The sequence below is a fragment of the Saccostrea cucullata genome, unplaced genomic scaffold, assembly GCF_032062105.1.
Source record: "Saccostrea cucullata isolate Sc308-1 unplaced genomic scaffold, CSIRO_AGI_Scuc_v1 ctg907, whole genome shotgun sequence".
In the NCBI taxonomy this organism is placed as follows: Eukaryota; Metazoa; Mollusca; class Bivalvia; order Ostreida; family Ostreidae; genus Saccostrea; species Saccostrea cuccullata.
This window is the reverse complement of record NW_026935419.1, coordinates 317,045-433,020: the sequence shown is the minus strand read 5'-3', so window position 1 is coordinate 433,020 and position 115,976 is coordinate 317,045. Positions and strand designations below refer to the sequence as shown.

Here is a 115,976-nt window from a genome sequence, read left to right as displayed (position 1 = left end):
CATTCCCAACTCAAATGGCTTGCGGATTTCCAATTTCCTACAAAATTAACAAAAAAGTTAAATGTTTTCAAAATACTAGGCATCTATAAGTTTAATTTTTCAAATAGATGTTTCGTTTTTTAAGTGCGTGAGCACATACTGGAAATTTTTGCCCTCTCTTATTTCTCTTCTTTAAAAAGCTAATGCAATATTTCATACACTACAATACAAAAATACCCTCAAATATATTTTTTTCCCCAACTGGCATAACATACATATGATCTTAAGCAGATTAAATGAAGCACATACCACAGATCTCTGTGCTATGAATCCTACTCACTATACTTGCCAGACAATTGCATTCACTATGTGGCCTCTACAATGCCCCGAAAAGATTTTCTAATATGTGAGAAATACCACACCTCCGACAGACAAACTCTCTCAATCACACAGAATGGGATGCCTCACCGTGTGATGTCAGACAGATATAATTTTCTGACAGGTTCGCACATTTTTTGTAAATTTTATTTTTTGCTAAATCTTTCAGTGATAAACCTATACCCCTCCCTAACAGTGTGGCATCTCTTTGTGAAATTTCTGATTGGATTTGATGTAACCTATTGGATTGTTACTACAAGATAATAATGTTACGTTTATCAATAGCAGGAAGTATCAAGCATATAGTAGCCTGATTGAAATTATTATTATACATGAACAGGACAACTTAAAATCCTCTTGTATAAAAATGCAGGTGCATTTGGCATTTCACAAGAGGGTTTTGCAAACAATCACAATTTTTACTCTGTAGCACCTACTGTGTACAATAAAATTCAGCTGTTTATATCAATATAAGCATAGCACAACTAAGCTCAAATATACAAATGAAAGATCAAGACAACCCAGGAACTCTTCATCAGAAGTAACAACTGGTCAAGGTTGGGCCAATACTTAATCTAAAACCTAATCACTCACTTAATGAAGTGAAATTAAGCCAATTCAGAACCCATATAGCAAGTCTAACTATGCCAGATAGGGTTCTATTTTTATAAAAGTATTAGGCCTAATATTCTTTAAAAAATGAACCAGTGATTTAATTAGACAGATAATGTTTAATAGGAAATATGAAAAGCTCCAACTTTGTCATGAAGTTTTCTAGGGACCTTATGCAAATGTTGGGGAGCTAGTATTTAGCATATTCAAGACAACTGGGTGTAAAAATTTCAGGATTCTAGAGAATAGAGATACTAAAAACAAAAATATTTTTCATTATTCCAATTCATATCTACCAGGTACCAGACCAATACAGAAAGAATTGTAGTTCAATATGTGATGAGCATGCACAGCAGTCTGGAGATTCTAAATAATTTTGAAATGTGAATGGTCTTTTATCTAGGAACTATTATTTTAGCCTTTGCAGGAATTTAGAGATATGATACTTGTATTTCTCTTACCCTTTGAATAACTTAATTATTATTGGAAAAATTCACATGATCCAAAGAACTCTAGTTTACCAAAACTTACATATCTGAGGAAAATGGATGTATATAATGTTTGATCATAAGAGCTAGAACTTTATACTTTGCACAGTTTTTTAAGTGTTAAAATATCTAATCTTCAAGTATCAATTTTGATAGTGGATAATATACCTCCTTTAATTGTTGACTCAAGAATAATGTTGTGAAAGGTTATTTGGATACTGGAGATTTATGGACAGTGAGTGTCCACTGAAAAGAGCTGCCTCAAAAGTTTCTAAATATTGGTTTACAAAAATCTTTAAAGTGAATTACAAGAGATAACAATATTGATATTTGAGAAGGGTGGATTTAGCCCAAGATTTTTCCCCCCCATAATGCACTGCACATCTTTATACTGTAAATCACGTTTTATACGCGAGAACTTAATTTTCGCGTAATTACGCGAGACAAAGTGATCGCGAAAATTTCATTCCCGCATTTAAAAGTATTCCTTATATAGAGGAAAAACAACAAATCGTGAAAATTATGTCTCGCTAATAAAGAGTCAAACTATCTTAAACAATGGATCTGAATTACTCAGATGTATGCTTATAAAAGAATTACAGGAATCTTGTTCTATGTGTATTTTACCATGTTTCATGATCAACAAACACTTATACAATGGATCTGAAAGCAATTAAGTTTAATTAGTCCTAAATTTATATATTTTTTAAATTGTTAACTTTTCATTAGACATTGAAACCTTTCATTTCACTTTCTGTAAATGTGATATGTACAAGGATGTTATTCAAATGGATGAATTTCAAGTTCTCACTAGAAACCACAATAAATGTCTCAAGTTGCTATACTTCTTGTATAACCAACAGATTTATTTCCTGATCATCTGCCCATACAGTAACTATATCATTATATAACATAGATAACCACACACTTGAGTTAAGTCAGGGTTTAAGCAATATGTCTATTCATGTACATTATATACATGACTTTTCTTACCCGGTACTACATGTACCAGTTAATGCAAGCTTTTCCTTATCTAAGTTGATAATGCATCTTTAGATATTCCCTACTCAACAAGTAAAATATGATACAAGATTCTTTTATCAACAATAATAAACAATCCTAGCTTTAACTGCAACTTTAGAAAGTTGGATATTTAAATATATAGGGACCACATATATTTTTAAAAAATCCTCATTGAAAGCACATTGTCCGAATTTTGCAAATGGAAATGGGAAATTAATATATATGATTTTTGATCCCAAAAGAATTCATTTGACCTCACCTTTACCTTGAGCAAATAGTTTAATATAAATTAATAAGTTTTTTATTAGTGAAAGTTAACCATCATTACAGTTGTGGGAGAGTGAAAACACAGGGTTGTTACAATATTTTGCTAAAAATATATTGCTAAAACTGTATTATACTTGAGATCAAATTCCAGACACTCTTTTGTCAAATACTTGTGAACAATCCTAGCATCACTTCTAAATATTTGTGAGATTTTTTGGAAAAACAAGATGAGTGAAAAGGGAAATTTGTCATTTCCTTTGTAATGAAGTACTAACCTGAACAAACCTTTACAGTCCAGCAACAGGAAGTTTAAAGAAGGAAGTCAAGACTCTCACCCAAATAAACTTTATATAAAAGCATCAATTAATTTATATTATAAAACATGCAAATTCAAGACTTGCTTCAATGTTGATTGTATTAAAAAACATTTAATAATTTAACAAATTCAAAATTAGAGGTGTTAGGTATTGAAGGTATGGCACATCTGGATACTTAGCAAACACAACAAACAGGCTAATTTAGAGAATCTGTGTCACTTGTTTAAGGTGATTTTATGAATTTAAAACCTTGACTGTGACCTTTTGACATCAAAATCAATAGAGGTCTTCCTTAGGCCAAAGTGAGTTGTATAAATTTCACTGTAGAGGCTCAAAAGCTTTTAAAGATATTGCACAGAAATGAAAGTGTTAAAACATAATTTATTACCTTGAACTTTGACCTTTTGACCTAAAAATCAAATAAGGGTCTTTTTTTTTTAGCCATAGGGTGTTACATAAAATTTCTTTGCAAATGGTCGAAGGCTTCTCAAGATATCTTGTTGAAACAATTGTGTCAAAGGCTTCTCAAGATATCTTGAGGAAACGTGTTACAGACAGACAGAAAGACAGACAGATGGACAGAAAGTGGGGAACAACAGACTCAAAGAATTGTGGCCCTTCCTTTTTGTCTTTTAGTGGTTGGGATTCATTTATCTATGGCATATTGTAACTATCTGTTGTGTGTCCTTCAAACTTCTAGGTCCAGGTTATGAAGTCAAAAATGATAAACTTTTCTGAAAGATGTTGTCTTAAGTAATGTACCTGAAAAATATGAAATCCCTATTTTTTCAAAAGGTATTGACAATGTAAAAAAAATGAACAAGACTAACTACTAAGTTATCTTTAACGTAAGGGTCATGAAGTCACAAACCAGAGTATGTTCAGAGAGGTCTTTAAACAGGTAAAGCCCATGTCAAATATGATATGCCATGTCTTCTTTTATTCAAAAGCTATCAGCAATGTTAAAAATAAAAAAAAAATACATAAAACTTCAAGGTCAAGAAAATAGGATTTAAAAATTACAGTACTTTTGGAAATGTCTTGTCCTGTAAAATATGAATGACATGCCCTCCCTTCTCTCTTTCAAAAGTTGGCAGCAATGATTTTTTTTAAAAATTGGGTCAAACTTGAAGGTCAAGGTCACAGGTCAAATATCTCATAAACTTTGGAAACTTCCTGTCACAGAAAATACACTTGTCATATATAAATGCCCAAACCCATCTTCTCTCCTTTAAAAATCACATGTATTCCCACTACAAATAACCTATTAAATTAAATCAAACTTCAATGTAAAGATTAAGGGTAAAAATCAAAGCATACTCAAAGATTTCTTGTAACAGGTAATTATTTATCTTATCTCATTCAAAAGTTATAACCAGTGTTAATTATACCCCCCCGCTTGAAAAGTGGGAGGGTATATAGTAATCGGTATTTCCATCCCTCTGTCCGTCTGTTACGCTTTGGGGTACCCTCTCTTATCCGCAACTCCTCTCATACCACTGAAGGAAATTTAATGAAACTTTCACAGATTCTTCATTACATATTGCCATTGTGCACCTCCTATTTTACTTTTTGATCTGACATATATTTTGGATTTTCCAGAGCAAAACATGGATACTGCCATTATATTCATATGGGAGGCGGGGGATATCATTTAGTGAGCTCATTGCTCACAGAACCTCTAGTTTTTTTTTAAATTAGATAAACTTCAATATCACGGGGTTTAGGCACAGTAAATTATAAAAAATCTTGTCACAGGTAACATACATGTAAAATATGAAAGCCTCATCTTTTCTCATTCAAAAGTTATGACTATTTAGTAGACATTTTGTGACAGATGGACAAATGAATTGATATTTAATGTCCCCTATCTTTACCAAATGGAGAAAAAAATAATTGAAATAGGGACAAGGCATGACTTGCTATTAAGGGCCCTCAGAGGTAATGCAGGACTAGAATATTATTTTTAAAAAATAACAAAAAACAGTCCAATAAAACTTATAAAACTCACATTTTCTACCTTACAAAATATCCTTTCCAGTAATGTTACAAAATACAAATGAAAAAAAAATTGGAGCAGGATTTGTATTAAGCTGACAAAATAGCAGAACATGTGAATTGATGCATTTTAGGTAAAAGTGTCTATCAATATAACATCTCCTATCTCTTCATACATCAGGACATAAAATGAATATTACAAACACTTGGGTAATGCTAATAGAGTTATTGCCCTTGACACAATGATTGAAGATTCAAAATAAAAAGACATGTATTAGGTGTTAAATATTACATATTTCATTTGTATATAAAATATTTATTTTCAATTTTAAAATTTAACATTAAGTAAAACCAAAGAAAAAATAAGTTTGAAAAAATAAATCTGAAATTTTTGTTTTTTTCATTTACTGGTAGATATTTCTACACATGTATTGATACATGTATCATCTTCACATGAAATAGATTTTAACAAATTTCCAAGTAAGTGATGTTTGTATAGGGAAAAAATAAAGAAGGAGGGCAACATATGTTTGTAAACATTTAAATTATTTAAAAAATAATTTTATAAATGCAGACTTGATCATTTCTTCCTCGATCTTGTCGAAAATTCTTCACTCAAGTTCTGTATTTGAGCATAATTTATTTTTTTTAAATCCCTGAAGCTACATATATATCATGCCAATCACATGCCAGATAAAAAATTTAAAGAGCAGAAAAGTATAGAAAATGCTATACATGTATTACATTGAAATCCTTGAGATATGCAGCAATAACGGTAGCTGCAAAACTGTACATTTAGCTTGCTGATATAAATAAAATTGGGATGGATGACCAGAAAGCTACATAAATCGAGGAGCACTGCATTTTTTTGTGCACAATAAAATTTTTTTTTTATTGGGTGACACTACTACTCTCATTTCATCCATCCAAATTCTTTTTTTTCAGACTAGCCAGCTTCGGATCTGCAGCTACAAGAACAGTAGAACAGTGACTGAAATTAGGAAGATCCCCCTGACTGGTTCACTACCTGAAGTTCTCGTTTCCTTCTATTCTCTAGCTTCTTCTCCTCTCTCCATTTCTGGTACTCTTCCTTTTGCTGAGCTCTCATACCTTTTCTACCTGTTGTAATTTTCTCTAATCTGCCAATCACTGTATTCATGTGCTGCAAAATAAAATTTAAAAAAGAAAATAAATAAGCATTATAATACTCAATCATAATAAAAAGAACACTGAGAAAAATTATTAAGCTTAGCTAGAGTCATCTTGACTGAATTAATTATAAGCTATATACATACATACACATGTAAACTTACTAGTGGCGGAGGTAAAAAAAAAAAAGTAATATTGTGTTACAAACCTATTAAGTTTATGCCTTGTATTCTACATACTATATAAAGTTAATGAATTATAAACACATAAGCACAAGCTACTTATTTTTCAATGTTTAATACTGTTATGTGTTATAGGCATACATTACAAAAGGAAGATTGAATTGGTATTGTTGGATATTCGCACAAGTTTGTATTTCAAAATACACAAGCTGATTATAAGCTTGAAAGAGCTCTTCACATTGAATCTAAAAGTGCAAATTGCACATTTTTTGCATTACCGGATCTGTGGCTGCAGCATTATGTCAGACAGGTGTGTTTGTTGGTGATCATATTTTTGTCATGTCAGCTGAGCTGAGCCGGTGTCTAGAGTAGTGGTGGTAGTGGTTGTAAGGGGGGTGGGGGGGGGGGGCTTCGAATCCTGACCTCATAGGATAGCCAAATTTTCCCTTTGGGTTATACTGTAGATAAATGCTGGTTATAAATAAAATTTACTTGACTTGATCAGCTGTTGAGGAAATTCGGATTCAAATACAATTTCAAAGAAGAGTGAGATATGTTTTCATTTCTATCAAAATATATTAAATTTGATTTAATTTTCCCACTTATATACTTCTATAAGGACCCTTCAGTCGTATTTTCCTTCGAAGACAGACGAATAATAAACTGATGCGAGGAAATTCGAGATAAAATGTCATCTTTCCTTAAAAACACAGACAGCACTTCTGTAGTCGCATGTCAAATTTTTACCTTCTTTCCCGTTCCAATGTCATACAAAAAAGCACCAGCAATTGGGATTGATATGACTAAAATCCCACCAACAACGATTTTGTGTTCAATTCTCATGATCGGGAACTAGAGAGATCGAACTTTAACTAATTCGATCTAAAACTTCGTTAAAGAAATAATTATTTCTGTATTCTCCCGAAAACCGGAGATTCCTGTAAATCCTAGGGGTAAGGGCCAACTTTTTTTCAATGCCAATTTCTTTCATTAACATTTTTTTTTTACATACAGTACTAAATCTCGTTCCTGTACTAAAAAGTGGGTGGTGGGGGGGGGGGGGGGAGCAACCAGCCTTTCATTGAACATTTCCAGTAGTAAAAGTAATGTTGGGGAAAAAAAGGAGCCCCCCTGGCCCCCGCCCCCCCCTGTTGCTACGTGCCTGTGGATGAAAATTGGATGGCAAATTTTCATTTGTCTCCGTTAGATTCACTGTAGATATACGACATCGTATTTTGAGGTTGCGCCGCATGGTCATTCCATTGGGATTTGCTTACGAAAACATTGACTATTAATTCAAAGTGTAAAAACTCTTTGCTGTATACTTTATACTTTTGATTTATGACGCTAGTCCACGAACTTTTCAATAAACCCTCGGATATATAAATATTGGAGAAATATTAGGACACGTAGACCCTCCTCCTCGATAATTTTTTACAATATCCAGTTATATTTATTATTTGAAAGGCATCATCTGGCACGTTAAGCTCATAAAATCATACATTATTCACCCACTTTTAATCTTTGTTTTTACAGGGTATAATTTTTAGTCCAAAATGATGGATTGCTTAATTCACTAGTGATACAGTTGAAGCGAATGTTCTATACTGCTAATAAAAAAAAAAAAAAAAAAAAAAACAGCTTGAGAAGAAAAGTGTCAAGTGGAGATTTAATTTCCTTAAATAAAATAATCAGTCTAAAGAATTTCTTGAATTTAACAACTGAAAATCATTTACAAGAAAGTAAAATTCATATTGTTAATTAGTAGGGTTTTGAAATTAAAAAAAATCTGATGACTAATCTATACTATTCTCGCATCATTTCTCCAGTACATCTTCTGAGGATATGATATGTATTTCATAAATAAATTCATGAAAGTTCCCCGTCAGCAATCACGTTTTTATCTAGCTGTCAGTGAAGATCAAGGTTCCTGAATAACATTAGTATATGCATATAATAACGCGAAATTTTTTTTCTACCTACGAAAATGAGCCCAATGGGCTTTCGTAAAAATGGACCCTTATTTAATGTAAAAAAAAATCTGTCGCAATTAATATGAACTTGAAAAAAGCAATACCTTTTTTTCGACAAAGTAAGGGGTCATTTATTTATTTCATTCATTTGTTCGTTTGTCCATCAGACAGTCTGTCTGCTTTAAAATATTAACACTGGAAATATTTTTAAAGAGAAAAAATAGGGCTTTCAATTTTCACGAGTACATTTTCTGCGAAATATATGGGGATAATGAACAGTATTCTTGAAAACTTTCGAGTTTATGAGTGACAAAGACCTTTCCAAATATGCTACAACTTTTTACCATGTGACCTTGAAGTTTGACCTGCTTTTACAAAAATTATTCTTACGTTGGTCTGAATGAAAAGAGATAGGATTTTTAGTTTTTCAACATGTCAGGCCGGTACATGTCAGGATGTTATACTGTATAAATAATTTTTATTACCCGCATAGACATCGGAAAAGGTAGGCCCCACTTTTTTCTTTGGCAAAGATAGACGTTCTGAAAGATGAAATTTAGAAGTCTGAAGTAAATTTTAAATAATTAAAAGACGAAAAATGTTACTGAACTTCCTGGAAAAAAAAAAACCCCGGTAGATTGAAAACTCAAAAGTTTAAAATGCAGAGATCGTTTTTGGAAATTTGAATTTTGAATATTTAAGGTAAAAATTGTAAACCTGTTTGGAAATTTGATAATTTACATTTTTGAACTAAAATATTAAATTTCAATATACCAAATCAGTTCGAGTTTTTGAAATTTAGAAATTTGAACTATTATATTAACATTCTAAAACTCAAAATCCATTTAGAAATTTGAATTGTAAGCTTTTAAGTGTTGCACCAGTGTTTACACGGACGGAATGTTATTCCATGAGCAAATTATTTCTCTTTATTTTACACTCTAATAAAATGCGATGATTGTCGATTAACGACGGTATTTGATTCGAAGCAAGGGCTGGTAGAGCGAAAACGCTGATTGAATATTTTGCCGACTGAAATTTGTGTTGATCTCAACTTACCTTGACTATTCAATGTTCACCATTAGTTTGCAACATTTTATCCACCCAAATTTGGACTTTTTTGTGCATTGTTTAGCAAATATTCGAAGTAAACAAGCAAATTCAAGGAATTGTGGATCATGTCATTTATTTAGAAATCATCACTGAACTCCAATGTCAAGGTCAAAGGGTTAAATTTCTTGGTATAAAATTAAGTCTTCTCATAAGGATTACATATGTGAAGTATGAATGCCCTTGCCCTTACCATTCAAAAGTTATGGTCAAGGTTAAAGTTTTTTCATAAGTGCAAGAAATCTCCAAGATCAAGGTCAAAAGGTCAAGGTTTTTGATATCAAATGAAAGGTATTGCCACAAAGAATGCATATGTGAAATATGAAAGTCCTAGTATCTTCTGTTCAAAAACTGTGGTCAAGGTCAAAGTTTTTGAAAAGTAGGTCAAATTCCAAGTTCAAGGTCAAAGGTCTTAGTATCCAATGCTCACAAGAATTAAATAAATGAAGTTTGAAAGCCCTAGCCCTTACCGTTCAAAAGTTATGGTCAAGGTTAAAGTTTTTTTTATAAGTACGAAAATCTCCAAGGTCAAGGTCAAAAGGTCAAAGTTATTGGTATCCAATAAAAGGTCTTGTCACAAAAAATATATATGTGAAATATGAAAGTCATATTGTCTACCATTCAGAAGTTATGGCCAAAGAAAAAGTTTGGAATTTTTTAGTTAAAAAAAGTTGAAACTCCAAGGTAAAGGTCAAAAGGTCAAATTTGGTGGTACCCAAAGAAAGGTCTTATCACAAGGAATACACATGTGAAATATGAAAGTCATAGCTCCACTAAATCAAAAGGTATGGGCAAGGTTAAAGTTTTTGTGACGGACTGACAGACTGACAGACGAATGAGATTTAATGTCCCCTCGCTTTCGCGAAAGCGGGGGACAAAAAGGTTGCCTACGTATGAAGGATGTGTATGTAATAAGTCAGATCTGAAAGAGATTTCGAGTTATCCATGAGACAAAGGATAAAAAGTTTCGAAAGTTTTATACGAGCTCCATAATTCACTTTTTATGCCCCCGTAAACAAAGTTTCGGGGGTATATAGTTTTTGTCATGTTCGTCCATCTGTCTGTCTATCTCTCTGTCTGTCTGTCTCTCTATTTGTCCTCAAAAACTTTAACCTTGCCCATAACTTTTGATTTAGTGGAGCTATGACATTCATATTTCTCATGTGTATTTCTTGTGACAAGACCTTTCTTTGGGTACCACCAAAGTTGACCCTTTGACCTTGACCTTGGAGTTTGAGCCACTTTTACACAAAAATTTTTAACTTTTACTTTGGCTATATCTTTTAAACATTAAATACCAGGACATTTATACATAACATATATATTCTTTGTAGAAAGACCTTTCATTGGATAATAACAACTTTGACCTTTTGACCTTGACCTTGGACATTTCTGTACTTATGAAAAAACTTTAACCTTGGCTATAACTTTTCAACGGTAAGAGCTAGAGCCTTAATACGTCACACATGTAATCCTTGTGAAAAGTCACTTTATTGGATACCAAAGAACCTTGACCCTTTGACCTTGACCTTGGAGTTTGACTTACTTTAAAATACAACATTGAACATAATTTTTGAAGGGTTAGAACTAGGGCTTTCATACTTCATATATTTAATCCCTGTTACAAGGCCTTTCATTTGATATCAAGAACCTTGACCCTTTGACCTTGACCTTTAGGTTTGACCAACTTTTACAAAAAAAATTCCAAACTTTTACTTTGGCCCTAATTATTAAATGGTAGATACTAGGAATTTCTTATTTCAAATATCACTTTTTGTGGCAAGACCTTTCATTTGAAACCACCAATTTTGACTTTTTGACCTTGACCTTAGAGATTTCCGTACTTACGAAAAAACTTTAACCTTTGCCATAACATTTGACCGGTAAGGGCTAAGGCTTTCATACTTCAAATATGTAATTCTTGTGAGAAGACCTTTCATTAGATATCAACAACTTTGACCCTTTGACATTGACCTTGGAGATCCATCTTCTTTTACAAACTTTAACCTTGGCCATAACTTTTGAACAGTAGGGGCTAGAGCTTTCAAGTTTTTACATATGTAATCCTAGTGACAAGACCTTTCATTGGATATTAAGAACCTTGACTCTTTGACATTGGAGTTTGACCTACTTTTTACAAACTTTAACCTTGGCCATAATTTTTGAACAGTAAGGGCCAGCGCTTTCATACTTCCCACATGTAATCTTCGAGAAAAGGCCTTTCTTTAGAAACCAACAACCTTGACCCTTTGACCTTGATTAATATTTAACAAAACTGCCACTTTTCTTAAGTATTAAGAATAAAATCATAATTTGTGAAAGTGCAAGGGACTTGTCAATCAAACCCCACTAGAAATTCCAAGTTTCAATAAATTGGAAATGAAATAAGATTTTTATCATATTTTCCTGTGAAATGCTACTACAGAAATGAAATAAGATTTTTATTATATTTTCCTGTGAAATGCTATTACAATATATAGGTCGTAATATCATAGAGAAAATTTGAGAAAATATTAATTTCAAATCTGTGTCTATGCATCTTTAAAGGGACATGGACAAGGTTTCAGATTTTGAAAATCCAATTTTGTTCTGTTTGTAAATTCTTAGCTAAGATATTTTTAATTGAATTTAAGTTGTCGAGATACAACACAGATTTAGAGCTCCAAACCTGTCATGAAAACAAGGCCTGTGCCATGTTTTTGTTTACATCGGCTCAATATTAATATATGAGACACTGTTTTGGTATTTACTGGTAAAAAGTGATACCACCTATTCGAAGAGGTTATATCACTCATTCACCTTGAAACTGATTGAAATCATTTTCATTGGCCCATATTTATACAGTAATTCATCATTACAAGGTTCTTGAGGGTTCATGTGAAATATACCAGTGGTACATTTTTGGGGTAGGGGCTCCTTCAACATGCATTTGACACTTCTTTGCAGTACTCTGGACCCCATTTCTTTAAACTGTAGATTCCCAAATAATATGCAAGGAATTAATATTGCCTTATTTCATGAGAAGCACAACTCACAAAATTAATTTACTACCGTTTTGATTTTTTTTTTGCGCTAAAATTTAAATCTTTTGATCAGCAATCCACTAACATTTCCTGTTCTTTCGATTTGATGTCAATCGAATTAAAAATATAGCTGCAGCATATACTCCGTAAAAAACTAGCATAACATACTGAATCTTTATTATGCACCCGGATTGGTAGATCAAGGGCGTATATTGTTTTTGTCCTGTCTGTCTGTCTGACTGTTCTGTTTGTTTGTTTGTTTCTCTCGAACTTTAACCTTCATCATAACTTTTGAACCATGAAAGATATAGACTTCATATTTGGTATGCATACTTCACTAATTAAGCTCTTTCAAATGACACCAAGGTCAATGACCTTGTGTCCTTAACTGTGGCCTATATGCTAAAAATAGCTTTTTTCTGCAAACTTTAACCTTCACCATAACTTTTGAACCATGAAAAATAGAGACATCATATTTGGTATGCATACTCCACTATTCAGGTTCTTTCAAATGACACCAAGGTCAATGACCTTGTGACCTTGACTGTGACCTTAATGCTAAAAATAGCTTTTTCCAAACTTTGTTGCCATCGGGTGCATAGTGTTTCATAAACACATCTTGTTTTTGTTTTTATTATCATCCAATGAACTCATTGTAAAAAAAAATGTGAGAAAAACATTTACAATAAATAAATAGGAAAAACACCAACTAAACAAATATAAACAATTAGTTTAATAAGCACTCATTAAATAAAACCCGTTAAACAAAAGACAGTTAAAGTCATGGTCAGATTTCATGTAACCTCAATCAATTACAATGTTCTTAGAAAGCTGTCTCTTCCATCACAACTCTTCTTCTATTATGTAGTGGTCTTAGAGGCAGGTTTTATACATTTCCTTGAAAATTATGGTTTCAGTCTCATTTTTCTTCAACATGAAGTTCTCTATTGTTCAGGTCATTCAGATTACCAGGATACCTGTTTATGCTCTGTTTTGTGAGTTTCCTTTATGACTGTTTCTTCTCCCCAATTTGTGTTAGTTTTCTTTTGGTTGATCTTCAGATTTCTGTTTCCTTTGTTGCATTTTTTCTATATCTCTGAGTACCCCGTCTCTCATTCGCTGAAAAAAGTAGGAAAAATTATTGATGCTTCTTCAATATAAATGAGTGAAAGTAATTCAAGACACATTGTGAATCAACTTGTAGATTTTGCCCTCCTTGGCTGCTGAAACCCTTACAGTTGTCTAGTGCCAATATACTCTCTTGATTTGAATGTTGTGTCTGATAGCAGAACATTCAAAACAAGCAAGTTTTATGGCCTGTATAGACAACTATAAAGGGTCTGGATGTTGATACAATACACAGGTTGCTTACATAAATAATGTTTCTAGAATTAGGGAGTAAAAGGTACTTGATTGACCAATTCTGGAAAGTGAAAAAATTCTCCCCATCAGTGCACAGAAAATTGAGCCATATATAGCACCTTATTCGCATTAAGGGATCTGTAGCATTATATTTATTTCATTTATTCACCAATCAAGGGCAGCCCTCAGGGGGTATATGCAATTAAAAACAAACAATATAATCATGATTATAACAACATTAACAGGTAATGTTTGCATCAGGTGCAAAATTTACTTGATCCTCGCTTGTAAAAGTTCTCAGATTAGGAATACTGCATGGTATAGTTCACAATGGAATATAAGCATCACATATAATGTAATAATAATACAATATCAGGGAAAAGAAAAGAAAAAAACCAAGCTACTTTATACTGCAATGATCAGACGAATAATAGCAAACAAGTACATGTAATCATATTATAATAATAAACAGTCTGCAGATATAGGAGTAGTAACATTTTGAAAGTATTTCATAGAAATTTCAATTTTCAGTAACCATGACAACACCCTTCATGGAAATCAAGTTGATACACAGAATTATGTAGCTTAGTGTATTTGTGTGCCAACTTGAAGTTACTTTGAAAGCAGACTGAGGCTAAAACTGTCAGAGGATTAATGTTTTATAAAATTGTTTACAGACGGACAGACAAACAGACAGACGCCTTACTATCACATTAACTCTTTTGGGTCTCTGACCAGTGACCAGCTGAGGCCTGTTCAACAGGGCGAGTGCTCGTGAACTTTTCTATTGGAGGTATAAGGAATTTTAGCGAACGCTCGCGAACGTTTGCTCTGTTGAACAGGCCTCAGTAGACTAGAGTATAGATGATGTGTTGCTTATATTTTGCGAGGAAATTCGAGCCGTCCACAACTGGAACAGTGTTCACTTGAAATTAAAAGACACATGGGTTTATTCAAGTATTTTTGCTCGACAAGAACACATTTTAAACTCAAATGATCAAGCCATTCAAGGCTCATTTACGTGTAAATGCTCTATACAGAGAGAGGTCATATTAGTTTGCAAGAGGAAATTCGGAATAAAGTTAAAATTTTCATCGGGACATTTATTACAAAAATTACAAATTATAGGAATTATCGAAAATATATTTTTCTTTACCCTCTTTTCCGTTACGGCGTCCCACAACACGAAACCACCAGCTGCAGCTAAAAATACAAAAGACACACGAAGAACAAGTTGCGATTGCGACACCGGCATAATCCAAGACAGTCGTACATAAAATGTCTCGTGTACTATGTCTTGCAATGAGGGAAACGAATCCAACACTTGGCTAGCGAAGATGATTCTAGACTGAAGCATAATTATTGAATTGCAATATATACAGAGGGCAAAAAACACGGACCCCCGGAAATTCCAGAGGTGGGATTAGGTATCGAGGAGGAGAAAACATCCCCTGTTGAGCGGCCACACATCCCATGATCCCCATGTATTGATCAGGTAGATTGATTGATTGTATGTTGTTTAACGTCTCTCTCGAGATTTTTTTTACTCATTTGGAGACGCCACCACTTGCCGGTGGAGAGCTACAAATTTTGTCCTAGCAGCGAGGGATCTTTTTCGAGCCAGCACCTACTGCGACACGGGACCTCGGTTTATACATAGGCGCTTGGTTTCAGGATGGTGTATTTTGTGTATTATTATGTGTTTTTCTAGGTGTGTCTGAATACCCTTATCAAAATAAAAATAAAAATTCGCTGAAATTAGCACGTTTTAAAAATGTGATATTTACTGTATATAAAAAAAGTAAATATCACATTTTTTAAAACGTACGTGCTAATTTCAGCGAATTTTTATTTTAATTTTGATGAGGGTATTCAGACACACCTAGATAAACACATAATACACAAAATACACCATCCTGAAACCAAGCGCCTATGGGTTTATACGGTCTCACCCAAAGGACCGATCTCCATGTCCCAAATTGGGATTCGAACACGCGACTTTAAGGATCAACTTACATCGCGACTGTAGAGCTCTGACCACTGCACCACGCGGGCGACTGATCAGGTAGAATGAAATTCCCGAAGTTAATCCATGCAGTATAAGATACAAAGGCCTAACAACTGGTATGATACAAATACGACCCATAGGCGTCGGAAGCAAATTAGAATATTTATTCAACCAATTTGGGCCCACAGTGGAGCATACAGAACAGTGTCCAAAATCATCACAGTTATACATATACAAAACAGAACAAAACAAACATTGTATAATGAACAGAGAGTTAGTTATCTTCTTTTAGGATGTATAGAATGTACATTATAAGTGGCCTATGTATAATATCTGCAATATGCCTATATTGAACTATGTTGTTTTCTCTTATTAAAATTTGCATTTAAAAGTTGGCATAATAAAACAACAAACTCAGAATCTTCATTTGACATAATCCATGTAAACAGGTCAACATTGTTAAGCAGTATCAAATAATAGGAAAGGTTTTAAAGATTTTATCTAAAAACTCTCTTCTTGAGTCATTATAAAGTGAACATTCTAGCAAAAAATGCAATTCATCCTCAGTTGGACTTGAGGTGCAGTAACGACAGATTCTCTCACACCTGGGAAGAATTTCATTTTTACCACATTTATTAATTTTCCTTTCATACCTACCCGTTTCCACCCTTAAACAATGATTACTAATTCTGAATTTTGTGAGAATTACCCGATTGTCTCGGTTTTTCATATTCAAGTATTTTTCAAAATAAAAAGACCTTTTATACTTAAAATATGTATTTAATTTACCAAAGCCTTCCAAATAATTGGTACGAATATCGTTCCAAATGTTTAAAAAACTGTTACTGAGTTGTCTTTTCATGTACAATTTAAATTTGTTTTCACTTAGTTTTTTACAAAGGGACAAATTAATATTAAGTTTTTCACTGTAGAATAATATACTGGAGTACCAATCACTGTTGATGATGTTTGATTTGCACTCATTGAGAGCTGCTTTCAGTAGGTTAGATGATGTATGTTCTAGTCTATACCAGTACATGAATATTTGCTTTAACATGTCTATATATTAGCTGCAGCTAAAAATACAAAAGACACACGAAGAACAAGTTGCGATTGCGACACCGGCATAATCCAAGACAGTCGTACATAAAATGTCTCGTGTACTATGTCTTGCAATGAGGGAAACGAATCCAACACTTGGCTAGCGAAGATGACTCTAGACCGAAGCATAATTATTGAATTGCAATATATACAGAGGGCAAAAAACACGGACCCCCGGAAATTCCAGAGGTGGGATTAGGTACACTGTATCGAGGAGGAGAAAACACCCCCTGTTGACCTGGCCACACATCCCATGATCCCCATGTATTGATCAGGTAGATTGATTGATTGTATGTTGTTTAACGTCTCTCTCGAGATTTTTTTTACTCATTTGGAGACGCCACCACTTGCCGGTGGAGAGCTACAAATTTTGTCCTAGCAGCGAGGGATCTTTTTCGAGCCAGCACCTACTGCGACACGGGACCTCGGTTTATACATAGGCGCTTGGTTTCAGGATGGTGTATTTTGTGTATTATTATGTGTTTTTCTAGGTGTGTCTGAATACCCTTATCAAAATAAAAATAAAAATTCGCTGAAATTAGCACGTTTTAAAAATGTGATATTTACTGTATATAAAAAAAGTAAATATCACATTTTTAAAACGTGCTAATTTCAGCGAATTTTTATTTTAATTTTGATGAGGGTATTCAGACACACCTAGATAAACACATAATACACAAAATACACCATCCTGAAACCAAGCGCCTATGGGTTTATACGGTCTCACCCAAAGGACCGGTCTCCATGTTCCAAATTGGGATTCGAACACGCGACTTAAGGATCAACTTACATCGCGACTGTAGAGCTCTGACCACTGCACTGATCAGGTAGACTGAAATTACCGAAGTCAATCCAGTATATATCTAAGATACAAAGGCCTAACAACTGGTATGATACAAATACGACCCATAGGCGTCGGAAGCAAATTAGAATATTTATTCAACCAATTTGGGCCCACAGTGGAGCATACAGAACAGTGTCCAAAATCATCACAGTTATACATATACAAAACAGAACAAAACAAACATTGTATAATGAACAGAGAGTTAGTTATCTTCTTTTAGGATGTATAGAATGTACATTATAAGTGGCCTATGTATAATATCTGCAATATGCCTATATTGAACTATGTTGTTTTCTCTTATTAAAATTTGCATTTAAAAGTTGGCATAATAAAACAACAAACTCAGAATCTTCATTTGACATAATCCATGTAAACAGGTCAACATTGTTAAGCAGTATCAAATAATAGGAAAGGTTTTAAAGATTTTATCTAAAAACTCTCTTCTTGAGTCATTATAAAGTGAACATTCTAGCAAAAAATGCAATTCATCCTCAGTTGGACTTGAGGTGCAGTAACGACAGATTCTCTCACACCTGGGAAGAATTTCATTTTTACCACATTTATTAATTTTCCTTTCATACCTACCCGTTTCCACCCTTAAACAATGATTACTAATTCTGAATTTTGTGAGAATTACCCGATTGTCTCGGTTTTTCATATTCAAGTATTTTTCAAAATAAAAAGACCTTTTATACTTAAAATATGTATTTAATTTACCAAAGCCTTCCAAATAATTGGTACGAATATCGTTCCAAATGTTTAAAAAACTGTTACTGAGTTGTCTTTTCATGTACAATTTAAATTTGTTTTCACTTAGTTTTTTACAAAGGGACAAATTAATATTAAGTTTTTCACTGTAGAATAATATACTGGAGTACCAATCACTGTTGATGATGTTTGATTTGCACTCATTGAGAGCTGCTTTCAGTAGGTTAGATGATGTATGTTCTAGTCTATACCAGTACATGAATATTTGCTTTAACATGTCTATATATTAGCTGCAGCTAAAAATACAAAAGACACACGAAGAACAAGTTGCGATTGCGACACCGGCATAATCCAAGACAGTCGTACATAAAATGTCTCGTGTACTATGTCTTGCAATGAGGGAAACGAATCCAACACTTGGCTAGCGAAGATGACTCTAGACCGAAGCATAATTATTGAATTGCAATATATACAGAGGGCAAAAAACACGGACCCCCGGAAATTCCAGAGGTGGGATTAGGTACACTGTATCGAGGAGGAGAAAACACCCCCTGTTGACCTGGCCACACATCCCATGATCCCCATGTATTGATCAGGTAGATTGATTGATTGTATGTTGTTTAACGTCTCTCTCGAGATTTTTTTTACTCATTTGGAGACGCCACCACTTGCCGGTGGAGAGCTACAAATTTTGTCCTAGCAGCGAGGGATCTTTTTCGAGCCAGCACCTACTGCGACACGGGACCTCGGTTTATACATAGGCGCTTGGTTTCAGGATGGTGTATTTTGTGTATTATTATGTGTTTTTCTAGGTGTGTCTGAATACCCTTATCAAAATAAAAATAAAAATTCGCTGAAATTAGCACGTTTTAAAAATGTGATATTTACTGTATATAAAAAAAGTAAATATCACATTTTTAAAACGTGCTAATTTCAGCGAATTTTTATTTTAATTTTGATGAGGGTATTCAGACACACCTAGATAAACACATAATACACAAAATACACCATCCTGAAACCAAGCGCCTATGGGTTTATACGGTCTCACCCAAAGGACCGGTCTCCATGTTCCAAATTGGGATTCGAACACGCGACTTAAGGATCAACTTACATCGCGACTGTAGAGCTCTGACCACTGCACTGATCAGGTAGACTGAAATTACCGAAGTCAATCCAGTATATATCTAAGATACAAAGGCCTAACAACTGGTATGATACAAATACGACCCATAGGCGTCGGAAGCAAATTAGAATATTTATTCAACCAATTTGGGCCCACAGTGGAGCATACAGAACAGTGTCCAAAATCATCACAGTTATACATATACAAAACAGAACAAAACAAACATTGTATAATGAACAGAGAGTTAGTTATCTTCTTTTAGGATGTATAGAATGTACATTATAAGTGGCCTATGTATAATATCTGCAATATGCCTATATTGAACTATGTTGTTTTCTCTTATTAAAATTTGCATTTAAAAGTTGGCATAATAAAACAACAAACTCAGAATCTTCATTTGACATAATCCATGTAAACAGGTCAACATTGTTAAGCAGTATCAAATAATAGGAAAGGTTTTAAAGATTTTATCTAAAAACTCTCTTCTTGAGTCATTATAAAGTGAACATTCTAGCAAAAAATGCAATTCATCCTCAGTTGGACTTGAGGTGCAGTAACGACAGATTCTCTCACACCTGGGAAGAATTTCATTTTTACCACATTTATTAATTTTCCTTTCATACCTACCCGTTTCCACCCTTAAACAATGATTACTAATTCTGAATTTTGTGAGAATTACCCGATTGTCTCGGTTTTTCATATTCAAGTATTTTTCAAAATAAAAAGACCTTTTATACTTAAAATATGTATTTAATTTACCAAAGCCTTCCAAATAATTGGTACGAATATCGTTCCAAATGTTTAAAAAACTGTTACTGAGTTGTCTTTTCATGTACAATTTAAATTTGTTTTCACTTAGTTTTTTACAAAGGGACAAATTAATATTAAGTTTTTCACTGTAGAATAATATACTGGAGTACCAATCACTGTTGATGATGTTTGATTTGCACTCATTGAGAGCTGCTTTCAGTAGGTTAGATGATGTATGTTCTAGTCTATACCAGTACATGAATATTTGCTTTAACATGTCTATATATAATGGGTACCTCCCTAGTTCAGAATAGATTCCTACATTTGTACAAGATTTAGATACACCCATAATGTATTTACAGAATTTCATATTGAGTTTTTCAACTTCCCAATCTTTAAATATATCAAAAAGAGGGATATTTTTCCTTTTTGGAGTAACATTAATAATGCTCCAGTTCTCACAGCCATATAAAGCTATAGGTTTAATACAGTGATCAAATATATGTAAAAATGTTTTTAAGGAGGGGTTAGCATTTTTCACATCCCTATAGAATTTAAAGCATGCCTTTAAACTTTTCTGATACAGTTGTTTTTTGGCTTCAGTAAACTTTCCATTGTTTTCAAGAGTTATCCCTAAATATTTATATTGTTTTACACATTCTATAATGTCATTACCAAGTTGGAATGCTTCCTTCAGTAATTTACCAGAGTTATTAAAAATTATTACCTTTGTTTTTTTTATGTTTACTTCTAGACACCACTCACTACAGTAATCATGGAGAAGATTGAGTTTACATTGAAGATCTGATTTTGAATTGGACAATAAAACAAGGTCATCTGCATACAGGAGACATGAAATCATTTCTTTATCTAGAGTAACAGAAACAGAATTATGATCCAAAATACTTGGGAGGTCATTTATAAAGAGTTTAAACAAATTTGGACTAAGGACATCCCCTTGTCTGACCCCAACCCCAGATGTGAAAAAATCTGTCATTTTATCATTTACTTTCACACATAATCTATCATTCTTATACATAGATTTTAAAATTCTGTAAAAATATCCATTTATATCCTTTGATTGCAGTTTATACATATTACATAATGCCAACATGAATAACTTTATCAAAAGCCTTTCGAAAATCAACAAAACAAGCATATAATTTCTTATCACCAGTCTTGAGATATTTGTTGAGTAAACATTTTAACACAAATATATGATCTGAAGTGCGAGATTTCTTGGAGAACCCTATCTGTGATTTATGAATAGTATCATTTTCCAGCAAAAAATTGTCAAGTCTATTATTCAATATTAAGTTAAATAATTTTCCAATACTATTGTTAATAGCTATGCCTCTGAAATTTTCTGGCTTATTTGGATCATCAGATTTGAATAGAGGACAAATAAAACTTTCTGACCATTTTGAAGGATACTCTCCAGATGTAAATACAGCATTAAACAGTTTTAACAAGCAAGGATTGATGAAATGTTGTGATGCTTTAAGCATTTCATTTGAGATATTGTCTAATCCAGGTGTTTTTTTCATCTTAAGCTTAGAAAATGCTTCTTGTAATTCTGTGTTTGTAATTTTTTTGTCATAGAGAAACTGTAATTATTATGTTCCATTACTTTTAACTTTTCTTCTAAAACATCTAGTTTTTTTTTCATTTTGTCTGAAACAGAAGTAAGATCTGAAAAATATTGGAACCAAGTATCACCCTCGATGCAGTTTTCATCATCTCTTTTTTCGTTCCGCAACTGGTTCACTAAGGACCAGTATTCCTTAGGATTATTAGACTCTAAATCATCAAGCTGGTTTAAAATGTTTTGTTTAAATTCTCTTCTCTTTTTTTTCCTTAGTTTTGAATATTGTTTGTTTAATTTAAAAAAGGAACCTCGCACTTTTGGATCTTTAGGGAAGCGAGACAGTGTTAATGCTTTATTTTGAACAAGTTTTTTCATTTTCAATAAGTCTTGATCAAACCATTTCTTGTTTTGCGTTTTCATTTTAAATTTCTTCTTTTTCTGTAATGAAGCTATACAAACTTTATCATAAATCATATGTATTTTGTTAGTGGCATTATTTATTCCAAAATTCTCTAGAGGGATTTCTTCATCTAAGAACTGTCTCATTTCCTTTTGTATTACAGGATAAGCAAAAGTCTCTTGAAAATTTAGTGCATTGTTTGCATTCCATACATAACGCAAAGGAAAATCATGTAATAGAGACTCATTATTCATATAATCATTATCAAAGGATGCTAAAATCTTAAAAGAAAGTTTACAGTGGCAATCAGAAAAATTTGCTTTAAAATCTGATACACCCATATAAAGAATATCATGAAATAGACTTTGTGAAACAAGCACATAATCAACTACACTACATCCATAAGACTTTAGACAGGTAAAATTGCCTGAACTATCACCAAAGCATCTTCCATTCAAAATACGTATTTGGTTACTTATGCAAAATTCTAATAAATCTTTGCCTCTAACATCAACAACATTATCTTGGCTAACTCTCTGTTCAATTGCAACATCAATATTATAGTTATTGTTGTTAATTGGAATGTGAAGGGTACTGTCATCTATTATATAGTCTGCATCTGATCCCGTTCTGGCATTAAAATCACCAGTTAGAATGATATCTCCTGCTTATATTTCTCAATAATGCTATTTTCAAGTAATTCTAATAAATCAATATTACTTTTTGGTGCATAATAAACAATTCATAGATATATATCCCTCTTAAAATTAAAGAAATCTCTACACAGTTTTATCCACTGATATTCTGAAGTGCCATCATTAAGGATCTTAATTCCCTTTTTAATGCTTTTACGGACCAAAATGCCAAGACCTCGAAAGTATCGATTGTTTCTGGATTTTTGACGACAAAAAGGATAGTAATTAAATTCTTCAAATTTGATGTTATGTTCATATCCCACATGCGTTTCTGTTAAAAGAACTAAGTCGAAGTTATTGAATTCTGCTAAAAACTCTTTATCTAGGGTCTTGTCATAATGTTCAGATAAGAGACCCCCAACATTCCAACTACAAATATTTAAACTGCTTCTCATGTGAATTGTATATAACAAATTGTGGGAACAGTAATGGTAATAATGAGGCTGTAAATAGGTATATACTAATTCTAAAAGAATAATTGACAGAAGTATTATACAATAAAATAATGTACAGCCGATGGAATATAATAATAGTAACTATAGATAAAAACTTGCAACCGGTTGGTTGATATTTTGTTTTATAAATGATTTTGTACAATGACAACAATGTTATATAATGGTGTTAATAAAAAGTGTAAACAGGGTATCACTATTGACTATAATTGGTTGGACAAATATTCAGTTTGTTGTACAAACTATTACAACTAAATGGTAAACTATGAAACTAAAATAGGCGTCGGAAGCAAATTGAAAGTGTGGGGGGGGGGGGGGGGCTAATGGAAAGTGGGGGCTAAACCATTTAAAAAAAGATAAACCTATTTTTAATTCCTATATTATGTGTATCTTTGCAAAAAAAAAAAAAAAGTGGCGGGGGGGGGGGGGGCGCCCCGGGTTCCGACGCCTATGCGACCAAATGATCGTAGGTAGTATCTACTAGCAAGATAATTTTTAATATTACGAAATGCTGACTTGAAAAGAGACTTTTGATATCCCTGTAACATCAACCCACTGAAAAGTGGGTAGCATGACTCGTTTTAAAATTCGACCAAGCTTTCGAGAGGTAAATAAGCTCCTAGTATTATAGAGACATAATACTAGAATCAGGTGATAGTGGAAGATTACTACATGTACATAGAGAATAATACATACCCTTTTCCACATCACATCCTGTATCAGCCCTCGACCAATATCAGCCAGAGGGCCATGGAAAAGGGTATGTTTTATTATATTTATTACATTCTTAGTAATTAAATACAGAACACATTAAGTTGAGAAGAAAATAAATAAATTAATAATGAAGGGACTTCTTAAAATGTACACAGTCTATTTATGTAACCCCCAAAATATGTACGTATGATCACAAGTACTGTTATTTTGAGGTTTAATTTACTAGGAGTGGATATAGGGCTGATAACCTATATCAGCCCCGCAAATCCATATCAGCCCTGCAGGGATGATACGGCCATTGTGACGTCAGCCATATCGCATAATTATGCAAAAGTCCTGTATTTATTACTAAGTATGTAATAAAAATAAATAAAATTAGCGATGGAAATGCTCAAGTCTTCTCGTGCTGATGTACATGTACTTGTTAATCAGTTGGCTTTTGACAGATGTGACAGGCTCTGTGGTGTCTTTTATTTCAGGTTCACTAGGAAATATCGAGTGGACATACGAATGAAAATAACTATTCTTATTAGTACCCTTTCACTTCATTGATTTTTGACGGAATTATGGCATTTTCAATTTCTAACCAGATTACACTTGCCGGTAGGGGACTAGTATTGCTAATGCAAGACTCTCAGAATGATTTGTTACATCGCACTTGAAAAATTACGCACTTTGAAAAAAAATTTCAAAGTGCGTTAAATTTGGGACCAGGTGAACGCAGTTTGAAAAAATTAAATTTCTTTTCAAAGTGCGTTAATATCTACGAAAGCCCAATGAGCTCATTTTCGTAGGTAAAAAAAAATAAATTCTTCGCGTTATAACGCGAAACTTTCGCGAATTAACGCGTAACTTTCGCGAATAAACGCGTAACTTTCGCATTATAACGCGAAACTTTTGCTGTTTAACAAGACATTTGCTTTAGTCTCAACTTTCTTTTGATTTTGTCATCAAGTTTATTCATTACTATGATAACCAAAAGGCTATTTTGATCTTGGACTATCACAAGATAAATTTTAAGCTTTCTTGCTATTGAATCCATCTTTACCGTCACAATTCGTCTTTCTCAATGCTGTTCAAACAATTTAAAGTTTATGCAAGTTTTCCAAAAGTTAAACTTCAAGATTATTTATTTTGGGGAAAATCACCCCTTTCCGGCGTCTTTTTTTATGCATTCTCTAGAAAATTTGAAATAATTTTATTTTATAGAGATTAAGATCAAGATCTCAAAATGAGGTAGATTTGTCAATTGTGTCCCACCGCATTTGTGAAAACTGGATAGCAGATTTTCATTTGTCTCCGTTGGATTCACTGTGGAAATATGATATCCTATTTTGAGGTTGCACCACGTTATCATTCCATTGCTTATGAAAACATTGACATTTAAAAATGTACAAACTCTGCTGTAAATACCTTCATAGTTTTTATTTATGGCTAGTCCACGAACTTCTCTATAACCTAATATATAAATATTAGAGAAAATTTAGAGACCCCTCCTCCTCCTCAATAAATTTGTAATTAAAAATATCCAATTATAATTGTTATTTAAACAGCATCATATGACCCGTTAAGCTCATGAAATTATACATTTTTCATCACTTTCACGTTATGTTTCTACAGTGTATAATTTTTTGTCCAAAATGATTGATTGCTTAATTTACTAGTGGTGCAGTTGTAGTAAATGTTACCGATTAAAAAAGCTTGAAAAAAGTGTCAAGTGGAGATTTTCCTTAAAAGATAATCAGTCTAAAGAATTGAATTAAATTCTAACAATTGGAAAACATGTACAAGAAAGTAAAACTTATTTTATTAATTCAATGGTAAGGTTTAAAAAAAATATTCTGATGACTAATCTATCCTATTCTCGCATCATTTCTCCAGTACATCTTCTGAGGAAATGATATTTTATAAATAAGTTCCTGAGAGTCCCCGTCTGTGTTCATGTTCTAATCTGTCAGTCAAGATCAATGTTCCTGAGAAAATATTACTATATGCATATTATTTCGCGTTATAACGAGAAAGTTACGCGTTATAACGCGAATGTTTCGCGTTTATTCGCGAAAGGTTCGCGTTATAACGCGAAAAATTTATTTTTTTTACCTACGAAAATGAGCTCATTGGGCTTTCGTAAATATCGACTATATTAACGCACTTTGAAAAAAATGTAATGCTTGATCAATATTCTTACAAATAATCGATATGATAAATAATTGACTCTGGCTGGATATTTTTTTTTATGATAAGGTCACTTCAGGACCTGATCAGATATAAACGTTTTAAATATATAGGTTTTGATAAATATTGTAAAAGGGAAATGGGTCTTTTAGGAGAAAAAATTAGATGATTGTTTAATATCATTATTTCGTTTCTTTTTAAATTCAGTCTGTATTAAGGAATTATGGATGTTTCGGGACCTGACAACACGTTTCGGGAAATGTTGGGGTGAAGTGGATCATTCATTTAAAATGCATGAAATATTTAAAATCATTAACGTGCAGCAAACAATATTCATGCAATATGATAATGAAATATCTCTAAAGTGTCATTCAAGTGCCTTTTTAGCTCACCTGAGTTGAAAGCTCAAGTGAGCTGCTTTTTGTCTCCCGCTTTCGCTAAAGCGAGGGGACATTAAATCTCATTCGTCTGTCCGTCAGTTTGTCAGTCTGTCCATCACAAAAACTTTAACCTTGCCCATAACTTTTGATTTATTGGTGTTATGACTTTCGTATTTCACATGTGTATTTCTTTTGACAAGACCTTTCTCTGGGTACCACCAAATTTGACTTTTTAACCTTGACCTTGGAGTTTGACCCACTTTTACACAAAAATTCTGAGCTTTTACTTTGGCCATAACTTTTGAATGGTAAGTACTAGGACTTTCATATTTCATATATCTATTCTTTGTAGCAACACTTTTTATTGAATACCTATAACCTTGACCTTAGAGATTTCCGTACTTATGAAAAAACCTTAATCTTGACCATAACTTTTGAGTGGTAAGGGATAAGGCTTTCATACTTCAAATATGTAATCCTTGTGAAAAGACCTTTCATTGGATACCACAAACTTTGACCTTTTGACCTTGACCTTGGAGTTTTAACTTCTTTTTAAAAATTTTAACCTTGGTCACAACTTTTGAACGGTAGATACTAGGACTTTCATATTTCACATATGTATTTTTGTAGCAAGATTTTTCATTGGATATTAACAACTTTGATCTTTGACCTTGACTTTTGAATGGTAAGGGATAAGGCTTTCATACATCACGTATATAATCCTTGTGAAAAGACCTTTCATTAGATACAAAAATCTTTGACCCTTTGACCTTGACCTTGGAGTTTGACCTACTTTTCAAAAACTTTGGCCTTGGCCACAACTTTTGAACAATAGATACTAGGACTTTCATATTTCACATATGTATTCTTCTTGGCAAGACCTTACATTGGATACCAATAACTTTGACCTTGGAGATTTCCGTACATATGACAAAAACTTTAACCTTGACCATAACCTTTGAATGGTAAGGGCTAGGGCTTTTGTACTTCACATATGTAATCCTTGTGAGAAGACCTTTTATTAAATACAAAGAACTTTTACCCTTTGACCTTGACCTTTGACCTTCTTTTAAAAAAACTTTGACCTTGGCCACAACTTTTTAATGATAGATACTAGAACTTTCATATTTCACATGCATTCTTTGTAGCAAGACCTTTTATTGGATACCAACAACTTTGACCTTTTGACCTTGGAGATTTACATACTTATGAAAAAACTTTACCTTTACCATAACTTTTGAATGGTAAGGGCTAGGGCTTTAATACTTCACATATGAAATTCTTGTGGGAAGACCTTTATTGAATACCAAGAACTTTAACCCTTTGACCTTGAGTTTGGAGTTGACCTACTTTTAAAAAACTTTAACTTTGGCCATAACTTTTGAACGGTTAGGGTTAGGGTTTTCATCCTTCACATATGTACTACTTGTGACAAGACCTTTCTTAAGAAACAATAACTCAGACACTTTCACCTTGGAGTTTGACCTACTTTTCAAAAATTTATCCTCAACTATAACTTTTGAACAGATGGTGCTAGGGATTTTGTATTTCACAATCATATTTCTTGTGAGAAATCAGAGATTACAGAGCTCACCTCAATGAATGTTGTCTTTAAATAATGCAAAGTCACACAATTACCCAACAAAAAGTGTAACATCCAAAAATGCAAAACGTATGCAATTTTGATCTGATACTTTGGAATAGACCTATATTTAAAAGCTAGTTTTTCATCACAAAAATGTGATTAAAGTCCAGCATCTGAAAAAAGTTTGAGAGTTTTCATCCCTTGATGCATCATTTGGGCATGTTTGGTTTATATAAGCCTTATAGTTTCTTGGTAATAGATCTGCACCGATAACTTTTATCTGGTCCATTATCTGGAAAATGTATGTCGAATTCAGCTTTCGGAGCATCCTCATATGTATCATCCATGCGAGTTTGCACAACATAGGGCTAATATTTACTTAGAAATGAAAGCTGCATTAAAATTTAACCTCTTCACTCATCCAGATAAAAATGTAGGTCAGGTTCAGCATCCGAAGCATGAAACCTGCAACAAAAACATTAACCTGTTCACTCATGTGGAAAATGTAGGTCAGATTCAGCATCCGAAGCAAGCCTGGTAGTGTGCATCCTTAGATGTATCATCCATGCAAGTTTGGTCAACATACGGCTTATAGTTCCTTGGAAATGAGACCTACACCAAAAACTACACCAAAAATGTTAACCTGCTCCAAAAACATTAACCTGGTCATTCCTTTGCTAAAATTACAGCATCTGAAACTTTGACTGGTACAATGAAACACATTAGAAGCATCTTCCATGCATGTCTAATCAATATAGGACATAGAAGTACTTAAAAAGAAAACTGCTCCAAAAAACTTAACCTGGGACGCTGACATCGAGGGTATTACATAAGCTCCCCCAACTTCGTTGAGGTGAGCTAAAAACCCTACTTTGGGTAATAATATATTTAATTTGCGTTTAAGAAAAGTTTAATCTTCGTTATGTTGCCATACGGGGTCATCAGTGTTTAACAAACACATCTTGTTCCTAATATATTGAGAAGAGATACATGTAGGTCTTTCATACTTGACATGTGCATTACCTGTGACATAGTCACAAGATACTGTAAACCAACTTTTATTCGCGTGCGAGAAATTTTCGCGAAGTTCGCGAGAGTCTAGTCATCGCGAATATTTCTCGCCGCAAACTGGTTCTTGGAGTCTATGCGTCTATAAAAAAGAAACCTAAGTAGGCTTTATCACGAAAATTAATCGTCGCGAACTGGTTTACCCCTGGCAAATCGCGAAATAAAGTCCTCGCGAATAAAAGTTGGTTTACAGTAATTCCGAGCATGCTACGATTTCTTACCCCTTGACCTTGACCTTCACGGTTGACCTTATTTGACCTTATTTTAAAAAAAAATCAACTTCAGTGATAATTCCTAAATAAATGACATGTGATAGGGTGTTCATATTAGACACAATATGTCATAAAAAATAACATCTCTCCCACAAAGACACCAAAAGCGGGGGACCACAATTCTTTGAATTTGCTTGATCACCAATCTATTAACCAGTGTTTTCCCTTTATTTTAAAGTAAAGGGTTAGAGATCAGTTGTAACAGGTTAGGGGCTGAGGTTTATGAACAAATTCTCTGTGGAACTAACAACAAATTTTTATTTCATAGTGGCATTTTTGTCAATTGAAGCAGTCAATGTGGCTGGTAGCCGGTTCTTAGGGAAAACACTGATTCACATCTTCCAACTTTTTTTCAAGAACCACTGGGCCAATGTTAACCAAACTTAGCTTAAAGAATATACTCGTTTCCTTCGTCCAACCCTAAATAATATTTTTCCGTTTTTCGTTTTTGTGGGCTATTTTCCCAAAATAGTAAAGTCAACCAACAATATCAAAAATTTTTCGCAGATGAGTCTCGGAAGTAGTATTTGAATACAAAGCTTGGGCAGACCTGTCAAACAAGAGGCCCATGGACCACATCACTGCATGACCTAAGCACTATGGCTAGGAAAAAAGCAAAAATCAATCCAGTTTTGAAAAGCTGAAATGCATGTGGTCCCAACCTACCCCTAAAAGGTATAAGGGGGGATGATTTGAATTAACTTGAATCTATAAAAAGAAAGTTTACATATTTCTTTGACTTACTGTGGCTTTTTTCCCTATATGTTTGAACTTTCATTTTTGCTCCAAGATATCCCCCTGTGGTCATGATTTGAACAAACTTGAATAAACACTACCTGAGGACACTTCCCTGTATAAAAATGACCAATCATGGCCTTGTTGTCCCTGAGAAGAAGATTTTTAAAGATTTTTTCAATGTAAAACTTTGGTTGTCCATTGCGGCCCCACCCAACCCTGGGGGTTATGATATGAACTTGAATTTACGCTACCTGCAGATGCCTCCATATAAATATGACCAATCATGGCTTTGTTATTCTTGAGAAGATTTTTCCTATGTATTCCTATGTAAAACTTTGGTCGTCCATTATGGCCTCACCCAACCCCGGGGTCATGATTTGAACAAACTTGAATCTACACTATTTGTGGATGCTTCCACATTAGTTTCATCTTTCCCTACCCAGTGGTTCTTAAGAAGAAGATTTTTAAAACATGTCACCAAATTTTCACTATTTCTTAATTATCTCCCCTTGAATAAGGGTGTGGCCCTTTATTTGAACAAACTTAAATCCCCTTCACCCAAGGATATTTTGTGGCAAGTTTGGTTAAAATTTGGCCCAGCGGTTCTGGGGGAGAAGTTGAAAAATGTGAAAAGTTTAAAGATGGACAGACAGTTAGACAGACGGACTACAAATTGTGATCAGAATAGCTCACTTGAGCTAAATATCTTCTAAAGAACCACTAGTCCAGGAAAGCTAAAAACATGCATGTTTTTTTTTTCATTTTATAATAATTATAATAAATGAAGAAATAAATTTAATATTTCCCTAGTCTACTGATCAAACAATCACCTGTCAAGTGGTTAAGTAAGCAGACATTATATAATGAAAACCCAATTATGGCGAATCCACTCAGCGCGAACAAGGAATCGTTAGAACTGGGGCTTTCCTATTTCGCAGGTGTATTCCTTGTGACAAGACCTTTCTTTGGGTACCAACAATTTTGACCTTGTCCTTTGGAGTTTGACTTGCATCAGAGAAAATTCAACCCTCACCAGAAGCTGCCATATGGGGGCATCAGTGTTTTACAAACACATTTCGTTTTTCGTAGTTAAAAAATGTCCTTTTGACCCCCAGAGTTTTATGCAATAACCAAATCATCTTCAGGAAGATGAATGGTGTTGTACTTTGATCATTTGATTATACAATGATAAAAAGTCAATTTCTTGCAAGTTTAATACATGTATATATTTAAAAGCATTTAGAAATACACTAATCATAAATGACAATTTTGAACTTATCTTCTTAGGTAGTGAGCTTAAATAAATTATTTACAAAAGATAATATTAAGTATTTTATACAGTACTAGTATATATATTAAGTATATATGATAAAATGTTTGTAATACCATTAAATAATTATGTAAAACATAGGTAATCAGAGATTACAGAGCTCACCTCAACGAATGTTGTCTTTAAATAAGGCAAAGTCACACAATTAACCAACAAAAAATGTACATTCCAAAAATGAAAATATCTAAGCAATTTTGATCTGATACTTTGAAGTAGACCAACATAAAAAATTTAAAGTAGTTCTTCTTCATAAAAATGTAATTCAGCATCTAAAGCAAATTTGAGTTTTCATCTCTTGATGCAACATTTTTGCAAGTTTGGTTTATACAATGTTATAAAAGCCTTAAATTTTTTTGGTAATAGACCTGCAACCATAACTTTAACCTGGTCTATTATCTGAAAAATATATATGTCGAATTCAGCATCCGAAGCAAGTCCATTAGTGTGCATCCTAAGATGTATCGTCCATGCAAGTTTGCACATTATAAGGCTCATAGTTAATTGGAAATGAAACATACATCAAAAACTTATATTTTCACTCATCCACAAAATGTAGGTCAGATTCAGCATCCGAAGCAAGCCCGGTAGTGTGCATCCTAAGATGTATCATCCATGCAAGATTGGTCATTAAAGAACTCATAGTTACTTGGAAATGAAACCTGCACCAAAAACTTGTTCACTCAATTGGAAAATGTAGGTCAGATTCAGCATCCGAAGCAAGCCCGGTAGTGTGCATCCTTAGATTTATCATCCATGCAAGTTTGGTCAACATAGGGCTTAAAGTTACTTGCAAATGAAACCTGCTCCAAACACTTTAACCTGTTCACTCAACTGGAAAATGTAGGTCAGATTCAGCATCCGAAGCAAGCCCGGTAGTATCTATCCTTAGATGTATCATCCATGCAAGTTTGGTCAACATAGGGCTTATAGTTACTTGGAAATGAAACCTGCACCAAAAACTTTAACCTGTTCACTCAACCGGAAAATGCAGGTCAGATTCAGCATCCGAAGCAAGCCCGGTAGTATCCATCCTTAGATGTATCATCCATGCAAGTTTGGTCAACATAGGACTTACAGATACTTGGAAATGAAACCTGCACCAAAAACTTTAACCTGTTCACTCAACCGGAAAATATAGGTCAGATTCAGCATCCAAAGCAAGCCTGGTTGTATCCATCCTTAGATGTATCATCCATGCAAGTTTGGTCAACATAGGACTTACAGATACTTGGAAATGAAACCTGCACCAAAAAACTTTAACCTGTTCACTCAACCGGAAAAAGTAGGTCAGATTCAGCATCCGAAGCAAGCCCGGTAGTATGCATCCTTAGATGTATCATCCATGCAAGTTTGGTTAACATAGGGCTTATAGTTACTTGGAAATGAAACCTACACCTAAAACTGCACCAAAAATGTTAACCTGCTCCAAAAACATTAACCTGGTCATTCCTTTGCTAAAATTGCAGCATCTGAAACTTTGACTGGTACAATGAAACACACTAGGGACCATCTTCCATGCATGTCTAATCAATATAGGACATAAAAGTACTTAAAAAGAAAACTGCTCCAAAAAACTTAACCTTAACCCGGGACGCCGACACCGACGCCGACACCGACGCCGACGCCGAGGGTATTACATAAGCTCCCCCAACTTCGTTGAGGTGAGCTAAAAATATTCCAATCACGATATCTAGTAGAAATGTACATTGACTAGGATCAATAATAACAATACAAAGTTGTCATTAAGTATACTGCAATTACTGTAAAGTACAAAGTTATCACTAAGTGCACGTGTTACTTTATAGAACAAAGCTTAAATTCATCTTGACAAAGATCTCCCCTTTATTTCCATGTCTTCTGATTCCCTCTGGAAATCTGCTAAGGTTTGTGGAAACTCGTTGATGAAGTTAAATTGCTGAAATATGAGTGTCATTTAATCTTATTTAATGTTCTTCATGGTAAATGTTGTTGATCTTGTGATAGTCTTAAATACAATAAAATTCAAGAATATTTGTAAACATAAAATACCCCCCCCCCCTTTCCACATGCCCCAACTGACATCTTCTGTCAAAAGACAATCTTTGTGAGCTTCTCCAATTAAAGAGGCAGACTTTTCACTTCTTAACCAATGACCTCGTTCTTTGTTCAGCGTCAATACACGCTATAAGGGTGGACTATAAGGTCTTTTTCTGTCTTGTTTGAGGATCAGTCCCAGGGGCTATTAAACTTAGATGAGCTCACTTTTGTACCCAAGCTCACTTTTCCTTTATTTACTCCTTTTATTGGTAAAAGTGCCGAGACTATGATCAAAAAAGAGCTCACTTAAGTTTTATGGCCCCAGAGCCTGATACCTTTGCCAAAGAAAGTGTCAACCTAGACAAGAATCCAATAACTTTGACCTTTTCCAAATGACTTTGGCTAAGGGCACAGCACTCTCTGAGGTCAAGAGCAACCTTTGTTTTTGGCCTCTGTTTTTTCTGAATTACAAAGCTATGACCTACACAAGAATGCTAATTTTTTGATTACTGGAAACTTCAAAATTTTCCTGGAAAATCTAAGATCGTAAGCAACTTTTGCGCTGTGTAGGAACTTAAATGTTTCTCCATTGAAAACTTTTCGTTCCATGACATACAAGGGAATGAAACGAAGGATAAAGATGGTCACCATGGTTTATATATGCCTCCCTTCCCCAGTTTTTTTCTGCAACATATTTACAGATGATACTTTGAGGACCCCCCCTCCAAAAACAAAAACAAAACAAAAAAGAAACAAAACAAGATGTGTTTGTGAAACACTATGCGCCCGGCGGCAACAAAGTTTAAAAAAACTATTTTCAGCAGATAAGTGAAAGTCAAGGTCACAAGGTCATTGACCTTGGTGTCATTTGAAGAACTTCATTAGTGGAGTATGCACACCAAATATGAAGTCTCTATTTCTCATTCAAAAGTATGGCGAAAATTGTGTAAAATCTATTTTTAGCATATAGGTTACAGTCAAAAACAAAAACAAAACAAAAAAAACAGACAAACAGACAGGACAAAAACAATATACGCCTCGGATCTATCGATCCGGGCGCATAAAAACAACAACCACAAAACAATTAAATAAAAAACATACCTTAACAGTCTGAACAGCTCTTGGTCCTCTCAGTTCTTTCATTTTCTCTATTGCCTTCTCTGGGGTAATCTCAGAATCCAGTGATAACAAAAAACAGGCACCCACTGAAATATTGAAACATAAAAGTTAACAGGAAAACATGATCTAAAAGAAAATATTAGTAATAAACAATCTCAATTGCAATTTTTAGTCTGCAAACAAAAAAAAAAAATAAAATTTTTCTCTGTTTAAAACTGGAGTAAAAGGGGTATAATAAGGCCAAGGTCACAGGTAAGGTTATGGAAAAAATTACAGTGTATATATATGACTCAATTGAATAGCTTTAATCAAATTGTACCCTGAGTTTTACATACATGTAAAGTCACTGGGAAGGTTTAGATATAAAACAAAACAAAACAAGAGATGTTTGTAAAACACTTATGCCTCCTCCCCAAAATAATTGGAATTTTTCTACGTCCATGGGACATAACTCTGTCAAAAATGGCTCAAATGTAGCCAAAACATAATTTGGCCTAGATAATCTTAGGATAAATCTGTATACCAAATTTCATTTCAATATGTGCAACCTCTGCAAAGAGAATGAATGAAAACTGCAAATAATTGGAATTTTTCTAAGTCCAAGAGGCATAACTCTGTCCAAAATGGCCCAATCATACCCAAACCAAAAGCTGATCTACATATTCTTCTGATAAATCTGTATGTCAAATTTCATTTCAATATGTGCAACCTCTGTGAAGAAAATCAAAGGAAACTGATGGTGGACCAACAGACAGATCGACTGACAGCAGCAAAGCAATATGCTCTCTCTTCTTCAAGGGAGGGCATAAAAATAGGCACATCTAATAAGGTCATAGATATGTTGGGGTTAAAAAAACTTCATGCAGTTCAGCTTATGAAGTTTGATAAGAATATCTTGAAAAGTTCTTTGAAACTGAGCTAAATGCAAAGTTTGATGGGTGGACAAAGGGATGTGGAAGTCAGACATGTCGAAAACTATGTTCCCTGGCCATATTCATAGAGGGCATGTAAAATAAAATGAAATGCTATTAAAAGAGCTTGACTTATTTCACATCTTACCTACACAAGATCTTCCCAATCCTCCATAGCAACTGAAAATAAAAAAAAGTGCAATCAGTGATCAGGTAAATACTGTAGAAGTACTTTTTTCCACGTTGTATTAATTTACGCTATGTACGCGGTCAAAAATTTTCAGCAGAAATTTGTCCAAGTGTACTTGATATAAATGTAAGGCATATAGTGACATTCTAGAAATCCGCGTAATTTTCTACCCGCGGATTAAACAGAAATTGAGTTTCCGCGGAATTATGACCTCGTGGAAAAAAAGTACGTCTACAGTATCACAATCATTGACACAGTAAGTAGGAGCAAAACTGCTATGAAAGGCTTATTAATATACACTTCTTTTATATTGGGACAGACATAAATCTTAAAATGTAGGTCATTTAAGCAACCTTTCAATTAAAAGTGAGCAATATCACACTGCCACATTGCTTGACAATGCTATGTATAATATCTATAATATTTGAGGATTTTTCCACAAAACACACAAAAAAGGATCTTCTTTTAAATCTTACTGTATGATGGATTTCCTCTTGTTGTTAAGACTGATCTTGAGTTCTTCTATGATCTTCATCAGTTGAGCCGTGGTCGGGGGCTGACCGTCTGGAAACGGGAAATGGTGGACGGTAAAGCCAGCTCCCGATAACTCGTGGAGTAGCCACTGGACGCGGTACTTGGTCAGCTCCCCCTTACTACACAAACAGTAAACATCCTGCACCTCCTCGGAGACCAAACACTCTGAAATAGATGTTAAACTCACATGTAGAGAAATACTGATTTCTGGACGACAGGCTTTGTCTTCATAGTTACTAAATATGAGATAAATAGAGAGAATGATAAAAGGTATTTATGCCCGCTGTTTAATCCTATTCATGCATCATGTAGTGAGTAAAATATTAAACCAAAATTGAGGTAACAACAATAAACAAGTTCAATTTTGCAAGCTTTGAGATCAAGTAACAGTTAAGTTACAGACTCATGGGGGGGGGGGATTGCAAAACAAAGTTTTGGGAGCTAGGGAGTAGGACAGGGCAGAGGAGGTAAAAAGAAGGGGAAATGTTTGAAGATGGGAGAAAAGGAGGGGAGGGAGAAAATGTAGATGAAAAGAGAGGACATCTAAAAGAAGGAGGATAGGGAGAAGTAAATTAGATCTGACTAGTGGAAGAAACAAAAGGGGATATACACTGGGAGAAGCTAGTTGCTCAAGTGTGTATCTTATGTTTATATGAGAGTGATTAGAAACAATATAAAGGATAAATACTTATGTCATTCTCCAGAGATCTCCACACATCCTTGAAACGACATCCTATAGAAATAAAAAAAAAATGGTTTGAATTATACTGTGTCATGAAAGGTGTTAAACTCACTACTTGTAACACTTTTATACAAAATATATACAGAGAGATATTGGTCTCTAGACCTCAGTATCTCAAAAAAGATGTTTGAGATACCAAAGTGTTACACCATGAATATATGAATTTCAAAATAATTTAGAAGTCTCCATTTCTTTCAGTAGGCCTATTGAATTTTTACCCTCAATAGCTCAAATCTGATATCTCATATGGAACTTAATTTATATTTTCTTGATCCCATTGAGTTTGAGATATTATGAAGGTTTGACTCCCACTATATTACAGTATTTGATTAGAAATTTCTACTGTGTCCCTTAAACAGTTGCTACTACACTAGATCTCATAAATCCATGACCTCCATCAACATGTTAACATTCATAAAGATCAAATAAAGAATATGCAAAAAGAGTGCCTATTAATATTTTATGTCAAGGGATGTATTGAATGAGCACTGTGACATACCAGGTAAGGATGTGATTCCAACTGGAGATTCAAATCCATAACATGTCAGATCTAGCCTGCAGAGAGTATAAAAAAAATTTCATTAAAAACATGCAGGATTTGTCTTTGTGAGTGCCAATGGATTGCAGATAACAAAGCCTGAAAGCAGATTGTTCAATAATGAATATAAAAAATCTTACAATCGGCATATAAATCATATAGAGAATTCAAAAGACTATGAGATATTATATCATACTGAATAAATATTAGATATTTGTGGTGTGCTGAAACCCACACATCTTGTTTGATATCATATTATCGTTAACATGGTTAATGAGGTACAGAATAGGAATAATAATCTTTTATAAACCATGAAATGTCCAGCGGTGATAAATCAACTTCTCCAGAATCATCATCTGAAGAATCGAATCCTTGTTCTGTAGCTGCAGCGCTTAATTCTTCAGACATTGATGTAGCCCCAGCTTCTACTTTCATTTTTGTTCGGGATCGGGGTGGCAACAAATTCAATTTCAAATTTCGCGCTGTATTTTGTTTCACTTTTTAAGTGATTTTTATTCTCTCTTTTAAAACTAAAGCGCTTAACACATGTTTTAATCATCAGCTTTTACTATGTAAATTGATAAGAATATATGATTTTCGTTTTTTAACAGAATTTAATGATACAAGACATCGGCATAGATAGTTATTATGAAAACTCGAGATATGTTCCGAAAAAAACTCTCGTTGGAAACATCAAAGATGGCGGACTAGATTATAAACAGTCTGGTATTGGAGCATCTAATACACGGTTAAGTCAGTATTTTATCAATTTCGCATGGGAAACAATTTGTTTGAATGTTGTTAATTGAATTAACAACTAAAATAAGATGATATCTGGTAATTTATTTGCATATAAAGACTGTTACATTCCACAATGCACATGCCCTTTAGCCTTGCGGGCACTTGCAGGTATATCAGGTCCACGTCAATCTTTTGATTAAGCCATATAGCTTTAATAGCTAATTTTTTAATATGCAGTTTTCATAAAAATGGTTTATGGTAGAATTAATAAACAAGATAACACATTTATTGACTGTGCCCGTGACCACAAAATTGCATTCAATAATTTATGCTCAATGTTCAGGCTAAGTAATTATTTTAGAATTAAAGTCTGTGTTTTCATGAATGATGCAGGATAACATCCGATGTTGAGAAATATTATTTGAAAAAATAATGGCCAAGGTGTTAGCCAAGACCAAGGAGGTTATCCTGTGTCATTCACGACTACAAGGACTTTTAATTTATTCTGTACTAACAGCTCTAAGATATGACTAATTGTTTCCTCTGTAGAGAAGTGAATTAGGATGCTTTAGACTGCGAGAGACAACACATCCATGTGATCTAAATAAGTACTAGATTTTGCAAAGTAATATGTTCATTTTAACTATACTGGTTTCATACATACATGCTTCTGATCTGATAATTTTTTGATGACATTCCTGATTAATTGGAGAAAAATTCTGTGCCATTTCATTGATTTCAGCAATAATTGCAATAGAACATATAATAAAAATGATATGCATAATATGTCTGACGATGAAACCGTCTTGACAGTTTTGTTTTCCTAATAATTATTCTACAACTTTAAACACCTCACGATATGTTGTCAAAGTGTCATTGTCTGTTGGCCAAGTTGTCTTTTGCCTGTGGTGTCTTACATTCAGTCAGAGACTATTTTAAAGCATTTTTGCACAGTTCACTACAAGAGATATTTTTTTTTCTTATCTTTGGACAGGCATAATGCCAAGCACCATTGTCCCCATCAATCTAACCAGGAGTCACTCCCTGAAGGCTGCTCCAGAGGGACTGAGGTATGGGAACTTTGAGGGAGTGGTTTACCTGCCACCAATAAAATCAGACTCCTCTGTGGGTGTGCAAAACTACTCCAAGTTTAACAACCAGCAAATTTACAAGACTATCTGTGATTGGTTTGATTCCTGGAGGCCATGGCAACAAAAGACTCTACTGTATGGTATTGTGGACAGGTAATAATTTCATAATTCAAAATAAGAATAGGTGAAAGTATTATAAGAGTGTATGGGAAATTTAACTTGCATCATCTCACTACTTTAACTGTGATTCACAAAGAAATTAAAGAGGTAAAACTATATGCCTGTTTTCTAGAAGGAGAATTTATGATTTATAATTTATGAACTGTATTAGCATTAAAAGAATATTTCTGACATAAAGGTGCAGTACCAGACAGCTGGACATTTTAGCTACCACACTGGAACCAGTCAAACACAGAGACTATGCAGCTGCCTACAAACTCCGCTACCCACTGTCTCCGTTCATGAACTCCAAAACCAGGTCTGACATTGAAGAAAGCAAGACTCCCTCCAAAACAGGCAGCCAACAGTCACAGAGAAGTGACAACAACAGTGTGTACACTATCGCTAGCATGTATGATGAGAAAGCTTTGCTTGGAACTCCCAAAAAAGATGTTTCAACAGTCAATTCACTCAAGTACGACCAAGAAGATTTGATGTCAGATTCAGCCGTTAGTTCAGTACCCTCATCCACCAACAAGGAGGGGAACACAGGAAATGTTTTCACTGAAAAACTGGGAGTCATTCAGGAGAGAGTTATTTTTTCAGAGAAGACAGAACTGTCCCCTGTTCAAAACTTTGCCGAAAATTTGGCTAGCACCATCATGCAGAGTGCCATGGAGGAAGTGGCTATACTTCAGAAGTTTGTGAACAGAGAAAACACAATGTTCACTGAAGAGGAGAAGGTAGAATCCAGGAGGTCCAGTTTACGGAGGAGCCAATCACTTCAGACTCGAAGGAAATCGGACCTGAGTCTCATTCCACCCCCAGGCAGGGAGTTCCGCATCATTACTCCTGGTATTAGATCTATGGTGGGGAAAACTGAGCTGCCAAAACCTGGGACAGAGGTGACAAGGAGTCTGTCTAATATTTCACAAAAAAGTGTGTCCAAACTGAGGTATGAGTTTTACGGAGCCCCAACAAGTCTAAGTACCCCAGACTTCTTCTCCAAACGAGGACTAGCTAGAGAAGGTACACTATAGAAAACCCAAAATGTTTATCAAATATTCAAAAATCTTTTGTAAGAAGTAGTAAATTGTTCATTGTATTTAAGTTCTAATTATGACTTAAATCCTTACCATTCAAAGTAAATAAAGATGTATTGTGCATTGTTTAAATTTGCAATGTTTCTTTTTCATCATTAAATCTTAAATGTGTTTCAATGCTGTTCATGCTGACTTTATGGTTTGAAGGATCCATGCAGAAAGAAATCCGATTTGGTCAAGTAAAAAAGCCCAGATATCTGCAGGATGTTCCCATTTCTCTACAGCGGTCATTCAAGGGAGTCAGGGGGTGGACAGAACAGCCTCATGAGGGAATGGTCTTCCTGAAAGCCAAGAAGAATGACCTCATTGCTCACTTCAAGGAGCAGCTCCTCAAAATTTGGAGTGTAAATATACTGATCACATATGTAAAGAATGTGTCAAATTAGCAGGTGTCCATCATATTTAGAATTTTTACAGTAATCAGACTATGGTAAATTCTTTCATAAAATTCCATTTTGCCCTTTTTTGGAAGGGGGGGGGGGTCACAGAGGGAGGGGATGGTATTATTATTAGGTCACCTGAGTAACTCCGGTGACCTATTGCTATCCGTTTTCGTCTGTCATCGTCCGTCGTGCATCGTGTGTCGTGTGTTAACATTTGAACATTTTCAGCTTCTTCTCTGAAACCACTAAATCAATTTCAACCGAATTTGGTATACAGCATCTATGGGTGGAGGGGAACAAAAATTGTGAATTTCATGGTCCCCGCCCCCCTGGGGCCTGAGGGGTGGGGCCAAAACCACTAAAATTAATGAAATCTTTAAAAATCTTCTTCTTTACTCCTGGACATCAAGCAGGCAAACTATTGGCATGAATGTAATGAGCATTGAGTCCTCTACCAAAATTGTGAAATTCATGGCCCCAGGGTCAGGGGTTCTAGTGCTGGGGCGGGGCTCTATAGATTATATAGTGAAAATGCATTATTTCTTTAAAAATCTTCTTCTCTGCTCCTGGGTATTAGATTAACTAACTAAGCACATAGTTATGATGAGCAAGAGTGCCTCTTCCAAAATTGTGAATTTTATGGCCCCAGAGTCAGGGGTTCTGGTGTTAAGTCGGGGCTCTATTGATTATATAATAAAAATACATTTATTCTTTGTAAATATTTTTCTTTGCTTCTGGGTATTTAATAAACAAATTAAGCACATAGTTATGATGAGCAAGAGTGCCTCTTTCAAAATTGTGAATTTTATGGCCACAGGGTCAGGGGTTCTGGTGTTAGGGCGGGGCTCTATAGATTATATAGTGAAAATGCATTATTTCTTTGAAAATCTTCTTCTCTGCTCCTGGGTATTAAATACACTAAATAAGCACATAGTTATGATGAGCAAGAGTGCCTCTTTCAAAATTGTGAATTTTATGGCCCCAGGGTCAGGGGTTCTGGTGTTAGGGCGGGGCTCTATAGATTATATAGTGAAAATGCATTATTTCTTTGAAAATCTTCTTCTCTGCTCCTGGGTATTAAATACACTAAATAAGCACATAGTTATGATGAGCAAGAGTGCCTCTTTCAAAATTGTGAATTTTATGGCCCCAGGGTCAAGGGTTCTGGTGTTAGGGCGGGGCTCTATAGATTATATAGTGAAAATGCATTATTTCTTTAAAAATCTTCTTCTCTGCTCCTGGGTATTAGATTAACTAACTAAGCACATAGTTATGATGAGCAAGAGTGCCTCTTCCAAAATTGTGAATTTTATGGCCCCAGAGTCAGGGGTTCTGGTGTTAAGTCGGGGCTCTATTGATTATATAATAAAAATACATTTATTCTTTGTAAATATTTTTCTTTGCTTCTGGGTTTTAAGCCAATGATCCAAGTATATATATATTTATGCTGAAGAAAGGTGCATCTAGCAAAGTGGTTTTTAATGCCCCGAGGGTCAAAGGGGGGGGGGGGGGGTGGTTACATAGCCTGAAAATAAATTAATGCTTTGAAATCTGCTCTTTGGTATTAATCAACCATTTTATGATAAAATTTGCAAAATTTTGAAATATATGGCCCTGGGTCAGTGGTTCCTTTGGGGTGAGGTGCACAACTGGTTATAAAGTGGAAGTGCATTTTCTCTTTGTTACTCTGATCTACCTCTGGGTATTAAGTAAATAGAGTAAGCATGCTAAGTTAATAACTATGATAAGCAATGGTGCCTCTTTCTAAATTGTAAATTGTGAATTGCATGGCCTCCGGTTTAAACACGAACCAAATTTAATTGTTTGAAAGTTGTTACACAATACTCAGGTGACCTATAAGGCCCGTGGGCCTCTTGTTTTATAATGTATATTGACATTTAATGTTGTTCAATTATCTACAATTTAATTTGCAATTTTGTTATCAAATTTTCTACTTTGCTATATTCATGGATCAGTACTATACTAGTGTGGTAAAAAAAATGCTTTTTGAAACGCAAGGCTTTAGAGTAAAAATGATATTGTAATTTGATTTGTATTTTCAGTGGCTTGAGATGTGGGAGGACTATGAGAAGATAAGTTTATTAAAGGAAATTCTGAAGATTGCAGGATCAGGGGTATTAAATGCCATGTATCATCATATACAACAAAGGTGAAAAAAAAATGTTACTTTTACTTTTATGAAACATTCCAGATTGAAGTAATATACCTATATGCACTTCCTTAAGAATATATGTTAATTGCATTAAACCATCAATTTTAGTTTTCGTGCATATTGCATAAAGAATAATTTTTTCTAATTATTTTTTTCACATTTTCAGACTGAGAGGAGCTAGGGACATCAACAGACTGTCAGATAAGATTCTCCTCTATATCTTCTCCTTACTCATGCCAAGAGATGTTGCCATTTCAGCTCAGGTAGGATTGATGCAGGGTTTTTTTTTTTTACTTAAATATGGTTGATTTTACTTGGCATTATAAATTTCTTATTGCTGTATTAAATTTCTGATTTTCCAACAGGTTTGTCGGAGATGGAGGTTTTTGTGTGCTACAGACAGCCTCTGGATGATCAAATGTCATGAATTAGGTAAGAGGTCTGATGACTTACATTTTAATTAAGGCCCTATATCGTGATAAGGGTGCCTATTAAATGCGTTCTTATTTACTACATAAGATTGTAAAAAAAAAAAAAAAAAAAAAAAAAAAAAAATTATTATTGGGATTGAGACTTATTTGATCAAAGGTCCTAGTGTAGAATTAATTTGATGATGAAAAATATTCATCAAAGTTTTCCATAAAGCTAATTTACTGTTACAGGGTTACAAGAGGGCATAACCAACATGGAGGATATAGTGTTGAGGGCAAACACCAGAAAGATGGGCATTGATTGGAAGCTGGCATACAATGAATTAAAGACATTAACAAACATGATGAAGATGGAGGCCAGAAGGAGAGGTTAATATTTAATTATTTTCACCGACATAAAAAAGGGTAAAACGTATACTTCATGTACTTCATGTATTTTTCTATATAGATCATAGTTCTTTGCTATGTAAATTTGTTAACTTTTGTAATGCATTTCTACAGAACTTTGTGCATTGAAATCTTCAAGCACTACAAAAAATAAAAGAACGAGACAATAAGATTTCAAAGGCAATTATTACTACAAACATTTAAACACAAAGTTCTGTATTTATTTTTGAACATTGAATTAATATTACTTTTCCAGTATATGGTAAATCCTCAGAGCTATAGAAACTCCTGAATAAAATCCACATGAATGACTGTATTCTCTGAATATGCCAGTCTTTAGTTCTGCAATTAAAAAAGAAAATTACAATGTATTGTTTTTCTCCATTATTGAAAATTATGCTGAATATGTAAATATTTCTTCAATTATCTGCAGAGCTAGCTGCCATTGAAGAAGCTGAGAGATTACAGAGACTTAGGGCAGAGCATGAAGGTAAGAAATTGGGTCCAATTATAAGCACTGCAATACAAGTATACAGAATCAAATTAAAATTGTGGAAGAATCTACTGTTCATACTGGTAGTCAATGTTTGCTAAGAGACAACAATAGAACTGAAACACAGAACTGACATTTTATAAAGTGTACTTTTATGTATGTGTAGCTTCAAAAAGAAAAATAGTTTACCGAAAACCAAGTTGCGCGAGTAAGTAGCTAAAAAAAAGGAAGAGTGAACTAGCTTATTTCTGTCAATATTAAAACAGTATGGTTTGGAATATTAACTGAGAATGCAAATTTAAGTGCAAAATTAATGTCAAATTAATGAGTTTATAATTTATTTTTTAATGTGTGGTTGTCATTTTAATGTGATCTTTATATAATCGTATTCAAACAACTAAGTTATTTAATAGAATGTGGGTAAATGGGAAATGCTTTACATTTATCATGTTTATTTTGAAAACAAAAAATTCTTGCCTTGTCATTTACATAATAATTCCATTGATAATATGTTTATATAAAAAATTGTTTTATGTACCTTCCCTATAAAAGTCTTGAACTGATTTATGTTCCCATGAAATGTTTTAATTTTAAATGTCCTATGTCTGCTTTGAAATGTTCATATATTTAACATTAATGCATGTTTTAACTTTAAACCAATGAAGTTCAGTCTGTAAATGTGTATTCCTCTTCTTTTGTTCCAGTCGTCTTTCTCTGCTAACATTTCAATGTAAGACTTGGTGGCCAAAGGCAGACTGTGCATTTTTTGCTAAAAATAGGTTATCAGAGGCACCCTAAAGGGGTTTTTATGGTTACATTTTGCAGGGGTTCCCAGGGGGTTGCTAGCACAGACTGGCCTGTTGATGTTGTTGCATGGCTGTTATTTAATTCAGTATTGTGTGTGACTAAATGTGAATTCATATTTTTTACATAGTTTAGTGTTTTGCTCCCATTGTAGGACCATAGAAAGAAAAATAGTTGCCAGAATTTTAAACAAATTTTACAAAGAAAACATTTATAAAAAAAAAAAAAAAAAGAAATATTTTGAATATCCTTATAATACTTCAGTGTCAGATGTGACCATGTGCTTTGTACACATTGGGTGGGGTGAGACAAAGGTTTGTACTAATCTTTATTACAGCATGTTCTGTATTCAGATATAGCAATGTACTAATATATATCCAATCTTATTAGTAATGGGACTGGAATGCTGAAAGTCATTTTTAAAGATCATATTACTTGGAATACATACATGTACATTTATCAGAAATATTCATTGGATGAGTGATTTTATTAGAAAATTACAAAAATTATTTACAAGTAGAAAAAAAATGAAAGCATGTCTTACATTTTGTGCAATTATTACCGGTACATTTTGTTTTTGTTGACCACTTTTTGAAAAAATGTAATGAAAGTCAATGATTACGTGAGTAGAATAGTTTATATTATTTGGAAGTACCTGACTATTTACTTCATTTTATACATTTAACTACTAATGGGTTCAAATTTTCTTACAATTATCTAATTCATATATTTCATGTGATATGTGAATCCTTGGATCAAACAAAATATAATTGCTGGAAAGGGTTAAATCTCACAAGGATTATAGCAATACTAAACTTTATATAGTATGTAGATTATATTTTACGAAAGGCTTTCTTCCCTTGTAACTTTAGCCACAGTAATCACCTAAATTAGTTAAAATTAGTAGAATTCTGTGTATTTCTGCATGCCTGGAATATGGAGAACATTTATATGTAACATGGAGTATATATAAAGAGTTTATAAGGAGAATAAAATAAGCATGCATGGTGTTAAATGTATAGTTTAGATGTAGAAAGAAGTCCTTTATTATCTTAGTACATGTATATGTCATTTAATCATTAAGCAGACTGAATTGTGTATACTATAGCATTTAGATGCCCTTGGTAAATTTCATTTTATTTACAACAATTGTACGATTAACTTCATGTAAACATGCGTAATGTCACATAAGTTACTAATTACCCCTAAAATTTTGTTTGTTTCAGCAAATAATCATATTTCAGGAGATATGTCACAAAATGTAGGTAACTTCCCTACTTTGCACGAGGTTGCTCTGGAGCAACCTCCCAAATTTCAGCTGAAATCTGAAGACATCTTAGTTCAGTATCAAAGGATGTTTCACTATGATGTCTACACCCCCTCTTCACATTCAGGTATACCAAGGGACATTATCCCTTTTAGCCTAAGCCACAATCAGAGTTATCACCCTTGATTGCTTTTGAAATATATTCAGATTGTTTATGCTGCTGTACTATAGTTTTCCAAGTTCTACTGTGTGCTTATATATTTAAAAAATATGATTCTTTCAGTGGTGGATTTAAGTCCCCTCTCTAAAATTCAAATAAAAAGTCTTGATTAAGTTTTTGTTGAGTATTTAATTGATATTAAAAGTTGCCTCTCATCTTCTTTCATAATCTTAGATCCACCAACTGAGTTACTTTTTTTTATTCCTACTGTAAATTAGCAGAAACATAAGTGCTAGTTGACTGAAATAATTAATTATTTAGCAAAGAAAACCAGGATATTGATTAGCTTAGCATGTTTTTTTTTTAGAATAATACTATTAGTTACACAGTCAGTTAGTGACCTAATATGGAGTTATACAGGGTGTGAAATGGAAATCCGTACTGGAGATGAACTGGAGATGAAATTCTATGATTGATAGTATTATATACAATGGTCATTTATATTCATTCTCTGAACTTTTGCCATGCCCTATATATTTTAAACTTATCTGTTGATTAATGATTATTATTTAATTATATGACCTTAAAGTAAAAAATGTTCTGGATTTGTGAAAAAAAAAACCATTTCTAACAAACATCTCATAAACATTACATAAATTATCTTCCAAGTAAAGAAAGGTCTTGTTTTCAAGAAACATTTTAAAATATAATGGCCTACTCACTAGTATTTAACATATGACCATATGTAAATCAATTCCTTTCTAATGAGTAATAATGAGAGTTGATCCAAAAGTAATGCCACTGTTATAAAATCTTTAAAAATTTGATGTTGTCTAAAAAATTTGATATTCATAATTATGTCCCTATGTATTTCATTATTGCCTTAAAATTTCATTTGATTATGTAGTGTATATAAAATACTTTTTGAAATAAAGATAAACGCAGTATTATTTTCTAAAGGGACAAGATTGGGACTGACATGGTGTGCGATGTTCCTTTTCTGCACTCATTTTCTAATCACCTACATATCTTTCTAACCTCTCATTTGCTTCTTTTTAATAATCTAAAATTAAAACTGCTATTTTACTATAAATTATCTTGATTTATATTGTTAAGTATTGAAATTACCTGTATTTGAACTTTTTCCATATGTTATTACTGAATTTATTCCTTTTAAATCTAAAGATCGGATCATCATATTCAAAATGAGTGTCAGAGATAAAAAGTCATAATGTCATAATTGCAGTGCAGCAATAGATGAAACCCAACATTGTGTTTTTTAAATAGTGTTGCGTATATCTAAATAAAATATTAATCAACACAAGAATTGATACAAATCTTTTTAAAGATTTTATTGCAAATGTGACATTAATACTTTGGGATCTATACCTAAGTATTTGCTTTACAAAACAATACCCAAATTGAACACAATGGAAAATATTTGCAATTCCATTCAACAGCTTCTTTTTTGGGATGTGGGTGGGCTTGGGGGTTGTGTTAAAGTTAATTTCAACTATAATTCATTATTTTTCATGTTTCAAACGTACCGCATAGAGAAAATTTTTACATTTTACATTTTTTCCCCTTTTAATAGAAGTTTATTCAGGAAAAAAGGGAAAAAAAAATCAAAATTGTAGAATTATTTAAAAAATAATTTGATAAATGTATAATTATAAATGGAAAGAACAGTGATGAATGTAATTAATGAATATGTACTCATAGCTTTATTTATTTTCTGACCTATGATTAAAAAACTAATGTCATTTAGAATGTTACCTGAAAACAATAAATTTAAAAGGTCATATTTTGCAAAAACAAAATATAATTCTTGGAATAGATACAATTTTATTAGTATAGAAGTGTCTGTTCAAATTATTTTGAGGGTTATTTAGATGGCAAAGGTTTCAATATTAAGTTTTTGCAGAAAAGCCCCTTTCTCTGATAACTTAATTGCACTTGATTCTTTAATAACCACATGTACCGGTAGATTTATTACTTTTAATTTTTTTCCCAATTAATATGGACAGATTTTCTGAATGTGAGTGAAATATTCCCTCTGGGTCATTGGCATAAACATGGTAAATCATAAGACTCTATATACACCATCACCCTGCTGTGTGCCTGTCTGAGATTCTGCTCCACCGAGAATCAAAATTTATTTCAGGATTTATACATAAAGGAAGTGCTTTCTTTTGATTTCATAGTCAGCTGTATATATACTCAGATTACATATTTTGAAGGAATTTGCCATTGACACACTAATTTTCAAAATTTAGAATCAGTTGGCTATTTCATAACAAAATTCTGTTTTATTTACTTAAGTTTAAAATTATATATTTGGGTATGACATCTATATTTTATTATTTAATACTAACAATGTTTATCATAAACATTTGAAACAAATGTTCTTCAACTTGTCCTGGTTTGTACTATACCCGTTTTTCCTCTATAGTCACATTATTTTTTTTACCACAGTTCCTAGATTAACAGCTAATTTTTTGAAAACAGAATTTAAATTTACATGTTTTTGTACATTTTATTTACCTATTGGTAGTAAACAGCATTAGATGACATATATAATAGAAAGCTTTTGCTTTGTAGGCTTATTTAATGGTTTTTAAAGTTTAAAAATGTAAACATTTTCGTAAATTGTTTCACTGTTGATATTAAAATTCAATGTTCTTCAGTTTACAATGCATCATTTTATTCTCAATGTTGAAATGTTTCTCATACTTTATCTTGACTGTGTGTTAATGCCTCCATGACTGTCTACATCTTTTAAGTGTTATTAACTTATGAGTATATAATATATACATTTTTATAAAACTGTGTGAAATCTTTGTTGAAAAAGTATTTTGATGTTTGTAATAATGAATATATTTTCTGAATGTGTTGACATGTGTGATATTTATTTAATGTATAAACCTTTTCAGAGGATAGAAGAAACATATCCACAGCACAAGGTATCATTCTGTGCCAAACTCTTTAGACTCTGTATTTTTAAGCATCACACAGTTGTTTGTACTAGATATATATTTCACACATATAGTATATATGATTAGAAGTGTTTTACTCTGCAGCATGACTCTATATGCTTGTTACTATACTAGTGAAAACCTGCTATTATTTAAAATACTGTATCCTGAATTCACCATATACAGGTATGAATATATTGGAATTTGGGGATTTGTCCATTTTTATGATCTGATTGAATAGACACTTTAAATGACCCAAAAAAATTTAAGAATAGCCATTAATTATTGTATAGCGTGTTAATTTTGGCTTACTTTGGCGTTTTGATGGTACCCACTAAAATTTTAATCGCTAAAATTTTCAGTACCTTCTTATAGTAATTTCCAAACCCTGTGCATTTTGTTAAAATTATTGGCATACCTTTGAGCAGGCAAAACGCCAAATTTTATACCAGCCAAGAAGACCCGCTATAGTATCATTGATAGTGGAAAGCATAATGGGAAATAAACCATCTTATTCAATTTTTTTTTTTTTTTTGAGTAAAGAATATTTTTTTTGTGAAAACATGCACTTAGAAGTAGTTATTCCTAAAACAGTGTATTATTTAAAATTGGAATTATTCTGACATTGGAATTTGGGGTTTTCAAGAAAAAATCCCTTAGTTAGACTAACTTAGACAACTAACAAGAATTTCCATTGCAAATTGTCTTAGTTTGACTAACTTAGTCAACTAACATGAACATTTCTATTAAAATTTAGTTTAGTTAAAAGTTTTAGAATTTAAGTTTTTTTCTATTTATTTTATAATTATTTTGTTTTAAATCATTTTATTTGTTTCTGGAATGTTGTTTGTGCTGGTGTTCTTTTTTTTTTTTTTTTTTTTGCATGCATTTTATTTTTTGGACTTTGCCTAAAGTCAAGGCTTAGTCAGTTTTTTGTCAGTCTCAGCAGGGTTAGTTAGCGCACGCGTAAATGGGGTTAGTCATGCCAGGCACAACTAACCCCTACTGCGCATGCCTGGCTACTTTCTAATCGTAGATTTTGATTAAAAACGTTCAAATTAACATCCAGTCCTGAATAATGTTCAGTAAATACTCTCAAAAGTTTCCAGAATCCTCACCAGCTTGCGTAAATTTCGTAACTCGTAACGTATTTCACACTCATTGTCTCAAACGCCGAGGAAGATCGGGTTATTTCGTTCTCTCCAATATTTTCACTAACCTTGCAGTTTGCATTCGAAAAATCCCATCCTTCGCGTTAACATTGCCAAGAAAATGCTGCAGTAGATAAAGATGTGTTAGCAATAGGAAAACATGCTTTAAAACGCGGAGAAACACGAAGATATGCAGCCTCCTTCGATCTCAACACAGCCAGTGCAGACACAGCTCGGCGTCACTTCCGCTGTGACGTCAGATTCATTCGTATTCAATCGTAGCTACTCGGCTATTTCCGAAATCCTCTTCGGGTCTTGATCTCCGATACGGAAAAAGACGAGTTTGATCCGACCGCCCCTGCATTGTGTAAAAGGAATATTGGGGTTTCATTTGTAACATACTTTGGACAGTGTTATCCAATATTTTATTAAATGTTAATTAATAGATATACATAAAGACTTGTGACGAGATTACTTCAAAACACGTATGAATTAGTATTAATCCACAATATTAATGTACCTTTCTTTTGCAGCTTTACGTTGTACATCACAGGTATATAACTCTGTCTCTCTAATTGTTCACAAAACTGTTTGTTCGTTTCAATGTTGAATTTAGTGTTTTTCCTGGTGAAGGTATAGTTTATGTTCAGATGTAATAATTATTCTAAAAAAAATTTTGATAGAGGAATAAAAATCTGGAAGTGTAGGGAGACACCCCTTGATGATAGTGGACACATATAACAGAATGTTTACGATACTACAATGTTTCAGTGCTTAAATGAAACGAAAAAGATTGAAGATTTTAGGTCCGCTTATGTCATTTCACTGTCAGTTAAGAGACGCATTTTAGGGTGCAAATCTTGGGTTTAGGAAGAAAAAATGACGTATCATTGTATTGTTACGTCATGGAATATGTAGAGCTCTACAAAAGGTAAAGGTATGTGCTGGACCTATTACACAGGCATGCAAAACAACAGTATGATAATTTTTAAAAATGGAAGGGCATATATAAGTAATGGGGGGTCCGTCTGTCTGTGAGTTCGGTCGTCTATGACGCTTTGGGTACCAATATCTTATTCTCTACCCCGGCCCATGCACCTTTCGGCTACAATAGTCCGAAATAGCTAACCCCCAAGGAATGTTGAGGTTTCATATGTAACATACTTTGGACAGTGTAATCCAATTTTATAAAATGTTAATTAATAGATATACATAGACTTATGATGAGATTACCTCGAAACACGTAGTGTAATTAATTTTATGCACAATGAAAGAACGTACCTTTTCTTTTGCAGCTTACCGGTACATTGCAGGTATTTCTGTCAATCTAAGTGTTTACCATGTTGACTCCCAATCGTTTGTTTATTCAGCATTTCAGTTTTTTTTTTTTTTTACATTTAGTTTTAGTTGAGTTTTAGTTTGTCTTTTTGATGGTTGTTTACGATCAGATGAAACATACTATATTTAACAGTTCCGTTTTTAAAAAGCGCTAAAAATTGTAACATTTAAAAAATAATCATAAATGATCCTGTACCATTTTCACCTTCTTATTTATATGAGGCTAGCTCCAGAACTGTACCTCTCCGTTTTAACTGTGCGAATTTTCTCGAGCAGAGAGCTACAGTTCTGCCGCGAATATGAAGAACAATTAATTCACGGTCTTTACAGTGTATCTTGAATTTAGAGGGGAAAGGTATAGATGTTTAACAAAATTGTTACACATCGTACTATGCTTCTTTCAACAGTGACTTCTATTAAAAAATATTGGAAGAGAGACTAAAAAGGATTTACTCTAAATGGTATACTTTTAAACTCTATACCTCTGCATTTTTGTTGTCATTTACGTTTTGTATATAGGTCTGGTCTTATACTTAATTTTAATACAGTGTGTATTGCATTCTTCTTTTTTTATTCTCTCTTTAAAGAATGTCCGTGTTTTTAATTTATTTTAACAGTGAAGAAAGTTAATCTCAGGTGATGGCCTATATATGAATAATCAAAATGCATGGTGCGGATCCAGCAATTTTTGAAGGGGGGGGGGGGGGGGGGGTCGGTGCCCCCAGCACTCATGCATAGAATTACATTACATCACGGCCAATTCAAGCTACATTTATAAGAAGGGGGACCTCCAAGAACATTTGACATGCAACCTTAAAAAAAAAGACTATAAAGCACACTTTTAAATCTCTGTGGCGGGGTATTCCGGTACATTACTTTCAAATGTTTGAATCTGCGTATTTTTCGACAACAAAAAATGTGGAGGGAACTTCCAAATCAAATATTAAGTAAAACCATAACAAGAGATTATTCTCAGAAAAAGGGAGCAGCAAAAATTTAATTTTTAAACGTTTTTCTTCATTGATTAAACATATTTAGTAAAACCACAGCAAGATATTATTCTTAGAAAAAAGGAGTCCCCTCCATCGGCATACTACGGGAACATTTCAAAAGTTTTTATTTTATGCATACTTCTAAACGTTATTTACGGGTACTTCTGAAGATGGTCCAAAACTGGTATATATTCTGGAATCTTCCTTGCATGTTACTTGTGGATGTTTGGAGCAAATCTCCCATGTAGATTTGTCGTTTGTTCCTCTCTCATGCTGACACGTGAATGTATATGAGCCGATGGTACAGTGTTTCGGAGCCCTTTGCCGGGGTTGTGAAGGTACACGACGGAATTTAAAGCAAATGCGCGAAAATTTACAGATCTAGCGAGCAGAAAGGACAGAGATTTTTCATATTTTCAAATTATTAGACATATTCATGTAAATATCCATATTACAGAAAAAATGTCTCTCTCTGTATCTGTGTGTGTGTGTGTACAAATATAAAGGGGGTCCAACTGTCATGTTGTAAATTTTGAATTTACCGGGTGGCAGTAAATACAAAATTTACAACATGACAAAGTTGTCATGTTGTAAATTTTGTATTTACTGCCACCCAGTAAATTCAAAGTTGTCATGTTGTAAATTTTGTATTTACTGCCACCCGGTAAATTCAAAATTTACAACATGACACAACCACCGGACCCCCTTTCTGCATCCGCCAATGAAAGGATCAAGGCCTTTTTTCTTGATATATAATTTTTTTGAAATAACCAACACATATTGATATTTTCTAATTTATACATTTTCAGAGTAGATAGGGTATATATATAATATATAGTCGTTGACTTCTTGAGTCAGATAGGGTATATAGTCGTCGACTTCTTGGATCAGGAACTCCCTGGAATTTGTATAGTTTTAAAATGAATATATTAAACCAAGTATCGTTGACTTCCAGAGCTTCATAGCTATAAATCCATTCCAATTTAACACATCGGTGTTCTTTAAAAAGGGGGTCACTTTTACTTGATTTAGTCTATACATTCAATAACTGCAAATTCAAGGAATGGGGATCTGAACTAAAAAAAAACTGGACAAAATCTACCCATTTTGCAGAACAAGGGATTTTACCCTGAAGAAGAGGGTATCCAAAACTGTCCACTCTATTTTTAAATAAAGTGCGGTAGACACCATACTATTTTGGGGGCGAAAACATCTGATAATAAAAATCTCCAAAATCTTTGGACATTACAATCATATGGGGTTGTTGTCGCCCGCGTGTTGCAGTGGTTAGAGTGTCGGCTAGTTCCTTTCGTCGCGGGTTCGAAATACGTGGAGACTCATGAGATCGTATAAACTGAGGCCCCGTGTCGCATGCTGGCACGAAAAAGATCCCTCACTGCTCAAAGGCCCTGAGTGCCGAGCATAGGACAAAATTTGTAGCCCTCCACCGGCAAGTGGTGGTGTCTCCATATGAGTGAAATATTCCCGAGAGGGACGTTAAACAACATACAACCAACCAACCAACCAACCATCTATAGGGGGTTGAGTTTCCCGAGAAGGCGCAAATAGGGGGGATTCACCTACAATATTTTTTTCACACTGTAAATTTAATAATCCTCCACTTTCTATTTCCACTATTGAAGAGTTAATATAATTCTTAGTGTACTCTTTTGTGAATAATCCACATAGGATTTTGTGACATAGGAATGTCGATGAACAAATCCTAACAAAATGCATACGAAAGTTTTTATTGTTGTGGACTTTAGTTTATTTAAATCAAGAGTAGAGATGACAAGGATATTATCTATTTATCGTAATGGTATACATTTTAAGTCAATACACATACCTCAGAAATATCGTATTTTTTTTAATTGATGATAAAGTTAGGGTTTTCGATTTTTTACATATGTCGTTTAGTTCTTCTATTCTTTATTTAGAATGACAAATGCACATAATCTAAAATTGGATTGATACTGGCATTTTTGGTATTATCCTCAATGCCTCCAGGCTACCTCAATGCCCTGCTGTCCCAGTCAGACGACCAAAGTCAAACTGACGAGTTCACTGATGGGAATGTAACGTAAAATGAAAAAGGGGGGCGTAACCACTCATTTAGATCTATATCCGCATATATGGGTACATTTCTTCCTTCACGAAAATGTGAATAATCTTGTTTATAAATACAAAACACTTGCAAACTGTACCTGTACTAAATATTTGTATATTATTTGCGTTCATATTATATACATTGTAGTACCATTCAGAGATTTGATCAAGCTAAGCCACTAGCACCTGACGTTACTTATTTTTTTTTATATAAAAAACCCCATACCTAATATACATTTTAGGGGTTTATTATTTATCTAAGAAAAATATACAAGGAATGTGTATTAGGTATGGATTTTTAATACATTGTATAATTTTTTATATAAGAAAAATATGTAACGTCAGGTAGATGTAAGGTAAGCATCGACTTGTAGCTATTCTCCAGTAAGCAGCAGTAGTATAGTGTACATCTACAATTGACCCTGAATGATATCCTAGAACAAGAAAAAACCCCCACGCAAGCTTTAAGGAGATTTTTACAGAAGAAGATGGAGATAGAGGGGAAAAAAGACAATTTTATTATTTATTGCATCTACAGAAGTGTTGATGAAACCCTCAAGTATCTCAAACTGGGATTTGATGAATATCATATATGTGCAAAAAAAAAAGATTGTCAAGAATAAAGTGAAATTAATGGGAAAATCTCATATTTTCAAGAAAAATCAGATTGGATTTTTTTCGCTCATAAGAATATCGAATACTAGCCGTTCATTATGTTTGAATTAACTTTTTTTCCACTCATCTATATTTTATCACCAAATGTACGGCATCAGATATTTCCGGTTCCGTTTCCCGTACCCAATTCTTGATTTTGAAACTCAGAAAATGGTCTTGATAACGACTAAATAAACTCAGACTTTATAATCATCAAGAAATAAATATCAGTGAAAAATTAATGTATTCTGTTTTTAGTTTAAAATTTATATTTAAAGTGATTTAACTTGGAAGTATTGTTTCCGTTTAGCAACACCTGATACATTTCACACAGTTTATGATATGCTTCCTTTGTGATATATAACTTTATTCCCCCCAAACAAACTAGCTTGGATTAAATTGGTAGTATGTTATGAAACTTCAATTGCGACTCTTGGAAAATTCAGTCATCTGTGAACATTTTACAAACACTTACATGTACAAGAGTATACATGCATTCCTTACTAGCTGTTCCGGTGCCATTGTCATCTTGAATTTTCCGAGTGGCAGTAAATACAAAATATACATCATGACACCATTGTTAAACTCATTTACTCCAAAATATATAAACGACCCCGTCCTCATCAAAGATCCTTCAACTACTAGTATACGCATCTTAACAATCATTTTGTCTGTCTGTCCGTCCGTCAACCTGTCCGAATTTTAGGCATTTTACTAGTATGGTAGTAAGTATGCTTTTCAGAGAATCCATTTTGTGTTAATCAATTGATTATAGAGGATTCTGTTTTTAGAAATATTTAATCGTCCGTCGAAGCCTTTTGAAGTCAGTTACACACATGAAGATCGACTTCTGCCCATGAACATGCTGAAGTCGCCTGGCGGATCCTCTGGCTTCCATGTTTCCATATATTTGACGCCTCGGATTTCTTTGCTGCATCTCCCTGGAGTACCAGCACTAACTAGTGATTCCTTGAATAGCACGTGTTATCAACTTAAACATATTTTATTTCTCCACTGTTTGACCACCAATATAAATTAATTGGACAATCTTAGCATTTATTTTCTATAGTTTAGCAATCAGTACCAATATCTATCCATCAATATTTTGTGGTCTTTCACTAGTTTTGGAGGAAGAGTAGGGAGGGATACGTCCGATGATTCGAATGATACAGTATTAAACTCGGTATAACTATTTACATCTTTTGACTACAATTTTGTTTAAATGTTCAAAGACATGTACTAGAGAAAAATCCTCAGGAATTTTACTCCAATATACACCTGTTGCAATATTAATACACGTAAGTATGAGCATGGCACTTAAAAACTGTTCTATTAATGTATGTCATAAAATATAGAATGATGATCATGTGTTTATCATTTCACTAGGAATGCTATAGGGCTAACGAAAGTTGTCATATGATGCTCAAAATCGTTTTTTTTTCCCAACCCCCGACCACCCCCCCCCCCCCTAACAATTTAAGAAAATCCATCTTTTTTGATTTTGTATAATCGAATTTAAATCCATTTTTTTTTTTCTTTTATAAGTTGTTTCCATCTGCAACAAACGAAATTCCATTAAATAAAACTGTCAAATGTTTTGTTAAACATGCATTTTTTTTTATTTTCTGTTAAGGCAAAGCATTGTGTTACTAATTTTTGGACAAAATGGCAAATGTTTTAAGTTGACTATCTGGTAATGGTATGAAAATCGTGCAACCGGTCAATTTTTTTCGATATTTACAAAATTAAGATTATCCATACTTTTCTAAGGAATACAAAATTCTTTACCGATATGCACTGTAAAACGCCGGTCACACATAGCGCCATCTGTAAATTCTTTAGAAAGAACGATAATTCTGGTTGAAGCAAACAGCCAATGAAATGATAGCTTTTATGTATGTTTCGGAAGAAAATCATACACAATATGGCGACCTCTATTGAAACAACATTTGGAATACAAAAATTAAATGATTTCCATACAATAACCAAGGAATGAAAATGAGATTAAGCATTGCCCATTCTGTGACATAAGCGGTTCAACACCTCATCGACCGGTCCAACATCTCACTCAGCGGTCCAACATCAATTTTTTATGCGCTCAGCAAACCATTAGAAATGTTAAGAATTTTTTTCGAATAGATTTGTATAGGAAAAATTTCTAAAGGTATAACAATAGTAGTTAATGTTGATAGTCCTATAGTCGTTATTGACTAATTGACAAAAGAATTTTCTAACCAAAATGAGGGATCGGCGTTTATTGAGACTATTGGGGAGGGGGAGGGGTTACAAGGTCTTACATGCATATTTTATCACAACACCTTGAATTTGAAACATTTTTCTTTATTAATTCTAAAAAAAAGACACTGACATTATGTATCATGGCTGCGGTGTTTTCATTTGAAGTAAAGTGTACAATAACTGGAAATATGTATCGATAGGCTGTCCGCTTAGCCTGGAAAAAAATTGCCGTGTAAATAGATTATTGAACACCAAGGCAATTTCATAATTTTAAATTACATGTATTCTGAATCTGAATTACAGAATGAAATAGGCTTTGTTATATACAAAGGCAAAATTTTTGGAAGTGAAATAAAAGTCTTTATATACATAAACAACTTGCGTATTACAAACTACGAAATGCTTTAAGGAACTCTGCAAATATTTCATTCATCGCTGCAAAAAATCAAGTTTTTGACATGAATTCCACACAGAAAAATATTTAAACATCACACCTATTGTAATATAGCGTTTTAGCAGAATATACCATCCTTGCCAGGGGCGGATCCAGCAATTTTAGAAAGGGGAGGTTCCAGGGTTGTATCCCTCTAACCCCCCCCCCCCCACATACTCTCAAGCAAAAATTCACAGACTTGTATGGAAAGGTCTAAGGTTGTGGTAAATACTATCTTTGTTTAATGTCATTATTTAAAAAAAACTTTACCCAGTCCGAACCAAAATTAAAAAAAAAAACACCAAAAAAAAAAAAAAAAAAAAAAAACCCGCACCTTTCAAAAAGAAGCCTTAAAGTTGAGTGGATTTGTATCATCTATAAAGAAATTTCTTAAAGAATTTGAAACAAGAAATCGGGGTGGGGGGTGGGGGGGTAGTGGGGTGCGCGTGTGCTTTAAAACAAAGAGTTACATGTTAGTTCCTTAGATAGATTTAGATATGATTTTATAAAAACCGTTACGTATATAGCCGACACAGCCAAAGATCAAGGGAATCCAATATAAAATTAAACCACGCATGTTACAATATCATATCATAAATAAGATATATATTTAAAAAAAAAAGCGGAATATATTCTACCATTCTCTCATATAAAAATAGTAGTGAAGGTGAATGGAGGAAACTAAATGTGTAAGAATCTATCTATTCAATAAGTAAGTAAGACGTACAAATATTTATTCTCAGAAAACTTTTTATTCTCTCTCTCTCCCTCCACTAAGCAAAAAATAAAGGGTGGGTTCCAACCCCCATACCCCCCCCCCCCCTCTGGATCCGCCAATGCTTGCTATGTTATTTGCTCAACTAGAATAAAGTGCAGCTGTACTTCATCTACCGATTTAGAGTTATTCGCCCTGATACAGAGTTGTCGTGATGCGACAGCTCTCGAATAACGGGTATCTTTTTTTCTTGATTTTCGAACAACACCTGAATTTTCCTTCTTCAACTTCGAATTTTTGTTCTGTCTTTCTTATGAACGCACAAACGTAAAATACTGGTAGGAAGAAGAGATTGTGCGGTCACTTGACAAAAACTACATCATTGTACAATTAAAAGTCATGCATGAAAATAAGTGACATGAGGTTTGATTGGCGATGATACCGGAAAGTTATTGAAATTTTTATTTATGATGGATTGGTGTATTCTGAGTGTTTTGCACTCGTCACAGCCCTTCGTCCAAAACTCCAAATAAATAAGGATACACCATAATAAATATTTCATAGTATCACTATAGACTTAAAAAAAAAAACATTTACAACGAACAAAAATCAAAATTTTCAAATGTCAGATACTAGTATCTAAGGATCTATGCGCTCTTGACAATTTACACCGAAACTGGGTGTATATAGTGTAGCATAACATGGACGTCAAAATTTCAACCAGCTAGGCAGATCCTTTTACAAATGTAGTAGGAGTTCCGGATAAGAGTTTGGTAGCTTCAAATCTTTCGATATTATAAAATGGTGGGCATTGGCGGATACAGAAAAGGGGGGGGTGTCCGAGGATTGGAACCCCCTTTTTTGCCAAGTGGAGAGAGAGAAAGAAATAAAACGTATCTGAGAAGAAAATATTTGGACGTCTAACTTATGCGTGGAATAGATAGATTCCCACACATTTAGAATCCTCCAATCACCTTCATTATTACTTTTTATATCAAAATATTGTATATGATTTTTGAATATTTCTACACAAGTACCTGTGTCTAAAATGCGTCTCTTAACTGACAGTGAAATTATATACTAAGTACTATTTTTACACCTCTATCTCAATATGTTTTTAGAATAATTATTACATCTGAACATAAACTTCCTTCACCAGGAAAAAAAACTAAATTCAACACTGAAACGAACAAACAGTTTTGTGAACAATTAGAGAGACAGAGTTATATACCTGTGATGTACAACGTAAAGCTGCAAAAGAAAGGTACGTTAATATTGTGGATTAATACTAATTCATATGTGTTTTGAAGTAATCTCATCACAAGTCTTTATGTATATCTATCAATTAACATTTAATGAAATATTGGATAACACTGTCCAAAGTATGTTACAAATGAATTGAACCCCAATATTCCTTTTACACAATGCAGGGGCGGTCGGATCAAACTCGTCTTTTTCCGTATCGGAGATCAAGACCCGAAGAGGATTTCGGAAATAGCCGAGTAGCTACGATTGAATACGAATGAATCTGACGTCACAGCGGAAGTGACGCCGAACTGTGTCTGCACTGGCTGTGTTGAGATCGAAGGAGGCTACATATCTTCGTGTTTTTCCGCGTTTTAAAGCATGTTTTCCTATTGCTAACATATCTTTATCTACTGCAGCATTTTCTTGGCAATGTTAACGCGAAGGATGGGATTTTTCGAATGCAAACTGCAAGGTTAGTGAAAATATTGGAGAGAACGAAATAACCCGATCTTCCTCGGCGTTTGAGACAATGAGTGTGAAATACGTTACGAGTTACGAAATTTACGCAAGCTGGTGAGGATTCTGGAAACTTTTGAGAGTATTTACTGAACATTATTCAGGACTGGATGTTAATTTGAACGTTTTTAATCAAAATCTACGATTAGTCTAGAAAGTAGCCAGGCATGCGCAGTAGGGGGGGGGGGGGGTTAGTTGTGCCTGGCATGACTAACCCCATTTACGCGTGCGCTAACTAACCCTGCTGAGACTGACAAAAAACTGACTAAGCCTTGACTTTTGGCAAAGTCCAAAAAATAAAATGCATGCAAAAGAAAAAAAAAAAGAACACCAGCACAAACAACATTCCAGAAACAAATAAAATGATTTAAAACAAAATAATTATAAAATAAATAGAAAAAAAACTTAAATTCTAAAACTATTAACTAAACTAAATTTTAATAGAAATGTTCATGTTGGTTGACTAAGTTAGTCAAATACTAAGACAATTTGCAATGGAAATTCTTGTAAGTTGACTAAGTTAGTCAAACTAAGACAATTTGCAATGGAAATTCTTGTTAGTTGTCTAAGTTAGTCAAATAATAACACAAAATGCAATGGAAATTCTTGTTAGTTGTCTAAGTTAGTCTAACTAAGGGATTTTTTCTTGAAAACCCCAAATTCCAATAATCAAAATAATTCCAATTTTAAATAATACACTGTTCTATATAGATAAAAAGATGAAATACATTAAAACTCGGTTATAATGAAGTCATTGGGACCTGTGATAATGCTTTGCTATATCATTAATTCGTTATATCCTTACAAGGAATTCGTTAAATTTATATAGCTGGGAATCCAAGATGACTTTGCTATATCCGTGAGTTCGCAATATCAGTGTTCATACTAAACGAGTTTTGCTGTACAAATACAAATGACTACTACTATACATCTGCACAAACGTTTGAACAAGATGATATTGAATAAAGGAATGAAATAAACTGAAAGAGCTCCAGGAGTCGTAGTGGTTTAATTTGGTCTTGTTTCAATATAAAATAATACACAAGTAGACTACACTAAGATACATAATTCGATGTTGATTTTTGATTTAAATTTCTGTGAAATTTCTTTAAAATGATGTTCCTCCTATAGTTTTTGTCCAATTTCAATATAAATAGCACAATAAAGTGTAGCGGACTACACTTTAAAAATATTCTTTGCATGAGTTTTTTATTTTATTGTACTGTTTAAATACTTTCAGAAGGTTACTTCTCCAACAGTTTCAATCTAATTGCAATAAATTGTTGGACAAAGCAACTAAATCAAGGACCATTATTCTATTTATTGCTGTTGCGTAGTTTTAAATGTAAAAGCTACTTTTCTCTGCCATCATGTCCATTGTTAAAAATACAAACCATGCAGTAGAGCTATATATACAGTCTCATTAGAAACTTCTGGTTAATTTGTGCATGTATACCACCATAATAAAGCTTTACACTATACACTGTATAGAATATAATCTCATTAAAATCATTTGCATGCACATAATACCAGAATGGTACAAGGAGAGTAAAGACTGTACGTTTCTTTCAGTGGAAGAGAAATGAAGGAGAAAGTCATAATATATCAGACTTTCAATACATAAAAGGCTTTGGAAGATCAAATGAGTTTTGTAACATTTTTTTTTTTAATTTAAAATGCACTGTAGCAATTAATTTTTTTTTTAATATACTATATATATTTGTGTGTGTGACTTTATAGTACTGTCTAAGAAACAATCAAGAAAGAACTGACTTTTATATCTCAGACTTTGAACTAATTGCTAACTAATGCAAAAGCAAGTAATGTGCCATGCATTTAATATTTAAATGCACTGGATGGTATATTTGAATAAGATTATAAATGCATGAATTACGTGTTTTTATATTCTCTTTGAATTTTTTTTGTAGACCTATTAAATTTACAAGATGTAGAATGTGAATCTGTAGGTGGATTTGGTGTTTATTTAATTTGGTAAGTTGATTCTAACTTATAATAATCTCTTGGAATGTTTCATCCACAGTTGACATTGAGGTAAGAAGAGGAACCCAGGCCGTGATTGAACAGGAAGAAGCAGAGAAGAAGGAGAAAGAGGAGGCCAGAAAGAGGGAACGATATGCCATCAAATTCAAGAGGGAAAATAAGGAGGGGCCAGCAGGGGGTAAAAAAGAGGAAGAGGAGAAGAGCGATGAGGGGGAAGATGTGTCAGATGAGGACCTCTCTCAGTATGGGGATTTTATCTACCAGGCCTGTGAAGAGGAGGAGGGGGAGGAGACAGGTTTGTCTGTCTGTCTGTTTGTTGGTAGCTGTGAGGGTAAATTACCTGTAGAAAACTGTTTCTAATTTGGAAGTTTACAAAACCTGCATAATGTTTTAAATATGTTATCATAATAGTACATGTAAAACTCATTTAGTAGGAATTTAGATTTTTGAAAATTAACTAATAAGTAAATTTTTTTTGGGGGGGGGATCCCTTCATAGCAAGAGACAGACCAGGTAAATCTGAGGGCAGTGCTTATTATCTTTGGTTTTAACCAATAAGCAATGTTTTTAAGCAGCTATAAAATTTGAAGCAAAAATCATTTTTTGAAAGCAAATATCCATGTATACAATTTTATAGATGAAAGAGAACAGACTGCATCCCAGGCCCACTGGAAGCCATTGAAGAAATCTGGTGCAGAAGACAAGCCAAAAGAACTGGAAAAGATTGAGGCAGACCACCAGAAAGAGCAGAAACAGAGAGAGAAGGACGAGAAGAAGAGATTCAAAACCCAGAGACAGAAGACTGATGTTAGGTAGGGGATGATAGAAACTTTTAAAAAATTGTTGTTGGGGGTTTATTACAGTCACACAGAAGTGTCCAGATTACTGTAACTTGAATATAAATTGTTTTCCTGGAAAACAATTTATATTCATGTTACAGTAATCTTTGGTAATCTTTTGGAAATTCCAAAAACTGCATCTGGAAGATGAAGGTTTCAAAATATTGACATCCAGATTATCAAGGCAGCACTATATTTTTCCTGCGCACACTCAAATTCTACTTTTAAATTATATCGAGGATAACGTGAAAAAATTATTTAATGGAAGATTTTTTTGTCTGTTTTGTTTGGCACACCAAATTCACAAAAATGAGCAAAACAAAGTTTCACAGTTGATAAACTAGGTTTATCAGTTGTAAACTATAGTTTAAGGACTGTAAACTATAGTTAACAAATGTTAATCTATATTTTACGTCTGTAAACCATAGTTAATGCAATAATCTATGTTTCACAACCATAAACTATACTTAGCACATAAAACAATCATTTGCGATCACAAAACATAGATTATCTGATAAATACAGTTTCACGATTTGTAAACTATGGTTTACAACTCTTAACTATATTTTACAATCAAAATTATAGTTTACAGACGTGAATCTATGTTTATAACAAAATCTATTGTTATTGTTTTATTACAGACAGATAAACTTAGATTAGCATTCGTAAACTATAGTTAACAACCGTTAAATATAGTTTTACAGTTGAAAACTATAGTTAATGAATTGTTAACTATAGTTAACGAATTGTTAACTATAGTTCACGATTTGTAAACTATAGTTTACAGTCGATAAACATAGTTTATCAATTGTGAAACTAGGTTTAGCTCATTTTTGTGACTTTGGCATGCCATAGTTTTGCCTGTGATCTCTTAAGCACAGCAATTGCAACTTCATTTTAAGATTATTAAAAAAAAATTGATTTAATGCAACCTGAATTTCCATGCCACAGAACTATCATTTACATCTTCACTAAATGTGACTTTAGATCTGAAGTTATATTTTCATCAATTATCGATAAAAAGCTCAGGTAATTTTCAGTTTCACTGGAAAAATCTTAGAACTTTCGATTTTTGATTCCTATGCTTGAGCAGTTGTAGAAGAGAATACAGTAAAACACGGTTATAGCGAAGTCCTGGGGACCTGTGAATTTAATTCGCTTTATCCGTAATTCGTTATATCCGTATAAAGAATTTGTATAACCATATATAGCGAATTCACAATATGCATGTTTTCCTTCAAGTGTTACTATGAAATATGTTAGGGAAGCAAATGTTACAAAACATAACATTCGATAACTAAGGTTTTATTTTGAATTGAATTTTATATACAAATGCTGAGAGAAAATAAAGTCAATTCAATTATTCAAATTTTGAAAGTTCGTTATAAAAGATGTAAAATTCATTATATCTAACCTCAACGGGACTCAAAATCAGTTCGCTATATCCGTAAATTCGTTATATCAGAGTTCGTTATAACCGTAAAATATTAAAAAGATTTGTTAAGAATTTTGCCGGGGACCCAGAAAAACTTCGTTATATCTGTGAATTCGCTATATCCGTGTTCGTACTAAACGTGTTTTACTGTACATGTACATCTTTTTGTTAACACACCTTTAAAAAAAGGGGGTGAATGCAAAACAACGTTTGAGAGGTGTATAGATTGAGTTTGACAATTATTATAAAAATCAAAATGCACACCATCAGACAATAATTCTGTAATATACATGTATTTTAAAATTAACAGAAATTAAGAATATTTACATCCACTGAATGTTTCCTCCTTTATTTCTGAAGAAAACTGATTGCCTTAATCAGTGCATGAACTACACTAGGCATGTCACCTGAACAGATTTCTTGATCCTTGGCTGTTCCATCAATGAAACGTTCAAAGACGTTCGTATCATTAATGCAATAATTAATCTTTTTAATCCTACTTTAAATGATTATTTCAATAGATATAAATATAAACAATAAAATGTAATTCTTTGGTTGTTAGTACTTGATGAATATCGCAGCTATTGCTGTACTAACAACCAAAGAAAGCATTTTATTGTTTAAATAAATCTTCAAATATATCAGTTGAAATAACCACATTTCATTAAACTACCTCTTTGCACTAAAAGAAGATTAACATTAAAGTGCACAAATAGTGTCAGTTAATTGTCAAAGATAAAAGAAAAATTTAGGCAGATACAGAATCTGAGAATAAGTTAATTAAAAACAAGTTGTATTGTCACATACAACCTTAAATTCAGCACCACCCACCTACTTCATAAGGAAGTCCTAGTAGAAAATGGCATGAGGACAAGGTTAAATATTAAGGTTGCACTGAAGACTCAGTAGACATTGATACTGATACAGTATTATATCACTCTGAGAAATTATGCTGTAGAAATTAAATTATTGGTGAAAAGGTACTCTACTTTATGGCCCTCTTACTAAAAATTCAAGGTTAAAAATTATTTAAAAAAATGAATTCCAATAGAATATATCTTTGTCAACTGTGACAAAAAAGTGTATGATCATTATGAAATGGTCAATTTCATGATGTTAAATAAATGTTTTTCTTCCATAATTTGGGTTCACAAGAAACTGGGAGTCTGAGTAATTGTTAATAACAAGCTGTCTTCTCTCTCAGACTATTTAATATGCTGTCTGTCTCGGTCTTGTGGTGTATCTGGGTCTTTTATAAGACCAGAGGATTAACCAGTTTCTCTTATGCTTCAGGAACATTAAAGGCTACAACCACAAGTTAACATTAGAGGATAAAAACAAATTAAAGGAAAGAAGGATTCCAGAATTTTCTCAAAAAAAAAGGATTGTATTTAATATCGGACAAAGAATTTTTTTTCGTAAATTTGATTCATGGTATAAAAAAACATAATTTCATTTTAATGGTTATAAAATTAAATTTCTATTTGTGGTTTGATTTTTTTGTACCAAAATGTGCTAATTAGGAAAAGATTCTTACATAACTGTTAGTATAAATAAAGTTATATAACTTTAAAAAGAAGTTATGGCTAAATTTAGAAAACATTATTTGGAGTCAATGGTAATAGATACATGTATCATTTTAATATTTACATGGTATTCATGATTATGGATCCTCAGAAAAAATTATTTTTCAACATATTTATTCATTGAATCTAGTTATCCATGAAATTCAGCCCCCTTTTACCAACAAAATATTTGCTTACGCACAAACATTGATTCCCCACAAAGAGCAAAGTATGGTTTCAATACAAATATTGCCAGTGTGATTTTCTTGAATATGAAACTGATGTAAAAAATGAAAACTTGTGCTTTCTGAATTATTGAAATTCCATGCAGAAAAGTTTTACAAATTATTTTTGTCACATGCATTTCTAAATACTAATTGTAATGTCATAAACATATGCATTTTCCGGTATTTTCTTTAAAAGTTGCAGAAGACACCAATTTTCAGTGGAATTTTCCTTCAGATATTTAAGTGTCTACAGGCATCGCCCACAAAGATTTTGAGATATATGATTTTTCATTGAATTTTGCATATCGTGGGCCCACAAAGATCAATGAAATGCATCAAATATTTATTTCGGAATGGAACTCCCTTATGCTATATTTTTTCCTGATCTGTCTTAGTCATTAACTCAACTAACATTTGAGCCAGTATCAAATCTTTTTGAAAACATTAAATTTTTAGGGCACAATAAAGCTAAAACTGTACCTTCTTCTTACAATTATGATTCCCGGCTTTTATATTTCAACATTTCTTATCCTCAGCTGTTAATTATCCTGCAACATTCAGGAAAATATAAACTTTAATGTTTCTTTAATAATTTATATGACCTTTTGTAAGTATCATATTTTATATCATTATATTTACTGCACAACCAGGGATATTACTCTGCCTCTTCAATATGACTGCGAAGAAAACAAACTTTAGGCAGTCACATTACCTAGGCAAACACTGGACACATGAGACTGAGAGCTTGTAAATTTACTTACATGATTAATTATAAGTCAGTAAATTTTTCTTCCTAGGGAGGTCAGATCTATGGTAAAACAGAGACCCCAGCCCAGGAAACCAAAGGATGAAGTGGCTCTGGATGTCAGAACTGACCTTGTACAGGCAGATGACCTTCTGGTAGGAGATTTATACTATTTTGTGTTGTTTACAGTTAAAGCTTAACTTTGGTATCTCATTATAAATATGTCAAATAAGTGATTTACAGTAAATAAAAAGTTTTATAAGAAGATACTGTGGAATCAATTTTCCCTATGATGTCCTTTTTCAATCCTTTTTGATAAAGGTTAAATTGTTGGCTGTGTAATTTTATCCTTTATGGTGATTTTGCAGAATTTGTGTGGAGTGATTTAAATTCATAAAGGTCATATAATTTTCACTTAGAATGGAAGAAAGAAGAGAACCAAGAGGAAGAGAGTGAGTACAAACTCTCAGTCCAGCGGTACATGGGGGTGGTCAAAAGTGTCAGGAGAGTACGTAAACTCCAGGGCCACATGAATGGGGTGGTGTGTGTACACTTTGACAAGAAGCGCCTGATATCGGCCGGTCTGGACAGGTGTATAAGTTTTACTTCTACGGACACAAGGTATTTAAAATATATTGCAAGTATTATGTGTCATTGATAGGTTTAATAGCAGCCAGATTGATGCATTAACTATTTTGTTAAAAGGAAGCATTGAAATCAATGTTTTACTTTTTTAGGGTGGAATAAGATGTCTGCAATTTGAAGGCAACACACTCATCTCTGGCTCATGGGACACAACTCTCATTGTAAGTAGTTCTTCAGAAAATGAAAGGAGAACCAAGCTCACCTCAACGAAGAGAGTGATACAAGCTCTCGGCGTCCAGGTTAAGGTTAAGTTTTTTGGAGGGTGTCCTATACTGATTAGACAAAAGATGGTTTAAGTGTGTTTCATTGTACCAGACAAAGTTTCAGATGCTGCAATTTCAGCAAAGGAATGACCACTTTTTGACCAGGTTAATGTTTTTGGAGCAGGTTAACATTTTTGGGGTGGTGTGTGTGTACACTTGTTGACCAAACTTGCATGGATGATACATCCAAGGATATCGGGCTTGCTTCGGATGCTGAATCTGACACATTTTCCGGTGTATAATGTTTTTGGTGCAGGTTTCATTTGCAAGTAACTTTAAGTGTTGACAAACTTGCAGTATACACAAATTCTACGGACACAAGGTAAGATTTTTGTAATTTCCAATATGGTTCTTTAATGACCAATCTTGCATAGATGAAACATCTAAGGATAAGTCCTATGCAAGTATTAAAATGTGTTATTGATTTCCAGGTTTAATAGCAAACTTGGCAATGCATGGATGATACATCTAAGTACACTTTTGTTAAAAGGAATACATTGAAATCAATGTTTTACTTTTATAAGGCTTATATAACATTGTATAAACCAAACTTGCAATTTGAAGGCAACACACTCATCTGCTTCAGATGCTGGATTTTCATTACATTTTCATGAAGAAGACACATTTCAAAGTATCAGATCAAAATTGCTTCTAATATGTGTAACTTTTTGTTGGTTAATTGTGTGACTTTGCCTTACCTAAAGACAACATTCGTTGAGGTGAGCTCTGTAATCTCTGATTACCTATGTTATTGAAAATCTACTTCATCTACTGTACTTTAACAGACCAAGTTACAGTGGTTAACATATTAGTTTTGGTGGTGAAGCTAGATTATATCTCAAAAAGACAGTCTGAGGGGGAAATATAAAGAGATGATGTTACTTTTGGATTTGTTATAGGTGTGGGATCTTAAAGCGTTTGAGAAGAAAGCTGTTTTGGATGATCATAGAGGCTGTGTCTCTTGTGTACAGATGAACCATAAGTACATGTAAGTTTGTTTTGCCTTAATTGGACTAGCATGATGCTTTGTCTTTGGGTATTAGACATTACATTCCTATCTTCAGTATTTGGTGGGACCAAAAAGGTAAAGCAATAATTTTTTTATGGCATCGTGGGGAATTAAATGACATCCAAATTTTAGGGGAAATCCAGCACCTTTTTTGGATTTAAAAATGCAAAATGTTGTGTTCTTACTATTTTGGCTGCAGTTTAATTTAGAGAAGTGTCCTTTTCAGTAACATAAACCAAAAAACCTGCAGAGAGTTTATAAATCTTCTATTATTTATCTTTCATAATTAATTTGTTGTTAAAAGGGGGGGGTGAACCCTATCCTCCTCCCCCTTCCTGGATGTGTCCTTGTATATTCATGTCAGAGTTACACCTCATAGCTGTTAATTGACAATTGCAGACTCTCCGGATCACACGACAAGACAGTGAAGTTGTGGCACAGGGTGACCTTTCTGCACTACAAGACAATTGAGCCGGGTCACAAGTCTGGCATCCATTGTCTGCATTATGACGGGGAATGTGTTGTCACAGGCTCCAGTGACATGTAAGTTTAATAAGTGCAGTAGTTAAACAGCACCTGGAATTACAAAAGTTAAGATTATACATAATGGCCTTGACATATAAGAACAAGACTTCTTAGTATTTGCAATGGGATTGCCTAAAAAGAGCAGACAATCTGGCTTTATGTGTGGTCTAAAGGCAGAGTTATACCTCTTTACATACCTAAAATCCCAGAGTAATATAAAATCATTATTGAAGATGCAGAAAAAAATAAAATGCTTCATTTTAGTTAGACTGTTAAGTTTGTGAAAAATCAGATGCTGACAAATAGATTTTTTAGGCACTTGTGCAAGGGCAAGTGCATGGTCAAAAATTGCCATACCTGAATAATTGCTTGCACCATCATATACTATTACCAAATTTATATATGTTTAAAAAAAAATAAAAGTCAAATACTGAGTAGAAAATGCAAGCCCCTGTGCCAAGCTTTAAATCTAAGACTTACCTATGGATTTTATTTTTTTTTTCAAGTCACTTACCAATGGCCAAGTGGTTGATAAAATTTCACTTGCCCATCCTTAAATTTCACGAGTCACAGGCATCAAGCAATGGTATTTGTCAGCCTCTGTAATTAATAATATATAAAAAAGATAAAATGGTTAGGTACCATCTTTCATTATTTGTAGGACTAACTTTGGATTTTTTGAGTTGGTTTGCGTAGCAAGCTACTCCCTGTTGATGCAGCCGTTTCAGAGCTGTAAAATTTCTCACACATTCATCAAGGTGATCCATACGCCAAACATAATAGTTCTAGCAAAAAATGCTTTGGTTTGAGTGATTGTATAAACTTAAGAGGTAAAAACTGTATAAAATTTCATACTGTAACATTATTTATGCCTTCATGCTTTTAAAGAAATTTTTGATTTAATATCTGTAGTACGATGTACATGCAATTACTGCGTATGAATATATGTTCAAGCATGTTAGGTGGATCTAATCTTCCCATCTTAAGTTTATTTATAATTGACCTAGAATACTCCCTAACACAAACACCTGCTGCTCGCATTAGCTGCAGCTAGTTGTTGTTGAAAATCTATTTTTAGAATCCAGATTTGCTGTGGGAATCTTTAACCTAATTATTCCATAACACTGACCACTTCAGCTAATGTGCTTAAATTCATTAAAGAATCCAGTCAAAATAATACGGAAGGCCTTTAGTGCCAACCTGTATATATAAAGGAAAAGCAATATACACTTTATTTATGAACCGAACATGGATCAGACATGTAATATTCAATCTCTTAAGATGCAAAATAAACTGAATATAGTAAGGTATGGTGCCCAGATGTATGAAAAAGCTCAATTGACTCAGGCGAGTCAACTCGCAGGCCCTTCAGGCCTTTGATTTTACCTAACAGGAAGGGATTCCTAATTATTGAAGTTTTTTATAAGAAGTTAGGAGTACATGTATTTATTTACTTTATTTGAATCAAGAGATGACAAGTGTTTGTAACCAATTGTATTTTCAAGATATTGGCCTCTGATCAAACTTTTGGCCAGCACTGTCTTTCTTATATTTGAATGTCGAGTTATCTTTCTTTCACTTTCCACTTTTAACTGATGTACCTCTTCTTTTTTTTCTTGAGCCAAGAAAACAGATTTATAACTTGCATATCTAACAATGCAAATTACCTCATACATCATCACTCTATCAAATATTGTAATTGAAAACTAATAATAAGAGTTATTTTTATGTCTTCATTTTCAACAATAAAACAATGGATTTTGGATTAGCTAGAGCACAATGAAAAGTTCAAAGTTGGTATGTAAGGTTAATAAAAATATTAAGAAAGAGTTTTCCCACCTGTTCAATTAAAGAATTAGGGGATTTTGTCTGAAGAATTTTAATCACCAATAATGCTATGTGATGGAATGGGAAAACAGGAAAAAAAATTGGCATTCTTTTGGCTTGCCACATTCTTTTATTCTGTTGTTAGGTATCCTAGCATACATGTAACTAATTAGTCGATTGATGTAATTAATGAGTTTGCAATGTTGAAGGAAAAGTGCAATCATTTATAATCCATTTCATTTTTTATTGAAAATTCCCACTTTGTCATGCTCATTTATCTAGAATTGGTGTAGATAAGTCAGATTGAGAGAAATTGGGGGGGGGGGGGGGGGCATGTTACTGGAGATGGGATGGGAGTGGAGGTATATTGACAGGTACTTGACAGGTACACAGAAATGTTGTTGCATTTTAGAAGTGGACAATTAACAAAATATGAATTTGTGGATGATATTTGTAATTATCCAAAGTATTTTAAATTTATAGACTTAGACATATATAGGACATAATCACATGCACTGCTTTCTCACTGTGGACATGTCTATCTAATACCAGTGACTATTTCTTTTTTTTTTTTTAATACTAAGACTCATCATTTTTTTGTTGAAAAAAAAAAATTGCCAATCTGCACTCTTAACATTTACATAGAAAGACAAAAACAGTGTGTATGTATGCATGTCAATGGAAAACTGAAGTCAGATTCCCTAGCTTTGAGAAAGAAAAATTATTGGGTCAAGCATTAATTATAAGTGCTTTTATTTTTTTTAAACAACATTTAAAAAAAAATCATTAATAACCACAGGTGCACCTTTGATATTTTTAATTGATATGCAAGTAACGCATTGATTAGCATCCTCTATACCTTTGCAAAAACATCCTGCCATTTTTTTTTCTTCCATGCTCTTTGCACATTACACTGACACATACAATACCATTTGTCATATTTTCAGCACATTTTAGAAAGGGTTTTGAATATTTCCTGAAGACGGTCATTTTTCAACAGTGACTCATTCTTAAAATATTCATTCACAGGATTTAGTCTACCTTTATTTCTAAGATTTTTAAGAAAATTAATTAGGTCATGGTCGTATCAACCTGAATAAACTTCTTCATGCAAGCTTCAGTTGACCTAGAGAGGTACAGGTGCTGATTCGAAAGTTTTTGATTTTTGTTTTTTCTTACTATATTAATTGCAGTGAAACTAAGCAACTGACATTAATTTGAATGCCTCATTTAAGATTCCCCAATTAGAATACTTTTGCATGTTTTAATTAACATTTGACTTTTATTTCTAAAAAGAACTAATGCCATTTTTATGATAAAAATGTCCTAAGATGTAAACTTACATGTTTATCTTTTAATGTTTTTTTTTTTAAATGAGAAAAATAAAATGCAAAACAAAATAAGAATAAAAAATTATGCTAATTTATAACAAAAAGATCTTCATATAATAGTACATTGTAATCATATATTTATCTTGAAATTTGGGGCTGTATGTGTTTACACAGATAGCATTTATGGTTATTTATTTTGTTAAAAAATATATGTATATATATATAAATTTCTGTGGTTATATGATTTCTTGAAAATGAAAATGTATACAGTTTTGTTTAAAAAAAATTGCATAAATAGTATTTTTTCATGAATTAAGTAGCATGTTATGACAGGGTATTTCATCTTGTGACGCATAGCTTTCTTTGAATCATTTGTAGAAAATTCTTTCATAAATGCAAAGAGAAATGATATGTTTCATTTGTAAACTTTTTTCTATTAAAACAAAACATACAATTTGTCAACCAACTGCAGGGGGGCTGAAGAAAAACTTCTTGGTCTGTTGTGTAATGTTGGTCTCTGGTGAGTCATGGCTGGGCTTATTTTGTATGTCTAGGAATTTGTATTTACAAATGGCTGTGCCATATATGATTTAATTACTCCAAATGTTTGTTTTACATGATGAGGAAGGAAGAGATCCCACCAATAGAAACAAACCAGGTCATTCATAAATGGGCATCTGTGTAAATATATGAAAAATGTCCACATGGTTCCTTAATAAAGTATTTAAGAAAGACTATATATATCATATTCTATTTAAAAATGGGAAGAGGTATAGTTTATATACGTTTAGGTCAGTTGAACATATAATTGACAAGTGGAGGATACTCCATTGTATGGTTTAACAAGGCAATTAGCCCAAATTATGACAATCTGACGGAAACTCATAATCATTTCAAATATTCGTCTTATGATGGTTAGCCTTGAATTTTCTTGCTCCTTTAATAGTCTGATACTTTCCTTGACAAGTTAAGGACATAACATATAATATTATATCATGCTTGAACATTTACTCATACAGTTTTGTGGTCTTTTAGTACTGTATTTATATGTATTTTAGCATATTAAATCCATTTTCATTTGCTTTTAGCATACCATTTTAATTTTATTTGTGTGAGGTACTGCATTCCATCAATATTAAGATAAATTCAATTCTTTTGAATTCTAAATTGCGGCAAAATGGAAATTTACAAAAAGTTATTCAGGATTTATTGTATAACACATTCCAAGGAAATATTTTTATTAATATGAATGAGAGAAAACTTGAAGCATGTTTATGCATTCAAAATATATAATTTTTTGTATTTAACATTTGTTTTGATGTAAGTAAAGTTACTGGCTAGAATTGCCAGATTCACAGTGATTACATGTATAACCAATTCTCCTCTTTATGACAAGTTAGTGGTAAAACATTGAGAAAGAATTTGGATGATATATACAGGTTGAAATATTAGATACATCAGAGAAAATGATATTGGCTAACAAGTAAAGAACATTTGGCCCTTCCCATTCTACTGATAGTGTGTGCTATAAGGGCACTGAATCATCTAGACTGTGATATGTGCACAGAAAAACTAATTGTATTGATGATTCCCACTAATTGTATAAGAGCTGTTTAATTCTGACAGAGAGCTGTTTGTAAACTTGAGTGGGGTCAGCCAGGGCTGCCCTCTTTGTCTGTCACTATCAATTAATGTATCAGAGGAATTGTTTAGATCGCTACAACTCTTTCCTATTAACTCTCATCATAGATAATGTAAAGTGGGCACCTCTTCCCACAAGCTTGCTTCTTTTGAAAGTTTTACAGAATGACAGATCCATGTAAACAATTTGGCTGTGGTTATGATAAGATGTATTTGTAAATATTTGAGAGAAACTACTTGATATATGTCTTTGAAGTTTCTTTCAGTAAATGTTGCTTAATATTGGTTCTGATTGCATTGTTTTTTAATACTTGCAGGACACTACGGCTGACAAACGTTGAGAGCGAGCAGTGTTTGCACGTGTTTGAGAATGGCCAGAACCAGGTCTTGTCAGTTTTGGTAAGAACATGGGTGGATCTTGACAAGAAAAGTCAGGCCTGTTGTTATGCCATCATGTTATGCCGTCATGAAAGTGCACTTGAAAATCTATGATCAAAAGTCATCTGGATTAACTTCATTTTTTTCCAGTAAAATGACGTTAAACCTTTATCAGACAATAACTTCTTCTTTGGCCATTAATTAACATAATACTGAAATACTTAATTTCTTACATTTCTTTATTTTGTTGGAAGAACTTTAGAATATTTTTTCTGTCCAGTTAAGTATGGATTAGAATAATTAAATTACTTTATCCAATATGTCAGTTAAACACTTGAATTTCCATCATGTAAGTATGAGCATATATATTTTATCTTTGGAGAGGAAAATTTTATATCAGAAAAATTATAAACAAGTCATTTTTTGTACATCAAGATGTATGGTGACCGTAATTTATTAATTGAGACATGTATATCACTTCCTAAAATTTGGAGAAGTTCAAATCTGTCTTATTGACATCAGATGGAATTCTTTTTTAAGAAATGGAGCGTGATCCAATGAATAACAATGTACAAAACAGATTTCTAAAAGTTTTTTTTGCATTTAATTGGTAAAGTTTTTAACTTCCATTCTGATAGCAAGAGAATAAAAAATGTCTCTTTGAGGAACTGACTTGATAAGAACCAGTCCAAATTTTTACAATGAATAATTTTGAAAATTGGATTCTGTTAATTGAAAATCCATTATTTGATCATTTGAAAAGTTATAAATAATTTTTTATGGAATTTTAAACAGAAATCTCTGACCATAAACTCATCATTGCTGAAGTTATATTTAATTTGGCTGACATGTTTATGAGGGGGTTGAAAATCAATCGCTTTTGTCTGTTGTAATGTAAAGTTAAAAGACAAAATTCTTATGAAAAGAAGTCAAACACTACAAGGTCAAAGTGACTGAATTTTCATTATTTGATCGTTTTTTCCCACTAACGAGAATTAAACATGTAAAGATTGGTTTTAATTTGTCGTCATTACCACTCATTGATCATCTTATATGACATCTTGCAATGTAGCTTGCCAATTTTCTAACAATATTAACTATGAAAATGAGGTAACACCCTTGTAATATTCAAAATTAGATTTTTATTACTTTTCACTTTAATATTGTGGAGCTTTTCCAAATTTAATCAAACCTTGTTATATTTTCTTCTCGATCTGATATCTGGTTTGAGAAATTGTTTTTGCTGGTATAGATCATGTTTAGAACACCTAGAGAAATAAATACAAGACTCCACACCTTATTATTCAATATATAGAAATTCTTATTGCCCTAATAAAGACATTTATGAAGTGGCAAAATATGATGAGTAACATTACAATTACTCTTTTTATAAATTACAGTTATTAAGTGTCGCAGAATTATTGACAGTCATTGCTTGAAATGTTAATACACTTCTACATATTACAAACTTGATCTCAAAATCATTAATATTGAAAGTAGATCTTCATCTTCTAGAGTTTTTTTTTTTAAAAGACATTTTTGTTCTTTACATAATTCTTTGATCATTGCACGATCCTTTGACTCATGTTTTTTGTGAGCAATAATTTTGCGATTTTATGAATTATGACAATTTTATTTTATTATTAGAAAGAAATTATACTCTCTGCATTCATTCTGAGTGATTTATAATATCATCAAGATGTACTTCTGACACAAAAATATGTTTGCACATGTCCTTTGTAGGTAAACATTGACTATGATGATTTCACATAGGCAATGCTGTGTATGATCAATTTTTACCATTCATTTTCAGACAATTAAAATTGATTTGTTCTTCGCAAATTCATTTTTAAACTCCGTAAATTTTTTCATTGGTTAATCGAAATGAATTTCAGGATATGATGTCAAAATTGAAGTCTTATGACTTTCCTTCCTTGATTATAAAAAGATAAGGAATGTATTATATACAGCATATTGAAAATGATCCAATATTTTTCAATTAAAGTTATTTTTGAAAATTGGACTAATAAGAATGTCCTTGTGTGTCTTTACTATCTGAAACTTTCCTTATTTGTGTGTAGGCATTGTACCTGTAATGAAAATAAATTAACAGCTTGTAGATTATTTGAAAGAGATTGGTATGATTCTAGGTGTCTATATTGCAGTTTCCTTCAGTGGGTGTAAAATTTGGTGTTTTGCATGCTCAAAGCTTTGACAATAATTTTGGTGGAACAGATTTTGGCCAACAAAGAGTTCCATGACTTTGCAAGGGAGGATTTTATCATTTAGATGAATTGCGTTACATGTAATAATCTTTGAATACCTGGTACTGATTTTTGCAGAAGCTAGTTTGGGTAAATACCATAAACAGATGAAAGATATAATGTTTAACAAGAGAGTGATCCAAGTTTTTCAAGTTATTTTTCTTGTATTCAGCTTATAATCAAGAGCTTCTTCGGGCCTTTTTAGGTCCTGAGAATTTCTGAAAAATTAAAACTTCTCAAGTTTAGGTTGAAAATGCAGTATTCATGCATCACTTGGACAATTGGTGACCATGTATCTATTGAACATGATGTATTTTCCTTCTAGCTTATGCATTATGACATCATAAAATGTGTAATTTTTCTCCATATACTGTAAATTCCTTTAAAAATGGCCTACAGTTGAAGTTTTTTTTTTTTCAATATTTCACACAGAGCACAACTGCTGTTCCAAAATATGCAATTTCATACTGAAAGATCTGGTTCTGAAGATCATAAAACGTGTTTTAATTTTTGGACAGTGGGCTGTGCTCATATTTTAATTCTTTGCTGAGGATAGTCAAATACACCTGTTTTCTACAAAATTCAAGAACATTGCATTTCCTGAAAGCCTCATTTCCAATACTTTGATTCTCAACAAAAAAAAAACCTTTATTATAAGAATTGAAAGAACTAAGTCTTTACTTTATTTTGATATATGAAATGGGAAAGACAGTGATAGTTTATTAATTGATATGAGGACATGCAGGGCCATTTTATGCATAAAGTGAACCTAGCTCTTTAGCAATTAAAATTTTAGTGGTCTACTGCAAACCCACTAGAATAAGCCAAAGTTACCACTCTGTTAGTAATTCTTGCTATACACTGTCATTAATCATGACCCTTATGCAACAAGGTCATTTGAAAAGGTTATTTTAAAAGCTTGCATACCTTGACTAGAAGGTATTATATAGTTCTCAGCCAAGGTCATTATAAAGGTCAAGGTTACATTGAATGAAAAAACAAGTTTAATTATTTTTATTTGGATCACAGGTTTATGAGCAGAGATTTCTTGAACATTTTAAAAATAAAAGAAAATAAGAAGGCTTAAATGTCAAAGAATGTATGATAACCCCATGAACCTTCTTTTTATGCAGATCCAGGGAGACTTGCTGCTAAGTTCTGACACACAGGGACATGTTTATTTTTGGAATGCAAGGACTGGTGAAAGTGAGGCTGCCATCCAGGCACATGATGCAGCAGTGAACAAACTGGCGTTCCACAAAGGGCGCTTCTTTACAGCATCCTCGTAAGTAACAGTTTAGGTGCACCAATAACAAAAATTTATATACTTTCTGGAAACAAAAGTTTGGAAATTGATATCAGGTTATAATATGGAGACATTATAACCTGATTGACCAAAAAAAAAAAATGCTACTCCTGATGCAGTTTTGATCTAATTTCAATATAATTTAGCATACAAGTAGACTATGCTAAGATACATAATTAATGCTTCTGGGTTTTTTTATACTGATGAATGGTGTTGCCATGGTTACTAAAAATAGATATTACTGTGAAATACTTTCAAAACTTTAATGCTAGCTCCTACAGTTTTGGTTTGATGTCAATATAATTTGGCACAGATGTAAAGTTCATTAAGATACATACTGGTAATTCTATTTATTGCTTTTGCAAAATTTTAAGTTCAAGTACTTCTTTTCTCTCCCTTTATTATACATATACGCACAAACCAATAGAGCTACAGTCTCATCAAAGACTTCTGGTTTTATTTATTTTTAAATGTAAGAAAGATTTTAATAAAAAAAACTCCTTGGCATAAAAGTTTTCTCAAGATTTTATATATGGAATGTATATAAAAAGATGTATATATCTTGGATGAAATAATACACTAGAATGATAAAAGCTAGATAGCATAGATTTTATTCTAAAAAATATTCTCGAACAATCTTGTAGGTTGCTTGTTATATGTTACAAAATTAATTAGAACATGTGAAAATTTAGAAGCTTAAGAGAAATATTATCTTGATCTCAAATTTATGGGCTCTAAACTCATATTTCATACAAAGAATCGTAATGCGGTGAAACTGTGTCTGTTACATTTTGTTTTGGCCACAAGGTGCTTACTGCTGACGTTTGTAATTTATTACCATTTTCTAGTTCTGTTATACTCACTGTAGTTCTCAGTTACAAAACATCCCAAATTAATGAATGCAACTACTTGTCAGAAAACTTGTGAATTAAAAAGAATTTAAAGTGAAAATGTCAAAGGTATATAAATAAATGATATAGACAATGTGGGTTTTAGAGGTTGGCCTTCTTTAGATAGGACATGACGACATGGTTCTGGGGTGGTCATTAACAAATGCAAAAAATGATTAAAAGGGGAAAGTTTAATTACCAAGTCGGTAAATCTAATGCAGAAAATATACTAATGATTCATTTGAATAAGATATTAAGAAATTTCCTTCAATATTTACATCCATAAGATATGTTTTCCTCAATTAGTCCATTTCCTGGAAAAGTGGAGGGTACTATAGGATTCTTCGTTGTCTGTCCATCTGTCTGTCTATATCTTTATGTCAGTCTGCCACGCTTTGTTTTCGTCACTGCTTTTTTCTAAACACTTGATTGCAGATATTGAGCTGTTTTTTGGCAGGTGATCATATGCATTTTGATGAATTACAGATCAATTTGGGATGCATCAACAATTTTTGACAAAAGTTATTAACCTGTTTTAAATATTTAAGGGGAACCAGATTACACTTGTTGATAGAGGATTAGTACTGCTTACACAAATTCTTAGAATGCTTGTTTCTTATGAAAACCTTATTGCTCTTTATTGGAAACAATTTTGAATAAACAAATTTTACTTCTAAAACTTATTTTATCCAGTTTTTTTTTCAACCATCTTGCCTTCAAATCTGATAGATATGTGGTTTAAAAATTGTAAGCTAACAGAAGCAAGTAAATGCTGCAAAACCCTGGAAAGAACTTTTCTAACCATATCTAAACCTTTTTTTTTCTTTAATTCACATTTCATTTGCACCCCCTCCCCTTCACTGCCAAAAATAGGGCAGGATCTGCTCATTCAAACAATTGCTTGTTTTAAATTCCATTTGTTCAAACTATGTATATGAATGTTCAAAACAGGCAGAGAAACTGACAATCATGCTTCATGGATAAAACATACATGTATAGCCTTCTTCGTAGATAACCACAGATGAATTATATTGTCAAAGGAAATCTCGAGGAAATTTGCAGAAATTGGAAAACATTTATTATATTTAGTAAGTGTGGCATTAATGTCATTGTAACTTCTATAAAAAATGAGACATATGCCAATGACCTGGAAAATATTAATAAAAGACCTTGATAAAATTTCAGGTATAGGCATGGTTTTTCTGCTTATAATTTATCATAGACAAGGGCAGTCAAGGTTTGTTTCTTTCAGTATAAATTACAGTGCTGTTATATATACAAGTTAATTTGCTACAACTTTGGTGTAACAAATCAAACTAATTCAGTGTTTTTGAGAGGAGAAAGAACTGGATTTGTCTATTTGTGTCATTTTAATGCAAATGACATTACTTGCTGTCTGAAATGTTAAAATGTTCCTCAAGTCTAGGGCCAGCTACCTTTATAAACTTAGCCTGTATTTTCAGGCATAGAAAGAATGCCCACCTAAAGTCCATTTTAACTTTTTACCAATACTTGAACCTCATATCCCAAACACTTATACATGTATCATGAATACCATGGATAATGGATATGTTGAAGTTATTTTGAAGTCCAACCACATGTTATTGTTCTTCCCTGGATATCTAATTCTTTAATATCTTGAATTATATTTTTGGCCCTTTTTAGGCTTTGGGTTGGAGATAATGAGGTTTGGCTGTGTTAACTGACAAAAGCGGATATAAGCTTAAACTTTCCCCTTTTGAATAGGTTAAACACATCCTCTTATATACCCAGTCATTAAGTGAAATTTATCAAGTTTTCAATACAGACAGCGTACAGTTTGATTTGATACAAAATTGTGCAGAATATAGGTCACTGTTGAATATTTCATGTGGTACAATTAGAAGTAGGTCATTGCCATCTGAGGCACCAAATTATCTACATGCATAAATTTGTAATTATTTTCATGGACAGTTTTCAAAATTTAAAAGCCATGAAAAGTTTTATGAAAATAAAAACAATACTGTACTTGCAGGTGTGAAGTATTCCGTGCAACTTGATGACAGAGGAAGATTTCTTGTAGCCCTAATTTTCTGTGCTAAGTGAAATGAGATAAATCTGGTTTTTCTTGCAGGGATTGCACAGTGAGAGAGTGGGATTTACTGACCATGACCAGTGTCAGGGTTCTCCAAGGTCACAAGGGGCCCATCAGGGATGTCAAGGTAGGGAAATGAAAATAATGGAACAAATTCCAAGATTTAAGAATCATTGAAAGGCTTGATAAGGAACCATCCTTAGGTAGCCTTTTTACCATGTTAATTTTTCATAAGATTTTCTCAGATCCAGTTAAATAAAGGTATTGCCATTCTTTGAAACATGAAGCTCACACATTGTAACATTGTAGTTTAGTGAAATGTTATTGTAAAAAAAAAATTAAGTGAAAACATATATGGTAAAACAATTGCAATTGGGGGGGGGATGAAGTTTATGATTTCAAAGAAATTGAAAGTTTATTGACCAGAAACTTGTCTTCAATACTTAAAAAATATTCATAGTGCAATAAGTTTAGAAATTATAGTTAAGCTTTTTATTATCATGTTAAGAAGTCTTCATTTTTAACAATAATTCCTACACAAAGGGAATCTATCCACAGAAATGCACTGAAGACTATTATCAAGTCAAAATATTGCCTTTGCTTTGAGATAACTTGATCATTTGATCATTTTAAAGTTTTTTTTAACAAAAAAAGTGTAATAAAAGAATTAACCTGCCAAGAAATATTTCTGCAAGGTATCTTTGAAAGTATAATTTAATTAGCTGACAGTATAATTAGAGATAATTCATACTTTCACGGTCACATTTCTGTCATTAAATATCGAACTATGAGGTTTCCTTCACATATAATAAAGTCTTCCTCAACTTATTTAGAAGGTTAATTAAAATTTTGAAATGGGTGTTAAAAGAGTTCATGTACACTTTGACGGGTTTCCCTCCGATTGTTCACTGTGAATCATGCCTTGATTTATAGTGAAATATGAAAGTAAATCACTCTATAAAGGTAAAGAACAAAGGCAGGTAACATGTTCAATTCATCTTCTTTGTTTTCTTAAAAGTCTGACTTTTAATTTTTCAATTTTCCAAATTCATTTTATGATCGAAAGATTATTTTTTTTTTGGAGAAGTCGGACAATATTTCCTATTATGACGGAAATAACCTTCAATTGAAGTGATCAAAGATTTTGTTCCAATACACACCAACAATGGGATCTGTCAAAAACTTTTCTTTCTGGATTATAAATAAGCCCTCATAATCGTTAACCTTCGCCCTGCCCGCTATTATTCGTCTGATCCAACTTTGCGAGGGGGGTCCTCTTTGGTGCATACTTGCGTTTAATGATGTGAAACACCTTGCTGAAACACTAGATCCTATCGTTTATTTCGGGTGTAAGTTTATCCCCCACGTGGGTCAGTGTTACCAGTCGGGCACCTGCCGCCAAATATTACCTTGCTGCCACCAAACAAAACAGTTATGTCATAACCGATATGTGCATGTGCAGATTTTGCTAATCTATATCATCATTTTTGAAGGATATTTCATGTTTCTGAAAATACCAAGACTTTTAAATTTAAAATCAGCACCCCTGTATGTACGGTACCTGCATCTAAAAACATGTACATAGAGGCATTAAAGTTTCAAAATTAAAACATTGGTTACTTGGGAATGATAAAGGCGGAACTGATTTCAATATGCCATTTGTGCATTGCAAACACAAAGAATAAACAGTAAACAAAATCTTCTGGTTGTAACCCTATCTGGTTGTGATATTGTGCTTTTGTTGTTTTGTACTGACATATTCTGACAGTCTCAGGGTCACAAGGTTAGCTGTTGTAAGTAGACGTAAATCACCGACAGATCGATATATGTCTTTTCTACTGATCCGGACACACCTTGGTCAACAAAAGCAGAAAATTCAGAGTTTTCAACTTTTTAATCGGTGGTTGTTTATTTTAAATAGACACTCCTTTTGTAGAAAAAAAGGTTCTTTTGATGATGACCTTGTCCAACTAATACAGAAATATATTGATTTGTTTTGATAAGTAAATATATTCCTAACTTTCTTTAATTTCTGAGTATTATTAGAAACCTACCAGGGAAATAAATCCAGTGTTTCTTCAACGAAAGCATTTTGATTAAAAAAAAAACTATTAAAGTCATTATTTAAACAAAACATTTAAGTTACTTATAATTCACTTGTTACTGCAGCAAGTCAAGTTATTAATAAAGAAGTAGACTAGATATGATAAGGCATCAGGCATAAAACATCAAATCCGTACATACGGTTAATTGATATTTAAAACAATTTTTCCTTTGATAAGAAAGTATATTTCAGTATAATTCTTGGTTGATCTTAATGATCTATCAAGAACTCCCTGCCAGGAACTCTGTGCCCTCTTAATCATTCTAATAAAAATATTCATCATCTTTAATAATATTTAATGCACGCTGAAAGCTTTATCTTGTCAAATTCTTGCGCTGAGTAGCTGAGAAATGTATGAGCATCAATTGAATAAACGGTATTTTCTAACTTCCGGTCTGCAGATGGCGCTTTGCTTTGGTTGCCAATATCTGATGTTGATTGGTAAATTTAAAAAGTTGACATTCTCCATTTCTTGCTGTAACTCGAAGTGTCAAAGGGTGCAGTATCGGCCATTGTCTTGCGACGCACGTTGTGCCATGTGAAAATTAGCATTCCTTTAGCTAAGTGGGGGAGATGAAATTCGATAGGATATTATCTATCCTGCTTTCTTCTTATACCGAAACAAGTCACAATGTTTGTTTCGAGTTAGCAAACCACGAGATTGCAGTGGGCATAAATCAAAAAAGTTAAAAATTGACTCCCACCGTTATGATCATATCTGTTTTGAGGTGTTAAGAAGAGCCAAGAAAAGTCGCTTCTATCAATAATGTGAGAAAAAAATGATGGGGATATCATGATTCATTATTTTTATCATTTTTTCTGAGATAAATGACCGAAAAAAACTACAAACTGTTGTAGACTGCGCGTCATTTAATAGATAAATTTACCCCTAACTAGAAATATTCAGAACTATAGAAATCAAGAGAGGTATGAAGAGATTGAAGACATTTTTTTCATTCATGAAAGTTTTAAAAATAACGCCATGAAACATATCATCCGAAGATGAGGTTTTTAGGAACACCTTCAAAGACCAACTGTTTTTTGATATTTATAATCATGGGTTTGATAAAGTCTGATATGCTGGGGGTTTTGCGTTCAAAGGCATTTAAAAAGCAACTCGTGGAATCAATAGAACACAACGATGATACTGGTGAATTCTAGAGAGAGAATAGCTGCGTCGGTGGGACGGCCCCGAGTCTTATAAACTTCAAATTTGTTATATTATGAATACATCATTTAAGGTAATTTAGGAGGTTATGTCAGAAAGTCTAATTAAAATTAAAATCAAAGGAATGACATTTATAGATGCAATATTTATTATTTTCTAAAACAAGAATGATGACAGAAGAGATATCCCAATTGTGAAAATTCATTTCCTATATTTTAAACATTGTTATGTGTTGTGTATTTTTGATTTTTTTTTAATATAACAGGTAATTAGATTCAAAACATAATTAACTACATATCAACTCAAAGGCGAAATAACTTTCCCATTTTTCTCTGCAAATGATTTAAATCCTTAGTGTACATAATTGAAAGCTGTACACATATTAATTCTATATATATCCTAGATTAAAAATTTTTAAAAAAAACTCTACTTTAGGCCATGTAAAATTAATTCCTTGGTTCTCAGGCCTTTTTTCAAGAAATATGATGAGGGAGGGAGGCATTTTTTTTTTCACTTTTTATTGCCCCCAAAACTGATGAGGCAGCTTTTTACATTGTACAAAACCTAAGAAAATGATGAGGGAGGTGATTTGTTGTTTTTATTTTATTGATTTAGCAATAAAAAGGGTCAATGAGGCACCCTTAAAAGAGATGAGGGAGGGCCTGAGAACCAAGATAATCTTTTTTTATAGCCTTACTAGTGTAATAGTAAGTGAAAGTTTCACTGAAAAACAGAGTTCGATATTCCACCTATACACTGCAAACCAGAAAAAAAATAGAGTTGAATGGAAAGTGTGCAAACTGTATAAAAAGGGAATATGCAAAATCATTTTGGGTTCTGACATTGATGAATGTTATTTTTGTAAACTTTCACACAATTTTGTTTATTTGAAACCACCAAAAAAGCTAAATTTAGTAGTAAAAGTCATCCTTGAAATTATGAAAGAATATAGATTTGGATGTATAATTCGGAGTCGTGTTGAAAATCAAAGACTCGGTGACAACAAAAACACATTTCTGTCAAAAGAATCCAACATTTTAAAGGTCCAAAAAATAAATCATTAAAATCATTATGCAGCTGTTTCAAAGGTGCCCGAGGACTATGGTAAATGAATAAATGTCCTTTTAGTTACTCAAGACAATGTTTCTCTCGTGTTTGGCACTGGATTTTCTATTTTGAGTACTGGTACTGCACTCTTGCGAGCAGACTCGAAAAGACCAAAATTCTTTACACACTTCATAAAATGACTTATGCTGAAATATTTTGCAAACGGTGTATAAATTTCTGGGGCATCTCTCACAGCCCATAAAATATTTCATGAAAATAGTTCTACCGAAAAAGGACAGCTGAAAGTTTAATTGTGGAAGAAGGTCAACACAGGCTATATGACTCACCATAGAAAACTTCTCTTCTGAATCGTTTATTATGAAAATAAAACTAGTTTAATTGCTATATTCATGAATTACATGTTTACACGTGCTCATGCTGAATGCAAATGTGTGCTCTGCATTAATGGTTAATTAATCTGCATATTAACGAGTCTGTCACAATAGTTAGTGTTGAAATGATGGACATGGAGTCGGTCTTTTTTAGGTCTCAAACGAACGCATTGTGACGTGCAGTGATGATGGCACCATTCGTATCTGGGATCTCATCGAAACCAAGCGAACTATACGTCATAAGTGATCCCTATTTCAGACCCACTGACGACATGACTCTGATCACGTGATCCAAGATGGACCAGACGACACTATATTATTGATATTCAGTTTTGAAAAAGTATTGTTTTGGTTGTTTTTGATGTAATTTATTGTAACCATTAGCTGAGCTGTGATACCTCGTTACATTTATGTGCCTTAATAAGATTTATATTTTAATTTCTTAATTTATATACTTTGTCTCATACCAAGTATTAATGATAACAAGAAAGCTTGCCATTTTTTGTATTCAGCAGATTTGTTGGTATTCTAAGCACGTATGTAACATTTGTTAACTAGAATATCAACTTCTTAGTCACCATCATTCTTCATTTTGTTGTATGGTAGAATACGTGCTCTAAAACATACAAAAAGTTAAATTCAGGAAAACCTTGATGATTTTTGTGTTTTCGACTGCTCGATTTATTAAATATTGTGCGAGTCGCCAGCTATTTTTATGAAAATTATTCATTTAGATCTAGTTCATTCTTTTCTATATAAAACATTTAAAAAAAAAACCTTAGCCAAATAATGAATCTGAATCGGTATAAGTATAACATACCCTCCCTGTCTTCAATGACTGCCTAATTGCAATTTAGTTTGGGACCCCTTTTTACGAAAGAACTTGCAACGTAAACCAAAAAATCTTGATTTAGACATTTGACTTTTAAATTTGTATATTTCCTCTTTAGCTCTATAATGGAGCTGGCCTATTATGGTCATTATCTAAAAAATATTAAGAAATTTCGTCTTGACGATTGTCCTAGATATTGGTAAATGTTTTGTAATGGTGTACTTATCTTGCGGATTACTTATCAGCTGTAGGTAAATCAGTATGATATATTTTAACTTCCCCTTCTTTGTCTCTCGTCTTGGACTCTGATTCCCATAAATGATAAGCTGAATTAAGTGCACGTTTATTTTTGTTTTGTCTTTTTTTTTTACAGCAGAAAATTTAGAACTGACCACAAGATTTTATCAATGCTTTGCAATCTGGTCACGCTTTTGAAGCAGTTTGTTGTATATCAATTAACTGTTATCTGAAAGGATTGTTTAGAGGTCTTGCTTGTTTGTTTGTGTTTTTCTCGTGTAGAAACACGATAAATACTCTGTTCTTAAGAATATCTTTAAATGAGAAGAATTGTAGCTCAAGAAGGCGAAGCTTAGCTCAAGGAGATACTGCAGTGTTTTGTAGAACCCACTTACCAAGTGCTTCTGCAGCGAGTGGATTCTGAAACTTTTTGGAGATTGCAAGGATAACAGTGATAAATACGCTAGTTAAACAGAAATTCTGTATCTCTGCATCCATTGATATGATTGTTAATGAACGATACAATTATATCAGGTCGACATCCACTGATGTTTTTTTTTTTTTTTTTTTTTGAAGTTTAAATCATTAGTTGGCACTACTTGATTTCACTATATATCTTGTTACTGTGTTACGAAACAGATTCACAGTTTTTTTTATTTGTCACCACTAGTCATTTTTCAAGAATTAAGCATGGTCATGTTTTCTGTGATTAACATATATATGATCAATATGTATTGTGAATTATATTTTATTACGATCAAACGCTCAAATCCTATTTTTATTTTATTCATTATATATATTTATTTTTCAACTTTTGTTTGGTATACACATATTTATATCCATGTATTTATTTTTATATAAGCATTTGAAGAATGTGTCTGTGACGTTTTGTATTTTTGATCGTGTTTTAAATATATATACAAGTGTATGGAAACAGAAAGACTTATAGAGTGCTTTACTTAATCTTTTTGTTGTTTCTTTCAGTAATCAAAGAGTTGAACTAATCAATATTCAATAGTCTTTGGTTGAGGGATAGAAAAAAAAATTATAAATTGCTTTATATGGTTAATGGCATAAAAACGTTTTATTCAATTCAAATAGATAAGGTTTGTACGAAAGCCCAGAAGGCTCATTCGAGATTCGAGTTTCAAAATACGAGATTCAAAATTCTTCGAAATTCGAGTTTCGAAATTCAAGATCCAAGCTAACCAATCAAAAGTGGATTCAACATTCGAGATTCGATATAATTCAAAATTCGAGTTTCGAGATTCAAGATCCAGACTTACCAATCAAAAGCGGGTTCAACATTTGATTACTTCCCTTAATTATGTTTTTACTATCAAGAAATCGTTTAATATAATTATTAAAAATGGGTCATTTGATTAGAAAGAGTGTTGTATATATTAGAAGTAAATTTAAATAAAGATTGGATTTTTTGCTTAGCAAGATATACTTCAATTTGTATTATAACTTCTTAAACATTAAACAGATTATATATATCAGGAGTATATATAAATATATATATTGTTACGAAACTTAAATTTTATGTATTACCTCTATTAGGTAAACCACAGGTACTTGTGGACAGGACTATTGTGTACAATTGGCCTGACGTCATCAGGCTGTATAAGGATTGATATTTCCTAGGTGCGAAGTCATTTTTGTGCATATCACTGGAATATACAATATATTTGTTTTATTTCCTTTGTTTTTTTGCATGCAGCTGTTTATTTCATGCGATTTCATATACGGACATGTCCGTTTGACCTTTTTTCTGCGTTTCTGTACTGTTGGATGAGTCCATATGTCTTCTAGGTAAGGAGTGTCACAATCATTTTGCGCAAAATGTCACGTGTATATCATCGCGCCCTTTTCCTGGATGATTCTACTGCACTGAATGGAAATGTTCAAGTCTGTTCTTTTTATTGGAATTTCGAACTTTTATCGGTGATATTGGGAAAGAAGTTAGAAGTTACATCATTTAAAGTAAATAAAACGTTTTGGCCAAATATATAATATTTCAAAAAATTCCTTCTCCTATGAAACACAGAAATTTATAGGATTGAGGAATATAAGGAATCACCATCAAGTTTGCTTTATGCATTGTTTCCAATCTTTTCTTGCTAATCATAACGATTCATTTATTTCTTGTAGTTATCATATTCTCAGCTGTCTTCCCGGTAGTTTATGCAGAGAGTTGCGAAATGATTAACTTTGCTTTACGTCGCGCCACTGGAGGACGTGGAGATCGGTCCTTAGGATGAGACCGTTTAAAACCAAGTCCCGAGTCGCAGTAGGTGTTAGCACGAAAAGGATTACATGAAACTGCTCATTGGTCCTGAGTTCCAAGTATTTGTAACACTCCACAGGCGTCATTATACAACAAACGAAAAACAGATCAAAACCAATTTTTAACAAAATCTCACTGTTCCTTTTCCATCAGACACGTAGCAACGGGGGGGGGGGGGGGGGGTGGGGGAGGGGGGGGGGGGGGGGGGGGGGTGGGGGTGGGGGGGGGGTGTCCCCCCTTTTTCCCAACCTTACTTTTATTATATATAGGAAATGTTAATTGAAAAATAACAGGAAATTTAAATATTTAATGCTAAAATTGCTTTTTGGGGATATTCCTTTTTTTTGCATATGAACGGTTAATGGCTTTCATAAAAACTTATTATTCAATTCAATATCATAAGTCAGGCAAGCTTTTTTGAAAAGCTTTTACTTGTACATTATAAGAGAGAATGCTGTTTAAGGAGAAAATATGGGATTATACGAGATGCAGAGTCAGTTCGATAGCATGGACTAACATAGAAATATATCTAGAGACAGTGTGAATCGACATTTTAGGTTAAAATAAAATAAATGCATGTTTTTTAAACATAGAAATACCAGTGGGGGTACAACGTAAACAAACTGGAGTGGCATTATTCTCTCTCTATATGGGGTATTTCTTTGTTGATTGATATTGACGTTTTTTTGTATTGTAGTCATGCTGATTTAGTATTATAAATATGTTTTGTAAAAAGAAAAAAAGCAAAATAGAGGAAATATAATAACTACAAAAATATATATACTTCTATTTAATATTTAAGAAGTTATCATTTAAATATATCTTGCTGATTAAAAATGCTTTGAAGTTTTTGTATCATAACTTTTAATTTCGAATCTCGTATTTTGAAACTCGAATCTCGAATGAGCCTTCTGGGCTTTCGTAGGTTTGGTACCGGTAATCATTATTATTTTTTCTATATCATTGTAGAGGTTGACTATTGACGTCAAGAATAACTCTTCCTTTAAAACAGTTTGCTTTGAAGTTTTATGTATCATATTTAGTGGTATTAATAAACATTTATGACTCCTTAAAGTTCAAACTGTACATCCGATCTAGCTCTTTGAAAATCTAAACAAAAAATCATATATTTACTATCGTCATGTTAATATGATTTGTTTTATTGTGATGTGCTTTCTATTTAATTGTTTTAAATAAAATGTTAAAATGTTATGGAATGTCTTGATATATTATAATGCATATATCAATGAAAAATTATTATTATTCGACTATACCATTTTATTATCAGGGTGGAAGATAGAAATGTTTAAAATTACTTTTCTTACATTTATAAAAAATGTTAAATTTGGTCATCTTAATTTTATTTCTTCTGTTTAGAAGTACATATATTTATTATATCCGCCCCTTACAAAATCTTTTCTTCACTTTTTACCAAAATAAAAACACTTAATGGTTTTTTTTTTTAAAACCATTTCTGCACATGTATATCGCACATACAGAGAGAAACCCTTAAGGTACCCATCATTTAGCCTTATTCCTAAGGTCTAATGAAACTTGGAATCATTGCGGTACATGAAATATCTAAAGATTTGTAAGATGTCCTGAAAATGTAAACCTAAAACTCACATAGTGGTTTTGATTCTTGTCATGTATAAGGCAACTTACACGATCTTAATTAACAATGGGAAGTGTTGACGACCCCCAGACAGCCAATAGATTCCCGGCATTTTTGTCAGGTATTTAGTCTGTGGTTTACGTTCTTCAATATGTGGTTGACCTTTGATGTAACCTTTAATATGTTTTATAACTGCTGACTTGCTCTCATATAAAGTATGTTTGAATTATTCGTCTTCTCTCTGTAAGAAAAAAAAACAAGAGGCAAAAAAGGACAATACCATGCAATATAGAAAAAAAACCGGAAATGGGCATTTTTGTTTCTCTTCCGGTCGGAGACCAAAAGAGCTTATGCATTAGAAGTGTTGCCTTTTTGAATGCATTTTTGAAAACATTACTTTTGTAACTACTCTAATGTTGGTGCGATTTCAACAGATTTTGGTACACAAATGGACTAAACTAGTAGATCTATATAATTCGGTAAATCGGTTTGTGTTTTCAAGATATGACGTAGAAACCAGTCTAAAGATACATACTTCTCTTTACTGGGTTTTGATTTTGATGAACACTGTAGCAGTGTTGACTGGAAATAGGTACATAAGTGAAATTTGTTTAAAACGCTTCTCATCTTTTGATTTTTGATTTCGGTCTGAATTTAACAAAACTTGATACACAGGCAAACTAAACTATAATTCTTATTTACTGTTCTTGTAATGCTGCAGAGTTTCAAGTTTTCTTCTTCTTTTCATATTTACAAACCGTAGAGTTACAGTTTCATCAGAGACTTCTAATTTTCACTAACAGAAGGATATTCCTTTTATAAATGGAGCTTTCAAGCAGGTTGTTGCTTGTACGATTCGTGTCTTTATTAGTTTCATCTTCTGTTGCAGTTGACAATGACTGCGGGGGACTTGGTTTCTATTTACCAATGTTCACACGATCATCTGGTGAAATTTGACATCCGAATGATTAGACGAGATAAAAAGGGTTGGGATATACTGTCCTCAACCTTTAATTACCGAACAGAGGTAATTAGGGCGACAAGTAATCTACCCCTGTCCGGCTTATTTGAACACCTGTGTCTACAGGGAATTAACCAGCACAATCTTGCGGTCAATATATATCAGACGTTTGATTTTGTCAAGTGTTGCACGTTACTGAAGCATTACACCGTGTATATTGTTTTTATAAGCCATAAATGACAGGACACTTATTTCGCATTAAAATCTTATGGGGACTTTAACAATACCTGTAAATATTTTGGAAAACAACTACATATACTGATGCGTGTACACGTATATGAGATGTTTGAGAATTCAAGTTATCTTCAAAAGAAGCGATTTTTGTTAATTTTAGCTTTACAGGATACCTTGCTTTTTATGAAGCGTTGTACAATTTTAAATTTCATGGTAGATTAAAGAAATATCATTTCTTTGTATATTAGTATATTATTCTTGTTTAAATGGTATCGTATTTGTACAGCTAAATTGGAGTTCGAAGGAGCAGTCGTTTTGATTCAATCTGAGTGTTAATTATTATTTTCGCTTATGACGTTGCATTTACACGACGTTCGTCATTTTTGACCTCCAACAAAATGTTACATCTTAACCTTTTGACCTTCCCGTAAGTGATATGATTCTGTGAATGACTAGTAAGGAAAAAATACATGTGGAATGGTGATCTTTTGACAATTTTAGAAGAACCAAAGCTTTGCTTTCCTAATATCACACGTTCTCAGTGTATGGTGTTTAGATCATTGCCATGGATTGTGTTTAGATCCTTGCCATGGATTACATGCAAGTTACGTGCACGTATGACTGCATCATTAACATATTCTATTGACCTTTTCAAGAACACCTTGCATATGTACATTTTCTTAAGTCATAGGATAAACTGGTATATAAATCATCTTAACCAAATGAACACATATAAAGGCATAATTCAAAGATCTAAGGTTTTGTTATCGTAAGTACATATAAATCATACTGATGACTGTTTTGAAAACTTCTGGAATAAGGTTGCTCTTTTTGAGAAAGTTTTACGTGAAGGCAGCAGATAAACATGACAAGGAAAACCCCCAAATTTCCCAATTCGACCTCCAAGCATGACGAAGCGAACCATTTCCTCAAAGGTTTCGCCATGTTCGACGTGGGCAAGGTGTTTTCGGTAAATGGAAGACGAATAAGATTTATGTGTTCCAAAGTATTTTCAATAATATTTTTTCCGAATTGCAAGATTCAAAGAATATTGCGGTGAAGAAGTTCCTTCACACTTTTAAACTGTCAGGACGGGTCGCCCATTTAACATTTCCGGATGTCGGTTAAGTCTTGTAGTACAACGAAATGGCGCACTTTTCTTCCTATCTGAAAGCTATTTTTTTCCAACAATGGAAGAAATACTTGTTTTCCTTTCGATCGAGAGTTAAACGACGCTATCGACAATAGCTTACGATAACAACGTTTATTGAAAGAGGTGATAATTTAACTTTAATAGTTTTTTGAAAGTGCTTTCTGCAAGACAACGCATCAAGAATAGTCGTTATAATATTACACTGCTGTAAATCACATCTATACCACAATGTTTCGGCGGGGAAACGTAACCGGGTAGGATTTATGGCGCACCCCATACAACTCTAGACCGTGCACCTGCCTTGACTTATCGCTAAATAATTACATCTTTTTTTGTTTTATTCGGCAAACACGAGTTAAGAGGTACCTATGTAATGCATTATATCTGCTTTTAGATGACACTAAATCATTTATTGAGTGATATTCTATTTGACAAGGAATTCAATGGCTTGATATTTGCACAGGTGGTAGCAAGCCTTATAAATAAAGGTTCTACTTAAAGAATATACTGTACCAGTGTATGTAATTTTCCCCTATTCTCTCTATCTGTAAAGAAAAAAAATAATTATTTCGGTAAAATGCGGGGAACAGAGTTGATATTCATTTGTGCAGCAAAGAGAGCAAGGAAGAACTAGAACTGGAAAAAATATTAGTGGACTGTCAATTCAGTGCAGTTTGTTACGGCGTAAATAATTTTAACTTTTGCAAAAGAATTAAATTAATAATACCATTCGCAATATGTTCTGTAAAAATATTATTTTCATATCTACTGCTCAAGAATTCAATTATACATGTACTTCTGTTTATTAAATCTAATAGCCATATAAACTGATTCAGAACATTTCGTATAATAAATGAGTCTTATAATCCAATTCCAGGTGGCACCATTGTAGCTCGCAAAGTGCTTCTACTAATTATAGGAGTGGAACGATTCGAAAACCCTTTGGTTAGCGAAGTTTTGATGATGCTGGTTTATTGGGGGAAAATTGGATTGTTCTTAAAGAATTTGTACTGAGGATAAATATGGCGTTCTGTATAATGAAGAAAAAATCCGATGGCCAGTAAAATTTCAGAAAACAAACTACTTGTATCAAAATGCATACATTACCGTTTCCTTCCTTTTTTAGTCACACTGTGTCCTTTCTTTAATGCTTCAAACAAAGTCTATTACAAAAAATTTGATAGCCCTGATTGATTTTTTGCTTAAGAATTTAGATTAATTTGGTTCGTTTATACAAATGAGTAGACAATTAAGGTAACTATCCATGAACAAATATTTTCTGTAGAATTACTTTACTTTGACATTTGTTTATTTACTTGTTTAGGTTTTGAATGCATGTGGACAAGTGTTGCATCTTTTAAAAACTTCGAAATGACAGACATCAAATTCCATATCTCCTTTAACAATACAAAACCGACCTTTACCTTTGTGCCAAAACATCTCCAGTGGAAGTATGATAAAAAACTAGATTAATGCGTACTTTTTCCGCAGTTTACACTTCCGGCGATGCACTCAATAAGGAAGTTATTCAGTTGCTGGCACAAATTAACTTTTTTCCAAAAAAATGTCTATAACCTTGAACGATCATTAATGACCAATTTAATTGTAGAAGATAACGTTAGACTAGGCCTGAAGTGGCAGACGATATAAAGTTGACCTGTACCAGCAAATGTAGACGACTTAATGAAATACAAGACAATTTGATCAAAAGTACAAGAAAGCAGTCGGCCCAGGGATAAGCAAAATGGACCACCAAGAAAATATCATAATTATATAACGCAGGGAACCAATAATTGTACATGGCGGTACACTGCGCACGTTCACATTTCAATTTTTTATGACTTTAGCTAACTTCTTTTGAACTTTGAGGCAAACCGACGTGTCTTCTTGTCATTATATAGTTAAAACAATTGAAAGAACATCAAACAGTTTGTCATAAACCCAAAAACGAAAAGACAAGAAAATTATTTTGACGAGCGATCTTAAATCAGTTATTGTTTGTCTTAAAATGGCTGTTAAAGTACAAGAACATAACAGGACAGAAATAAACAGGTTTCAGACTCAAATTAGGTCTTTTATTCAATAATCAACCTAATTATTTAGTCGAGTTTTATCTTTGAACTGTCAAAGAATCAATACACTATTTTTACAATCAATATTACCAGTATACCGATGTCAATTAATTGATTTTAATGATGAACGCTATAAAACTACTTGCAATGGAAACTTTTATTTATGACAAAACATTTCAATAATATTTATCTTTACTTGACTTTGATATATACATGTATATCATTTTTGTTAATACGTCTTTCTTCATAAGAGACAATCGTTAGAAAAGTCTCTTCACTCTTAATTCTGAAATTTTCATTACAAAATACAATGCAAACATTGTTGTTGAATTCCCCTGCATAGATTGTCGAAATGGTGGCGAGTTAAAAGTTCGATCTAAAGACTTTGATATAGGTATTGATAGCGTACCCATGTTAAGGTAGATATGACAGGTCAATAAGCCATCACTGTATTGTACTCACGTACTCATCTGATAGCTGCTGGGATCGTGATACGACTAGAATGTCAACAAATCAATCAGTCGTTCCAAAGGAGACAGAATCTCGGTTATTATTTAAGTAATAATGCGATTTTTCTTTCAAGTAGCTACATATACGCCTATAATAAGATATTTTTTTTAAAAAGACTTAAAGATTATTCAAAAGACAAAGATATATTTTTCCAAGACCAATCCGAAATTTAGATATACTTTTTTACAGATAAACCCCATTTTTTCCGAAATGAAAACAACTGTTAATTTAAATTATATGATCGAATTCATAAAAGTCTTATCATTTGGTTGTTTTATTGAATAAATATGCACATTAATCCTTTAAGCCATTAAAATTAACCCATAAATACTTTCTTCTTGGAAAACTAAAAAGTTGACAACTTAAATGTTGAATTTTTAATATTTCCATGTATTTTTAAGATTTGGAGATTTAAGAAAATAAAACATCACTAAATTTATCGCTATTCAATCAACCGTTTTTTTTTTCTAATTGTGAATGACATTGAATGAAAAACAACATTCTAAATTAACACCTATTAGCCATACCTTAAAGAATAGAGAGCAAAAACAATCAAATAATATAATCAAACAATCTAAAAATTCATACAAACAACCAAACCAAAAACTAAATGAATAAATAAATCTGAAGTGAAGACAAACCCATGTCTCAATTCTCAGTCGCGACATCCCGGTCGAAATGAAATCATTTACAGAGTTTAAATATTGTGTACGAATGTAATTTCCTCCTATTAATTGTAAAAAATAATATATTCAAGTTATGACCCGATAATATGTAATTTGGTTTATGATATACTTTTGAAACAATGATATCAAAGACATACTTTGGAATTTGATCATATACAACGGCAGTATTACTGGAATGTCAGCTGTATGGACGTGTGCTTCAATCAAAACCAGAAAACATATTTAGAAAAAGATAATTATAAATACGAAGACGATTCCATAAATAGGACTAATTTATCTGAGGTGTTTCGAACCAAAGATTTATTAGGTTCTTGCAGAGTTTTGACACGGACTTTGAATCGGAATATGTTGCTGTTGTATAAGTGGGAAATTCCTGGGCACCGGTGACCTTCTCTTTGATCAGACCTGTGGTTATGAGGGAGGGGTTGGAGAAAATTAACTCCTTTTCCGCATGTTTCTTGTCATGAAGGGTGTTACTTTCGTCACGGCTCTTCATTGATGAGCTGTGATTCTTTTGACAGTTTTACTGCTAGAGCATCTGGTGACAAACTCTAAATGTTCATTCTAGATATATATGACAAATTGTAAAATATTTTGGTCACAATTTCTAAAAATGGGTCAATAGAATTAAAATGAATAATGTTTTAAATTAACTATACCTTTGGTATTGCACAGTTTACAACAGATCTTTTTCCGTATTTTAATTCTGTTAAAGGTAAGTCTTTCATTATCTTCCATTTGCAACAAAATTTGATCTGTCTTTTGCGGTGTTGCGGAGGAGATACGTGATCAATCGTTTGAGCTTTTGATCTAACGAGAGGCCCTGAAAATTAGGCCATGCCAAGTTTTTTCTATGTTTAGCGTCCGCGTGCGCCTTGGTTTTTGACACCCCTAATGAGAAAAAACACACAACAACAGGAGTCCTGAAATTGATAAATTTAGTCGAAACTTTTGAATTTTGTAAATTTCTCCAAATAATTCTGTACATTAAGTTATATTAGGTGTATTGTAAGCATCTAATCCGTTGTTTTTGCTTAAGAATAGAAATTTCTTCTATTAAAGCAGTTTAGTTAGATCAAATCATTTGAAGGACGTCATTTTTATGACTTTTAAGCTTGTGTTTTATGTTTTGGCTTGTGTGTTTTTTGCGAATAGGTAGGTAGATTTTTGAAAGATTGGTGGACGCTAAACAGAGAAAAAACTTGGAATGGCCTTAGCTTACAGAAAAAAAAATTTCAAGGTGTCCATTCAAATTTTATAAATGGAATCTTGGTCTTGCCAAAAATACTTTGATTAATAACATGATTCAGATTTTGTTATTATTGATATTTCAGTGAAATATAAACATGCAGTATTTTTTTCCATTTGAAAAAAATAGACCTGTTATGAATTTTATACCAATGACCTTGAACTTGGCGAGATGACATTGGTCAAGGTCATTCCTCCTCCTCAGGAAAAATCTCTGTATCTAGTATGAGCTTCCAATGATTTTCCATTACAGTTGTAGCACAGACAAGAATTGTATACTTTTCTTGCCGGAAAAACTTGCACATAGGTCAATGTCAGGATACACCCTCGGATCATATGTATCAAGTAGTATCAAGTCAGAGCTTCCAAAGATTTTTCATTACAAAGTCAAAAATATAGTCAAGTCTAGTGCTGTATATTTTTCTGCCAGAGACCTGAAACATTTTAGAGTAACCTTGGTTCAAGCTCAAAACCATCCGTGGATCATAGGCAATCTCTTAATCAAATACCAGTACCTAGTAATAGTTTCATGTGATTCTCCATAACAAAGTAAGTTATAGCCTGGACAAGAATTGTATATTTTTATGCCAGTGACCTTAAACCTGCAGGAATGATCTCGATTCAAGGTCCTAACACACCCTTGAGTCACTGGTAATTCCAACTTAGCTTACAGAAAAAAAAATTTCAAGGTGTCCATTCAAATTTTATAAATGGAATCTTGGTCTTGCCAAAAATACTTTGATTAATAACATGATTCAGATTTTGTTATTATTGATATTTCAGTGAAATATAAACATGCAGTATTTTTTTCCATTTGAAAAAAATAGACCTGTTATGAATTTTATACCAATGACCTTGAACTTGGCGAGATGACATTGGTCAAGGTCATTCCTCCTCCTCAGGAAAAATCTCTGTATCTAGTATGAGCTTCCAATGATTTTCCATTACAGTTGTAGCACAGACAAGAATTGTATACTTTTCTTGCCGGAAAAACTTGCACATAGGTCAATGTCAGGATACACCCTCGGATCATATGTATCAAGTAGTATCAAGTCAGAGCTTCCAAAGATTTTTCATTACAAAGTCAAAAATATAGTCAAGTCTAGTGCTGTATATTTTTCTGCCAGAGACCTGAAACATTTTAGAGTAACCTTGGTTCAAGCTCAAAACCATCCTTGGATCATAGGCAATCTCTTAATCAAATACCAGTACCTAGTAATAGTTTCATGTGATTCTCCATAACAAAGTAAGTTATAGCCTGGACAAGAATTGTATATTTTTATGCCAGTGACCTTAAACCTGCAGGAATGATCTCGATTCAAGGTCCTAACACACCCTTGAGTCACTGGTAATTCCAACTTAAAGTATGAGATTCTATTGATTTTCCTTAAGGCTTATAAAATCCGATTTGTTAATGACCTCAAACTTGCTGGAATGACCTTGGGTCAAGTTCATGATTAACCTACGGGTCATAAGCAATTTCTGTACCAAGTGTGAGTTTTTAGTGATTCTTCACAACAAACATACCGGTCTTATTAGCTTAGGTGACGAACAGAGTGGGACCTTCTTTGGGGAATAATTATAGAGAAGGTCAGTTTATAATACCAGTAATTTTGTGTTATTTCAGAATTTTAATGCAGTTGTGATGAGTCTGATCACCACTGGGAAATCCAAGTTTCAAGTTTTTATTAAATTTCTTCATTTTATTATTTTTTTATGATTTGATTTAAAGTTATTAGAGCCCATAAACCACATGGTATTTATTTAAAAGAACTATTAGTGATACTTACTTCTATGCCAGACTTTAATAAAACTATATGTCAAATATAATTGCGATAATTATTTTGTTTTTTTATATCATCCAATAAAAAGGGCATATTTTACAAGATGATGAAACTTATTTTATTGCTTACCTAAAAAAGTGGTTGTACTTTTCATGGCCACTGAATATCCTATTATCGTAAAAAACTGTTTTTATGGGCATATATTACTTACTAGGCAAAATATAAAGTACTAGTTAAATAAAACGCAAATAAAATAAATAAAATGCGATTTTTCTAAATAAACAAATGTTAAACAAATTCTAAATATTTTTTATCCATGTTTTAAAAATTCTATGTGGACTTGGTATTGCAGCCCATCTACCAAAAAAAAAAAAAAATTCTGTAAAATAATCATTTGTAGAGAATGAGAGAGGCGCTTGTGTGTTATGAAATGTTCAAACCATATAACCTTGTAAAGAAGTGGTACCTTGAACTTTTTAGAAGTCCTTGACTTAAAGTCGTGTTTGTATAGCCTCGGACAATATGTCATTGTACTCACTTGTTATTTACTGATAATCATGTTAAGCGTTACACAGCCGACATCATATAATCATATAATGATTTCCTGAAGGATGTATTGACAAGACGAAATGTATAAATCACAAACCAGAAAGTACATGTCTCCGATACTGCCGTAATGGATTGGAAATAATAAAAAAATTTGAATTATGTTCACAATTACGGTCTTCTTTTTTTGCCTTGAACTGTCGAGAAATGTAGCTCAAACTGTACTCCACGATAGCCAACATTCGTTTACGTGATAAAAGAAGTCCGTATGGCAGTCTCAAAGTTTCCTTATGCGCTTGTAAAGTAAAAATTAATACATACAACAGAATTCAGAGTAGATAACAATAACATAAATAAATGAATGATAATTAATTATCAAAAATTCAAATTGGCAGAATTAAGTTATTCGTGAAATTGACATAAATCAGTAGGACCTACCACCTTACTAAATGCACTTTATACACAGTTTAATCTTTCAAACTATCTATAGATGAATCTATTCTGTCTCATTTTATAAAAATGAGCCAATAAATAACTAAATGACAACTTAATTAAACAATATCATTGTTTTGAAACCTCAAAAAACAATGAAAAACCCACTGGAATGTGATATTGTGAACCACTATTGTTCTTCAACTTTGCAACTTGGATAATGTATTTCAAGTTTAGAAATGAATGCATTTGCCTCTTAAGAAAAAGTATCAACAAGTGCACTTAAAAAGGTTTAAGGAAGTGAAAGAAAATATATCATTCTCGAGCTGGCATCATACGCAGAGCTGGTAACATACTGCTTCTAACTCCAGAAAATCAAAGGTAGATTATCAATATTCGATAGGTGATTTATCGCCCGAAGAATTTGCATATTTTTGTTATCACAACGACGGAAATGCTACTTTTTTAAAACAAAAATTCTCCATATATAGATGCATGTAATATTACTAACGATGGCGCTAAACCTTGATCATTCATGAAGAACTTTTCAAAGGCTGCTGGCAGGTGGTTTTTTTTCTGTTGTAAAGGTGATACTCAGATGAATGAAAAGAGCGAGAAATTTTGCATATATTCTTAATACCTGCCATTCCATTATGACAGATCTGAAGAAAGTATATTTTTAAGTTTCTAGAAAGATTTGGCTCGTTGATGAAAAACAAATGATATAGCGGAAATCATTCATCAATAGTTCATAATATAGGACCCAAACATCGTACGAGGAAATAAATGCCTCTTACCAGTTAAAAAATTTACAAAAATACTTGACCGTAAACTTTATTATAACAATGCTGTAATTTAACCTCTTTTTTATTGGTTACATTTTGTCCGTTACCTTACTTGCTGTCTCAATATTCTTTGTTACCTATCGTCTCCGACGAGAATTTTTCACTCGAAGACGCCACCACTTGCCGATGGAGAGCTGCAAATTTTGACCTTTGTTCGGCACTTAGGGCCATCGAGCTGTGAGGGATCTTTTTCGTGCCAGCACCTACTGTGACATGGGATCTCGGTTTATTTAATTTAATTCAAACAATATTTTATTAATATGAATAAACATAATAGTATTGGACAGCAGGCACTACCTCTCCATGATACAAAGATCAAGGTCATACATGATCTCGGTTTGTATGGTCTCATCCGAAGGACCGGTCTCCACATCCCACAGTGGGATTCAAAACGTACATTTCTGTTAAATTTAAAAGCAATAAAAACATACATGTATTTATGTATCTAATGAATGTGTCGACATCAACTTTATTCAACAAACAAGTCATTGCATTTTTCGTAAAATTGCTAAATGTTGACTTTAACGAAAAGGAAACACCCTTGTAACATCAATGTATTTGCCAGTAGCCTGCCTCGATTTAAAGATTGTTCAAACACAGAATAAGTTCTTGTACTTCAATAACTGCATGGCATGCTAATTAACTCCACATGTAGGTTATACTGGTACGGTGTATATTGCTACATAATTGAGGTCGACAAAAGAATATATAAAAAATATCACCTGTTTCATAAATTTTAGTCGTCGCCAACAATGTCGTTCTACGACAGGTAAATATGGCAAGCCCTTTACTATTTATTCGTGAAATAAAAAATTCTTTCAATAAGAGATATCTCTCTAACATAGAGAGATATCTCTTTAGCTAATAGAGATATCTCTTTGACTAAAATAGATGTCTTTATACCTTAGAGAGATATCTCTTTAAACAAAAGAGATATCTCTTTTTGTAAGAGAGATATCTCTTTTACTTAGAGAGATATCTTTATAAGCTAGAGAGATACATTTGTATCTCCTTAAGCGAGAGAGATGTATCTAAAAGTTAGAGAGATATCTCTTTAAAAAGGTTAAAAGAGATATCTTTCTTAGTTAGAGAGATATCTCTTTAGATTTTCAAAAAGAGATATCTTTATAAGCTAAAGAGATATCTCTTTTAATGAAAGAGATATCTCTTTTCCAGTGATCCTTAAAATAGAATAATTAATTCTCCACTTTAAAACGAAAGCGAAACAGGAAATAAAGTCTCTGGAATAGTTTCGATGTTATAAGAAAAAAGACTGAGCAAGCAATCACCCAGAATAATATATTTACTATGTAGATAAAAATGCTATAAATCCCTTACTTGATACCAAAAATAATAATGGCATTTAACTTCGTTGATAAAAATGCTAAAAGTTTGATATTCAGGAAAACGAAAGTAAGCATATATATAATCTCAAATGCAATGGACCGAATTTTCTCAGCTGATGAAATAATCAACTACATGTATTTCTAATATGAAATCTAGACAAAACTGAACTACTTGTGATGTTTAGTAGAGCAATAATGTAGAATATCATGAATATGTCGAATTTAAAAGTACTTAAATGTACTTCCGTCAATAAAAAGCTCACTTCCGGTAACGGGAGAAGTCATTTTAAATCGAATTAAAATAAAAATAATGAAGAGAGATATCTCTTTGCAATACAGAGATATCTCTTTTTGCTTGAGATATATCTCTTTTTGAAACTTCTGAAAGATATCTCTTTCATTTTGAGAGATATCTCTTAGGATAAACTAAGAGAGATATCTCTTTTGCTTTAAGAGATATCTCATTAAATTGGAAAGATATCTAAAAAAGTAAAAGAGATATCTCTCTATGTGAAAGAGATATCTCTTTCTCCTTGAGAGATATCTCTTTTCACAAAAAAGATATCTCTCAGGGAGAAAGAGATATCTTTTTCACCTAGAGAGATATCTCTCTTATAAAAAGAGATATCTCTCTAAGTATAAGAGATATCTCTCTAAATTTAAGAGATATCTCTTTCTCATAGAGATATCTCTTAAAAATGAGAGATATCTCTTTAAGTTTGTAGATATCTCTATTTGTAAGAGATATCTCTCTAAAATGAGAGATATCTCTGTAATTTTAAGATGAATTTTATTTTCCGAATAAATAGCAAAAGGGTTTGCCAAAGGTAAAAGCAACCAAATTCGAAATAAATATTTCAGACTCCGTGGCATGTTAGATTTTAGTTCGAAACGAAATACCCAAAGATATTTTAGAAACAGGCCAGATGCCTGCAATCAATCACGTTGACGTTGCAGAATTATGCATCTTCCGGCCAAATGCAATCTCGAATGTAGGAGAAAATGACTCTTTATAGGGAACATATTGCTGTATGCATCCAACCACAGGGATGTATTGATATGGTTGTTAGCTGAAAAAAGAGAAAACCTTGGAGAAGAACAGGAGAGAAAAAACTATCCCGGTAAAAGAACAACTTGAGCTGAAGCAGGTCAAGAATAGGACACGGGACAGATCGACATGGAAGTCTCTGGTGACGGCCTTTTGTGCTGTCTAGCACCAAGACTTGGAGAGTAAAAGTTATAACTGATACTGGTACAAAGCTGACCAATTTTAAAATAGGTAAAATACAGGTTTCAGATTTCTAATCAGACTAAAATCTTAATATAATGCCAGCACACACAATTGTACAAATTTACCTTGACTCCATTATTAAAATCTGTATATGCGAAGTTTGAATCATTTTCATCGCAGGTATCATTGCAGTCTAAGTACGTGTGCTTACAATTTCGAAAAATTAAAAATACTAGTATATTCTTTTATTTTTTGAGCTATACTAAAGCACCGCTACACTTTGGCACCAATAAAAGTTCTAAATACCGTAAATCTGGAAATTTATTACATCGATTTTATTTTGCGAATTTGGGTCAAAATGCTGTTGATTAATTTTTACGTTTCAAAATTTTGCGAATGGCCAGAATTTTCTTATGTTCTAAATAATAAAAAAAAAAACAAGAAATGTATTCATATTGTACCTTATATGCCTTATAACGTATTTTCACATTCTTGTGAAGATTGTATGATCGATATTTTAAGTCAATATGTATTTGGACAGAATTTATTATTTTTTTTCAATGGCAAATTTTGAGTAAGGTTCGAAGCAAAGATTTCCATAAAAGACCTTAATAATTTTGTAGCCAACAGTATCTTTTTTCCATAAAAAATAAAAATAAGTACATTTTATCAGCCGAGCCATTCCTTCAGCTAAAAACTTGTTAAATCCTAGACCGTATTAAATCTAATACAAACCGGGACCAGGCTGGTGCACATCTTTATATTATAAGCAACAATACACACCAGTCAATGAAAAGATCGTAGATACCATTAATCCCTAGCTGAATGAAATCAAGATTGCTGAGAATGGCAGCAGCCATTAGACGGCACCGGAAGTAATCAACGTCATCAAAGACATGCGTACACGTTAAAAGGGATTTGTGTATCCTGAATCGATTTGATTGTGATAGAATATCTTTCAATGTTAATTATTTTTTTTTATATAACTTGTTGACTCTTACAAACTTTGGATCACTGAGGACTTTAGAGTGTAATGAATTAATTTTTTTTTCATTATTAACATAAGCCTTTTACTGTTTATTGGAATCAATGTATTCAAGGTAAAAGAATGGTTTTCTGTTCCGTGAGATGTATCATATATATTTTTCTGGCTTTAGTAATGAACTCATTGGCATATTGCAGGCAAAGCCAAAATATTTGACTCAACTTAAGGACATAAGATACTAAAAAAATATATTGTGTTTTTATTAAAAAAAAAAATAATGTTTATTTTCTGTGGATTTCCTATTTTGTTATCACACAACAAACAAAACCGTTCATAAATACATTAAATAAATCAAAACCGATAAATTCTATGCGGACTTTTTGGGTGAATTATTATTTTTTTTTTTTGGCCCCCGTAATGGAAGAGTCGGGAGTATCTAGTCCTTGCAGGTGCCTGTGAGTTTTTGGTCAGTTTAAACGTTTTTTTTTTTTTTTTTTTTAATTAACCTTATACATAACTATTGAAAAGTTGCTATGGTTTTTATATTATATTTTCATGTAAATTAGTTGAATCTGATTGGTCGAGAAACATTTGTTAAAAAACACTATTACCCGCTGAATAATAAAGCCACGCCGTCCAGCGTAGCAACAGTCAACCTTGCTTGACGACGGGTGATATTCCAAAAAATAGCGACTGCGCAGAATTTATGCGCGCACGGTTCACTGTTATATATTTGTATAAAACATTCAGTATAATATAATAAATATTGCATGTAGTTGAGTGTAACATTGAAAATTTTCACCCCTCCAAAACATTGTCAACCTCGGCTGCGCCTCGGTTGACAATGGTTTTCTTTGGGTGAAAATTTTCAATGTTACACTCAGCTACATGCAATATTTGTATAATATTTCACAGGTATATTAATTCATTGAAGTCTTTTCTTGGGGAAACAAAGGTTACTGATCTCTTGAAAATTTGACCCTAACCATCGAGTTTTACATTTTTATAAAGCTTTATAAAGCTTGAACCTTGGCCATAACTTTTGAACAATTAAGTACTAGATCTTTCTTTTTTTCACAGGTGTATTTCCTGTTTTAATACCTCCCTTTGGATACCAATAATTCTGACTTGACCTTGACGTTTTACTTTTTTATTAATTCAAGATTAGACATAAATTCAGTTTGCTAAGGCTTTTATTTTCACATGTACATGTGTGTATTATTTATTCAAAGAAGTCTTTTCTTTCAGAAACAAGATCTCGGATCTCTTGACCTTGGACTTAAACTTTAACCTTCACCACATACTGCCGTACAGGGACATCAGTGTTTCAAAAACACATTTTGTTTATCATGTTTTTTTTTAATTGAATTTCAAATTTGAAAGTAATAGATACGGAGGAGAATTCAAAAATTAAGATTACTTTATAAAATAATTTTGTTATAAAGTTGTGTTCAACCAATATTTTTATAACTCTGTTTTCCCTGTATTAAACTACATGTACCATCATGTACATGTATACTGTTTTTTTGTTTTAAATTAACCGAGATGCTTAACATTGACTGAAATGTATAAATCAATTAAACATACATGTTCATAATTTTGATAATTCAACATTGACAATGTCTATCTTTGATGGGGGTCACTAGTTCATGACTTAATTAATTTCTAATTCTTAAAAATAAACACAATGGAAGCATTGAAATTGATCTATTTATTGTGATCTCGATATACATTGTAATTTCTTTTAAATATTTTTTGTACGGGATCAGTATTCAACCCTTCACTGTTTTCATATTATTAACCTTTAATTATCATTACAGGTAACGAGGAATGAACACTGCATATGTATAAATATTTTTATACGATGATATATATGAAGATAACGAACAGTATTCAAGCTCAAAAGTCTAAAAACAACGCAGAGCCATCGTCTCAAGCAACGGTCCGGAGTCCGCATATACAGCTCTCTCCAGAATAAAGAGGATCGTATATTTTGGTCGTGGTTTGCGACGATGATGCAAATCAGGAGCAGAGCAAACATGGACCTCTTAAACATCAGAAGTGCGATCAGGTGCCATGGAGGAGTGAGCATCCCCTGTCGTCCGGTGTGCTCCATGTCATGATCGGGAAACAGCGTAAAAATCCGTCAACAATTCGGTGTGTAAATAATGGCAAGACAATAATGATGTTATGGGAATCTGAACCAAATCACGAGTTGGTCCAAAAAAGGAATAAAATGGAGTGGGGATTTGAATAACAATAATTTATTTTAATACAACATTCTGGCATCATTTATTAATCTTTTTTCGTTGTACTTTTAATATTCCACAATTTCAATCGTTATTATGTTAACTTTATGTAGCTATGTAATATATGATTGTATTGATAATTAAATTTAGATAATTTCCACAATGTCATTTATCAAAAGATTTAAAAGAGTCAATTAACAAAAAGTTATAAAAATTTCAGAATTTTTTAATGAAAACACAAGAAATTAAGTTTATCCTAATTATTGCTTTAAGATGATATCCACTGTGTGCACTACAGGTCTCTGACCCACTTTTAATTCTCTTTTTACCACAGGGTGTCGTCCCATCGACCGATTTTAATTCTTGTTTTAAATATGTGGTAATAATTTACTATTATAGACAGAAATAGATCCAAGTTCATTTAAGCATGTTTAACTCAATTAAATAAATTTGATATTTTTTATTCTTTCGATTGACGTATTTATTTTTAAAATTAAATTAAATTTAAGGACGTGATATTTTGTAGTATACGTCATTTGTGCACATTTCAATGAGAGAACATTTGATAGAATTTTCGTACGTCTCGGAAATCACCCTGTCGTTGGGTTCATCGAAGTTTAAGTGAAACACAATACACTTCCAGTCTATTTTGCATGCATTGCAAGTATACGGATCATTTTACCGAGTCTACAAAGAAAGGCCGATTGAATTACAATAGTATTTTAACTTCTTAACCATTAAGATATCATATTAATTATTAATAAATTAACAAAATAATCATATACATACAAAAACCTTGAAATCTTCAAACAGAAATATTTGAAAGAGGAAATTTTAGATTTGAAAACGAACCAACGTAAATTTTTAATTAAGAAAGATCAAATATCACGGACTCTATTCCATTAATAATATATGTTTTAAAATACATTTATCAATACAGTGCATTAACAAACAACAGTTCGCAAATTGTTTAAACTGGATCCAATTCGAAGTAAGCGCAGAACTAAACAAGTACATGTATATCAAAATTTGATTTATTGAAGGTTTGAAATGTAGGTGTTTGAGTACTAGTGTACTATACATGTTATACTTTTTTTTTTACTGCAGTAAAGCAAGGTTCAATGACTGGTGTTTTTCATATTCATTCGCTGTATCCAAATACAGATCAATCATGATAAAAAATCAATTTTAATTTCATAAAACAGATTTAAAGAATGAGACCGAGTAATTTAAAGACATGTTGGACTTTCGTAACCTTTTTATTTCATTCCATACAACAAATAACTACGACATTACATGCATTACGGTCAACAGACGAAAGAAATAATAAAGAATCAGTTAATATCATCCTATAAACTTTATTTATTAAAAAAGCCGGATTTTAGATGAGATTTGGTTTTTCGAATTAATTTATAAATTTCTACTTGTAATTTCCCCCAAACTTTAATCCTATTATCGTTGCTAAAATTCATAAACCAAGATTTACAAAAACATGTTTATCTCGTTATTATAGTTGCTGTAGTCAAGATATGTCAAACGGTATTGGTCGAGTATGAAGAACTTACGAGAAGATCAGATACATTAGTACATATTAAAGCAACGTGTGTTATCAACAAATGCATTAATAACGTTTACTTTAAATTGCTTATTAATTTCGAACCTTTTTTTTCAGTAAGCATGTTAATGGCCGCTTTTGGAATCCACGGCCAAAACAAAATCCTGCACTGTATCGTTTGTTCCAACAACACAAACCATTGTTCGGAAATAGTTCACCAAATTCTTTTGTAATTAATGCATTACACTTCTAATGGCATCCAAATATATTTCATCCACCAGTACTCGAATGACAAAGAACAGATTTAGTCATCATCGAATCTAAGACAGAGTTTTATAATCCTGAAATCTTGACACATTCCATCTTTGGTCCTAAAAAGAAGGATACAAAGTGTAAAAGCTACTGGACTCAAACATGTCTTTATGCAATGGTGCCCCAAAACGAGACATAGCGACAGACTTAGTAGATTTGATTATGAATCTTTATTTTGTCGTCTGATTAATCATCCAATGGCGTCCGTGAATTTTTGACGCCTGCATGCTCCGTTCTTTTAGTTATATTGCTCTTGTGACAATCTTTGTTTATTCTTTACACGAATTTGAAGTAAGTAAAACGTTTTGTAGATTCTGATTGGTCAAAAAAAAGAAGTACATGCTGTTGACCCTAATATGCGCCAGCCCCCTATTTTAATTGAGTGTGTGACTTACTTTATTGTACCCTTTGCATAAGATTAAAAAAATTTCGAAAACTTCTTGCAACTTCAAAGTAAGCTGAAAATTGCATTTGAAAAATAAAGTGCATTTTTAATTACCGTTATTTGAATGTTCGCACAAGTATCAATGCATTATTGTAGAAACATTGTTAGCCCCTTCGGTAAGTTTCATTTATTGCCTATCTTTATTGTTTGACTTAGAAAACATTCGTCTTAGGTGTACAAGCATCATTATAATTCTATTAAAATCCAATAACTGAGAAAAGTAAGTGCGAAAAGGTAGGTTATGAATAGCAACTGTAATAAATTAATAAAGTCATTCACTATTTTGTCTTTGTCTGTTCCCAACAACTCGGTTGATTCATGATAATGAAAAGAAAGACTTCTCTGTAGTTGAACGGTCGACCTCATCACCACCAGAGAATGATCTTTTCTTAAATTTTATGATATTCATGTACCATTTCCGTTGTTTTGAAACATAGTTTGGACATTTCTAAATCGTTTGGATATTTCTAAATCATAGTCTTTAATATTAACTCAAAAACCCTTCCATAGCTTGTAAAATAGATGTAAAATTTAGGATTTCAATTAACAAAATCACGATGTCCACCCCCTCCCCCCATTATATCTTTGGGTGTCAGTTTTTGACCAAAGAGACATATATTATGAATCCGTATGAAATGCTTAGACTACGAGGATTAATCATAGAAAGGATACAGTAGGTCAAAGATAATAACTTTTCCACATTTAGTATACATGTATAATAGAATATTTTAAACACGCATTCTCTGTAAGCACCAAAAAATCTGGAAACGACATATCTCGGATTTTGATGAAATTTTCACCATAGGTGTGTCTTAGTACAAAACTAGTAAATATGGTGTCGGAAGTTCCACACGTGCACTTGGTTGCCATGGAGACGGATCCATTGAATTCGGCCATTTTTGGCCCATTTTGACCTAATGAAAACATGAAAATTGAGGAATTGTAAATGAATATTTATCGGTATCTAATACACTCTAACAAAAATCATTGGATTATATGATAACTTGACCTTTTAAGGTACACAGAGTATATAATCGTTTATTCTAGAAATATTCCTCCTGTAAGAAAAAGGTCATGCAAAATTACATGGTTTCTAAAAATTTGAAAAAATGGGGAAATTGGAATTTTTTGACATCTTTGAGGCTAAATAAGAAAAATTGTCCGCGGAAATTTCCCAAATCTTATATGTGTTATTATACTTGGGAATAAGTAGTGTCATTTCATGAAAAAACATAAGTGGGCTTTTGCTCCTATTTTTAGTAACATGTATTTATAAATAGATATATTTTAGAAAAATGTGAAAAATCAAATTTTGGCAAAGTTTTAATTGTCATTAATGCATAATTAGAACGTATGTTGTAAAATTTGAGATTCTAATGACAAGAGCTGGACACCACTAGCTGGTATGGACAACGGTTGAGGGGAATTCCCATTTCTATTTTTAGTAACAGGTGGCTAAATATAGAAATGTCTCTGAATATTAGGAAAAATGGCATTTTTGTTCTAATTGGAAGCTTCATATAAAAAGTCCTAACAAATATAAAGCTTTCTACAATATGCTTTCAGAATGTACATGTGTTTGTTAAAAAATTGCTACAATATTGTCTCATTTAATTGCAACAATGGTCTAAATATAGGTTACTCGAATAATTAAGAAAATGTAGATTATTGCACCTTTTCAGGCAATTTTTAGATGTAGTTGCTGCATAATTAGGAAATATTTTGTAAAATTTTAGATGTAAAAGACAGGATCTGGATACCTCTAGCAGGTATGGATAATTGATGAGGAGAATTCCCTATTCTATTTTTAGTATCAGGTGCCTAAATATAGAGATTTCTCTGAATATTAGGAAAAATGGCCTTTTTGTTCTAATAGGAAGTTTCATATAAAAAGTCCTAACGAATATTAAGCTTTCTGTAATATGTTTACAGAATGTACATGTGTTTGTACAATAATTGACACAATATTGAGGATGGACTCTTGTTTCATTTTATGGCAACAATGGTCTAAAAATAGATTACTCGAATAATTTGAGAAAATGTAGATTATTGCACCCTTTCAGGCACTTTTTAGATGTAGTTGCTGCATAATTGGGAAATAATATGGAAAATTTTAGATGTAAATGACAAGATCTGGATACCACTAGGTGGTATGGATAATTGTTGAAGGGAATTCCCATTTCTATTTTTAGAAACAGGTGGCTAAATATAGAGATTTCTCTGAATATTAGGAAAAATGGCATTTTTGTTCTAATTGGAAGCTTCATATAAAAAGTCCTAACAAATATAAAGCTTTCTACAATATGCTTTCAGAATGTACATGTGTGTTTATTCAAAAATTGCCACAATAATCTTCTTTCATTTCATATCAACAATGGTTTAAAAATAGGTTATTCGAATAATTGAGAAAATGTAGATTATTGCACCTTTTCAAGCACATTTTAGATGTAATTGCTGCATAATTAGGAAATATTGTAAAATTTGAGATCTTTATGACAAGATCTGGACACCACTAGCTGGCCAGGTATGAATAATGGTTGAGGGGAATTCCCATTTCTATTTTTAGTATCAGGTGGCTAAATATAGAGATGTCTGAATAATAGGAAAAATGACATTTTTCTTCTAATTGGAAGCTTCATATAAAAAGTCCTTACAAATATAAAGCTTTCGACAATATGCTTTCAGAATGCACATGTTTGTACAATAATGCTACAATATTGAGGACGGACTCTTGCTTCATTTTATAGCAACAATGGTCTAAACATAGATTACTCGAATAATTGAGAAAATGTAGATTATTGCGCCTTTTTTAGGCACTTTATAGATGCCATTGCTGCTTAATTAGGAAGTATATTGTAAAATTTGAGATGTTAATGACAAAAGCTGGACACCAATAGTCGGTGTGGACAATGGTTGAGGGGGTTTCCCAATTCTATTTTTAGTATCAAATGGCGAAATATAGATTTCTCTCTAAATATTATGAAAAAATGGCAGTTTTTTGCTAATTTGAATCTTCCTAGAAAATGTCTTAAATATAAAGCTAACTACAATATGCCTCAGAAATGAACACTTATTTGAACAGGAATTGCTACAATATTTAGGACTGACACTTTTTTTATACCAACAATGGTCTAAAAAGATTCCTAGAATAATCGAGAAAATATGGGTTATTGTACCTTTTCAGGCAATGTTGGAAAGAAAAATCAATGTTATACCGTTAGTCTGGAAATTTTTGCTGTAGATAAATTTTTAGCAAATTTGCGAGTTCATTGCATTCGCAAAAATATTTTTCTTAATAATAAATTACAAATAAGAAAATGTTAACAAAGCAGTGGTTATTCGCAAAATTTTGATATGTAAAAATTAATAAGCACCATTTTGACCTGAATTCGCAAAATAAAATCGACGTAAAAATTTCCAGATTTACAGTAGACGTTGTGTGACTGACAAATAATTCCAATCTATTTAGTCAAATGCACACTATCTGAACGTGGGGCTCTCTTTTCTATTTATAGCACATCCATTTATATGTAGCAACTTCTCAGCAAAAGAAGAAAAATCAAAGTACTCAGAAGTACAGAGAGCCGGGCTCATTTACAGAGTAGAATCATTATGAATTTCTTACATGAATCATACGTTTATATTGTATTAACAGATAAAAAAAAGAAAATCATTTTAAATCTATCAATATAATTTATAAATGATAAGACACTGACAGTGAGTTTCTATCCTAATACCACGGTCCGATTTTGTCAGAATCAGAATAAATCTGGTACCGCAACTGAAAATAAACAAACAGGCCAGTCTGGTTCCCTCTCCTGCTTTTCTTCGTATGTGTAGAGAACTAAGATACATGTAACACTGATTATCAAAACTCCTTACACCAATGAACTATGTTCTTTGACTTAAGACTGAAGTTTTCAAAGGTACTAAATATGTTTATTTATTTAGATAAAACTTCGTTTTATTTTTGTTGCTTTATTTAGCGTTTGTATTATCTCAAAAAGGTTGAGAGTAAGAACTATATTTTTAAATGGCGACTATGGGGTTAACATCCTGTCTTGAACAGGATCACATAAGCGGGCAATTGCTCTTTGAGCAATAAGCCCGGCTAATGACAAAGGATTAAAGGAGCTTCATTGATAACATATTTACGAAATATACTGCTGTATTCAACATGTTCAAAATGTCATGAGTATAATAAAGTTTTCCTAGTAAAATAATCATGTGACTGATAAGTATAAACTATATGTAATATCGGTAGTTACCGTTAACTAACAAGCATAAAAACAATGATGATATTCAGTTCTACTTATATTTGAAATATGCGAAATCAATGAGGACTTCCAGTTCTATTTATAGAAACAAAGAACAAGGTACAGTTTCAATACAAAATATTTAAAGCTCTATATTTTTCTAATATATGAAAGTGATATAGGAAATCAAAATTCACCCTTTCTGAATCATAAGAATTCCCTGCAGTAAAAATACACAAATCGTTTTTCTTATATGACCTCCTAAATGCTAATTGTGACGTCATTAACTTGTATATTTTCCCGTATTTTCTTAAAAAGTTGCAGAAGACATCAATTTTCAGCGGAATATTTTCTTTCAGAAGACATACTCTGCCACTCTCGCCCTGAGAGATTTTTAGATAACCGATATGTAATTTTTCATAGCAGTTTGCATAATCCAAAAATTAAAGAGGGCGACGGTGGCTAAAGGAAAATCAGCACAGAAATGAGTCATTTTGAGGCTTTTCTGCATTAAACTTAAAAGTGTACCAAATTAATGACGTCATATATCCTGAACGACCCCCCTTCGTGTCATATTCTTTAATGATCTATCATATTCATCTACTCAATGATTGTTAAAGCCAATTTCACAACTTTTTAAGAACATTAAATTTTTAGGGCACAATAAAGCTCAAACCGTACCTTCTTATAAAAGAGACCAGAGGGCATCAACAGTCATGAGAGTAACCCTGTAACAGATCAGTGAAATGGCATTTTAACAAGGTCTTGTTATTAGAGATTAGATTCCCTAGTTTCTCCTCTTGTTTAAAGAGAAAGTCTCTATGCTTGGTACATGTATTAACAAAAATCCTTAGATACTCCATGACAATTTTGACAAAAAATGACAAAAGGTTCTTGAAATATGGTGACTATCAAAAAAAAAAAAATGCAGACCACAGAAACTGCCATATAGAATACGCTCTTTGAGTCTTCGTCTAAAAAAATTAAAAGTTTTGGACAAAATAAACTTGTAGATGAAAATACAGGTACATTGTCAAAGACTAGAATTAGGACAATCAGGAGTTATTTTACAGAAC

At 32.8% G+C, this 115,976-nt stretch overlaps 2 protein-coding genes and 1 long non-coding RNA gene across 3 annotated transcripts; 1 reads left to right on the top strand and 2 right to left on the bottom strand.

Moving 5' to 3' along the window:
• Positions 1-13,209: 13,209 nt before the first annotated feature.
• On the bottom strand, positions 13,210-15,135 carry LOC134242788 (uncharacterized). The gene is made up of 2 exons (XR_009986923.1): positions 15,018-15,135; positions 13,210-13,618 (listed from the first exon to the last, which is right to left on the bottom strand). It is a non-coding gene; the product is annotated as an uncharacterized LOC134242788 (long non-coding RNA).
• An 18,331-nt stretch (positions 15,136-33,466) lies between these two features.
• Positions 33,467-38,310, bottom strand: LOC134242787 (cyclin-dependent kinase inhibitor 3-like). The gene is made up of 7 exons (XM_062724917.1): positions 38,153-38,310; positions 37,804-37,859; positions 37,251-37,295; positions 36,505-36,727; positions 35,987-36,018; positions 34,910-35,013; positions 33,467-33,707 (listed from the first exon to the last, which is right to left on the bottom strand). The coding sequence occupies exons 1-7, from the start codon at positions 38,275-38,277 to the stop codon at positions 33,612-33,614; spliced, it is 681 nt and encodes a 226-aa protein (XP_062580901.1). The 5' UTR covers positions 38,278-38,310; the 3' UTR covers positions 33,467-33,611.
• Positions 38,311-39,569: 1,259 nt separating this feature from the next.
• Positions 39,570-91,602, top strand: LOC134242791 (uncharacterized). Its single transcript, XM_062724924.1, is given in 23 exon segments — positions 39,570-39,827; positions 40,033-40,862; positions 41,084-41,280; positions 43,383-43,489; positions 43,659-43,755; positions 43,858-43,924; positions 44,155-44,292; positions 44,744-44,800; positions 46,834-47,001; positions 49,968-49,997; positions 63,442-63,696; positions 64,039-64,213; positions 68,265-68,390; positions 68,612-68,814; positions 68,817-68,833; positions 68,950-69,018; positions 70,020-70,108; positions 70,529-70,672; positions 75,771-75,852; positions 79,229-79,380; positions 82,405-82,492; positions 87,231-89,251; positions 91,361-91,602. Coding segments are annotated over 22 exon segments (3,429 nt in total). The 5' UTR covers positions 39,570-39,582; the 3' UTR covers positions 87,324-89,251; positions 91,361-91,602.
• The last annotated feature ends 24,374 nt before the right edge of the window (positions 91,603-115,976 follow it).

What these genes read in the sequence shown, in the direction of transcription:
- LOC134242787 (XM_062724917.1), bottom strand. Translation starts at nt 38,277, where the DNA reads ATGAAAGTAGAAGCTGGGGCTACATCAATGTCTGAAGAATTAAGCGCT. An exon ending in TCACCGCTGGACATTTCATG is followed by an intron (nt 37,860 to 38,152) that starts GTTTATAAAAGA and finishes TACTCTCTGCAG; the next exon opens with GCTAGATCTGACATGTTATG. An exon ending in ATCTCTGGAGAATGACATAA is followed by an intron (nt 36,728 to 37,250) that starts GTATTTATCCTT and finishes CATCTATTTCAG; the next exon opens with AGTGTTTGGTCTCCGAGGAG.